Source organism: Ruditapes philippinarum, unplaced genomic scaffold, assembly GCF_026571515.1.
Source record: "Ruditapes philippinarum isolate M1 unplaced genomic scaffold, ASM2657151v2 ctg474_1_1_1_1, whole genome shotgun sequence".
Taxonomy (NCBI): domain Eukaryota; kingdom Metazoa; phylum Mollusca; class Bivalvia; order Venerida; family Veneridae; genus Ruditapes; species Ruditapes philippinarum.
In genome coordinates, this window is record NW_026860999.1 from 64,357 (window position 1) to 208,535 (window position 144,179).

Sequence of the window (144,179 nt, forward strand, 5' to 3'; positions counted from 1 at the left end):
CTAAATTACACACTCCTAATATAACAGATTTTTTTCTTTGAAAATAGCACATGTATAATTTATTAATTTCTAAAGCAGCTTTAAAATGTGTTCAAAAATATTTTTACAAATAAATTATAAAAAAAACCCCACTAAAGTATTGTTATAGCTCAAATTGCATTTTGTAAAAAAAAGTTGTTTTTTTCTTCTGATTTACGTCGGCATTGACCAGTTTAATGCATTTCAGAAAAAAAAATATACATGTAATTATGCCCCCATTTTGAAAAAAAGGGGGTATATTGCTTTGCACTTGTCGGTCCGTCGGTCTGTCGGTCCGTCGGTCCGTCGGTCCGTAGACCAAATGGTTTCCGAGTGATAACTAAAGAACCCTTAGGCCTAGGAACTTCAAACTTGGTATGGTGATTGGTCATGACCAGTAGATGACCCCTATTGATTTTGGGGTCAAGGGGTCAAAGGTCAAGGTCACATTGACCTTGAAAGCAAAAACGGTTTCCGATCAATAACTAAAGAACCTTAAGGCCTAGGAACTTCAAACTTGGTATGGTGATTGGTCATGACCAGTAGATGACCCCTATTGATTTTGGGGTCAAGGGGTCAAAGGTCAAGGTCACATTGACCTTGAAAGCAAAAACGGTTTCCGATCAATAACTAAAGAACCTTAAGGCCTAGGAACTTCAAACTTGGTATGATGATTGGTCATGACCAGTAGATGACCCCTATTGATTTTGGAGTCAAGGGTCAAAGGTCAAGGTCACATTGACTTTGAAAGCAAAAACAGTTTCCGATCAATAACTAAAGAACCTTAAGGCCTAGGAACTTCAAACTTGGTATGGTGATTAGTCATGACCAGTAGATGACCCCTTTTGATTTTGGGGTCAAGGGGTCAAAGGTCAAGGTCACATTGACCTTAAAAGCAAAAACGGTTTCCGATCAATAACTAAAGAACCTTAAGGCCTAGGAACTTCAACCTTGGTATGGTGATTGGTCATGATCAGTAGATGACCCCTATTGATTTTGGGGTCAAGGGGTCAAAGGTCAAGGTCACATTGACCTTGTAGGTAAAAACGGTTTCCGATCAATACCTAAAGAACCTTAAGGCTTAGGAACATTAAACTTGGTATGGTGATTGGTCATGATCAGTAGATGACCCCTATTGATTTTGGGGTCAAGGGGTCAAAGGTCAAGGTCACATTTGACCTTGTAGGTAAAAACGGTTTCCGATCAATAACTAAAGAACCTTAAGGCCTAGGAACTTCAAACTTGGTATGGTGATTGGTCATGATCAGTAGATGACCCGTATAGATTTTGGGGTCAAGGGGTCAAAGGTCAAGGTCACATTGACCTTTTAATTAAAAATGGTTTCTGATCAATACCTAAAGAACCTTAAGGCTTAGGAACATTAAATTTGGTATGGTGATTGGTCATGATCAGTAGATGACCCCTATTGATTTTGGGGTCAAGGGGTCAAAGGTCAAGGTCACTTTGACCTTGTAGGTAAAAACGGTTTCCGATCAATAACTAAAGAACCTTAAGGCCTAGGAACTTCAAACTTGGTATGGTGATTGGTCATGATCAGTAGATGACCCGTATAGATTTTGGGGTCAAGGGGTCAAAGGTCAAGGTCACATTGACCTTTTAATTAAAAACGGTTTCTGATCAATAACAAAAGAACCCTTAGGCCTAGGAACTTCAAACTTGGTATGGTGATTGGTTATGATCAATCAGATGACCCCTATTGATTTTGGCGTTAAGGGGTCAAAGGTCAAGGTCACATTGACCTTGTAGGTATAAACGGTTTCCGATCAATAATGAAAGAACCCTTAGGCCTAGGGACTTCAAACTTGAGATGGTGATTGGTCATGATCAGTAGATAACCCCTATTGATTTTGGGGTCTAGGGGTCAAAGGTCAAGGTCACATTGACCTTGTAGGTAAAAATGCTTTTGGATCAATAACTTAAGAACCCTTATGCCTAGGAACTTCAAACTTGGTATGGTGATTGGTCATGACCAGCAGATTACCTATTGATTTTGGGGTCAAGGGGTCAAAGGTCAAGGTCACATTGACCTTGTAGGTAAAAACGGTTTCCGATCAATTAACTAAAAACGCTTAGGCCTAGGAACTTCAAACTTTGTGTGATGATTGGTCATGACCAGCAGATGACCCCTATTGAGTTTTAGGTGAAGGGGTCAAAGGTCAAGGTCACATTGACCTTTTAAGTAAAAACGGTTTCTGATCAATAATTCAAGAACGCTTAGGCCTAGGAACTTCAAACTTGGTATGGTGATTTGTCATGACCAGCAGATTACTCCTATTGATTTTGGGATCAAGGGGTCAAAGGTCAAGGTCACAATGACCTTGTAAGTAAAAACGGTTTCTGATCAATAACTAAAGAACGCTTCGGCCTAGAAACTTCAAACTTGGCATGGTGATTGGTCATGACCAGCAGATGACCCCTATTGATTTTGGGGTCAAAGGTCAAGGTCACATTGACCTTTTAAGTAAAAACGGTTTCTGATCAATAACTCAAGAACGCTTAGGCCTAGGAACTTCAAACTTGGTATGGTGATTTGTCATGACCAGCAGATTACTCCTATTCATTTTGGGATCAAGGGTCAAAGGTCAAGGTCACAATGACCTTGTAAGTAAAAACGGTTTCTGATCAATAACTAAAGAACGCTTCGGCCTAGAAACTTCAAACTTGGCATGGTGATTGGTCATGACCAGCAAGATGACCCCTATTGATTTTGGGGTCAAAGGTCAAGGTCACATTGACCTTGTATGTTTAAAACGGTTTCCGATCAATAATAAGAGAACCCTTAGGCCTAAGAACTTCAAACTTGGCATGGTGATTGGTCATGACCAGCAGATGACCCCTATTGATTTTGGGGTCAAGGGGTCAAAGGTCAAGGTCACATTGACCTTGTAGGTAAAAACGGTTTCTGATCAATTTACTAAAAACGCCTAGGCCTAGGAACTTCAAACTTTGTATGATGATTGGTCGTGACCAGCAGATGACCCCTATTGAGTTTTGGGTCAAGGGGTCAAAGGTCAAGGTCATGACCAGTAGTTACTTTATAACCCTTATTAATTGTTTGATCACTGGGTCAGACGTCATGCATAATAACCTTATCACATGACTAATTGGCTGCTGATAGGGGGCATACATGTTTTACAAACATATCTTGTTAATAGTGATTGTGCTTGTTTTATTCATGTGTTGATTTAAAATTTTAAGAAAAGAAATTGAAACAATATTGCAGAGTTTTAAGATAATGTTACCATTGAGTAAAATTCTGGTGGCATGCTCATTTTTTCTATTCCATAAATACTACATATATATTAGGATGATATTTATGACTATATGATGCTGGCATCTGATGCATTTTATTTTAGACGATTTATAGACCTTCACACATTTTGTCAGCAAGAACATTTCTGCAGACTATATAATGTATACCAACAACTGGTTCTACTTTGGTATTATTGTCAGATATTTTGATTAAGTATTGTTCTTCTTGACACATTTTTCTTTTTTTTATCATTGTTGTTTTTATAAATCAGCTTCATAAAAAATTTGTCCAGAATTGTATTTTATTATTTGGAACTTAATAAATATTTTAAAAACTACTACCGGTATATCATCAAGTTGATTTTTTTTTAATGTTTTTTTACTTGCAGATAAATTGGGAGAAAATGAAATGTTTAAACATAGTACACAGTAGTAGTATTTTTCTCATTTTAGAGGCATCTTTGTCTATTTCTTTTTTTAGATATTGTTAAATATTTAATGCCTTATGTCAAATAAATTCTAAAATCTCTGACTTTGTATTTATATATGCAGTTACAACTTTAGTTTTACTGATACAGTACTTATTTCAGTTTGATTGTGAATGAAGCAGTAAGCTATATACCCACATTATTCTGTTCCTGGAACATACAAATACTAAGGAACAAGAATTTTCTTGATAGGGTTTAAACCTATATGATAAACACTCCTTAGATTACTAGTCTGACACATTAGCCAGTCAGCCATGCTGCCACCAGTTTTGTCTGAAAAAAATCCAACCAGTGGAAAATGAGTGTCTGTTGCAGAGTTGCAGTCTTTCTTATGTTAAAAAAAACCATGTAAAATCCTTGCACCTATTCTTTATTAGTAAATGGGCTACTATGTGTTAGTCTCTCACTGTCCTGATAATGTTCATTTTCATGTTTTCTCTCCCACCATTTACTAACACATTGGATGTGCACCATTTCTGCCTGTAACAGAGATAGATGTTAGCAGTACCCAGAGATTCAATGAACAATCTCACAAGTTGTCTGTCACAATATCTGGCCATTCTTACATCAAGTTCGGTTTTTTTTTTTTGCATCACATACCAGGATTTTGAACAATTTTAATGAAGCAGTATAATTCAGATCTGAGCATCATTTGTTGGTTAAATCTTTGTAGCCCTAAAGAATAAAACTTGGCTAGCCTGTACTTTTATATGTAGTATATAGCAAGGACTGGGAAGCGCTTAATCTAATGTTGCAAGAACGTATTGCACAGCCCATTTGCTTTTTATTGTATACTTATCATTTGCATATTGTACATGTATGTGCTGCATTAAATACAGTAAGGAGCCTGTACTCCGTTAGCTGCAGCCATCTTGTCTTTAACATAGAACAAGCAAATACAAATCCGATTCAATTGCATTGTACAAACTAAGTGGGGATAGGTTTATTTCTTATGAAATTTCACTATTTTAGATTCTAAAAGAAACAAGTATAAATCTTGTTAATTTATTTATTAATCTGATAAAACAAAAAACATATAAAATATAGAAATAGAGTATCACAGATGGTCATCACAATTTCATTCTTTTTTTTTCTGTAAATGCAAAAATAAAAAAAATCCAAATAATATAAATTGTCATTTTATACAATCACATATCTATATCCATTTCTAAAAATATAACGTCTACATGTGTGACAGTTTTATGGAATTCGGTATAGTCAAAATATTAAACCAAACAAAATTTTGTTTTTTGTTCCTATAAAAGTTTTGGGTGATAATTGCACACTATAGATCTCATATGGTAGATTATTCTCCAGTCTTTGTACTTGTTGCTTCAATGAGGGAATCACTAGATGACAAAATACTCTTCAGATCCTACAATTAAAAAAAATGACTATTACAAATCAAAGAATACAAATGTTACAAATTAAAATTAAAAGAAACCCATCACAATAAGTACCAAATAATACAAATATAATGATTCAAATTTGTTTCATTACTATCAATTAACTCAAAGAAATAAAAAAAATAAGTGAAAGATAACATGAAATTTAAGTTCAAAAACAGTTTTCTCTAAATTCACTTTTTAAACTAAACACCAATTTCACTAAAGTATATAAAGTTAAATTAAAAGCTTTCATGTTTGTGCAAATTTTACATCTTTGTAATATGCAAAATAATGTTTTTTCATTAGTATGCATGTAATGGTGAATACCTTTGACCTATAACACTTTGTGTTCAATCCAATTATTTGTTATCACATAGTCCTTGAGATATCAGATACATAAATACATGTATTAAGTAAATGTACTTACCAAAGCTTTAAATGTTTTACAGGCTTGTATGACATCTTGTATAAGTGGATGTTCAACAAGAACTTTAAATGGTACTGGAGATAAATTATCATCACCTAGCTCCTGGTATACACTTGCCAATTTCTCCTGAAATATATAACAATTTAATTTATAAACAAGGATATTTAGGCAACAAAAAGGCACAATTTTCAACTTAAATTGATTTATAAACAATACATTTTATAACCATAATTTAAAACTAGCCTATGTAATTGTTTGTGCATTGCATATACAATTATACATGTACATGTATCTTTTACTTCTTGATACTTGTTTAGTATTTTCTTTAGATTATCTGATGAAGTTATTAAATATAAGTTACTAATGTACCAAATGTCAACCAGACAGATCATTGTTTCCAATTTTGTAAATTTTAAACATCTTTATTATTACTGAAGCAATTTCATCAAGGACACATTTCCATCACATTCCCTTTCACAAAATGTATGCTTATAAATGAACTCAGAACTATAGCTAAATGATGAAAAAAGACAACAAATTGTAACAGAATTACATTGTATAAAGGATATGCAAATAGTAATAGACATACTCTGGAAGTGGAGTCCTCTGGGTCAGCAGTGACAGAGAATCTATGACTATCACCTTTAGCTGTTTCACCATGATGTAAAACTCTATATAGAGCATCTAGTGGTACTACAGCATCTACTGCTTCAGCTGGGATATCTTCAGGTGGCGGTGGTGGACTTACATCATCAGGATCATCCGGTATGTCAGGGCTACAGGCAAGATAAATTACAGATAGATACAGGCTCCAGATTCCTTAGACTATTGTGTGAATAAATTAATTAGTCAGTCAGAAAAATGATGCAAAATAAATTGCAATATAAAACATGTAAGTTGATTTTTTCACTGTATTTTAAATAGTTTGCTACTACATTTTTGAAGCTTCCAAAATGACTTATAACACATAGAATAATGACAGAATTATTTTTTTGTAATCCAAATATCTTATTGTGGAAGGAAGTCAAAACCATCAACTAGTGTAGCTTACTGTAACATAAGTTATAGATGCTGTGTTAAATCATCATCAGTAAATTTAAACTAACCTGTTGATAACAGAATCAGACTTGGTGAAAGGTTTCAATAATCTCGGCATATGAGTACCTGACGCTACACTGAGAGCCCGCATTAAACCTTCCTGGGCATTACTTGTAGCACTAAAATACAGCAGCTATAACACAAACATAATATATATTTTAACATCAATGATTATCATATATTCCTTAGAAAATACAAATGATTTTCTTTTAAAAGAAAATTTTAATGGACATATCAGTACAGTAATACCAATGTGTCACTTTATCTTATCTAATTGTCAATTAAATATCTTTTGACATTATTTAGATTATCAAAAAAAAATTAATCAATAAAGAAATAAAACATGCCTTAACCTCAATATATTCACAGTATCAGTCATATGTACAGTATAATATATTGATTATTCATCTGATATAATAAATAACATTAAACTCACCATGCCTACATAATCTACAACAGGTGGAGTTCTGTTGTGATCAGCAAATATATCAAATAATGCTGCCTTCAACATTGCCAATCTTGCACAACTCTCATCTTCTGTACTGAACCATAGATTCATCTAAACAAATAGGTTATCACAAAAATGTTATTACAAAATGAAAATGTCATCACAATAAGGAGGCTTAAATAAATAATACAATCACTAAATCACTATTTTTCTATACATGTATTTCTATAGTTTTAAGTAGCATTACATAAATGTTTGTTTTGAAAAAAGGCATCGACCTTAACAAAAACATTCTTAATACTAACAAGACGTTTTAAAAGTGGTTTACTAATTTCCATGAATTTTAACCAACTAAATATATCATTATCTTTTATTGACAAAAGATATAAATAATATAAAATGCATACCCTATCATATTGTTCCCTGGTAACAAAGCCTGTAGATTTCTGGTCCATATCCTTGAACCTGGCTAGAGTCTCGAGTAGTTCAGTTTGGCTGGGTACGGGTACCGGCATGGCTAGAGCTATCAGGAACCGTCTCCAGTCTACATATTCATTATCTGATGAGGAACCAGTGGCTATATCTTGTATCTGTGAGAAATAATGTCACATATCTGATATATCACATACGTTTAATACAGGAACACATAAAACAACAGTACAACACTAACATCTACCAAATTCCTATTATCAATAACAACGTTTACAGACACTACCCAAAACAAACTTCCTTAAATTATTTCAGCAATTATATAAAACTATACCGGTATATATACAATCTTCTAAGACAACGAAGGATTCATTTTTTATCTACATATTTTGGGAAAAAAAACAACAACACACTATTGCTGGTTTTTCAAATTTAACCTTTCTCCTTTCAAACTTATAAATTATGATGTCATTATAAGACAAGTCAACTTATGTCAATACAATTCAAGCCAAAGTCAAAATTAATTTGCAATTTAGCAACAATACAAAGATAAAAAAACTTAAGAATAACTTTAATTGGTTTTGATAAAGAATAATAAAGTTAGAGTATTCTTGTACCTGTTGTTGAGTGATATTCAACCAGACTTCAGGGAGTTGTTCCATACCATGTGTAACTGCTACCATATTCTCAAATGTCTCCATAAATGCCCTGTTTGACATCACACCAGTTGGTGCAGTAGTTGCAAACTATAACAATATAATACACGCTCAAAATAATTCAAAAACTGAGGTTATAAACTAAAGAATTTTATCTTCAGTGTTAATTTGTTAAAATAAAACTTCGGCATACAGAATGCTAATTTATCAGGTATTATTTGAGTTCAAAATACTACTTACTGAGTTACAGATAAATGATATATTAGAAAGTTTAGAATGTTTAGCTGAATTAGAAGTGGCCATTACTATCACATATTATTTGCAATACTAATCACACACTTCACAATTTGCAATTTTTCTTTATTATAAGATAATAAGAAAATATAGTTATCCCTTGAATACCATATAATTGGTTATTTGAAGTTCAAATATCAAACAATTTATCAACTTATTGAACTATAACAATAAAACAAATGAACAAACCTGTGAGAATAAGTTCATAAGTTGTGCTACAGTGAAGCAGTCTGAAGTTACTGGCTCTACCTCTTTTTCTGGTGGTAGTGGTGTAGGGGTCTTCAAAACTGCTAGGTCCTTTAAAGTACAGATAGCAATGTTAAGTTAATTTCTAGAAAGTTTGTTGTTGTTGTTGTATTCTACCTGATGCAGTCATGTTAGGTCCATTGAAACAAAAATGTTCCTTTTAAAAAGGATGCACATATTAAAATCATGTAATTGTATAAAGGCTTTTTTAAGGTAAATTCTAAATCTGCAATTACATAAGATATAGCGGAAATTAAAAATGAGTGGAGGCTCAAAACTGAATTTTTTTGAACAAGTTTAAAAATTTTAGTAAAGAAGCTACATGAATATAATATTCTATTTATCACAAAAATGCTTATTGGAAAAAAAATCATTTTTTCAATGACACACTCCTTGTGTAACGCAAACATTTAATGCGTATTTATAACTATGTTTGTATATGTCAAAATATATGCACAGTTGTGCAATACTGTTTTTATGGAGTTGCAAAAGCGGCATGGGTATGTGATGAAAACTTGTATGTTGCCAATATGTAAGCTTGGTAACTTGTGTTTCTACAACATCAGATGATTCCTATGACAACATAATGTATTCATGTATATACAACAATATGCTAACCAAAAATCCTCAATTTTTAGAATATATCAATTTTTAACTTTATTCCCTTTTACAATATATTTTAACTTAACCCCTCTTACTATCAAGTACTTTCAATTAACAATCAATGGTTTAAAACTTGTACAAAAACAGGAACCTTACTGTAGTATTAATATAACATTGGAATATATGGACAACAAGATAGAAGAAGAGACAATATCAAAGTAAGAATGGTGAACATACTGAAAATATTTATATAAGCTTACAAAATTCTGATCCAACATTAATACATCCTGAGAATTTAAAAGAAAAATAAGATTTTTCTCAATAGAAACTTTGAATTGTAAAATAGGTTACAATTATTCTGATATGATTGAATTCACATTTTACAACTTTTTATTCATGTAATTATATCCTGTATTGTACAAAACAGTGTTAAATAACCATTTTGAGGAAACTAAAAATTTGATTAAATGATTCATTTCCATAAGAAATATCAGTAATATCAGTATGTTTGGTTTTCACAATGCTCTTTACATACGCCATACATATATTGTCCTTAATGACTTTAAACTTTGATAGTACAAGGAAAAAGTCATACACAATCAACTGTCCAATATAGGACAATTATCTTGGATACTATAAGTCCAATATAGAATTTATTTAGACAGTCATGTTGTTCGTTTCAATAACAGGAACAAGATTTATATTAATGGTTAAGAATTAGACACATTCTTTAAGTTTGTATCAATCTGTTAGAGACTCAATTAAACAATTAATATGATGTCAATGCTGTGTTTTTATATACAGGATATAGTTGTGTTACCTCATTAAGGAGGAAGTCTTGTTGTTGTAGTACAAGCTGTTGTTTGATTTTCAGTCTTTTCTCTATGGCGTTCCTCACTATCTCTGACATATGATCAATACTAAAAAATAAAATCAACTAACATTTATACTATTACCACATCACAATATAAAAACAATCACATACAATTTTCTCATTTCTTTTCTATTTTAAGTTATAAGCCAATCACTGGCAAAGGATGATTCTTCTATATAATTACATGTACCAATATTTGATCTACAAATTCAGGTTTATTTGAAATTTATGGTGCATACATTGGAAAAATTATACATATTTATTAAAAGACAGTTAATGCAAATTTAAAGCTTTTCATGAGGGAGCTTATATTCAGAAAAATACGGTGAAGAAACTAAATTTTAAGCATCTTTTGCTTTTTCAATTCCGAAAAATAAAACTGTATTTTCTTGGGCTATTGTTAAAAAAATCCTAATCTTACCTTTCCATTTCTTTCAGATATCTAGCACCTAGCCAGTCATTCATGTCCTTAAAGGCATTGTCCGCCTTGTTTTTAAGGTCCTGTAATACAGCAGTGGCAGTCATTTTGATTAGCTCCATTCTTTTCTTACATGCTTGTTCCTCCTCCTGGATAGAAAAGAAATATTCCTGTTTCATACGATCCCTTACATCCTTCTTCTGTTTATCTTCTTCTGATTCTGGTTCTGATGCTGAAAACAAAGTCATTCATTTATTACTTTAATCTAAAATAGGTTACAAACATAGTATCAAAAACCATCTCTTCAAAAGCTTCCTTTGCCTTGGTATGAAAACTGTCCTCTGAATTAACCAATGAACATTTTTTCTGTTTTTACATATGTTGACAACTTTTTGATAATTTTCATGGATTGTATGTGCCAATTGCAATGTGTAGAATACTTTATTTGTTCACCCCACATTATTTTACTTTTGTACACATTTCCAAAAAATTTATGAAAATTAACATGAATCTGGAGGCGTGCTGCTTTAAAGTTAACAGAATGTTATATCTATCATATTATGTGTCATTAAAACCCATATCTAAATGCTTTTTTTTTTTTGTCATTAAATTAATCATTTTCTACTATTCTTATAATAATTACAACAACTTACGTGGCTGTGGTGTAGAGGCTGTCTCATCTTTCTTTCCACCTTTCTTTGGTGAAGGACTTCGACTCTTCTTGCCCTTGCCTTTAGGTTTAGTTTTGGCTGCAGCAGCTGCGAGAGCAAGTTCTTTCTGTTTCTCGGCCTCCTTTAACCTGTCAGCCTCATCAGCAGCTTCTCTAGCAGCCTCCTCTGCTGACATCTGCAGGAAAAATAATTTAATATAAAGATACTTTCAAAACCATTGCGTTATATTTAGGAAATAGATATCAATTTTGAGTGCATTGTTGTAGAATAAATGCATGGTTTGAGTTCAAATGCAAGGAATATAATCACGAAGGTGGATTAATTACAAAGCATTTGAAAGATAAACTGTGCATTATTATTCAATAATGCAAGGAAAATTTATTTATATCTATTTCCATTCTAACATGCTAATAAAAAAGAGAATTGGTAAAAATACTTTGAAATACATTGAGTGTAGAAGTAATTTTCCAAATGTCATTTGGTTAATTGATGTCAAGGATTCCTGTTTTATGCTGTGCCTATATTGTGTTATAATGCAATTGGAAGTCCTATCTGTTTGATTGAGGAATAGTGTGAAGCGTGTTTAAGAATTCTGTTTTTCACAGATAATGGAAACATTATACAGATTTAGTTTCTGTAATGTGTGCATGGGTAAATCAGCTGATAAAAATATAAAAATTCATACAACAACAAATGATCCATTTCATATCTAATTTACAGTAAAAGGAAATAAATAAATTTGTCATTATGAATTTGTTATGGTGTCATTAAAATATAACATAAAATTAGTTGAAGTTTTTTATAAACAAATTTCTTTTAATATTACTGGTGCATTAAAGTAGCATGACTCCAGTCTCATGAAAAATTTGAAAATGTATTTTAATGTAAAAGACTATGAATTTAACAAAGAAAGTAATTTACACATTGCAAACTGCACTTACATTCTATGTTAATTACCAAAAGCAATTCCAAATATACAAAAATTTAAATTAAATTAAAGTCCTGAAGTAGAAATATGGTGATAAATTCTGCAAAATCAAACATAAATCGCATATAAAAAGTAAATTATTTTTAGTTCTTTTAAAGTCTTAATACATTTTTCTCAAGTTTGATTATCTTGAAATAATTTGGCTCATCTGGAGGCATATGGCTTTAATACATACTGATGCATTTCTTAAATTGGTGAAATAAAAACTATTAATGCATTTTATCAATTAGAACAAATAAATGTAATATATTTTCTGATCAAGATTCATCATGTTTCCAAATATCGTTTTTTGTTAAATGCAATGCATGACTTGAATTTTTTTATGCAAATGAATATAAAAGAATCCTAAACTATGTTGAAATATTGTATAATACTTTAATCTTAGTTTTCATATCTGACAATGCAAATGCTGGAAACATAATTTTGTATTACAGACAATAAAGAAATTAAATTATATAATAATAAAAAAGAAAATACACAACAGCATTAAAGTGTTTTGTATTAAAAGCAATAAACCTGCAAATACTTGTCATATTCATTTTACAATAATGCTGAATAGAATAAAAAAAAGTTGTGCCTGTGAGAAAATATTGTAAAAAGTCATAATAAAATGGTGTGCATTACTTACTAAAGTGCCAGAGTTCAAATTATTGTCTGATAAACAAAGTTTTTTCATCTGTAAGCATGGTTTATTAATTTGAAAATGATAAAAATATGTAATAAAGCCACAGTATGCTTGCATAATCTTAAACATCATTTTAAAGACATTTTTGTTACATTAATATAGAAATATATAATTTTGAACAAAGCATTTCAGAAACAATAAAAGTTCACATCTGCACTGATTTATAATGACATCTGGTTATAACCCTTATTACCAGAAAAAATGACTATATCTTGTTTAAAACTATACATGTATATCTCGCATATAACACTATTTAACTACAAAACTTGTGTTTCTCTGAAATCAACACAGAATCATTTCAACAAAAAGAAAAGAAACTTACAATATTTGAAAGATTAGTGAGTCCAGTATGGAATGCATTAAAGATAAGTTTCTCATCAGGATCTTCAGGTGGTACTGGACTCTCATAACCTTCCTCTCTTTTCTTCTTGTCTTTAGATTTAGAAGCTGCAGCCGCTTTCAGGTTCTCATCAGCAGATGTTGGTCGCCGGGGAACCAGCGGAATCCTGAACATAAAACAGAAAACGTAAATATTAACAACAAAAATAAGACAACAGTCAGAAATACAAAATGAAGACATAGCATCAAAATGGAACAAAAAAAACCCCCAGAAATTAATACAAAATGGATATGTAGGAAGTATTCATTGCAAATGAGTTGTTTCTTATCTTTGCAAACATAAAACATGGAGTGTAAACATGGAATTACACATCTCTGAATGTACAGGAAATAAACCATTTGAGTTGCGTCATGACAAAACCAACATAATGGGTTTGCAACCAGCATGAATCCAGGCCAGCCTGCGCATCCGCGCAGTCTGATCAAGATCCATGCTGTTCGCTATCAGTTTCTCTACTTGTTATAGAGTTGTAAGCGAACAGCATGGATCCTGATCAGACTGCGCGGATGCGCAGGCTGGTCTGGATCCATGCTGGTCGCAAACCCATTATGTTGGTTTTGTCGTGACGCGGCTCATTTGAAGATGTCACAGAAACATTCTTACATTATTTTAATATTCACCTGGCAAAAAGTCATTTATTTCTATAATGCTAAACATACACAATGAAAAGATAGATTAAATCTGAACTGTTTATGGTAAAATCTACCTTATGAAGCATTCCATAATGTACTGTATTTAAAATATATGAAGCTATATGTAGTACTCTGCAATTATGTTTTATACAAACATCCAACAAAAATGTGAAAATCTAAAACAATGAAACAATAAAGAACATAAAACATAACATAATCAACAGAGAAATGAACCAAAATAAAATCACATTATGTACAAGTGTACAAGAGTACAATGTAAGAACAAGTATTCCTGCCTTCCTGTTTGAACTCCCTCACCGTCACTGTCTATATCATCATAACGTCCAAATATTATCGAGCTAAAACATGTAATACTACTTTTTTATATAAATCTACACAGCTGATAGCCTTTATGTACATTTATGTAACAACAAACAGAATTTTATGCTATCAACAAAAAACCAAAGCATAAACAGCAAAATTAAATTTGTCCCAAACTTTCTACTTACTACAAGTCAGTTCCTAGTTACACTAGTTTTTTAGTGGTAGTAACATGGAAGCATTTTTTAGTACCTTTGTATACTACTTTTGGACAATTTAGAAATTTTCTGGCAGTAGGTAAGTTTCATGTTAGTGGTGTTACATAAAACATTTATTATACATGTATGTTTATTGCTAAACACATGAAGAAACATAATACTGATCTTTTCCAAATGATATAAAACCCACCTTTTTCCTGCTTCAGTTGGAAGATTTTGAACCTCAGCTGGCTTGTCTTTTTCCTTACTTTTATCTCTTTTCTTGGCTGAAGGTGTCCTTGACCTTGATTTACTTCCCTTGGGTGATTTTTCCCTTGGTGATTTACTACGACTACCTTTAGGGGAGCGAGGTGATTTAGATCTATCAGATTTTCCGGTACCTGGTCTGGAATCAGGAGATGGTGTCTGCTGACCTTCACTTGGAGATTTTTCAGGGGAACCAGGCCTCTCAACAGGCAGCTACAGGAAATGTAGACAGAATTATGTATACAACATATCTTGAATAAAATCTTGCATCTATGACAAAAAACATTTTGATATAATTATGCTCTATAAATCAATGAATCTTGAATTATGAATAATTCCTATATTGTTTATCATAATTAGAGTTGATGCTTATCACAAACTTTAATTTTTTGTATATTTTGAATGATGTTATAACATGTTTGGAGTAGGAACTTACCTCAATCAGTGGCAGTCTAATGTAGTTAGCATTAAGCTCATCAGGTATTTCTCCCTCCATTCCCCTGTAATAATCTTTCATCATTCTAACTGTATCCTGGAACCTATCTACCTCTGCTTGCATCAGAGTAATGTAAAAGTTACTGAGTACACCAAGTCTATCATCCAGCCATCCATCATTCATCACTGTCTCACGTTCATGCTCGGCCTGTTCTTTACGTTCATCACAGATGTTCCAGAGACGTTCTCTGAGATCATCAACACGTTGATGTAACTCCATCTTTGTCTCATCATCATCCCTCATGTCATCAGGTATCTCATTATACTCCTACAATATATTATTATAATATTATTATAATAATATCTTATAAATAGAAAACATTGAATGCCTGTAAATTCAATGACAAATTTACTGATTGAGTTGAGTAAAATTATACTATGTGAGTGTCTGGCAAGCATAGTATTGTTGTATCCAATGAGTTACAATATTCTTTTTAATCACAAGATCAATATTTGTTCCATAGCTTATCAAGATTTTTAAACAAAATATTCATAGATTATAACAAGGAAGAACCAATATAGATAAGCTAAGCTGGTGGTATATGTACAGTTTATCTGTAAAGGAAATATCTATGAGATGTTTGGTCAAAACTTACCTTTTGGAACTGTGAAACAAATTCTTGTTTGTGGTCTGGTCTTCTCAAATATGCCAAGAAATCCTTCCTAAAAGAAAACAAAATAAAGTACATTAACTTAAAATAAGAAAAGCTATGAATTTAATCTTAGACATAAATATTTCACTTTTTCATTAAAAAACTAAGTGTACTTAGATAACACATTAAAATGTATGTTGCATACATGTAGATAATATGCAAAGAACTTAATCTAATCATGCAAGTTTTCCATATTTAATTTTAATCAATTATATGCACTATAATATGAACAATGAGTCAAAGAGACAATTTGTATTTTTTTGTATTTTCTCACCTAATCTGGAAGAAATATCTATAGATATTCTCTCTTTCATCTCTGACTTTTCTAAAGACAAACTTCCCATTTTTGATGTACATGTTCTCAACATGTTCCCAGTGGTCAGCCAATACTTTAGCCAGATTCTGTAAAAATAGCAGACAACTTTTACAAAAACTTTTGACAGATGAAAAATAACTTTTTTTTCAGATTATTTATTACATTTTGATTACGTCTACATATCATTTTGCAGTGTAGTATACGTGCATTCAGGTCCAACAAGGACTAAAACAATGAATTCCACATGCAGGAAGACTTGTTTGTCAAATTTTACTTAAAAAAAGCTTGTATGAATTTGGCCATTCTGTATCATTCTTTAGAGAGCAGTAATTTGACCCACAAAAAATAGTTTCAAGTCAAATTCAGGCTTATTTGAGTTGTATAAGGTTGTATATCACCTACATGCATGACGTTTTAAAAATGATAATTTATGTAATATAGGAAATAATTAAAATATAAAGTACCTGATTAATGAACTGATCAACAAACTCCCATTCCTCGGAGCCTGGCTCTGGTGGTGGTGGTCCTGCTGGCACTTCGGGTTCAGGCTCAGGTTCTGGCTCTGGGGTTTTGGCTTTCTTTCCTGATCCCTTCTTTGATTTTGGTGATGAACCTAGAAATATATAACACAAATTACTAATTTTTAAATAAAGCGAGCAATGTAAGTTCTATCAATGAGCTACTTTGTCCAGTATAAATATCATTAAGAAATACTATCAAGTATAAACAAACTTATATACAAAATGTTACATGTAAAAGAGTTCATTTAATACCTCTACTCTTTTTGGCACTATCTTTACTACCAGCTGATCGTTTAGGTGAGCCACTTTTGTCTCTTTTTTTGTCTTTAGGAGATTTACTACGAGACTCCTTAGAGGATGACCTAGATCCCTTCTTTCCAGATCCTGAACGAGAAAGTTATATCATTTATATAATAGATTATACGGCAGTACGACATACTCAATCAGAAAATACAAGCATAAGCAGGTAGGTTGGCTTAACAAAGATTTGATTTTCAATCGTTTGGTCCGTATAATAGTGAAAATGCATGTTTTTCTTATTGGTTGGATAAATGTGTATGTAACATTCAATACATGTTTTTTTTATATTTGTTTGATACAATAACATGTATATACAACATTTTTTGATGTCAATGGCTTGAAATACCACAACTAGTTAAAAATAAATGAAGACAATAGTACAGTACTTGTAAGATAACCTGGCTTGACTTGAAACATCTTAGTACTAAACAAAAGCTATCTTGTTCTTGTATTTGTTCAGTGCCAGTTTGCAGCAGTAGCTATGTAATTGTAACATTCATTGATTATGTATTAAATGTAACTCACTTTTAAGTCACTGCCAAGTTCTTCATATATTTTAATAAATCCAGCAATAAAGGGGATTTTTTTAAATTATTTTTAACACAAACACAAAGAGTATCTTAAACTGTAATGAGACTGGGAAGAGAAAGCTGACCAAATTAGCTAGGGTACAAGTGACTGAGTTTACCTTTTCTAGAAGAAGGTCTGCTACTTTTCTTCTCCTCTTCAACAGGTGGTGTTTTAGGTGGCTCTGGTGGGGGTGCTGGTGGCTGAAATAAATGTCATCATAATATAGATATGTTTATTTTATTACCTCCTTATGTCTAAGATAATTTCCATGTACCTCATATAACCCATTCGTAATATAAATAGTCACAGAAATATAGAGTAAAAAAGTACAAGTATATTAAAACATGTGAGAATTCACAAACAATTCTTCTCTTATAAGATATTTTATAATAAAAAAAGTTTTTCTGTTCATATTTTGCCTTCTTTGTCTTTGGTTCTATGACCAACATCCTTATTCATGGTAGATATATAAAAGATAATTCCTACAGCTTATGTCAGAACTATAAACAGATAATGTTGTTTTTTTTGTTTTGTTTTTTAAATCAATTTCTACTTTAATTTTTCAAACATCCATATGTATAGTTTATTACCTCTTCTTTTTTCTCTTCAACTGTTTCTGTCTGCTCAGGCTGTGCAGAGCTCTCTAAATCTTTACCTTGAAGCTAGAAAAGTAAAATTCTTCTATTAATGACTATTTTTTTTATACATAACACTCAGATTAAATGATAAATATACAGACTAAACAAATGTATTCAGAATCTGAATTAATTTTATCTTTTTGTGTTAAAAGATGTAATTTCATTGATCACAAAAGTCATTTAAAGCCCTTATTAAAAGATGTTTTTTTGGTGAATTCCTAAAAATTTTGCCATCCATTATCTCATTAAGAAACTAAGAAATACAACCTGCTGTTGAAAGAATGCTAAGAGAAGTAAATGAAATAAATTTAACTTACCCTATTTAGAGTGTCTTCCAGTATTTTTTCAACTTCCAACTGAACAGATCTAGATTCTTGTGTGGCATCAACCTTCTGCAAGGTACCAAACTTAGAGAACCATTTCTCCAACTTGGGCCAGTTGTCAAGGAAACCAGTTACTCTAAAATTAGAACATATAACTGATGTAACTTTCAAGTAAAGTTTGTCAAAAAATATTTTCAATATTCAACATTCTCAAATTCTTTTCAAGGTTGATACCTAGTATATTGTAAAAAGTTTAGAGGGATAAACAACAAATATCAATGTAGATCTTAAAATTTGTATACTTAAAGGGACTATCTTAGGCTTTAAGACACGATGGTACTGGGAATATTTTTGCAAGATTTGTTTACCATTTGGAGTAGATCTGAACAAATAACTTGTGTGCAAATTTTCAGATAATGCTGTCACCCCGTTTTTCTAGAAAAATACTTTTTGTTGTGCGAGAAAACTCCAAAATAGTTGCAACAGTATTCAATCAAATTGGGCTAACAATAAACAAATATTGATATTTATCTTAATTCCGTGTATATTTCTTCATAATCATGTGCATATTTTTCCATTCCAAGTGCTTCACTTGATCTATGTAAAAATTTCAAATTTTGTTTTTGGGCTTTTTGACCTGCTCCTTTAAACAAGATATCAAGTATGAGACAAAACACAATATAGAATATGTCACTATACTAACCTATGCTGTATTTGTTCCTGGTCATGAGCTGGATCTTCAACCTCTACCACTTTCTCTTGCTTACCAACTCCTGTAGCACTGCCCTCTGGTGGTGGATTGAACTCCTGCTGGTAGTCCTTGTCGGCTAGTAAAGCCTCTGGTGTAAATAATAAATCAATATTCTATAACATAACATCAATTTATTTAGCATGAAACACTTATACAAGGTTTAAAGCTATGAGGTATCTTATAGAAAAAACAAGGATGCCCCCACATTCCACTGTTTTGTCAGTCTACCAACAGTGTGACAGACAGGCAAATCTAGGACCCTCCTACCCTATGTGGAGGCATAAAAGCTCTCAAAGTAAGAATCGATTTACAAACTTTGAAGTCAATTTAAAGTAAAAGTGAAATATCATATATATTGGAATTAGAACATATTTACATTTAATGAAAAACATTAACATATTGCAATTATAACTATAGTTTATACACCAGGTGTAATCAAGAAAAAATAAATATAAAACAAATATCTTACTTGTTCTTCCAGCAGCTCTCTTCAGACACAGATCATCAGCTATGTCAAACAAAATGACAACATCTAAACCACTGGCAGGGTCAGCTGGTACTGGGGATGGTCTCGGATCAGGGGCCAATACAGATTTCTTGGACTTGGGTGCTTTGCCTTTGCCCTCTTTAGCAGCAGCATCAAAACCACTGAGTGCCTTCTCTAACATCTTAGCTTGATTATAGTTCAGTGGGAATCCATCAATCACCCAACCTGTCCCTTCAGGTACGCGTCTGTAACCAAAACATACCATTATTGTAATTATTCTATAATTCTAATGTCCTTGTACATTTTTATCATATTTCCTTATATAGATCTGTACAACTAACTACTTAGGCAAGTTGCTCTCTGGGCAAGTCTCATTATTTAACTTAATGAGTAGGAATTGTTCAACAGACTTTAACTAGAGTTTTCTTCTACTGACATGACTAAATATTGTAAAGAATTTATATTTTGTAGCAAAAATATCATTAGATATTAAATGCGCATTGATATTTTTTTTTAGTATAAAACAATTAAAAGATATCTATACCTGATTGCCTCTACCAGAATATCAGCTTGAACTTGGTCATCTACTGGTTGACCTTTCTTTAGAGACTTAAATGCCTTTGATCCTAGTTTAGCTCTTGGTGTTGGCTGGAAAATAAAGCTTAAATTTAGTTCAATATTTGATCTAGCAGTGCAATACCAGAACTGAAGTTTAAAATATTTCGTAATTTTCCCTTTATATATCTAATAAAGAAGTGCAATATCAAGTTTGTATCTTTATAAAGGAATACAGTATACATTGCTCTAATCAATGGTCACGTGTTAAAGGCATCATCTGATGGATTATGTTAATTTCATTTTCAATAAATGCTAAAATAAATTTTGCATACTGTTGTCAAATACATAATAATGTTATTCTATTGTTTTCCTCCACTATTTTCTTAAAGCAAATATCACTGAACTTAATTTGCAGTATATATAGACATGTACCTGTTGTTTAGGTAGTCTTGGTTTACTAGGTGTTTTCCTGGCAGCAGACTGCTCCTCTTTTGATGCTTCTTGCTGTACATCACCAGTCTTGTTCTCTGCTGACTGACTTTCAGCTGGCTGGTTCTCATCTGATTTTGGTTCCTGGCCTTCTGTCACACTTGGCTGGTTATCTGCAGGGGTCTCCTCTCCTGGTACCCCTTCCTTTTGTAGTGCTTTTAAATAAAATAACAATTATTTAATCTTTTTTTTCTAATATAATATATTAAAGATATTTATTTAAGGAATTCCACTGAGGTCCAAAAGCCTAAAAACATAAAATTTGAATTTCTTACATAGATCAACTTGGGCCATTTAAACAAGAAGATATTTAAGAAATATGCTCATAATGAATTGAAAATTGTTTTTTTGTTTTGTTTTTTTTGTGCTATTTTAGCCCAATATGGGAGAAAAGTGTTGCAACAATTTTAATTTTTTGATAATTTTTCACTATTGGAATAACCATTCTGGAAAAAAGGGGCAAGTGTATTATCTGAAATTTTGCACACAAGTTATTAGTCTAGACCTACATCAAATGGTACATTAATCTGAAAAAAACTATACCAGTCCAATAATGTCAAAAAACATCAGTGGCGTTCCATTACATGTAATACAAATTCACAGGTAGTATTTACTGTATTCATTTGAAGAATAGGTAAGGATAAAGTTATCTAAAGAAATTATAATGAGCATAACAAATGAACATTTCACAGATTTTTTTTTAAGAAAAAGAGTGTAAACAGAAAAACAACACAAAAAGTGCCTATTGTAAAGAATTAAAATATTTATCATAAGTTGCCTAAGTTCTAGGATGAAATGCTTTGATATTGTTCAGAATATTTTGTTACTGGTTTCATAAATAATATTCCATTAAATCTGTCATATTTAAACATGTATATTATATGATAAAAATAGGTTTATGTAGCCTTTGTTCATAAAGGCTGGATGTAAAAAATACATGATTTACTACTAATCCTAAATTAGCTACTAAATTAGCTACTTTGTATATCAATCATTTTCAAGAAATCTAGACGAATAATTTTGTATGTGTGAATTAATCAATATTTTGTAAGTGTAAATTAATCCATTTAGAAAAATCTGAAATATTTGTTAAAATTTATATACATCAATCAAATGTTATACAACTATTTGAGTGTATGTGTGTTTCTTTTTTCTCACACATTGTTTCCATGGCAATTACAGACATGATAGAACAACATTAAAACTGATGTGATATTGTGTAGTGAGGCATGCTTTAACTGTCAAACAGTGATATTTCTTTTGTCAACATAGAAAAATAGTGTATTCACAAAGTACCTTACCAAAATTTACAACAGAGGCTGTTAGACAGAATAAATACAACTTGTGAAATAAACAGACAGAGCACAACACTATTAAATACAGTCAAAACCAAAAAGATGAACATAAGTGTTTACTATGCACAATATTTACGATTATTTCCAGTCATACATGTACTTTCATTTTTTTAAAACCCTTCATTGTAAATTTCATCTACTTTGATGCTCAGGCTATGAACTTTTTTATATAAAGTAGGAATTATATATTCAAATACAAACATAAATATAAAGTCTGCTGGCAAATCAAGTTCACTATTTTATCTTCATATTTATTTCTGATGTTCAAATCTATCCAATATTTCTATATTTGTAAAGCAAATTTAACAACCTACTAGTCTAACTGTATCTCAACCAAAAACAGAATAAGTTTTAACTATGATATGATATTCAAATACTAGACAAATAAACAGGAGAACCATGCAAGAAATTTCAGAGATGTGCAGTCTAATCCATTGTACCTTCAAATTGTTGAATTGAAATAGGGGTATCTAACCCTTCTCCTGTCGGGGCTCGTACTTTTATTTGTATATTTTTAAAACCTGTTTGTAAAAGTTAACATTTGTTGCTTATGTAACTATCCAAAATCAAACTCACATGTATATAGGCATTTTTAACTTAAAAACAGTGTACTCTTTTTCTAAAGCAATAACAAACTCAAATGGAAAATGTCCCTTTCCAAAAAATATTTGCAACTTTTTCAAAGAAACTATTCAAATAACAACTAAACTAAATCAACTTAAATACACATATGTGCACAACTGCAAAAAAAAAATCAGATCTATTTTTCAAAATCATAAATATCTTTTGAGACAAACAGTCATTGAAATTAGTGAGTCAATTGTAAAAAAAAAGGTAGACATATAAAATTACCTGAGGGTGGCTTCTCTACTGGTTTTTCCTCTTCTTCCTGAAAAATAAATAAATGATTCAATGCTAAACCTGATTACTTGCATTTGCTCTTCTTATTTCTTCTTTAACTTATCCCCACTAAAAAGTTTAGGCATGAAAATGGGATTTCCCTACCAGTGAACAACAACATTGAAAAGGTTCAGATAACCAATCACAATCTACAATTATAAAATCTATGATGATATGCTTAGCAATTTTTTAATGAAATATGCTACACAAATGAGCCGCGTCATGACAAAACCAACATAATGTGTTTGCGACCAGCATGGATCCAGACCAGCCTGCGCATCCGCGCAGCCTGATCAGGATCCATGCTGTTCGCTATCAGTTTCTTTTCTTGTTATAAGGTTGGTAAGCGGACAGCATGAATCTTGATCAGACTGCGTGGATGCGCAGGCTGGTCTGGATCCATGCTGGTCGCAAACGCACTATGTTGGTTTTGTCGTGACGCGGCTCAAATATTACTGCAAATAATGTAGTTACATTCTTACAATTTTTAAACTTGTCATTGAGTTAGACATGAAAATGATCTGTTAGTCAGCAATAGTGTAAGAAATGTATGAATATTTTACCTCAACAACTTCCATAATTTCTCCAGCTTTGTGAGCTTCAATAGCCTCATTAACAAGTTCATCTACATTGAGCAACTGTAGTCGATGTTCTGTAACATCAATGTTTAATTTATAATAACAACAATTATATGGGCCTAAAATACTGCTAATAAAAAGGTTTTGTTACAAACTTGGCCGAAACATTTGTTTTCTGTGCAATATTTCTTAAAAACTGACCAACACAATTTTCTTTGGAAAAATATTCCTTATTTAACTCCATAAATATTCACTTGATGATAATGAATAAGTAATTGAACTATTTCTATCATCTTAAATATCCTGTCCTTTGTTTAAACTGATCAATAAAAGCTAAAAATTCCACAACAAACTTACCAGCAGCTATACTTCTAATACAAGATGATTTTCCAGCAAATGCTTTACCAAGTACACAGGCTCGTATAGGGAAGGGAGGGAACTCTGGAGGAGGTGGAGGTGTCTGAAAATATATTTTCAAATTTCATAATCTCTAACAAAGTTAAATTAATCATATTGAACACTCTCTAAAACATAGGATATTTCTGTTGTCAAAGAAAATTTAAATAGTAATTAACAAAGATTACAGATATGAAAATATAATATTTTGTTTCCTTTACTCAATGTAATTTCTTAAAGAAATTTCCTCTATTACATGCATTTTCAATATCTATAATTTGTAAAATAAGGAGGTGGTCAATTAATTCACTCAACTGAAAAACAAATGAAAACGGTCTCTGTATAGCTGCGTACAATAAAGATAAGTCAAGATTAGAGAAATTATTGACTTACTGAAGGAGGATAGACCATGTTGAGTAACCTCTGTACCACATGACCTACAACTGGATTGTCTCTTGGTGGACCGGATATCTCACAACCTTCCGGTGGCTGCCATTCTCCTACCATGTTCTAAAATACATATAACATCCGTTAATGCATTTTTAATCATTTTTCATGTATCTTTAAAATAAGTTTTAATTATGAAACAATTTCTAAAACTGTGCAATGAACACCATAGTAAAGTTGGCTATTTAATACAGAAAAACAACAAAAGCTGGCTTGAGTACTTCTGCCTACACTGTAATAGAACTCTCAGAATGTTTCATCTACAATGACTTAGTGTATGGGATTTTATTTGGATTTATTTTAGTATCAAACCAGGCTGTTTGAAAACACCCTCCAGAATAATACATGTAGTAGGTTTGAAAGATGTTGACTGTTGTGCATTATTTCACTGTGAAGTTCACAACATAAACATACCTTATACTCTATGAAATCTCCCTCATCTAGCAGGTTCTGTCTCTCCTCCTCTAGAACTTGTGAGGCAGTTGGTTCCACTGGTTCCTCTACTTCCACCTTCTCATACAGTGGGATACCAGCCTCAAACTGGGCACGCCATTCTCTCATCAGTTTGGCAGGTACTAATCTGTAATGAACAACATGATTATTGGAGTATATTTACAAAAAGGTTTGTCAAAATGCATGTATAATCTAGTAAATAATTATCAAGTAATACTTTAAACAAGAAACATTGTCAGTTTAGAACATGGATCATACATCTGCATTTCTAGAATGTTATTACAGTATGATTAAAATGATTATAATTTTCAACTTAAGCGGGTCACTTGTTCAAACAATGTTTTGATATTTTTTGTTTATGTGTATATGCTTTAAGTTTAAAACAACAAGTCCAGCATTATTTACAGTATAAGTACATACTTGTTTGTAAGCTCCCTATATTCTGTTACTTTACAAGTAAAGTCAACAATCTGGTCAACGACTCCCTGGCACATCTCATAATGTTTACGATACTTGGCTTCAGCACGTTCAGCAGCAATCTTATCATGAAGCTCTTTATCTTTTCTTGTCTGTTCCTCATACTCTTGTTTCGACAACCTTGCCATTTCCTATATGTATACAAGGCAATGAAATGGTATTGTAAAATATTGCCATCTTAAAATACAGCAAAACAAAGTTTGAGAACTTCATCCAAATAGAATGCAATAACAGGAAAATCTCTGAAAGCAAATTCATTTGGTTATAAAACATATCTTTTAGCTTTGTAATTCAATTCAAAGAGAGTTCTTTTAATCACATAATTACCTTTATCTAATATATGCTAAAAAAAAAGAAAAAAGGAAAGTTACAACTGTAGTTGTTCAATTCTAAAACCATACAGTCAGAAGTTCTATATACTTAAATACATGTACTAGTACAATATCTGCTACTGTAATATGACTATATTAGACTAACCTGTTCCCTGTTAAGAGCCTCTTCAAAGTCTTTCAATCTTCTCTCCTCATACATCTGTTCTCGCATGATTCGGTTTTTACGTATAACCTCCTTCTCATGCCTTGTCTGTAGTAGTTGTACAGCAATTCTACGTTCCTGCTGTGACTGTCTCATCAACCGGTTCACTAACATCTCTTCTCTATGAGCTTCCTAATTAATAATATAAGAATATAGAATTAAAATTTTAAGTATTCATTTTACAGAACAGAACTACATAAATATTAACATTTTTTTATTATCAGTATCAGTTACCGTAATTCTGAATCATTAAAGTCACATATGCCAATTTGTGAATTTGAGGCTATCAAATGTGTTTTAAAGATGCAAATTTGCTTTTCTTATTTTTCTTTTTTTAAATTCACCATAAGTAATGCATTTATCATATTTTACAGAACTGTCCATAATAAAATATTTTTTTCTTTTGGTTTCATTTTTTGAAATATGGCTTTATGACACAACTATCATTGGTCACCAACAGGGTTATGGAAAGTCTCCCTCTATGCTTGCAATGAATATAACATGTAATATTTTTTTCATGAATACAAAATACTTTTCACTTAAAGTAACAGATCTTACCTCTTGGCTTTCATGAGCTTTAATCTGGTCAACAAGAACTTTTCTTCGTCTTTTTTCTCTCTCAGCTCTAGCGGAGGAATCTTCCTGTAATCGTTTCCTGATCTTACCAATGTACTCATCATTAGAGGCTGGCTTTATTAAATCTATAGACTCTAGTTGACTTTTCTCATCATCTCTACCCATTATATACTCCATACCAATACCTTCACTGTAAATATACAATAATATATCATCATCTCTACCCATGATATACTCCATACCAATACCTTCACTGTAAACATACAATAATATATCATCATCTCTACCCATTATATACACAATACCAATACCTTCACTGTAAATATACAATAATATATCATCATCTCTACCCATTATATTCTCCATACCAATACCTTCACTGTAAATATACAATAATATATCATCATCTCTAACCATTATATTCTCCATACCAATACCTTCACTGTTAATATACAATAATATATCATCATCTCTACCCATTATATTCTCCATACCAATACCTTCACTGTTAATATACAATAATATATCATCATCTCTACCCATTATATTCTCCATACCAATACCTTCACTGTAAATATACAATAAATATATCATCATCTCTACCCATTTTATACTCCATACCAATACCTTCACTGTAAATATACAATAATATATCATCATCTCTACCCATTATATTCTCCATACCAATACCTTCACTATAAATATACAATAATATATCATCATCTCTACCCATTATATACTCCATACCAATACCTTCACTGTAAATATACAATAATATATCATCATCTCTACCCATTATATACTCCATACCAATACCTTCACTGTAAATATACAATAATATATCATCATCTCTACCCATTATATACTCCATACCAATACCTTCACTGTAAATATACAATAATATATCATCATCTCTACCCATTATATTCTCTATACCAATACCTTCACTGCAAATATACAATAATATATCATCATCTCTACCCATTATATACTCCATACCAATACCTTCACTGTAAATATACAATAATATGTCATCATCTCTACCCATTATATTCTCCATACCAATACCTTCACTGTAAACATACAATAATATATCATCATCTCTACCCATTATATTCTCCATACCAATACCTTCACTGTAAATATACAATAATATATCATCATCTCTACCCATTATATTCTCCATACCAATACCTTCACTGTAAACATACAATAATATATCATCATCTCTACCCATTATATACTCCATACCAATACCTTCACTGTAAATATACAATAATATATCATCACCTCTACCCATTATATACTCCATACCAATACCTTCACTGTAAATATACAATAATATGTCATATAGAGAAAGTAACAAAATTCTGATACAATTACAACAAACTTGGACATATGTATCATATATATTATCTAGCTACAACTAATATTTGATACTCACTCATCTTCATCCTTTGTTGGTGGTAGAACCATTTTCATCTTCTCTTCAAAGTCACCAATCTCTCTAATAGTGTCCTAGAAAAAAAACAACCATACAAGTATTGAAAACATAGTGTTAAATGTCAGAAAAACTTTCACACACTTAACATGCCAATTCCAAAATCATTTAGAAAATGTATTTATAGACCACTTGATTAAAATACAAGTACACAAAGTACACATGAAATATTCTATATTTAAATAAGATTTTCTGATATAAACAATAAATTTGAAAGAAATAAGTAGTTTCACTTGTGACAATTCACTAATAATTAATACTGTTTATTTTTAATATATTGTTTTATCATTAACAAATGAAAATGTATTTGAAGAAAGTATTTCAAAACAAAACCATTTACCTGCTGTTTGGTGAAGCTTTTATAGACTTAATAAAAATATGATGAACTTACCTCAGCAACTTTCCTTCTCCTTCCTGTAGCTCTAGCTTCCATTGCTCTCAATGTCTTCTGGGGAGGAGGTTTGGGAATTTGAACTGTTGCTGCCCTGTGAACAACAAATCAACCTATACTCTGTATAAAGTTACTTTTTTATATGGACTTCTATAGGATGTTAAGGACGTTTTTGGGAGTTTTTATATAGACATAATTATAGGCAAAATTAAAACTGTTCTATAGAATTTCTCTAAACTTGGCATGTTGATAGAATATGATAACAGAAACATTATAAGCAAAAAATAAATTGTGGTCACCGCTCTAGTTTTTGATATCGTCTTTAATATAAAATTGTTAAACTAAATTTCATAAGGCAGTATATGCAAAAGTCAATTTTTTTTTCAGGCCACAAGGACCGAGACCCTTATGTTTATTTCCGGCCCGGATGATATTGTTCCGGCCCAGACATTTCAAGCATTATTTATATAATAACTTAGTTCAATGTAAAAATGATCGTCTTTAAATAAGTGTGACTATCATTAGTGTGACCATCATATAGAAACACAAGAAGATGCTGACCAATTGAAATAACTTAAGCAAGGTTCTCACTAGAATTTTCAAAGAAGTAGTCCTGGGACTCCCAAGCACAAAAATGTAGGAGTTCCAGATCACTTTGAATATGTTAAAACCATCTTTGCTGCACTTATGCAGTTGACGATTATGATGTATATGAGCAGAGTAAGGGGTTGGGGAGTTGGAGTTTGAACAGAGAAAAAGCTTATTCAGGAAAATGGTAATATGTTCCAACACTGTACCATAAAAGTAATTGAAAAGATTTGAAATATAATTTCAAAAACCCTACATCATCAGACCATTATGCTCTTTTCTTCCAGATTCACTCCACACACCCCCCCCCCCCCTCCCATAAGAAAATATTCATTGTATGTGACAAACACATACAGGTAAATACCTCCATCTCAAGTAAAGTAAACAATATCTTTAGTAATTTTAATTCCTAAACTACATTTGAAGTGTTATGACACACATTTTAACAAAACATATCTTCTTTTGGTTACGATTTTTTTAATTATAAAAAGCGGCATCGCGAACATATGTGACAATTGAAAATTTTTCCTACAGAAACATTCACAAATCTACTTGTTGTTGATTTTGATTATATTAAATTAAATATTTTTTGATTATTTTAAAATTGTTGCTCATTGGCTATTTCAACAGGCATCGTAAAACAAAATTTTCAAATTTGTAATTTACGGCAAAATTTACCGTTGTTGATGAAACTTTTTGAAGAGAGAGTTGACTGGTATTTATTTAACATGTACAAAATAAAGTTAAGGTTGGTCAATATCTTCTTTAATAAATTCTTTGCATCACGGGGAACTTGTTATCAATATTTTTAACTTTTTGAAATTTTATTCGGACATGAGGACTGACGGAAAGGAAATTTATCTCGGACCGCATGATTTTAATTCAGCCAGGACCGAGGACCGACGGACTTTCGCACAGACTGTAAGGAGATTGAGCATATGTACCAATCCTCTATTTGAGATTATACCAAGCAAGGAAACAGGCTTCTGATATGTGAAGGCTAAATATAACAAAACTAATATTCTTAAATTTTATAGTCAAATAATGTACAGGATTTAGTTGACGATACAGTTTCTAAAATTGATCTTATTCAAAGGCAGTTTTCAAAATAAGGCTTTACTGTATACAGTGATATAATAAACTTACTGTATTCTAGCCACCATTTCACTTTGCTTTAATTTCATAGCTCTAGATCGTTCCAGTAAGAGTTTCCTCTCTTTCTGTTGTTGTTCTCTTATTCTCTCCTGTTCGAGAAATCTCTCTTTAAATGCCACTTTTTCCATCTCAATCTGTTTCTCATGAAATCTTGTAAAAACATCTTGTAGTTCAAGGTCACTTTGACGTGGTGTGACATGTTTCAATCGCTGTAAATTGATGTAAAATTAGTTAAAACAATTATCAATAATACCTGTATATCATTTATAACAGTATTTTGTTAGCATTTATCTATGTAAAATTCTTTACATATCATAGATTATGTATTCTAGACTTAATTAAAAGCAGTTTAAAGTAAATGTTATCCATCCATTCTGATACTAACATGTCTGTACAAATTTAGAATATTGTTAATGATGATATAAGAAGTGATGCATGATTTTAAATTTGATTTAAAGTAATCAAAGAATACAAAACATGTCATCTCTGCTTATTTGTGGAAATTATTTACAACCTGTCCCATTTCTACACTAAACCTTTTTAGGATGAAAATATCATCAAAAAAATCTTAATGGGATAAATATGTATTTCTGTGTTAATAAAATACAACTTAATTAAAAATGTAAGTTTAATATCTTTGCCATATTTTTGCATAATGCGTTCGCTTACAAACCCTATTACAAGTAGAGAAACTGATAGCGAACAGCATGAATCCTGATCAGACTGTGCGAAGGCGCAGGCTGGTCTGGATCTATGCTGGTCGCAAACGCATTATGTTGGTTTTATCGTGACGCGGCTCATATATCTTACAATAATTTCTTACATCTTTGTAAATTCCAGATTCAACAACCCCTAATTTAGCAGGAGCAGCAGGCCTCATTGTTTCTATAGCAACACCAGTGAGGTTTGACTTCTTCTTATTATTGAGGGCAATATAGAGTTGATACATAAGTCGTGTGGCCACACCATGTGTTTCTGTCATGATGGATCTTGCAAGATTTGTATCAAATGGGATGCTGAGCAAATGCAGAGTGGGCTCAATCCTTGTAAAGTTGTTGAGCTTTGAATCTGCAGTTCTGTAAAACAAAATAATATATTATAAGCCCATTATTCATTACCCCCCAAAAAACAATTATTACTTAACAATTGGTATGTTGTTGCAGTTTGTTATTAACCTACTTCTAACCTACTACTAAGTACTTGTAACATACATGTACTTCCTTATGTCTTAGTAATATTGATAAACAGACCAGACAATCAAGGATCAATTTATAGTCACTGAGGCTTGCAAAATAACTAGATTCTTAATAATCTGTATCTTTATGCATGAGAAAATAAACAATGCTTTAATTACTGGTATGTCTAAATACGGAATATGAATTCATATTCGCGAATATAAACAGGAGTACCAAATGTGAATATTATTTTGAATATGAATATTATTTTCATAGAATCAGCTCTAATGGGATTTATTTCGTCAACAGAGGTCTATTATTTACTTGTATAATATGTAATCTAATGAAAGAAAATAAATTTCTGACATTTTGGTTGTAAATTAATTACTGTGACCAGAAAAGTACCCGAATATGAATGAGAATGGCAAAATACATGTTGTAGCTCACAAAAGTATAGAAATAGATATTTCAAAATATAACTTGCATTAATGATGGTTAATATTTGCTGGGTAAAATTCAACATAAGATTTGTTTTATATAATTTAGCCACCATGGCCAAAATACCGTATGAATACAAAAGTTTTTTTCTTTATTTGTAACCTTTTATACATGTATATATAAAAAAATAGCTCTATTGTGTATTGTTAATATTTTGGTCACTATTAAAAGCCTGAAAAGAAACCTTGTTTAACATAGATGACAGATTAAATTTGCTAAGTAATTGAGTGACTTGCTATCCTGTAAACATTTATTTCATATTCGTGAATAAGAACGAAGATACCAAATATGAATATTAAATAGATATCAATGAACTTTGTCTGAAATAGTTTCATAAACATGGACTATTATTATTTACTTGCATTGTCATTGAATGGAATTATACATGTATATTAAACTAGAAATGTGTCATCATGCCACGGATGCCCCCGCATGCAGCCAAAATTTCAGATGTTATAATATTTAGTTCCAAATTTGTTTGCACAAATTATTTTTTTCATTTTAAGTTCAAAGCCCTTAAAACTTTTCAATGTTAACACAAACCATTTTCATACAATGTTCAAGGCACTGAAATTATTCAGTCTAAACCTTTTGAAAATAGCATATTTCATATTTGTAGCCAAAATAATGGCTACATACATTTCAGTGCTGAAACTGAAAGTTCAAAATTTTTCCAACATTCAAGAAAGATAAGTTTGTCCAAAATCATTGAACCACGACCAAATTCAAACTTAAACTGCTTATTCCTAAGATGTATCTATATTATTTTCAAAGTGAAAGGGACATAACTCTGCCAAAAAATCATCGAACCATGACCAAATTCAAACTTGACCTGCCCATTCCTTTGACATATCCATATGTCAAATTTGAGTTGTTGGGTAGATAATGAACAGAAACTGTAAATTTCATATTATTTTCAAAGTGAAAGGGGCATTACTCTGCCAAAAATCATTGAACCATGACCAAATTCCAACTTGGCCTGGGCATTCCAAAAACATATCCATATGTCAAATTTGAGTTGAATGTGTTGTACCGTTGGGGAGATAATAAACAGAAACTGAAAATTTCATATTATTTTCAAAGTGAAAGGGGCATAACTCTGCCAAAAATCATTGAACCATGAACCATGACCAACTTTGAACTTGACCTGCGAATTCCTGTGACGTATCCATATGTGAAGTTTGAGTTGAATGTGTTGTACCATTGGGGAGATAATGATCGGAAACTGAAAATTTCATATTATTTTCAAAGTGAAAGGGGCATAACTCTGCCAAAAATAATTGAACCATGACCAAATTCGAACTTGACCTGTATTTTCTCACGACATATCCATATGTCAAATTTGAGTTGAATGTGTTGTACCGTTAGGGAGATAATGAACGGAAACTGAAAATTTCATATTATTTTCAAAGTAAAAGGGGCATAACTCTGCCAAAAATCATTGAACCATGACCAAATTCCAACTTGACCTGTATTTTGTCATGACATATCCATATGTCAAATTTGAGTTGAATGTGTGCAACCGTTACTAAGATAATGAACGGAAACTGATGATGACGGAATGACAGATGGGGGCATAAAAAAAACAATGCCAGGGTCTCCACGATACCTGTGTACATATTTTATACAAGGTGTTTTTCAGATTAAATTTTATTGTCTTATAAAATAGAAGGAATAAACAATTTCATTAACATTTAATCCTGTTAAAAATACATTACAGAGTTCTGTCACTCTGAAATTCTCGCTCACTAGACAGCCATTCTCCTATAATTGAAGCACTTTTTAATAATTCCTGTCTCCACTTTTAAAATCGTAGTAAAATATACAGACGAGCTTAATCCTTTGTGACAAACATTTTAATAAGTACACTGGGATGTTCTCAGCAGCTTAACTTAAATTTTGTAGCGTGGATGCTCCTCGTTTTTCATTTGTGTTAAACTGAAAAGCTATAGTAACTGCAAAAAAGCGCTGTCGCTTGACCAATTAAAGTTTAAGATTGGTGAAAAAAACAATCCATTTCTATGTTTTCCAACAAGTTTTTGCCTAAAATCAATACAGTATTGATAATAGATTAAGAATTACACAGAGACCCTTATTTTCCATAATTTTCTTTAAATGCTGCCGTCGCCGAAATGCAACTATGGTACCGTAACGATTTTAAACTGGAATGTTACGATCTTGAGATGCGTTATATTCTTTAAAATTTGTACTCAAAACAATATCAAAAGACTATATTTGGGATAAAATTGATAAATTAGACTCCTGCGATGATACATTTTAACACAAACCGTTTTATTGTAAATAATTCAAATGTCGCGTTTAAAATGCTATGCCTCCGTAACGGGCGTATACTTTTAAATATACATTATACCAATCAAATAAAAATTTTAAAATATTGTTTTGTATTTCTTTAAATGAAAAAAACCAAAATGAGATGTCGTTTGCACAAAAATGTGATAATTCTGACCCGTAGAAGTCGAATTTCACTATGTTTCCATAACGACTATTTTCCGTAACAAAACGATCATCCGAATTTCGGTACAGTATACGGTTCAATTGACGGTGTGACTTTTTTGCCTATCACCGCTCCCAATGATACGTCACTAAGAGGTATGCATGCAACATCTTAATTGACTTTTATGATACAATTAGGCAACTGGAGGTAATTGGCAATTACTGTACTTTATTTTGACAACCACTGTTTTTGATTTGATAACGATGTTTTCACAATTATGTTACTTACACGAGAAATTTTACTGATAAAAATCGATTGCAAGCTTTATTTTCAGCAAACCACAGAGTCAAAAGTAGCAAGTTGATGCTGTTTATATTTTTTTTTACCTGTTTGAAACATTTGTTACGGAACATAGTTAATTATTTTGAGATCATAATCTGATGTCATATATGTACTTTATCCATAGTTATTTAACAATTTGAAATGAACGATTGGTTTCAAACATGGAACACATATTTCGATGAAAAAGAAGTGCACAGATTATCAAATAGTCAAAGGCAATTTGTTACGGAAGCATAGTCTTCTATCATCTTTTTTCAGCACCATAATACATATATTCAGTTTGTTTATAAAAACTGTTCCAGTGTGTTTTTTCATTATAAAGATATATGAAAATGGTGTCCAATATTAACTGGAAGTCTAACATGATTTGTATTGTGTTGTAAGGTTGCAGTTTTCCGTTACGGAACATATCAAATTTGTTACGGAACATAGAATTCATAAATGCTATGTTTGAATATGATTTTTTATGTTTTTTTACTATTTATAAAATACCAAAATTGTATCATTATGTCACTTACATTATCTAAAAGTTTTAGAATTACAATTATCATGAAAAAAGTAATATTAATAATGATATTAATGTAATAATGATAAAATTGATGATTATTATGTAATTGTTATATTAATAATAATCATGATAAAAATAATTATTTTAATGATATTAATATGTTAAATCAAGGTTGATAAATTTATAATATGCAACGATTTTCTATTTTAGAATGGTGCTTTAAAAAACAGAAATACAGGAGACAAAGCAGAGAGGAGAAAACAACAAATCATTTAAAAGAGAAAGAAAGCAGAAAAAAGTATGTTCCCATTCAAAAAAGAAAAATCACTGGTGAAGAAAATGTTGAGGAAACTACATGAAACGTTATAACATTACAACAAATTTGTGTAAATTAGGCAGAAATAAAGCAAATAAAAGTAAAAAAAAAGAATTCTTGTTCATTTTCAGTGAAAAACATAATATTTTATTTTCCATAACATATGTTCCGTAACATATATCTTTTCCTGCACTACTCACTAAATTAAACTGTTGATGTTATTTTTAATTGATACAGTGTTTTATGATTGATGTTGTTTGTGAAGATACCACATTTAAATTGTTTAAGTAATTTCAAAGAGTGAAAATATTGAGTTATAAATCCTATGTTTTATAATTTTCACCTATGTTCCGTAACAGATCATAAGGTCTGTTTGATGATCATTTGTGAGGCGAAGTTTTTTTGGTAACGTTACACCGATTAAAAGTTATGCTTGATTTGTTTTCTGCATCTATTTTAGATATAATTCGATAACTTTTATGACAGTATTTGTTTGTGCATTGTATCGAAACAATGTCAATCTTACGTTACGAAAATATTGGCTTATATAAGCTTTTCAAATACGAAGTATACAAGTTTCAAAATAAGATATGGCATAACATATTTTTGCTAAAGGTAACCATTGGTCTTCAACTTTACAATGCATATTCTTTTGGATTGTTTAATTTAAAATGTTAGTAAAACAATACCTCCAAAGTCATTCCTATGGTATATATATGTTCCGTAACAGTGTAATTCAGTAACTAACTTCAAAAGCTTTCAGTATACAAACGGAGCGAATGGTGTGTGTTAAACTTCCACACAATCTGTCCAAGGTATTGAACAATAAAAGCAAATCATAGAAAACGTTGTTTATGAAAGTCAGATTTTTCATTTTTTGTGAACCAAAAGTGCTTCAATTATGGGAGAATGGCTGTAGAATGTAAACAATGGTCAACCATTTTGTATGACGTAGTTAAACAGACTTCATGCTACCGGTGCAATGGTAAAATGTTATTTATATGGAAGGCCATTTCAGTTTTAATTGCAAAAATATCATTTTAGCATTCTTGTATTCATATCTGAAAAAAAACAAAACTTTAAAACAATATAAAAACATGTGTTTCAATAATTTACTGTTCATCTTTTATTACTTCCAAGGGATCTCTGTTTTAGAATCTTTTACTCCCAATTACAGGTGTATATTATACCATGTGGCCGAATTCAAAAATTTCCTTCACTTATATAAGTGTTGTTGTGATTTTCTGGTTCTTTTATATCTTTGAATCTATTTTATTTCTATATGATGAAGATTAAATATCAATATGGCACTAAATTGCACAGACTCCCTTAAAAGAGTGAATGAAACTGACTTTTCAATTTTCTTAAACTATTTTATATGCACTAATGGCTTTCCATAGATAACTCCCCCCCCCCCCCAAATGATGTCAAAAGGTCAAGTGACATATAATGCAGGTATGAATGACATCAGCACCTGTCATTTTTTTTTTTTTTTTTTTTTTTTTGGAAAAGAAAAGTGTTTTGTTGAGAGACCTTTACATCAGCATACATGTGACATGTTTCCATAATCAAGGGAATGTAGATTCTTACTTGCTCTGTGAAAATTTATCGAAGTCATCTTGGAGCTGATACTTATGAAGTACTTCTCCAATTAGATACCCTGAGGCAAAATCTCTCTCAAATGAAGTTGATTCTAAAACAAAAAGACATTAAAAGTTACAAATGTAAATTCTGGCTGCAGTAATGTTGTAACAGAATATGACACATTTTAAATATTTAAAACAATCAATTATACTGATGGCTTTAATAATGAAAACATTTATAATTCATTCATTTCTATTTGATTAAATATCAAATATAGATCTGCATGGTCATGAAAAAATATCAATCATCGATAACATGATTTGACTTTGAAAAACAATGGTTTTTATTTCAGAAATAAAATTATTCTTATTTTAATATATCTATAATACAAATAGACATATGCTAAGTTCAACAACTAATTTTTTAAACAACAATTATCGTTTGCTTTACCTTATAACAAACTGTTATAACGAATGAATTTGAGGACGAACTATCTTTAATAGAGCTGTTCCAAACTTTGCATTCTTGTAACAAAAATACAAAACCATAGAAAAATGTTATAACATATCAATTTATCAAACCTGCTACTTGTGATATTTTCAGCTCATCATTGAGCCATCTACATAGAATGTCCGTCATTTTCCTTTTATTTTTTGCTGTATTTTCGTCCTCACGATTTCATTATTATCCTAGCAACGGCAGGTGCGCGCCATTGTAACGTATATAAAATATAGTATCCGGTATTGAAAATTGTACGGTATTTATTATCTCGTTGCGCCCTATTTATTAAACTGTAACTTGATTAACGTCTTTAATTAGCGCAAATGTACATGAACTGTTTCAATTAAATAGTTTATGTGATTCTGATTCATTTAATTCAGAGCGGTTTAGGTAACAGTATGATAATAGCCCGGGGTTCTATGATATCATGGTACTTAACGTTTATCAGAAAATATTTAAATATAAATATCATAAATGAATGAGATTTTTATTCCATCTTATGATTGAACCTTTTCCAGAACTGTTTGTCAAAAAATTATTTCAAAAGAACCAATAAAAATGACATTTTTTAGAATATTTTCAATGTCTGCCATTTTGGGTAATTTCAGAGGAGGTTACTACGGTATCAAGGTAATCCCAAAAAAAGCAAGTATGGAAAGATAGATGGGTCAAAACTTTCAAGTTAAGTTGTGAAAAACTTCCAACAGTTAACTTGCTATGAAATTAAAACTATATGAACAGACTATATGTCAGTATATGTGTTTATAACATATTTTAATTGACTGTGTAAAAACCATTAAGGAAAATGGTAGTCAAATATGAAGGTTTTATAAAATAGTTTTCTTGCCACAAATACATTCATTATTCACCAAATTAAATTTATTGGCAGATGAAAATGAATCTAGTGTGCAAGTTTTACAAATATTAGCATCATCGTGAGTTGCTTTTACTAGCAGTCACAGAAAATTTAAATACCTTAATTGATATAGAACCCTTGATATCATAGGAACCGAGTATACTACTTAAATAATGTTATTGTGTGAATCGAACACAAAAATATTGTTGCTGTACCAGTTTATCACTAACACTTGTTACTTGTAGGTTTTTGAGGCTAGTAAAATACGAAAAGAGAAACTTAAAAGGCAAATTATGACTTAGAAATGATTTTGTTTCTCTCCATATTTAGAAAGGCAAACATAAGTATTATAACGTCTAAACCTTGTGCTACATAAAGAATTTAAATTAGCGCTGAATGTAAAATTATATTTGTCTTTAAACTAGCAAAATGTTACATGTAGCTACTGTAGTCCAACTAATTAGACTCGTCAAAGAGACATCGAGTTAATTTTGGACGGGCACTGTCTTTTTCCAATAGTCCAACTAATTAGACTTGTCAAAGAGGACGTCTCATGGTTTCATGGTCTCATATTTGCGTCTACTACGATCATGCTGAAAATTTCAGTTAATAAAATTTAGAGACATAATATTACATTCCATTTATTGAACTTCATAAGAAAGACAGATTTAATAAGCATGCCAAATAAAACCTGAAAGTGCGTTATAAAATTATTCTTGGCAGCCTTATTGCATTGATGTGACACAACCTTTTCAGCTCACCTATCACAGTGACGTGGTGAGCTATTGTGATCGCTTTTTGTCCAAACTTTATCTTTAAAAGACAACTCCTCATAAACTGCTTAGTCAATTTCATCCAAACTTCACAGGAATGTTCCTTTGGTGGTCACCTTTAAATTCTAAATATATAAAGACTGCCCCACTCTTTTTATAAATTGAAAGTTACAGATACATTCCGACGGATAATTACACACACAAAAGCAAAGAAACATCAATATTTTAATATTATTATTTCATTAAAGCGCGGTCCGCCTCGTCTCGAGTCACGGTCTGCCCTGTCCCAAAATACGGTCCGCCCCGTCCAAACACACGGTCCGCCCTGGTACGGTCCGCCCTGTCTCACGGTCCGCCCTGTCCGTAATTCGTCAAAGAGACACCACGGGCACTGTCTTTTTCCAATAGTCCAACTAATGGCTATAAATGATGACTATAAAAGATGAAAATAAATTATGACCATAAATTTTCAGATCTTTACTAATCCTTAACATGTAAAACCCCAGTCACACTAGAGCTTACGATTATTTGCAACCACCGGCGACTTGTAAAACCGACGATCATCAGCGATTGTCTGCGACCGAAACCATTTTTGCACAGATAATTTTACTTTTGCGAGTATCGAAAGACAAGTCATCATTGACAATCGCACGACAGGTCATAAGTAAACGTACGATGGTCTCAAGATTGCCTGGGATTACTTACGACTACCCGTGACATAACATGCGATCACCTACAACTTGTCGTACGACCATCACACGATTACTAAAGACTACTTAAGATTATCAGTGACTAGTGGAAATTTGAAAAGACTGTCGGAAGATTGTCGCACTTCCGAACGACCATCGTGCGACAGCCTTAAGACCTTATAAGATCACTAGCGACCTGTTTGATCGCAAGGAGGTTTTTGTGCAAGCTCAAAAACCTCTCTACGATTGAAATTGGTCGTGGGACCTAAATAAGATAATCTGCGACTGTCTAAGATCATCGATGACCGTCGTAAGACGTTTTAAAGATTGTCCGCGACCAGAGGTCACTGGTGATCGTGAACTGGTCTTCACTGGTCGTAAGCTCTAATGAGACTGGGGCTTAAGATACTTAACACACTTTTGCCCGTCGGTCTTTTTCTAATGAATACTTAACTGGGGTAACAATGAAAAACTGAACTTGGTTTTCCCGCTAGGAAATCGCCTGCAAAACGTAAATATCAGTTTTCAGTTTTGATAACGGCAATGAAATGTGCAAATGGTATATAAATATATTTTTGCTTACTTTTTTTTGCAACTGGTTTAGTAAATCAAGCCTGCTGTAAGAACACGTTGATGAATGATGTCAAAAGTTTGCAACAATTACATTAAATACACTTGTCAAAACCATGCTATGTATTTATTGATTGTACTTTGAAAACAGGAACATTTTTGCCGTTGAAAATCGTGAAAATCTTTCGTTGCGCCGGTTGGCAAAATAACGATATTTAAAAAAATAAAATAAAAAAGATAGTAATGACGAATTTTCGTAAATTTTGCTATGTGATCAGATTTTTTGTCAGATAATACATATTTTTTTCAAAAATACAAATAGTGCATTATATTTTCCTTATAAGTTTGGAAATACCACCTTGAATGCAAAAAATTAACCAAAGTTTGACGAGGACGGCGATGCCAACACAGACAACAGGGTCAATACAGTACCTCTTTCTATTCTCCGAAAAGGCGAACTTAAAAAAAGGAATCAAGTGATTACATTATTAATGTTTGATGCAATGCTGCAGGCACATTTTATTCAATGCAATTTATGATCATTTATTTTCAATGCATCCTCTACCATAAAGTTCAGTAAGTCGTGAAGACACCATGACGTCATCGCATACGAAGCAGCTCCATTTAACGTATTTCCAAACAGAGGCAGAACGTACTTTTATGTATTCCTCAGTTGTTAGCCTGCTTGCCTTTATAAATCCTTTTTTGGACAAATAAGATAGAATTCCTTTCGCTGATAAACCTATAAAACGACTTTGAAGATTAAAATTACTCGTTAACTGATCAACGGTCATTTCAGACCTCTGCGCATATGCTTCTAGCATTTCCTCGCTGAGACCAAACTGGGTTTTGTAGAATGTGGTTTCTTCAATCAGAATTCCAATATCAACGGCATTATCCATAAAAGGCACAGGTTACATCTGACATCAACGATGAAGCATGAATCCTCTCGGATAAGATTTCTTTTTTTTTCCAAAGAATCATATCTTTTGTTAAACGAGTCATTGATAATGTAAGTGCCTCTTTTTCTTCCCGGAAGCATCGGTTACCAATTGATCCATTAAGAGCTCGAAGTCATATTTTTCTGGTTCGTGTAAATCAATAAGATATACATCGATTTTTCCTTCCAAATTAAGTTTATTTAAGTTATATTCGCAGTTCTGTCTGATGTCATTTAACACCTTCGATTCCGTATGTGATTAAAAAAAAAATTTCGGATAGTCATGTTTATTATTTCTTATATCTTGTCCCACTTTGTTGCGAACAAAATAAAATAATCTAGATAGATTTAGCATTTAACTCCTGAGCAAACCAAAAATTATCATCAAGAGTTTCTTTGACACCAATTTGTGCAGAACCTTCATCAATCCCAAAGCTTGATTTCCCCGTGTCAGACGTTCCAAACACAGCCAAATTTATTTTCACATTTTTAATCGTTTAGTTCCCTGCCTAAAACAATTTAACTGTTGTCGATCCATGTCAGCAGCAGCTTGTCTAAAGAAACCTTCATTATTGTTCAACCCTTGAAGCAAAATAAAGAAAAATACAGATCAAAAGCACATCAAATACGAATGTGTTTTGCGTGCATGTGTTTTGTGTGCGTGCCTGTGTCTTTTTGCGTGCGTGGCTAAAAATAAATTGTTATTTATGGAAAAAGTGCTTTTGAACACTTAACGCTTCAGGACTATATTGTTTGTACACTTCTTATTCAGTATATATCAATATATTATTTTGTATTGTAGAGACTAGGAAGATTCGTTTTACCTTGTAGAAGTTTTAAGTGATGAAAATGATTGATATAAAAGGGCAATATTTCGTCAAACATGTATCAGAACAATTTGGTTCTCAAACTTACACCAAAGGTTTGTATCATTTCGTAACGATATATATATTTATTTATCGAGTTGAAGGAGCAACATTTTTTACAATACTTGTGTTCATAAAGGGGCTGTTCGCTAATGTTTTAATTGTTCATTTTTATACTTACTTGTGGAAAGAACTGAATGCTTGTGTATGCAAATAACAAGTAGCTAGAATTAGCTTCCAGTACAAGTCCACCTTGAATGACAAGTCCCAGCAAATGAATAACATAAAAAAAACATCCATAATTGTTCTTTAAAGAAATAGCTATGGGGGTAATAATCCTGACATACAGACATGAATATTCTAATGTATAACAGTCTAACCTGCTTACAGTGGTCCGTAAGAGGACTTAGCTTAAATGGCCGTTATAGACGGGTTATCACTGTATGCAGGTTGATTTTAATATCGTAATAAGTTATGACATTATATATTTGTGACCATCATCCGTCCCGCTTCATGGTACAATGTAAATTATCATCAAAACTTCATTGGAATGTTTCGTAGGTGCTTGAATGTAATTTATTTTCAATGAGAATTCTTCTTTCGGTTGCCGTGACAACTAAAGATTTTTTTTAACAATCAGTAGATCTGTCAAAATATCAATAAATTGGAACAAGTTCAAGTGATCAATCGCTCTTTCTTTTGATTAAGTGATCTAGAGTTTAATATCTTATTTATCCATGATATTACTTGGACATAATACTAAGTAACGACAAGCAAATTCGTTGAATTTATATCCCCGCCGAGTTCTGGTTATTACTAACACAACAATTGAAGACATAAGGCTTTATTTATATATTTGTCATGGCATAAACAGTAATATTCTTTGTACATGATAAATATTCAGGGCAATAACAGAGCCACTACTCTGTGTTAAATAGTACTATCTGGACATGCCAATAAGATGTAAATTGCCTTTTTGTATCCATGGTTGCCATAAAGTTTTGTTGAAATCAATACAGCAGTTGCAAAGAAATAGCAATATTGCTCTATATGCATACTGCATAACTAACCAAGGGCCATAACTATGAGTAAAAGTGTCAGACCGGAACAAGGCGATGATATGCGCATCTCCTCTTGGTATTGAAGGTTCTATAGATGCATAACTAATCAAGGGCCATAACTCTGAGTTAAAGGGTCTGACTGGAACAAGCCAACAATATGCGCATCTCCTCATGGTATTGAAGGTTCCCATAAAGTTTCGTTGAATTCCCGCCAGTAGTTGTAGAGAACAAGTGCGGAAACGAAATTCGGACGGACAACGCCAAAACAATATCCCCCTCCCGATTCCATCGGCGGGGATAATTAGAATCCGCTTTTTTTTGCGATACATTGCATTGAAAGATTTCCTATGAATGAAATTCTTTTAACACCTAAAAAAACATTTCGCTTTTCTTTTAAAAAAGCATTGAATTTTATATAAATGTTTAAATAGTTGAAAACTTACCCTGTGAATAACCCATTTTCTCCTTCTGATGCTCAATTTTGAGATCAATTTGTAAGCTTATTGAAACACTTCCGAATCCGTTCCTGGAACCAACCAGTAATAAGCAATTAGTGTAAAGTTACTTGCTCACGGAAACAATGGCTTGCCCCCGACAATGTTGTACAGACTCAGTCAAACAGAGTCTGCAATTTTCATGTGATTTTGTTGTTATTAACGCTTCCGAGGGATCACTTTGTTTCCAGATTTTGAACCCATAAGGCCAGCAATCCTTGGATTACTTGTCCAATGCGTTAACCACTCGTACAGGCCGCCTCTTGAACATTGCTGTATGATATAAGTAATAACTATTGAAGAAATATGTGCTGTAAGCCATGATGTAGTACTTTAGGCAAACATAATAACTGACTAATGAAAATTGAGAAACAAGTATTTATTTTTGTTGCCGAGTATCAATGACTGAAAGCAATACAGAAAATATAGTACATGTATAATCACATTTACGACAATGTTTCGAAATAATGAACACAAAAATGTCATTTTTATACAACAATTATATAGCAAGGTAAGCTGTAGCACTTTCATATATACATGATTTTGAGGCTTCCTCAACCTCTACTTATAACAAGGAACTAAAGAATTCTCTTATAAAAGAATTTTAAAGATTTCAAAACACAAATCATACACTAGAATTTCATACAACATGTGATGTTAACATATACAAACTTCAATGATAAACAAAGTTTATTCTAAGATTTTCACTTGCACCATTTGTTTTATAACAAAGTTCATCCCATAAACTATCACTTTAACACCTAAATATGTTATTATAACTGTTTAAAACAGTTATCATATTCTGATAATCTCTTCCCTAATATAGGGATTGCCTTACTCTCTATAGTCTAGAAAATGATGTAGTTTTTTTTCTGTCTCCATCGGTAAGCCAATATCCCTGCAACAAAAACAACAACACATTTTAATTATCATGGTATGAGATACATATTAGCAGCTTAAGTTATGTTTGCAAGTATATAAATCTGACGCAGAAATAAATTAGCACTGAAAAATAATCTTACAGCAGTCAAAATGAAATTTTGTTGGATCTTAAATTTGTGGTTTGACCTATCCACAAAAATTAGTTCCACATGAATAATAATGATTTTGCAGTATATGAGTTTAACAAGAATTTGACTAACCAATTTGTGTTCAGTTGGTTATCACATCCAATTTTGATACTAATTATAGTAAGTATATTAATAGGTTTTATAGACCTCACATAAAAAATTCTTAAAACCCATTAAAACCCAGCCTTATAATAAAGTATAAACTATAATAACTTACAGGAGATGTTTACCAAATGTGTTGATAATGCTATAGATGGAACTCTTCAGTGAGGATTGTAGTAAATATTTCAATGGTACATCATTATTGTTCACATCTTTTGTTACACGTCTACTTACACCACCAGTTAACTTGAAATGTTTGTCAATGTTCTGTAATATTAAGTAATCATACACATGAAAAAACATACTATTTCTTTTAATAAAACCATATATTCTTAAAATCCTCACTTTTACTTAATGGAAAATATGTTTTTTCAAAATATATGCTCAATATTGAAAATATGTATTGGACTCTATCTGTCGTCTTCTTGAATGATTTTAATGCATAGCTAATTTTATATATTAAAAAATTGGGTTAGCTAATCTTATTTCTGATATAAGATTTACACAAACATTTAGTTTCAGAAAAATGATATCTTTATATATCTTGAGAAACAAACTTGTCATTGAACGTGAAACTTAATAATAATAGCAAATGGTAAGATTTATTTGTAGTTGTTAAACGAGAAAAGAACTGCTATGATTTTGTTTATACTGGGCAAAAAAGTAAAATGGTGGACACTGTAACTGTTTTAGATACTATACCTCTTGTAAGTTAAGAATAACTGTTATAATATCTCTCAACGACATCTGAACAACTCCAAATGAATCTTCATGAAATGATGCTACCACAAGTGATGACAGGGCTGTTAGTAGAAAAATGTGAGAAAAAAATATTTTATTTCAAGGATAAGTTGTGTCATAAAATAGACACCTTTGAAACTCTTTATAATATTAACATTAAATGAAAGAGAATAATTTCTATCAGCACAGAGAGAAATAAACCAATTCTTTGACATTACTATCTCCAAGATAACAACAGTCACCTTAATATATGATGGCCTTTAATAATTTCTCTTTATGAACTATCTTATGTATTAAATCTTACTAAGTTTTATATACTAATTCATATGATTAGAGGGTTTTTCATAAATACAATTATTTATGCAATTAAGGAAATTGGTGTTGGGGTGTATATGGTAAAATAAATAAACAAGTTTCTGGAAATACTTGTACTTTAAAGTTCAACCAAAACAGTTAAATGAACCTTGTTTATCTTTCGCTTTCAAACTCATATTTCTACATGAGAACAATCACATATGTGTTCAGCTTGTAAGGTGGTTTTCAGCTATTTAACATCATTTATCTATACCCTATATCATAAATATGTCACATTTTATATAAGATATAGACCTACCATCTACTGCCCATATCTGTATGAAGGCTGAGGCAAACAGGTTTTTATGTGTATTGTCAGGTACCTCTCCAGTGAAAAATGTCAGCAATGATCTCTTCTTTAATCCATTTACTATCTATCAAAATAAACAAACATTTAAAACTTTTACTTTTACATCTAAATCCATTACAGAACATGTACATGTGTACTGAAATATATTGAACAAAATAATGTTTCTAGCTAGGTGATTAAACAATTTTATTGCATTATACAATGTATCCTCAATAATTGACATATTGTATATCAAAATATTCAATTGTTATTCCATATCAGCATGAATAAAGAACTGCCACTAACAGTTCAACTTTATTTCAGTAAAGAGATCACTATCAGTGGGAATAATTCAGTTTTAATGAAAATGTTGAAAGATTGAAAAATGTTGTTAAAAACTGAAAAACTTTTGTATTGCTTAATTTGTGTAATGAACAGCTTTGACTTGATAATCAGCCATTGTTATTGTCAGCAGCTTTCCTATTAAAATATAAAAACTAAACAATGAACAGCAGTAAACAAACCATCAAATTGTATGTTCACACAGACTGTATTGGTTCTGACATAGGTCTACAATTATTACATCTAGTAAACTTTAAACAATAGATAAAGACTGCATGAGATATACCTTGTCTTTGACAGCTGATGTTGCTGGTTTAGAGGTACCATCAGTAGTTGATGATCTATGTTTTAATCCATCAGATGTACCATTACTTGCTGAAAATATATAATAACTAATACAATATACCAGACACAATTATATAAATATAATATACAATGTATATTAGTAGATAAACTACATACTTCATTCATGGACTATTACAATAAATATCTTCTTTCTGATAACCAACTTTTTACAGTATAATTTTTTTTATGTAATTAAGGTCTCCTTTGCAATGAACAGCACAACTGAAAGCAAATTCTGTAAAACTTATTTAGATATGGGCTGCCAAGTTTAGGAAGCTTTGAAATTTTCAAAATTGCTAAATCATCATATCTCTACTGGGATCCTACATGTTTACCGGACAATCAGTTTACCGGACAAAATCTATTCCTGTCAAATAAGGCTTTATTTTTTGCTTCGATTCAAAAAATTATCCGGTCTGAATCGTACACACACTTTCAACTTCAAAGTAAATAACAACAAAACCATTCTCAGGTAAATATTCTAGATTCAGTTCTTTATTTACTAACATACCCTTTTGTTAACTAGTTATTTCATGACCTGGTCATGCGGGGGAATAAACTGTTCTGCGCATGCCCGAATATTGAGGCCCTTAGTGGGTTTTTTTAGATAATTCTTCTCAAAGTTACCTCGGGAAACAATCGTATACCTCAGGAGACAATCGTATATATTTTAATGATAAAAAATAATTTTAATTTTTGTTCAAACAATTACTCGTTGTTGTCTTTTACAAAGAAATGCAAATGAAAAAAATATATAAGGAAACGGGTTACGCTTATGGGAGGAAACTCTACATGAAATGTACAAAAAATAGACTTTGTGGCTTTTGCAACATGCTACATTATGATCAAAAGGAAACTGTATGAGAAAGAACAGAATTCCATTTGAATATCAAAATGTGTCATACTATTAAGGTCCATGAAGAATCAATACGTTAATTGAGTTAATAGTGTTTATTTCAATTACACCCCCTATATTGGCCTCTTCGTAACAATCATGGCTGCCGTGTCTATTTTAGTGACATACTGGGTTTTTCCAGTATCTTAACATTGCCATGCAATAGTCGTAGTTTCCTTGCTTAATTTTAATTTAAGACTTCAAAAAATTTTGAACCACAATGTCCGGTAAATTGAGTTGTCTACACGATTTTTTCCCTCTTTTAATGTCCTACTTTAAAGACACATTTCTACGGTCAAATGTTTATTTTTATGTTTGATAAAGGAATGTTTACGTATATTAAGAACTCACAATTATTTGGGTAAAATTTCATTGTTTTTTATTATTTTAAATAAAAGTTACAGCGAAAAAACATCATATTTTGTCTGGTAATATGTAGGATCCCAGTAGACAAAAAACCAAACAAGTTCAAGGAATTTAGTGAACCATTCCCATTACTTATTTCATAAGAAACAATTTTGAAATCAAGCAAATTCAAGACTTATTGCCTGCACAATTTGATTTAACTTCCAAAGCTGATAGACTTTATAGTTTCTATTAAGCTGACAAGTAAGATACAACAGTCATGGGAAGTATAACAATCAAACACAAAAATCATTGGCATTAAAACAACTTAACACAATCTTCATTAGCACTTATACAAGAACACTCAATTATCATGGTCAATTACAACCAAACGCAAATGACTTGGACAATAGAAGAACCAAACATTAATATCATATGCAGGTAGACAACCAGTCATGTACTTAAATAACCAGACATGTCATGGGCACAAAGACAACAACCATATACAAATGTCATGTGCACTCAAGACAACCATACACAATTAATATGGGCATAAAGAGAACTGGATACATATGTAATGGGAACTAAGACAACCAGTCACAATTGTCATGGGTATTAGCAGAACACACCACATTTGTTACAGGCAATTAACAATAAAAAACTAACACAGTTGTCTTGGGTACTAAGACAAAACAGATACAATTGCCATAGCCACTAAGACAACCAGACACAAACATCATGGGCAATGAGAAAGTCAGACACTATTGTCATGGGCTCTAAAACAAGCAAACACAAATATCATGGGCAATAAGACAACCAGACACAATTGCCATGGGCTCTAACACAAGCAAACACAAATGTCATGGGCAATAAGACAACCAGACACAATTGCCATGGGCTCTAACACAAGCAAACACAAATGTCATGGGCAATAAGACAACCAGACACAATTACCATGGGCTCTAACACAAGCAAACACAAATGTCATGGACAATTAGAAAATCAGACACAATTGCCATGGGCTCTAACACAACCAAACACAAATGTCATGGGCAATAAGACAACCAGACACAATTACCATGGGCTCTAACACAACCAAACACAAATGTCATGGGCAATAAGTCATGGGCTTTAACGAAACCAGACACTTACATCAGAGGCAATAAGACAAGCAGCAGTGTTCAATCTAGAACAAATTCCCAGGGGGCCCTTCGGGCCCATAAACTTTTCAAAAGGGGGTCATTTGAGAAAAAAGGGGGCCCACACTTAAAATGAACATCAAATTCAAATAAGCTATTGTATCTTTTAAGTTACTTGTTCACGTACCATATTTAGACCAAAAACGGTTGCAAAATTACAAAACAACTCAACAAAAAAAAAATGACATTAGCGTTGATACAGGCTCAAATTTAAGAACTGATTGGTAAAGAAACGCGATGACATAATGTTCAAAGAAAAATATGAATCTTATTTTAATGTTACCAGGGATATTTGACAATAATGTTCAGTTTTTTAATCAGCGCCCGATATATAAAGGAAAATCATAGTTTGAAATTAGCTTTGTTTATGAAGAATATAAACTTACAATAGTCGCTAAAAACATTTACTCTTCTCAATATATCCAAGCGAAAAACAAAGTGTCAACAGGTGCTAAGACAATGTATATTGACATACCGGTACCTTTGATCTTTTGTCAGGGCAGCAGTTCTTACGTCACGCTTAAGATGTCTGTATTGATTAATGATATGCACAATGTTTTAGCGCCGACCAGCCAAAGACCAATCAAAGTTAATTTACTTAATTGTCAGACACTCCCTAGCCAATCGTGTTTGATTGCTCCATCTTTAAGACATTTTTAATTGGATGAAGGCGTGTTCGTATTAATTTATGCACACTTCTCTATAATTAACTCGCATTTTCACATACATATATATTTTTTTTCCTTTGGAAAGTTATTACATATTTATTTGTTTTGACCGTGAAAAAAATATATCTACACGCACGTATTGGATTATCTGTGACGATTTGTTTTGCTTTTAAAAACTGTGACTCAAAAGTAAGTAATAGTTACGGTACGAACAGGTCTACATAGTATTTACACACGCGGACCGAGAGAGCGTAGCGATAAAGGTTTTTAATGGGTTACCGAGTGCGGTAAACTATCTTACCAACATGCTCTTGTTTTTCAATACAAACTTCAGTTTTGAATTCAGTATTTATTAATATTATTCACAAGAAACTTCTTTTATGTACTTAATCAGGTTTAAGAAAGCATTCTAATGTCATTTAGGGCATTTTCTATGAGTGCGCCCATCGGGCCCACAGTTGATTTTGTTTTGCGCCGGCGGCCTTTTCAGGGGGTCAATGGCGCAATGGCGCGCTCTAGATTGAACACTGAAGCAGATACAAATGACAACGGCAATAAGACATGGTATTAAAAGACTGATTAACTAATGTGTTCACCTGTTTTCTCTGCATGTGGTTGTCTTACTGGAGCATTAGCCAGTATTTTCCAGTTCACTTCTTGTACAGTATCATTCATCTCTTGTATTACAGCCAGACATACAGCTAATATTTTGTTCCAGTTATGTGGATGTCCACCTGTAATATTGGTTTCAAGAACTTATTGATTAATGTACAGCTTTAATATTAAAATAATATCAAATAAAGATTTATTTGAAACAACAGTGTGGTTGTGAAGATTCAATATGACATAATGTGAAGAACTGTTTCCTAAAGTTCCAAAATAGAAGAGTATATATTTGCTTAAAAAATAGTAATAACATTAAGTGTTTCAACTGAAAGGCCCAAAACACTTGATGGTTGATTAGTATTATTATTATGGAAAGTGGACACAAAAACTCATTTACAGCTGGCACAATATACACAAAATCATAATTATACAATTTTTCAGCAATAAGAATTCAAGTCCTGGTAACTGGTAATCATATAGTTTTTGATATTTCATATAAGCTACCAAATGACAAAAAAAAACAACATTGTTCAACATAAATGTGAAAAATATCATATAAACATTGTAAACGTGATTACAAAAGTTTGTATTTAAAATATTTTTTTTTATAACTTACCTGGCTGACTTAAACTGAAAAGTTCCTTTCTCCTGGTATATGAATGTTTGGCCAGTAAATCCAAATCCATAAAACCCAGGGCCTATAAACAAAATCAAGGTTATCAATTATTGATATATACATGCTATTATAATTTCATCCATGTTCTATTTAACAACTGTAAGTTTTTGTTTCTTTAGTTATTCTCTTCCATAATAATATTGTAACATAATGTTGAAAATTTCAACAACATAGACAAGGATATCCCCACATTTCACACGCAGGTGTATGGACAGACAGATAAGGGCAAATTTACACCCCAAACATAAAAAACTGTGATGAAAATGACAAAACATAAGTTAATCATAAAATAAACAAGAGGGCTATGATGGCCCTGAGGTCACTCACCTGTATAGGGGCCCCCGGGGCCAGTTTAAACCCCAGGGCTTTTATTTTAACAAATTTGGAAGACACCCATTAGAAGATGTTTCATGATGTTTAGTTTTTACTACACACATAATGAAAAACAATGACCTGCCCCCCCCCCCCCCCCCGGCAGGGCCAAATTTAACCCAAGGGCTTTTATTTGAACAAACTAACAAACTAAGCTCTAGCTCAATGGGTTTTTTAAAAGAAGATTTTTTATGTTCTTTTTTTATGTTCTTACTATACACATATAAGGAAAATCAATGACACCGGTGCGGGGCCAATTTTGACCCCAGGGTTTTTATTTGAACAAACTTTGTAGACACTCACTAGAAGATGTTTCATGCTTAATATCTAAACTCTAGCTATTTGGGTTTTTTCATAGAAGATTTTTGAAGTTTTTGCTATACACATATAAGGAAAATCAATGACTCCCGGGGCGGGGCCAATTTTGACCCCAGGGCATTTATTTGAACAAACTTGGTAGACACCCATTAGAACATGTTTCATGCTAAAAATCTTAGCTCTACCTCTTTGAGTTCTTTAAAAGAAGATTTTTTAAGTTTTTACTATATGCATATAGGGAAAATCAAAGACCCCCTGGGGCTGGGCCAATTTTGACCCCAGGGCTTTTATTTGAACAAACTTTGTAGCCACTCACTAGAAGATGTTTCATGCTTAATATCTAAACTCTAGCTATTTGGGTTTTTTCATAGAAGATTTTTGAAGTTTTTGCTATACACATATAAGGAAAATCAATGACCCCCGGGGCGGGGCCAATTTTGACCCCAGGGCATTTATTTGAACAAACTTGGTAGACACCCATTAGAACATGTTTCATGCTAAATATCTTAGCTCTAGCTCTTTGAGTTCTTTAAAAGAAGATTTTTTAAGTTTTTACTATATGCATATAGGGAAAATCAATGACCCCCTGGGGCGGGGCCAATTTTGACCCCAGGGCTTTTATTTGAACAAACTTGGTAGACACTCATTAGAAGATGTTTCATGCTAAATATCTTAGCTCTAGCTCTTTGGGTTCTTTTAAAGAAGATTTTTTAAGTTTTTACTATATGTATATAGGGAAAATCAATGACCCCTGGGGCGCGGCCAATTTTGACCCCAGGGCTTTTATTTGAACAAACTTGGTAGACACTCACTAGAAGATGCTTCATGCCAAATATCTAAGCTCTAGCTCTTTGGGTTTTTAAAAGAAGATATTTAAAGTTTTTTCTTTTGGTTGCCATGGCAACCAGAGTTCTGCATGGAATTAAATTCTTTGAACAATTTTTAAAGGTGACCACCAAAGGAACATTCCTGTGAAGTTTGGATGAAATTGGCTTAGTGGTTTATGAGGAGATGTCATTTAAAGTAAAAGTTTATGGACAGACGGACGCCGGACGAAAAGCGATCACAAAAGCTCACCCTGTCACTTTGTGACAGGTGAGCTAAAAATAAATTAATTAATTTATCATATCTATCCACTGTAGAGGTGAATATATCAAATGTCTCCAAATATCATATACAAAACGAAAACAGTTTACGAATCACGATTTATCAGGAGTTATTTGTTTAAAAGAGAAATTAAAAGATCCTATTTACTTGAAATTGATTTAAAGTGCTTATGAATAAAAAATCAGTTTGGTAGCTTTTACAATGTGTGAAAAATTAAACGTTCTATTTTATTTCTTTTATAATGGTGACATGTTTATGTAAGAATTTTTGCATTGTAATTAAGTGTTTTACCTGTAAGAGTGGTAGATTAGTACAGGACAGAGAATCTACGAGACATTTATTCTTGAAATTATCAAACATTGTGCTCACTGGAAACTCATAATACTGAAATAGTAATCATCATTTATAACTTAATAAAGATAGAATATGAACGTATCATAATCTAGTTGAAAAAAAAAACCCCACAACAACAATAAGCACATGTCCTTTCTAAGAGTGGTTTGGATTAAGACAATGTAGGATTCCAAATACTGATCAATTGCTGTATTTCAGCTTTTAGCAGCTACTTACAATGATTTGTCAAGCTAACGACAGAATAGAGCCAGGTCAACCTTCACAGTTATACACTCTATCAAGGAGCTATTCTGCTGACTACATGTACTTAATTTTATTTTGATCTTCAAATACCTCAAACTCAAAATATCCTCAAAGCATATTAAGTCCATTACACAAATTTAGCATGATAAAGGATAAAGTAAGGAAAGTTATTCTTTTAAGCAAAGAAGTTTCTGTTATTAGCTCCATTTTTTCTTCTGAACCATGTTAATTTTCAAATACAAATTCAAACATCAAACAGTTCAAGTATAGTAGAACTTCTATGTGTTAAATTTAAATGTGTCGATTTTCTTCATGTGTAGAAAGACCCTTCAGGTACCCCTCAGTGCATTATTACAGGCATCAACAGGCAGCTGTGTAGAACCACAGATGTACTGTAAGCTAGCTGGATAGCTTTCTCAAATGAAGGATTACAAAGTACCTAGTGGGATTGAACTCACAGCAGAAAAGGGCAAGTGGTTTGATTTCAAAGAACTTAACCACTCGGCAACGGTCGCCTAATTTTACGGTATGTCGAAGTAAAATGAAAATCCCATTTTTTCCCCCAATATAATTTTTTTAACATATATACTTGTCAAACTTTTATGTGTCGATTTTTTTGGTGTGTTAAAGTTTTAATGTGATATGTAAACAATAATTCTGGAACATCTTACCAAAAATAAATAAAATTCCATCAATAAATTTGACACCTTCCAACTTAAGGTATTTTTACCAAATATTTTTAGCCGCAATGATGATTGCAAATCAATTTGTATGACAGGTGTTAATTACAGGGTCATGTGTTCTAACCGTCTTTGAATGCACTCTTGAGTGTAAGAATATACTTTAATTGTTATCATTATAATTGCCATGGTTGTACATGTATTTGAAAATAAACACAACTTAATTTCATCTTGAATCTTCCAAAATCTGCCTTCACATGATTATCACAATCAGTCATGTGATATATTTACCATAAGCAGATTTAGTTATCGCCATTTCTTTTAATTATGTCTTTTGTAACTCACTTGTAGAAGTTGTAGCTCAAAATTCTGTCATTAAATTGAAAACCATATAGTTTTTACACATTAGTCCCTTCAACATTGACTTCCTGAAGTTCTATAGTATAATCTAAAACTTTGTGAACAACATGAACCCTATACACAACATCTAAAAAAAGGTTATTTACATTAACAGCCTATAAACCTATAACATAAAGTCACACACCTGTGTATTGTAGACTTTGTAGAGTAGAGCACCATAGCACCACGAGAACTGTATAAATAAGCCAACCAGGATTGTCTGCCATAGTAAAGCAACATCAAATAACAAGCCAAATAAACTGTCAAGTCTTGACTCCCTCCTGTAATATATATATCATTTATAGTTTAACAACTGTTTTAGAAGTATTCATACATTGTACTTTTACAAAACTGAGTGAAAATCTGTTCCCTGTCATTTATCTTATTTCCTAGTAAGTTGTTTCTTTGTATAAAGTTAAGGATGGATGTTTACAAAAGCTCTTAGTAGGACAGATAAATAACATGCAAAAACTTTACCAAAGTGTGATGCTGCCACTGATGCAGGGGTGAGTACAAAAGCAAATAATCAAGCTTAAAAGAGATGGTTTTAAGAGTATTAAAAATCCTGAACTGAAGGAGTATTCCTTAAAAAAAATCTTATAAAATTACCCTATTAAGAGCAGAACTCTCAGACCAACAATAATGACTGAGTCTTTTCATAGGTCTTAACTAACAAAGTGTTTACTGAAAATTTTTTTTTTCTAAATCAAATTCAACTATAAAGTTTGAAAAATCTTACTCAAATTTAAGAGAGAGGGTTTCAGCTATAGCATCTCTTGGAATATTTCCTGAAATCAGAAAAAAACAGTGTTCTGTGTAACATTTAACATGCATGGACAAAATATACAAAACTTTTATCATTTATTTGTGTAAACAATCTTTGTTGTAAACAGACAGTTAAAAACAAAGTTTTTAATGTTTTTTCTCTTTTTTTCTATATAAATTGAATCTGGTGACTTTGAAAAAAGTCCAACTTAATGAGTTCTTTCTCTCTTAACATATTACACATACATACAGAATTTAAGAGGTAGGTATGTTCCTAAAAAATGTATTGTTTCAATAAATTTAAAATCATATAAGAAATGCAAGTAAGATCAATAAATTTTGGAGATATTCTCTCAGACAATAAAGTCACAATAAGTAAGGACGCCATTAAGGTACAAACTATAAAATCTGGTATCACTATGTACTGACCAAACAAATAGTAGAAAATGTAGAAGAATTTGATCTGAAATATCACATGACCAAGTGCTGACCAGGCTGTTCTTGGCATCCTCCCTCGTACTTGGAAAAACTTTGCTTGCTGTAGATTGAATAAAAAAAAAAGAAACAAATAAATCCTAGTTCAATTAAGACATGTTATTTAGGAAAAATATTTAGAATAATTCTCAATTTAACTGGAATTACATGTACTTCAAAAAAAATAATAAAAAAATAACAAACTAAAATTTGCAAGGTCACATATTTAAGCTAGGGTAAACAACCAAATTAATAGCATCATTTCTTCAGCAGAACTTTGCATACATCTGACATTTTCAATCAAGTAATTACAGAGTATATGACTGAGACCATTGAACAAACTGTGACCCAAAAATTGAGAGTTCTGATCAAACCCACTCATTGTCCCCATAACCTATAATCAGCCAACATTTATGCTTTTTTGTAAACTTGTTGCCATTAACATTCCTATAATCTAGCATCAGTCAAATGATATTTTCTTCATGCAAAAGAGTTATGTGTGATTCTGAACCAGTAAAAATCTGTTGTTTTTCCTCACCATGTTGCAACAACTTCCCTACATTAATCAATGGCATTAGATCGTAATGTATTACACCCTTATACCACAGAGAAATAAACAATCCAACAACTAAAAATCTTCTCTATCTCTCCAAGCTTGTAGGGTAAGCAGAATTATTACCGTGAAATGAATCCATTTTGTCACTTTTAACAGAAAAATAAGCAAAGTAATTGATCATTACTTTCTTTAAAGCTCTTGCTTTATATATTAGAAGACCATAATGGTTCCCTCTCAGATTTTCTCAATGAAATTGTCGACCAGAAGCAAAATATCTCAAAGTCTAAAGACAACAAAAATGTCATCAATATTTTTGGAAAATACTACAAACTTTCTTCAGTTTAATCATAGTAAAATCTATTGTCATTTAAAAAATATTATTATAAAATATTTTATAACTATGTACCTGTAATGTTGGGAAATGTAAGACATTATTCTGGTTGATGTAATGGTAGACAATATACATTTTTCCTGTAAAACCTCCATATAACACCACAAATAGATGGTACTCATTGATACAGTACAACTCACTAAAATACAAAAATGATCACATGATTATTTACATAATAATATTTTCAAAATACATGCAAAAAGTATTTTCTACATTCACATATAAACAGTTTTTGATGTTAAAAATACTGTTTAGATTTAAAGTATTTATCATAATAGAATTGTGATTGTAACAACATTGATGAGAAAAAACTAATTTATCACACTCATTTTTTTAGATTTTCCTACCTGTCTGCAGCACACTGCTTAGACAGACTTGTATATCTGTCCCCTAGTATACATGTACACACCCATCCGAGGATTAGGCCACACCCCCAACATAAAGCTGCATACATCATGACAGAACCTTTACATAACTGAGGGAGTTGAGAAAACCTGGTAATTGACATTGTTGGTATCACTGGAAATACAAAATTCTCTATCTTACTTTCATCATTATTATGATTAGTCTATCTATAAGACAAACAAACAGAAAGTGCATAATATTCCATTAACATTTTATTACTATGTTTCAAATAGTTTTCATTCAAATAAAGTACATTTGAACATGAGGAGAATTAACATAATGTTAATAATTGTTTTAATATAAAGCTTTGGAAAGTCATATTAGCCTTTGATCATTGGCCTCAGACTAATATGACTGTCTTTATAACAAAGCTTTTATGAAAACTTAATTACTATCAATGAATAATAGATTATTTACATCACAGTATCTTCCTATATTTGACTGAATGATAATGAATTTCTTTAAGTTTAATATGTTCACTTAATTCTTTTTGTCCTTCAAAAGTGTCATCTGACGAAAATAATGACGGGTGTATAACCCATCAAGTTTGTGCCATATTTAAGGTTATTATTCCAATGTTTTAGACAGCACAAGAAATCTTTTGTCTATTCATTAAATTACAAGAATATTAATAAAACATATGTCATACATGTATAAATAATTATATAAATCATAATACCTGTATATGTGTTCTTTGAGTAGACATAGAAACCAGCATTCACCAGCATGATCAAAACTATATTGCTTAAAAATGTGAGAGAGAACAAACTGCTTACAAAATCTGAAAGTATATATAAGGTTTTAACAGTAAAAATATGACAATAAAGGTAACTTTGTGGTAAATCAAGACAGGCAAAACGAAAGTTTCAACAAGTGCTAGGCCTTTCAAAAAAAAAAAAAAAAAGATCTGTGAAATTAGGACAGATTGGTCTACAGATGGTCTTGCAAGTTAAAGAAATTTTCCAGAAAAAAATTCATGTACAGTTAATGTGCTACCATAAAACTTCACAATGAGCATTTGCTATTCTTGTGTGCTAATACTATACTAAATGTTTTGATGAAAGCCATTTTAAAACATATTAATACTGACCTAGAAATTTTCTATTAAAGAACAAAATATCAACAATACAAGCAGGATTTAGGTTACCTGTGGTCCATTGTAGAGGATGAAACAACTGAAAGCTTGTCAGGAATAGATAAACAATGCTGATGATTGGCAATGTTATAACAGACCAGGCAATAGCTGCTCCTGTACGCCACTGTATAACCTGAAATAATAAATATTAGATTTATTCAAGTTATGAAATAATAATAATGTAAATGCTTTCTTCAATTTGCTAATAACAGATTTATGGATTTTTTTATCTATTTCATGGATTGTTGTTGTTGTTTTTTTTCTAATTAGTTTTTACACCTTGATGTTTTAGTATAAATCCACATTGCAGTATGTTCAAACCCATATACATAATCATTCTGTTATTAGCAACTGTGTTGTTATACAGTAAGACTGCATCTGTAACAATATGCAGATTAATTGTTAAAAAAACCTGCATCTATAAACTGATTCTTCCATTCAGCCTTGAATTCTTTGTAAGGAATTGTAACATGAAGATCTAATTAGGAGATTGGACTTATAAATTGAAAAAATACGTATTAATTGCTATGTTTAAAAAGATACTAGATGTAGGAGAAATTAACATATGTATACAGAGCTCTAATTACCTTATAAGGGACTAAGGTAGGGGACACAACAAAATATAATATATGTTAGGCCATCCTTAAAAAAATGTTTGTTTGCAGTAACGCGACCGACTCACAAAATTTGCCCCTACTCAAAATTTTTTTTCATGGTCTGGATAAAAAAAAATTTTTTTGAATCAGAAAATTATGCCTTGTGCTTTGTTTTCGTTCTGTTACAGGTTAATAGAAGAAATAAAATGTAGGTCTTATTAAACTAGAATTCAGTTCTCAATTTATTAATTGTTACCAGATTATCAGAGCATATATTGTCCAGCATTTTGAAATTCCATGTTTATTTGAGAGAACAGTTCAATAATAATAAAAAAAAATCAACCTACCTACCCACCTTGAAAATTCTGGGTCGGGTTACTGCAAACAAACATTTTTTTAAGGATGGCCTTAGCATACATTGAATTAATAGAAAATACAATGTATATCAATCTGCTTTAAGTAACAAATAATTATGTGTAAATTTAACAATTTTCACTTCAATATTTATAAATTTAATCAAATTTATTTATCATATCTCTGAATTCTGTCAGGCATGAAAAATACTCATAATGTTAAGTTCAATTAACACCAAGTTACATTCAAAATGGTGCCGTGAATGACAAATGACAATGAAAATTTTATTCAAATTATTTATAGGTATATATAAATGTATTGAATTGATAACAATTTGTCCCAGATTAATGACAATTTGCCCCACTTTAAAACAATCATTAAAAACATCCATTATGTCATCAAAATTAAGAAATGATAAAAATAAATGACATACAATGTTCTCTGTATCTAACTTTAAGTACAGAAGGAAATCAAATTAAAATATATAGAATTCTATACCTATCAATGAAATTTTCAGTGTTAGTTCTATTTGGGCGGCGCCATTTTCAATGTAACCCAATGATAATAGGGGAGGTATTCTGATAACGGACAATCGCAACTTTTCGAATTAATGCGGTTAAGTCAAAGTTCAGTGGCCCCGGGCATTGACTTGCACGGCTAATGACTACACGTGTATATTTAAAAAGAAAAAAAATAAGAAAAAAATATAGAATTCTATACCTATCAGCGAAATTTTCAGTGTCATTTCTTGTTGGGCACTGTAACGCAATGATAAACAGCAAGTAATCTGATAACTGACTAATCGCAACTTTTCGGCCTACAAGATAACGATAAAAGCCGAGGAATTATGGGCAGCCATCTTGGATGGGTACCATAATAAGATAGGAAACCAGAACAAATTTAAGCAGTGTATAAAATTAATACGGAATGGCACTTTTAAAGCGAAACTTACGGTAACGCGAGGTACCTGCTAGATAATGATTGTTTTAAAAACTTTTGACCGAAGTACTGAATTGTCACATCGCAACTTTTCGAATTACAAGATAACAATAAAAACCGAGGTATTCTGATTGAAAATGGAAGCATAGACTGGTGTCCTGCGCAACATGATAGGACAGGGAACCAGAATAAACAGAAGCAGTGTATAAAATACAGAATGACAATTTTAAAACGGAAAATGTAAAATAAAAATGAACGACTAATTTCACAGTAAAAGTAAATCAAGCTCGCATTGAGGCTTTGCATCATTCATATTACGCTTTGCCTAAATTTCAAATTATACAGGGAAGTCAAAGTCATAGACTGTTATTATATGAGTCTTTCATAAAAATAGTGCCAAGTAAACACATACGTTACTCGTTCTCAAGAGTTGGAAGTTTACTTCCTGGAGGGATGTCTTTATAATATTATTTACACAAATGCTCTATTGTAAGCCTATAACAAATAAGAAAATCAACAATTACTTTATCTTGACTCCAAAGTATGACACTGACCTATTGCCAACAAAAGCAACCCCTGGCTTTGGCTTGCCTGGCTAGACGACATGTGTATATTTAAAAAGAAAAAAAAGAAAAAGAAAAAAATATAGATTTCTATACCTATCAGCAAAATTTTAGTGTCATTTCTTGTTGGGCGCCGTAATGCAATGATAAACGGCGGAGTAATCTGATAATTGACAAATCGCAACTTTTCGGCATTCAAAATAACAATAAAAGCCAAGGAAATATGGGCAGCGGCTCCAGGCTTTGGCTTGCCTGGCTATAGACTACACGTGTATATTTAAAAGAAAATCAAATAAAAAAACAATTAAAAATATATAGAATTCTATACCTATCAATTCAATTTAAATAATAAACGTCGAGTGTTCCGAGTGAAAATTGAAGTGGTTCATGAAATACGGAATGACACCTTTAAAACGGAAAAAAATTAAAGGGCTTTTTAACGACTTCCCTGTTTATAGGCTTTGCCTAATTTCAAATTAAGACAGGAATTAAGACATCAAGGCCCAGGCCTACAAGACCCTTGTTAGACCAATCCTGGAGTACGCAGGCACAGTCTGGGACCCACACACAGCCACCAACATCAACCAGCTTGAAGCTGTCCAAAGGCGAGCTGCCCGATTTGTAAAAGGCGACTACAAAACTACCAGCAGCACCACTGCAATGATGACAGACCTAGGCTGGCCAACTCTACAGCATCGCCACTCCAATGCCAAGCTAGTGATGGTCTACAGGATCACGCACAACCTCATAGCCATCCCAGCTGCACAGTACTTCCACCCCCTGACACTTGGTGGCCATGGCTATGGACACAGATTCCATGTCCCATTCTGCAGAACAGACACCATGAAGTTCTCCTTTGTACCTTCGGCCATCCGCCTGTGGAACCAGCTTCCACAGCACCTAGCCACAGCAGTCAACCTTGAGGTCTTCAAGGGAGGACTAGTCATGGGGCCCTAATATGCCGGAGTTGATTTTATTTTTAACATGTTCTTCTTTTAAATCTGCACTTATTCGCCGCACAACACTTTGTACATACACCCTGTACATCAATGCTCCAGAGTGGGTTATGTACAGTATTGGAAGAAGAAGAAGGAAACCAGAACAAACGGAAGCAGCGTATAAAATACCTAATGACACTTTTAAAACAGAAAAAGTAAAATATAAATAAGACTTCACGGTTCATAGGCTTTGCCTACTTTCATATAAGGTCAACTTTCTCAAATGTTAAGACATGCCACGTGGAAATATGCCATTACCATGAATTTAAAAGATGTTTTCTACAAAATTATGTTTTTTTAGCATCGCGAAATCTGGTTATAATACGTGAAAACGTTCGAAATAAGTTTACCTCTCTCTGAAACCACTTGTCTATTGATTCCATTGTGAAATTGTAATCAATTTTGTATAAAGTCTAAACAATAGTCGTTTTTTATTCTCGCTGTCTTGAAAAAACTATGTTTCATTAAATTTCAAAGGAAGCGCCATTTTGAATAATCTCTTTTCTTTAAATTCCTTATGATTTTCCATTTTGTGGGACGTAACAAAAAGCTCACTTAGACAATGGTTAATGTTTCCTTAAAAAATATTTAGTCAATACAAAAGAAAATATTTTATTACTGATGATTTGTTATCAATATTGATAGTTATTTATTAGAGATTATTTACAGAAAAAGTAAACATGGCTGGTCATAATGCAGGAGATCCACTGGAATGTTTTAGCGTATGCATTTTCTTTTATTTTACATTATCTAAATGTAAATGATATAGAATAAGAAAGTCTGCAAAAAGCTTATATGTATTTTGCCGAAAAATTTACTCGATAGACGTTGACAGTAAAGAATGCAAACAATGACACAATTGTTCTGTTGTAAATAATTGTATTTTGTGAGTCACTCTACTTCAATCATGCCCACAATGAAATTATTGTCATTAAGCTTATATGATAGTTAATCATTTATTAAAAAAAGAAGAACAAATTGGTATAGATCCTGCCTATAACACTCGCCAGAGGGGTTGGCAGTACTCAGAGACAGATGAATCCTGGTTAGCTCGGCCCTAGAACATACTCGGCCCCCGAGTCAGCTCGGCCCTATTCCAACTCGACACGGGTCAACTTGGCCCACTTTTAAAAATGGGTAAAAGACATCAAAAGACTCCTATTGTCACGGGCTATTATTATCAATCAATGTGTATGTTAAGGATACCGATTAATTAGGTGATAATTATGATTGACTCATTCATTCAAATTTGATTAGTGACCACCTGCAATTAATTAGAAGCTTATGCTAATATGAAATTAGGTGCTACCTATGGCGCGGAAAGTTCTTATGAACTATGATTTAAGCATAACATGTTTAGTGTACATGTAAACCAGATCTATCTTGCAGGTATTTTGTACTGTAAACAAAACAAATAAATTGGTGGTGTTCAACCTATCGTCGGAGAGCTCGGAATATTCCGAAAATCTCCGAACGTAAAGGGAGACCACTGCGCACGCGTCGGCGTTCGGAAAATCCCGTCCGCCATTTTTGTTAATCTCTAATCACAGTTGTTTTAATGTTATTTTAATGTGCTAATTTATCAAAAAGGATATGTTAAAGTAACTTTTTATATTTATAATCGTTACTTTAGTTCTTATCAATGAAATGCATGTTTACTTTCTGATTTTGCACATCATTCTCTCACCGGATGTGTTATTTAGCAGACGCTAGCAATTAGGGATGTGCGGTATTACCGGTATACCGGTATACCGCGGTTTCGTTCAGACGCGGTACGTACCGGTACGACCCCTAGGAATACCGGTTTTTTAATAGATATAATTTTACTTAATATTTTTGTAAGATTCGGACTTTATTTACCCTGTAATCTGTGTTTCAACCTAAATTAAAGTGGAATTCCAAGTCTATTTTTAGAGCAGCAGTAAATGCACAGTATAAAACTCTAACGAATAATTAGTTGCGGAAAGGTCGGATCGTTTCCCAGTTGTTTTTCATATTTATTATGTAGTGTAAATACATTTCATCCGCCGACATTTTTATAATTTCTATATATCATTCTTCATTTAAATGCATTAAAAGGGGACACCCATGTTAGTGCTCAGTCTAAGGCTAGTAAACATGTTGACGTATTGACGAGTGGCGACAATAACAAAACGTAAAGCATTTAGACATAGCCCAACTTGTAAACAGCTCATACCGTCATGGACGAATTCACCACGGTCAAAAATCCAAAGGGGAAATCGGACATTTAGAGGCATTTTGGGCTCCAAAAGTCTGTTTTTCTAAAATGTATTGTGTTTTATCAAAATGTTTAAACATTCTTATGGCAGTTGGTCTTAGTTTGCATAAGTTAAACATTAAAAAGTGTCTTCATAATACCGTGGTACATACCGCGGTACACAGGTGAAATACCGCGATATACCGCGGTACAAAAAAATTGGTGGTACCCATCCCTACTAGCAATAGTCTAAATTATGTAGACGCTCATTAAAATTTAGCTCAAAAGGATTTCAAAATGGCGGCGCCCAGTTAACTAAAGATTTTTTCACAGCTCATAAGGTATAGGATATATATTTTTTTTGAAATTTTCATTTACTTTTAATTTGATTTCATTTGAATTGATACGCGTCCTACATGTTATCTAAGAGCGCTACAGCCCTCGCGGGGCCTTCGGCCCCGCTCGGACTTTCCGCGTATTAAATAAAAATGTTTTTATTATATCTATAATATGAAATTAGGCAAAGCCTATGAACGGGGAAGTCGTTAAAAGTATTTCTTTCATTCTTTCCGTTTTAAAATTGTCATTCGGTATTACATGCACCGCTTCCGTTTTCACTCGGAACACTCGACGTTTATCATTTATCCGAAAAGTTGAGATATGTTCCGTTACCGGAATACCCCGCCTTTTATCATTTAGTTACATTGTAAATGGCGGCGCCCGACTAGAACTGACACTGAAAATTTCATTGATAGGTATAGAATTCTATATATTTTTTAATTGTTTTTTATTTGATTTTCTTTTAAATATACACGTGTAGTCTATAGCCGGGCAAGCCAAAGCCCGGACCCGCTTCGCGGGCCCGGTCTTTGACTTCCCCGTATTAATTTTATCGAATCTGCAAGACAAATAAATAACTTTTTTTTCTAAATATACTTTATTTTGGCAGATGTACAATGAATAATTATATAATAATAATAAGATATTTCTTATTATTCATTTACCTTAACAACATGCAAAGCAAAGTAAATACGCTATATATATTTCTGTAAAGTGGGCCAAGTTGACCTGTGCCGAGTTGACCCGTGCTGAGTTGGTATAGGGCCGAGTTGACTTTTTTCCGAGATAGATAGATCACATAATATTTATTGTGTTCTTTTTTTGGGTTTGCTTTCATCATCATCTTCAGTAATCGCCTCATTCTTCATAGAGCATAATCGCGATGAAACTAAAACTATGTACATGCGCAGCAATTGATTTTCCTCTTTACAGTAAAAAAAATTGTCTATTTACATCTTCTTAAAATCTGGTAAAAACTGGCAATGTGTCTAGTTGGTGGTAAAGTGTTTCATCAGCACCGACTTGAACCCCTCCCAAGGTTGATTTTTCAACAACTTGTATGGGTAGGCAATTCCAGAGGATGATGGTGGTTGGAGAGAAGCTGTTCTGGTACACAGATTTCTTACAAGTGAGCTGGCTGAGTTGGTTGCCTCTTGATGTTATTGCATTATGTAGCCTGGATCTGGTGTGACATCTACAAGGTCATGCTTGATCTTGTAGAGCATGGTGACTCTTGCCCTGTCCCGTCTTTTCTGTAGAGTGGTCCAGTGTAGTGAGTTTACCATCTCTGTGACGCTGCTCTGGCGTGAGAAGTCGTTTTTAACAAACCATGCTGTTCTTCTTTGGACCATCTCTAGTTGGTTTATGTGGCTGTCAGCAGCAGGTGACCATACAGAGGAGGCATACTCGACGCTTGGCCATATGTAGGTGTTGTAGGCTTTGGCTTTGGCATCTGGTGGGCTTAACCGGATGTTTCTGCGCAGGAAAGCTAGGGTTGAGTTTGCTTTTTAGCTCGACTATACAAAGTATATGGAGAGCTGTCCTACTCGCCCCGGCGTCGGCGTCCGCGTCCAGATTTTAGATTAAAGTTTTGGTGCAGTAAAATATTTTTCACTATAACTTTGTCATTTCTTAAGGTATCAACTTCAAACTTCAAATATATGTTCCTTATCATCAACCACATCTTATGTGACAAGGTTCATAACTCTAGCACCAATATTTTCAGATTTATCTCCCCTTGAACTTAGAATTTTCCTTAAAAAATACTATTTTTTACTGTTACTTCTTTATTTCTTAAGGGATCAACCTCATACTTCAAATATATTTACGTTATCATCATCCCCATCTTATGTGACAAGGTTCATAACTCTAGCACCAATATTTTCAGATTTATCTCCCCTTGAACTTAGAATTTTCCTCAAAAAATACTATTTCTTACTGTTTCTTCTTTATTTCTTAAGGGATCAACCTCATACTTCAAATATATTTACGTTATCACCATCCCCATATTATGTGACAAGGTTCATAACTCTAGCACCAATATTTTCAGATTTATCTCCCTTTGAACTTAGAATTTTCCATAAAAAATATTATTTTTTACTGTAACTTATTTATATCTGAAGGGATCAACTTCATACTTCAATTATATTTACGTTATCATCATCCACATCTTATGTGACAAGGTTCATAACTCTAGCACCAATATTGCAAGAATTATCTCCCCATAAACTTAGATTTATTTACTAGAAAAATGTTATATTTTATTTTAACTTTTTTTTTTTTAAAGGTTTCTACCTCAAACTTCAAATACTTATTCCTTATCATCAATTACATTTTATGTGACAATGTTCATAACTCTTGAAGCAATATTTACAGATTTATCTCTCTTTGAACTTAGGATTTTCTTTAAGAAATATGATAACTTCTTTATTTTTTAAGGTATCTACTTCAAACTTCAAATATATATTTCTTATCATTACACAAATGTTGTGTGGCAAGGTCCATAACTCTAGCATGACTATTTCTAGAATTATTCCCCTTGATCTTGGAATTTATGTTAACAAATGTTATTTTTTACTGTAACTTAATACATAATTATACATAATTGATTTTTCTTTCATAGTTTTGTCCTCCTTACTGCGTCCAGTATTTCATTAGTCGAGCTTCGCTGTCTCCTGTGACAGCTCTTGTTTGTTATGTTGTTGATGTGGCATTTCCAAGATAGGTCTGGTGTGATGGTAACTCAAAGATACTTGGCCTGGTTGGTTACGTTGAGGGTTGTCTGGTGTATCTGATATGGGAAGATAATGGGGTTCCTCTTGGTGGTAATTCGGATGACCTCTTATTTGGCAGCATTGAACTCCATTTGCCATTCCTTCTCCCAGACTTGGAGGCTGTCAAGATCATCTTGTAGGGCACAGGCGTCATCCTCAGCAAACATGCCAGTCCTCGACTTCACCCTAGACGGTAGGTCATTGATGAAAGCGAGGAAGAGCAGGGGACCTAAGACGCTGCCCTGGGGCACTCCAGAGGTGACAGGGGATGTGTGGGAGTTTGAGCCTTCCATGACCACACGCTGTTTTCTGCCAAAGTGGAATCCTTGGACCCATTTTAGTGTGTTGCCTCTGACCCCATAATTGTCTAGCTTCATCAGCAGTCATATGTGTGAGACCTTGTAGATTGCTTTGCTGAAATCAAGCAGGATAGCGTCTATTTGCTCATTCTTGTCAAGCCTTTTGACAAGGTTGTTCACAGTGGTGAGTAGCTGTGATTCACAGGAGCAACGGCGTCGGAAGCCATGCTGGGAGTCAGACAGTATGTTGTTGTTGTCGAAATGAGCCATGATGTTGCTAAAAGTGATATGTTCCAGGATCTTACAAGAGATTGATGTGAGAGAGATAGGTCTGTAGTTGAATGGTGTAGATCTGTTTCCTTTCTTGAAGATTGGTGAGACATCAGCTGTTTTCCATTCAGCTTGGAGTGTATCACTGTATAGAGAAAGCTGGTAGATTCTGGTCATGCCTGGGGCCAGTTCCTTGGCACAGAGTTTGAGGAGCCTGATGGGGACTTTATCTGGGCCTGCATCTTTGTGTGGCTTAAGTCCAAGGAGAAGCTTGAGGACACCCTTCTCTGTCCCAGTAATGTGGCTCATATCTGAAATATGGCGTTTTGGAAGTTGTGGCTGGTTTAAGTCATCTTCCTTAGTGAAGACAGAGGTGAACTGGTCATTAAGTATGTCAGCTTTCTGTTTGCTTCCACTGAAGGTAATCCCGTCTTTCTTCAAGAGTGCTACTCCAAAGTTTTCATTTTTACTGGATTTGATATACTGCCTGAAGACTTTGGGGTTTTCATGGTCCTCACTCAGCATTGAGGCAACATGGTGTTCATGTGCACACCTACATGATTGTTAGCTGGGCTTGGCGCTTGATAGTCATGTATCTGTCCCAGTTGTATTGGGTGTTAGATCGCCTTGCACGCTTTAACCAGCGTTTCTTCTTCTGATGTCTCTGGTAACCCAGGGTTGGTTGTATCTTGGTGATGTCTGTCTTGCTGGTACCTCCTCTGCAACTATAAGTGTGCATCTGTGCTTAAAAAGTGTCCAGTAATCTTCAATGTTTGTGTCAGTGTGGTTGAGGATGGTGTCAGAGAGACTGCTGCATTTCTTTTTCATATTATCAATGTTTGCTTTATCCCACATGAGTAGAGTGTGTTTAGGTGGTTTGAGGCGGGGGCACACATGTTCGTATCTATCAAGACTGCATGGTGGTCGCTGATGCCGGGCATGGGGGAGCATTGGTTGACAAGATCTGGTCGGTGGAAGAACAAGTCAAGGATGTTGTTACCCCTGGTGTGGAAATCTATCATCTGGGTTAAGCCAAGGTCTGGTTCCATATGCAGAAAGGCTTCATTGATTGACTTTTTGTATTGATGACCTTCAATGGTGTTATTGGTCCAATTTATATCTGGCAGGTTGAAGTCTCCAGTGATCCAGATAGCAGATTTTTTGTACATTTTACAATCTTTTGATATGGTGTCGAAGAGATTGTGGGCATAAGATTCATCGTTATTTGTTGTTCTATATGCTGACCCTATAATAAGTGATTCATTGTAAGCACATTCTATCTTAACAAAGACAATGTCACATATGGAGTACTTCAATTCTTTAGATTTGTTCTTGTTAGTTTAGGACTAGATAATATAAATTTGCAAAGCCTACTGCCAGTACTTGTATGAACAGAGAAGTCGGTTAAAAAAAATGGTTCATTTTTCCTTTTTAAAGGTGTCATTCATTATTTTATGCACCACTTTCGTTTTCACTTGGAAAACTCGAATATTAATCTGAAAAGTTGCAATTGTTTAGTATTACAATACCCGGCTTATTATCATTGAGTTACATTGAAAATGGGGGCGCCCAACTCTAACTGACGCTGAAAATATTATTGATAGGTATAGAATTGTAGATATTTTTTAATTGTTTTTTATTTGATTTTCTTTTAAATATACACATGTTGTCTATAGCAGGGCAAGCCAAAGCCTGGGACCACTGTGCAGTCCCAGCCTTTGACTTTTCTGTATAAATTTATGTTTGTAAATTTATGCTTATATTTATAAAGTTCAGTGTAGAAACCCTGTTAGTGTTATACACCAACTAATTGTAAAGTTCCTACCAGGTATCTATGTGTGACCCTGGCAACATATATAATTTCTTTAGTGCAATAACAGGTTAACTCCTATTAAATCATCAAAAGGAGTTGGCAGTCTCCTGAATTAGATCCCTATGTATATTTCAGAAGTAAAACTTCTATATAATACACTATAGAAAACGGAATGGACCTTATACATGTATATATTCCTGGTTTAGACCCCAGGGTCTAAATTTCCAGGATATAGTCAAGGAGTTAACACATTACTGCACTAAGGTTACAGTGTAAAAGAGGAATGTACATACTGCAATTAAACTTTCTTAAAATTAAAAACACACACAAAATTGATGGGTAGGGCTGTCACTGAACCACTTACAGCAAAATTAAACATAACTGATTCAGTCATGTTGTTTAGGTTAAAAGTTGTAAAGTATTGTACATAATCAATTGTCTTCTCCAGATTCCTATTGTGTTACATAAGGACCTAGATCGTGATGATAAGGGTAATCCTGTGATAGGTCAGGATGGTAAACAGAGATATAGATGTGGGTTCAGGATAGGAGGAGGGATTGACCAGGATAACACAAAATCACCTCAAGGTTACCCTGATAAGGTAAATACTGCATTACTATTTATTACACAGGTGCTTGAAACAAACTTTTCAAAGTTTTATATGGGCTATATACTATAATGAGATAACTATAATTTCATAATGTCTTAATATACATATATAGACCGGTTATTGTAAATATTTGATTATGTGACTAGCGCCTGTGATTTATTACAAATGTGTCTTGTGTTTATACTATTTTTTATCTGAGGGGCCTCCATGAGCAAGTGAATAAGACTGATGGCTCAGAACACTTGTTCCAAGTGCAGCTGCAGGTTTGAAACCTGACTGATTGGTATTCTTTCATGTGAGAAGGATATCTTGGAAACTTATGGAAATTTTGTTGTTTTACAAGGGTGCTCATTCATTCCATATATGATGTAGAGAGACTGTTAATTCCCTGTATGACTGTAACTTTCTGAATGGCTTTAGTGATGATGACAGGTTTGTTAAGACTTCTATTATTACCTGCTAACAATGACACTGATAAACAATAGATAAACTTTGGCAGATTCAGGAAACAGGCAAACATACCAATCATAGTAAACAGATACACATATGTATTCCATCAATATGTTTTACATGATTATTCAGGACCTCTAAACAATACAAGGTGTTGAATACTGTATTTTCATTAGGAAACAAAATGCACATGACAAATAAAGTAAAAACATTTTTATTGATACAAAAGTATATAATTTCAGGGAATCTATGTGACCTACATTCATGACAGTGGGCCAGCTTCTAGATGTGGTTTGCAAGTCCATGATAAACTATTACAGGTATTACTCTATTTTATTTTTAGCTCACCTTTTTCCTTGAAAAAAAATTCGAGCTTTTGCTACAGTCAGACTGTCCTTTCCTGTTGCTTTCCAGCAACTTTAACATTATTTTTAAATTTCTTTATGGAATGTCTTTATACTTGGACACAGCAGTCTTTTAAATAAGGCCTTTAAAGTTTACCAGGCTAAACTTGACATTCACTCTTAAATTACCTCTACCTTCAAGGTCAAATGTTTGAATTTTGCTTCATTTTGCTAAAATTGGCTGTTACTTTGTTATTTATGTATGGATTGTCTTAATACTTTAAGGACAATGTCTTAAAAGATATCAAACTCAATTTGACCTGCACTCCAAAATAATTTAACAAAACTGAGACCTGTAAATGACATTGACCAGCAAGGTCAAATATTGAATTAGCTTAGATTGTCATCACTTTGTTATTAAATTTACAGATTTGTTTTATACTTGGATTAAAAACCTTGTGACAAAACCTGTATGTTGAATTATGTCTTTTCTTTCACTGTCAATGACAAATCATTTAAATTTTCATTAAATTTCGTCATTTATTAATATTTACAGAATTGATTTATACTTGGACAAGAAACACATATGATAATACAGACATGTTAGTTATTCTATGACATTGACCTTATATTGACCTTGATGTTTAAGGTTAAATTACTAAAATTTGCTTGAATTATAATAACTTTATTATTTATTTACGGATTTGATTTATTCTTGGACAATAAAACACCTTTGACATGATTATAAATTCAAGTGTGACATTGACCTTTTCAGTAATATTACCTTGACCTTGAATATTTTAAATACAATCTTAAATTGTAAGTGACCTTGATTGTCAAGGTCAAATATGATACTTGTACTATATATTTTGTAGAAGAAAATTGTGTTTTCTTGGAGTATTCTTTACTCCCTTGACTTTATAAATAAGAATAAGTTGAGTGTGGCCCCCTTTTGTCTAAGGGTGACACCGATTGTAATGTGGAAATTTCTCAGCACAGCATTTGTAAAATCAAAGTGAAGCCTCTTGTTTTCTTTCTTATCTTAAAAATGTAGTAAAAACTTGGTAAATCACATGATTTTATTTGAAAGTAATATATTCTTAATATTTAAAAATCCACAAGGAGGTTGTTTTTATGACCCTTGCTTAGCTGCATCACTTTTCTCAAAGCTTATAGTGAAAATAACAAATCTATGTCATAAGTAAGGCACCAAGTCAGTCTGTACATTAATTTTATACTTTTTGACAGTATATCACAGTATATTGTTGACTGTTCAAGAATAGTACTTGTTTTATGATTTTTAAAATCTATAACTAACAGTTCTAAAACTCAAAGCAGGTAATGTGGGTTATGCAGAATTTACCCTCTTTATTAATAAAATCTGACCCAATTATTTAAAAATATCTTTCTTAGCTTCTGCTTGTTTCATTTTGATAAAGATTTTTTCCCCATAACTTCTAGTTAAACTGTTTGACTGTATTTCTATATTAATATAGGTAAATGGTCATGATTTCACGGTTGTTACCCATAAAAAAGCTGTAGAATATATTCAACGGAAGCCTGTATTAAATATGTTGGTATACAGACGAGGGTTACCTCAGCCACAGAGACAGGATGGTCAACAAACACAATTCCAGTCATTCTCCTCAACACCAGAATATTCTATACAAGGATAGGCATCTCAACATTCTCTAGGTTTTTACTTCAATACTGGTGTTTTGTACGTGTTTTCTACTAAGATATCCTACATAAACAGAATTGCTGCAATCTAACTATTTGTGAGTCAACTGTTATTATTCTGCTACAAAGAAATACATTTGGATCACCTCTGAATTATATGTACATGTTATGTTTCATATTTATAAATGTCATTTGACCATTTGTCTAAGAATCAATATCGGTGTTTAGTTTAAACAATATGTTTTGATACAGTAGAATGAAATTATCACTGTAGTGCAGTAATAGGTTAAGTCTTTCTAAATTTAATAGGAGTTTACCAGTTATTGCACTAAGGTTATGAAATATGCTTTTAAAAGAGTTTTTACTACTGGCTGAAAACTTTATTTGAAATGGGTCTTATAAACAACCTATTTTCAGATAAAATTATATTTGCAAAAATCAATGAGGAGGTGATAATTGTTTCCTGTCTTGTGCAGCTTGACATTTTGTAGACGGAGAAAATGAAGCATTTTTGTAAAAGTGCATTTTTTTATTTTAGATACATGTATTATGAACGATTTTATGTATGAGTTTAATGTATTGAATTAATGTTTTAACAAGGTTCTATAAAATAAGGGTTATTACTAAATTAATATTTACTCATTCTACTGTTTGTGCATTTGCTTTCAAATAATGTGCATTGGAGACCAGACAAGCTTTGTATAACCTATGATAACAGATTCTAAGCAAATGAATTTTCATTATGTATACATGGATAAAAATTGTTTTAATATTACTTATTTGTTTATATAAACATATGTTATTCTTATCATCAGTAGCTGTTCATAATGAAGTTAACAAATGATGTCAATTTGACTTTTGAATTTATAATGAAACAGTGTATTATAACTTTTTATTTTGACTATTAAAATAATCAACTTAGTTCATACAAATATAGTTCATAAATTCAATTATGTACCTAAAGGCCCATTATGCCTCAGAAATGCTTTTATTTTCATTTCTTAAAAGCTTTTTATATTTGGTGTACTTTTAAAGTCTCCAAAAAGTTATTCTTTTGCCAATTATCATAACCCTCTTTTTCCTCTGTTGAATACAGCTATAGTGATGTAATATTTTGTAGGAGGTCTTAGTCAAAATACTACTTTGTTGTCATTTTGCTACTTTTATGACAAATAATTTCAAAATAAGCGCTACTTTTTTCAGGGAACAAGCATCTATCATTCTGTAAAACCATTATTTAAACATGATAATGCTCATGTTTGCCCTTTCTAAAATAGGAAAAATTTATATGTGTCTTAGGCATAATGTGCCTTTAGTAGCAGATAGATAGATGTAATCATGTTTGTAACATTTTACTTAATAGCCTGCTTGTTATAGAGCTTTGTATAGCCAGAATAACATGCTGAATGAAATAAAGGTAAAATAAATTATTTATAAAAAGTATGAATTATTAAGTGACCAAAGTAAAAGAATATCAGTACATGTAATGTTATATACTGAAAAATGTACAGAAAAGTACACAGGATAATACTGGTTTGCTTCCAAATTAAAGAAAAATATTTGGTAGTGTGTAAAGTTACCAGTTTGACATTCCATTTTTCCATCACATTGGTTAAAGTAACATTATGCACATCCAAGAGTAAATGGCAGGTGTACAGGTCAAAGTAAAAAAAAACCTTTAGATTTTGCCATAGTTGCTTTGGATTTTATAGTCTAGTTCATAATGTATAATCAATAATCCAGTGACACTTAGAAAATTCTATAAATATCCTTTGAAATGTACTGTAAATATTCAATTAAAAAAAAAAAAACAAGTGGGGAAGTCTTATGTTTAAGGCAGTTGTTATATTTTATCCTTAATATTTTTCATTATCAATTTTGCCAAAGACCATAATCTTTAGAAATATATAGTCTATTCAGCTTAACTTAAGAACAAGAGAATGAGCATAATGTCACTTTAACCATTTCTCATATTGTCTAAATTAATTGACATATGTTTCAAATATTTGGTATATTATTTCTACTTTTCCTCCAGAGGTCAGAAATGTTAGCTGCGTCAAACTGGCATCAGGAGCATCCATTAGTTTGACATATTTTCGTTTAAATTGTTTCTGTAGGGTAATATAAGTAGTATTGTCATTGGTTTCTTATTTTACAAGTTTGTATATAATTGTAAGCATTACAGTAAGCACAACATGATTTGATGCGGGATGACTTTAATTTTTTTCCATTAATTTCAGCATTTTCAAAATCTTTGGGTTTGAGAACACTTTCTTAAGAAAACAAAATTGTTTTGTTTTTCACAGAGAATGTGTTTGCGTTTTGAATGAATGATATTTATGCAGGGCATATCACACTAGCATTGTTCATTATGTGATATATTTTACACAAATAGTTTACATGAATATTTTGTACTGTTTTGTTACATATTTTGTAGACCAAGTATATTTTTATTTCTGTAAGGTTAGATAACTGCAACGTTTTTGAATCCTATCATGTTTGCATATCTGAGTTGTTTACCTTTGATATTGTTACTTACATAATTATGTTAAAAGCATTTACATTTGTCAAATAGGGTTAATATGTCATACTATTTTCTGTATGATTTTTTTTTTCATTTATGCAGGGCTCACACTGGCTTTAAAAGCATTATTATGCTATCCCGTAGGAATCAATTTTTACATCTTGCATAAATAAACACTTGTAAATGTTATGAAATATTTGCCAGTTTCTGTAGCCAAAATGGAAAAATATTCACCAATTTTATAAAATTATCACAAAAGGTGTCCATGTGAACTGACAGCGTGAGCTCTGTGTATTTATAAACATGAAAAATGATGAGGTTGTGCATTTCTTTAAAGTTTTCAAGATCTTCTTGGTTGATGTGTCAAGCATATTTTGTGCCATATTATAATGACAAATCATCTGAAATTTTTATTAATGTTGGAAATGAAATTGTCCACTTTGATAACAAAAGATGTACGTGTTTCATTGAACCAATGATTCATTGTATGGTTCCTGTCAGGTAGACACATTTATATTTATTTAGTTGGTTGTATACATGGACATGAAAATACCTAACATGTATATTTAAATGTTGAAAGGTTAGTGAATTAAGGAGTCTTCTATTAGCCTCCATTTTTATGCCACCGCAGCATCTGCGATGCGGTGGCATATAGCAATTCATCTGTGTGTTTGTTTGTGTGTGTGTGTGTGTGTTATATAGATTATATAGTGAACTTAAAAAATCTTCTTGTGAAAAACCACTAGTCCAATTTAAACCAAACTTGGCAGGATTGATCCTTGGGTGAAGGGCTTCCAAAGTTGTTCAAAGAATTTCATTCCATGCAGAAATCTGGTTGCCATGGCAACCGAAAGGAATTATAAGAATAAATTTAAAAAATCTTCTTGTAAAGACCCAAAAGGCCTAGAGCTTAGATATTTTGCATAAGGCTTTGTCTGGTAGACCTCTACCAAGATTGTTCAAATTATGACCCTGGGGTCAAAATCGGCCCCGCCCCAGGGGTCATTAATTTTAACTATATGTACATATAGTAAAAACTAAAAATACCTTCTTGTAAAGACCCAAAAGGCGTAGAGCTTAGATATTTTGCATAAGGCATTGTCTGGTAGACCTCTACCTAGATTGTTCAAATTATGACCCTGGGGTCAAAATGGGCCCCGCCCCGGGGGTCATTGATTTTCACTGTATGTACATATAGTAAAAACTTAAAATACCTTCTTGTAAAGACCCAAAAGGGCTAGAGCTTAGATATTTTGCATAAGGCATTGACTGGTAGACCCTTACCAAGATTGTTCAAATTATAGCCCTGGGGTCAAAATCGGCCCCGCCCCAGGGGTCATTGATTTTCACTATATGTACATATAGTTAAAACTTAAATACCTTCTTATAAGGACCCAAAAGGCCTAGAGCTTAGATATTTTGCATAAGGCATTGTCTGGTAGACCTCTACCCAGATTGTTCAAATTATAGCCCTGGGATCAAAATCGACCCCGCCCTGGGGGTCATTGGTTATCCTTATATGTATATAGTAAAAACTTACAGTAAAAACTTTAAAAAGATCTTCTAGTAATTGACAAATGCTAGAGGTAAGATATTTTGCATGAAACATTGTGTAGTGAAGCTCTAGCAAGATTGTTCAAATTATAGCCCTGGGGTCAAAATTGGCCCCACCCCTAGGGGTCATTGATTTTCACTATGAACATAGAGTAAAAAATTTAAAAATCTTCTTATCTGAAGGTACAAGGCTTAAAGCTTTGATATTTGGTATATAATATCATCTTTTGGTCCTCTACTAAGTTGTTTTAATTATGCCCCTAGTGTTGAAATTGCCCTGCCCCAGAGGCGCTAGATTTCTTCATATGTATAAAGTAAAAACTTGAAAAATCTTCTTCTCTGAATTGACAAAGGCTAGAGTTTAAATATATGGCATGAGACTTTGCGAAGTGAACCTCTACCAAGATTGTTCAAAGTTTAGCCCTTGGGTCAAAATTGGTTCTGCCCCGGGGGTCATTGATTTACACTATGTATATCTAGTTGTTTGGTGGACCTGTATCAAGATTGTTTTGGATTAAACCCTTGGGTCAAAATTTTGCCTTGACCAATGGGACAGTGACCTACTTTCTTGTCCTTTGATGTACAGCAATGAAATTTTGACCATGTGCACAGTTTTAGTTGTAAAATTGAACTTTGATATCAGGTGACCTAGATTTTGATAATGTGACCTACTTTCTTGTGCTTTGATCTACAGCTATGAAATTTGAACCATGTGGACAGATTAAAATGTAAAGTGGACTTTGATATCAGCTTACCTAGATTTTGACAAAGTGTCTTACTGTGTTGTCCTTTGATGTAGTCATGAAATTTAGTCTGCATGAAATATGACCTTCACCACCAAATTCACTAGACTCAAGTGCATTGATATATTCCTGCTCTGATCTTTTATTTGATTAACAATAGATTTAATCACTAATCTGATAATAAGAATTAGATAGGTCAGGGATCTATGCATTATGACAATCTTCAATTGTATAGAAACAAAAAAAAATATGTTCCTACACTACTATTTAGTGTTGTATTAATGCGGTGGCATAGCATTTTTCTCAAATGCAATCTTGTTTGGAAAATGCATATATGAAAACACAACTATCAAACAAGCCACACAAACATGTACATTCAATAATTATTTAATTTGATTTTTTTTTTAATATTAAAGCAAATTTATTTATGTTGTCGTAAAGACAGGTTTTAGTGTACATGTACCAATATTTGTAATTAGAACTAATAAGAAAATATAATATATGTGTATTTTTTCTAGCTTTTATTATATTTATTTGATATGCATGATAATTCAACATCTGTTGAATGAGTAGGAATATATTAGAAATTTTACTTAATTTTATTTTTATTATTGAAATCATAGGTTGTGTACTAGTAATTGTTTGTGATGTTTTTATGCTTATGTTATATGTAAACTTGCCTGTTGTTTGTCAAATATTAATTGGTGCTTTTATTTTGAACCCCTTTATATGAAAGGGTAATGTTGTTTTGCTCACTGTGTATGTTTGTCTGTTTTTTTCCTGTAACTTCATCTTTAAATTTCCCATCAACAATGAAATACACGTTTCTTAGGTAGATATTCTCGTGAAAACATGTCTTTTAGTTAAAGATAGCTCCAGTGACTTGTAAGAGGTCAAAATTGTAAAAGTAATCTGTAATATATATAGAAATGGTTGAATCAAGTCTTTACAACAGATTTTAATACATTTTATTGCTTTGGCTCAATGGTTGAATACCAAGGTGAAAGTCAAGGACACACACTATGAGGCTGAACTAAATTCACTATAAATAAACAAGTCAAAATAAAACATTCTGAACCAGATTATTTGTAAGAATTTCTTAAATTTACTTGTAAGTAAAACATTCCATAGAGACATTATATAGTAAACACTTATAGTTCATACAACTAATACTAAGAAAGAATTAACATGTATTGTTAAAGTCAAGATAGCAACAAATTAAGATTGATTAATAAAGCTGCCTCCAACTCCTTACGTTGTTCGTTTATTTACAGGAAACATAACGTAAGAATGACGTATATTGAACTTGTTTACTGTTATTGTACATTATCTAGGTACAATCCCATGATGTAAGTAAGCCTCCTATCCTTGAAAAAAAGCAAGGATGCTTTTTGTTGTTGTTTTTATTTAGTGCATGTACTATGTTAATAATCAAGTAGCAGTTTGTGCCTAAATCATTGAACAAAGGGGCACCTAAGGTCTTCCTCCGCAAGTAAAGCTGGAAAGTTCCCATATGACCTATACTGTGTTGGTGCAACATAAAACAAAGGGGCACCTAAGGTCTTCCTCCGCAAGTAAAGCTGGAAAGTTCCCATATGACCTATACTGTGTTGGTGCAACATAAAACCCACCAAAAAAGTAAAATATAAATAAAAGTAGCAGTTTGATGCTTGTGAGGTATTGATACAGCATACATTATTCCAATTATTATTTGTATTTTTTGTTTTTCAGTGTCTTTTTATTTTGTCTCGGTTGATGTTTTTTTATTGTACTTTGACACTTTTCTTTTGATTCTGTAAATCCTTACCTATATACATGTATAGTACTGTTTTCATTTCATGTGTTGGTGTGTAAAATATTTAAGTATATGAAAAAAAAAATATGTATTTAAAAAAATAATGACCCTACACTTTCCTTGCCACTTTACTGCTGTTTAAACATCAAAGATGACAATTGAGTTACATTTTAAATGGTATTGTTTATGGAGTGTCAATAATTTCAAGTAAATATATCTTGGCTTGTGAAAAAAACCACCAAAACAACAAAGTGAGGTGCATTATGAGTTAGAAATTTTCTAAAAATAAAAACCAGAGTAGAAAATGATTTTATGGTGGCATATGCGTTATGGAAAATCTTATAAATACAAATATACAAATATGATCTTATAACAGAGAATACATGAATTTTAATATATTCACTTAGAGCACATTATTTATGGGATGGTTTTAAGTAAACAGTATATAACAAAAATGTCATAAATGTAACATTTTATCTGGTTTTATTTGACTTATCCAGGAACTTGTTTACAGTCTCTCTTTGTAAAATATTACTTACAAAAGAAGGTCAATTGTTTATGATATAGATAAGAAATATTGAAGACTTTTATACCAGGTCAACATGTACTACTTATAAAAAAAGTCATTAAAAGGAATATTTTTGACCACATGGACAATATTTGACACTTTCCTTCCGAGTGCAAAGAGAAATAATACCCCTGCAGGAGACATTCACTAAATTATTTTCTTTGTTCTAACGAACATTTGTCTTTCAGGTAATTGTGCTAAAAATAGATGGAATAAATTTGGCGTAAAAGTGAACTATATCAGCTAATGTAAAGTTTAACATTCGGCCTTTATATAAATGGTAGTTTAAATGACACTCACCTTAAGGTGGAGAACGTTTAACCTACACCCCATTTGAAGATTTAAATTCTTCTTGTATCAAAAACTTCATGTCATCAAAATCTGGTTTGAGTGTCATTAACTGATTTGTTGTTTTTAAAGCTTTTATAAATATTTGTTGTAAAAAAAGTTTTTTTATATAAATGGACAGGGGACTAAATGTATGATGAAATACAAAAAGATTACCTATTACTCCTTTCTCATATTGTTTAAGTTAATACAATAAAGTTCAAACATTCATATTGGTTAACTCCATAAAGGGATGATGTTTTATATTGTCTGTAAATAAGACAGAATTTTATCATATTTTATTTAACTTTGCTATACATAATTTACTCTCATTATTGAATATTGCAAATTTTGAAAATAATAAAGATATAAAGAAAAAACACAAAGAAATAAACTTATATTTTGTTTCTAATATTTGCAACTTTACAGTTATTAAAAAAAACGTACTTGTTTGAAGTGTGTTTTTCTGACAATATTTTGTTCGAGTTTTATAAATGAAAGGAACAAATGTTTAATTTGACCTTATATCTCAAGTACTTTGGTATATTTTTTACATTTTGGTAAGTTTGATATACATTAAAGAGATAGAAATGAGAAGATCTTGTCATGTGATACACGGTGTCAATGTAAAAGTTCTATGTTCCAAGTTGTTTCACATGGCTTCAATCATTGTGACTTAAACAAAGGGTAGAAACGAAACTGTTTGTGTTATTTAATTGAGCATTTTCTCTTTCAATTTAACTTTTGTTTACATTTAAATACATTGTAACATTCTTTTTAAAAAAATACAAAAAATAATATTGTTTGTGTTTTTAAAAGATAAGTTTTTTAAAAACAAATTTCATTTGAATAAAAAAATCAATGTTGATGCAAAATGTTCACATTTCTTTATTATAACATATACAGATATCAGTCAACTGAACCGGCAATATTCATTTTGCTTGTTATGCTGGGAAATAACAAATTTTTCCATTGTTTTTATTTTTCTCAGATTTTCATCAGGTTTTTTTTTCTGTTAGTTATCATTTTAGTTAGACTAGAGCTAAACATCATGTCAGCACAGTCACTGCCTATTGAAATAACTACCCTAGAAAACATTTTCACAGCTGTATTATAGATACATTTATTATACTATCAACAAGGTTTTAAAAAAATCTTTTTAGAAGAACTTGTAACTTTCCCTGTTGCTTTGAATCATAATGATTGTGTTTATATTATTGAAATATTTGTTTTCCATCCTGAACTTTTAATAGTAACAGAAAAGTATAATTTGCTTTGACATATTCCTCATTAGCTTAATTTCAAGCTTGTGTAAGTAGCTATCGAAAGGACCATATTAGCTTCAGAAAAGTACAATATGCAGTTTTCCATCTGTTATTTAAAAGTTTTTGTTCTGACATTAAAAGTTATATAGACCAAACAGCATTATTGCTTGAAGTGTATATGTATAAATTAAAGCAAATAGCTGTCAACAAAAACTGCAGGAAGCATATTGAAAACAGAACATCTTTGTCTTAGATTATCAGACATTTAGTTTGAAAAAGTCCTTATTCTGAAATGTTCTGGATATTTACCACATCTGGTGGTTTACCACATCTATCTTTTTTATGAGGTATTACAGCCAGCTTGTACAATGGTTCTTTCAGATGTAAAAGACAACTTAAAAATAGTTCTTTATTTCCATGACTGCAAGTTATCCTGCATAAAACATTACATTTTTATAAGAGATGTATATACTTACAATGGAGGTGTGTGACCATTTCAAAGACACAATTTTTTCAAATGTATTAGCTTAGTGCTTTATGAAAATTAGTCTTGAAAGACGATAAAAGACGTTTATTGTAAACATTTAGTGTTTTAACTTTTTTTCTTAGTGTTCAAATTATAGCAACATAGATATACAATTGTTTTGCAATAATTTTCTGCTTGTGTTTTCTTTGTTGTACAACAGCTGAACAAACTTCATATATATATTTTTGAAAAAATATACACTTTACGCAAGTTGACCAATATTTTGTTGTTTATGTTATCCCTTTCAATTGAAACACTGAGCAATTTTTATAATTTTATAGGTTATTTGTAAGAATTGATAGCCTTTGTTGTTATTGCAGTCAGAAGTAAAAGTTATGTGTTTAGGTTGAGTTACTTGGTGGGCTTTGACGGCACAGTGTGCTTTGTTCTTTCAAAGATGATTAGTTGCTCATCACGTGGAACACTTCAATTATTCTACACTATAAATTTATATACTGCAGGGTTTCCATAAGTGGATGTTTGGGAGTTTTGGCTTGTGACTTCAAAAATATGCTTGTCAGTCTTGTCCTATACAATGTGACTTCCAATGTCAGACATTTTGCAGTCTCCAATTTTCGAAGTTTGGAACTTAATGAAAGCCCTGATACCTTTTTGTGCCCCCACTTTAGTGGCGGGCATTTAGATTTACCCTTGTCCGTCCGTCCTTCCGTCCGTTCTCTTTTGTGTCGCATGTAACTTAAAAAGTATTTGACCTAGAGTCATGAAACTTAACAGGAAAGTTGATCAGCATGTGCAGTTGTGCACCTGGGTATTTTTGTGTGGATTTATTCAGTAATTTTAGAGTTATTGCCCTTGACTTAGTAAAAATTTGTAATTTTCAACTTGTGTCGCATGTAACTCAAAAAGTATTTGACCTAGAGTCATGAATCTTTACAGAAATGTTGATCAGCATTAGTAGTTGTGCACCTGGGTATTTTCATCTGGATTTATTTAGCATTTTTAGAGTTATTGCCCTTGACTTAGTAAAATTTTGCAATTTTCAACTCGTGTCGCATGTAACTCAAAAAGTATTTGACCTAGAGTCATGAAACTTTACAGGAATGTTGATCAGCATTAGCAGTTGTGCACCTGGGTATTTTCATCTGGATTTATTTAGTATTTTTAGAGTTATTGCCCTTGACTTAGTAAAATTTTGCAATTTTCAACTTGTGTCGCATGTAACTCAAAAAGTATTTGACCTAGAGTCCTGAAACTTTACAGGAATGTTGATCAGCATGTGTAGTTATGCATCTGGGTATTTTCGTGTGGGTTTATTTAGTTTTTTAACCAGGTTTTCCGAAGGAAAAAACTGGTTATTAGATTGAGGTATGTCGGCGGATGGGCGGAGGGACGGGCGGGCTGGCGTTAACAATTTCTTCTGTGCGCAACTACATTTCTCAACGGATTTTGACCAAACTTTCACAGAAGCTTTGTCATCAAGTGCTCTGGCGCATATTGTCGGGGTTTTGCGATTGGATAATATTTGACCTAATTATGGCCCTTTGTTTCTTTTCCTTATATAGAATATATAGTGAACAACTTCTTCTGTGGCAATTTCTCCTACATTTCTCAACGGATTTTGACCAAACTTTCACAGAAGCTTTTTCATCAAGTGCCCTGGGGCATATTGTCGGGGTTTTGTGATTGGATAATATTTGACCTAATTATGGCCCTTTGTTTCTTTTCCTTATATAGAATATATAGTGAACAATTTCTTCTGTGCTGAACTCCTCCTTCATTTCTCAACAGATTTTGACCAAACTTTCACAGAAGCTTTGAAGGGCAAGTGCCCTGGCGCATATTGTCAGGGCTTTGTGATTGGGTAATATTTGACCTAATTATGGCCCTTTGTTTTTTTTCCTTATACAGAATTATCAATATATTGTGAACAAATTCTTCTGTGCTGAACTCGTTCTACATTTCTCAACGGATTTTGTTCAAACTTTCACAGAAGCTTTGTCATCAAGTGCCCTGGCGCATATTGTCGGGGTTTTGTGATTGGATAATTTTTGACCTTATTATGGCCCTTTGTTTTTTTTCCTTATATAGAATATATAGTGAACAACTTCTTCTGTGGCAATTCCTCCTACATTATTCATGTTTTACATTGCTTGTTGCTTGTATTTGTATTTCAAATACAACATATTTATCTACAATGGTGATAATTGAAAACCTGGTTTCATGGCATTGCCATGTTTCTTGTTTAGAGTTTTGCCCTTGACTTAGTAAAATTTTGCAATTTTCAACTTATGTTGCATGTAACTCAAAAAAGATTTGACCTAGTCATTAAACCTTACGGGTAGGTTGCTCAGCATATGTAGTTGTGCACCTCGGATTTTGCTTGTGGATTTATCCAGTATTTGTAGAGTTATTTCCCTTGACTAAGTAATGTTATTATGTTGTTATTTGTTCCTTGTGTGCTTGAATTAGAATCAACCAACTTTACAGGAATAATGATCAACATCACTAAATTACAGGAATAATGATTCACATCACTGTGAAGCTATGCACTTGGGACTTTGCATTTGGATTTTTATCAGTTATTGCCCTTGACTTACGGTAGTATAAATTTGCAATTTTCAACTTGTTCATGCATAGCTCACCTGAAAGTTTACAAGAATGTTGGTCAGCATGTGTACTTATGCACCTTGGGGTTTGCTTGTGGATTTATTCAGTATTTGTAAAGTTCTTGCCCTTTACATAGTAAAAGATTTTTAGTTTTCAAAAAATATTTGACCTAGAGTCATAAGATTGACAGAACAGTGGAGCGGTGGGGGCACCCGTGTCCTATGGACACATTTCTAGTTTAAGTACAAAATAGAATTTTTGGAATGACTTCTATTCCCTTAGATAACCTAATTTCATATCACTTTTGGATAATTTATCTAGAAAAATATGTAGGCATAACAACTTTAGTATTAAGGACCATCTGTAAAAAGCATGATTGCAGTTATCAAAGGTAATACATTATTATAATTCTGTACTCCCCTAGTTAACAGATATGACAGTTACAAGTGCATTATTACACAATATATGCACAGCATAAAGAAAGAAAGCTTACATGTTGTATGACAACATCAATAAATGATGTCCGGGCAAATCACTTCTACACTTGATGAAGGTCAACATATTTTCATAAATTATTTTCTATAACCATGTTAGACTGGAAAAAGATATTTATTTTTCTTGGGTTGTAGAATAATGCATAGTTTATTGTTCAAATGCTTTGTAATAAATTATATTCCTGTGCATTTGAACTCAAACCATGCATTCTACAACAACACATTCAAAATTGAAATCTTTTTCCTTAATGCAGGTCTACTTACAATAAATAAAGGGTTTAAAAACAAGCAACAATTATTTTCTCAGACCGTTTATTAAACATGATTGTAACAATGACACAGTGAAGGAATAGAAACAGACTGGTAGCAAGACAAAAACATAAGGCACTTGACAAAAATAAAACATATTAACCAGTCTCTCTCCAGGAGAAAACCAGTCTAATTCCATCAACAAATCAAATTGCCAGGTCTAAAAATAGCCACCAATCAAATGTTCTGATTTGAAAATTAAAACAAAACTGTCACGAAAACTAAAATTGATATTCTATTTTTCCTTAGAATTAATTTTCTTGCATGTAATAAGTTTTTTTTTCAAACAACTCTATTGATTTTTTAAAAAAAAGATTTTCTAATAAGAAGAAAAATGTGATACATCTAAAACAACCTTGACAATAGATTTGCAGTGGGAGAATAAATCAATTTGAAAAGCAAATATATATACACATTTGTAAGAAAGGGAAATCTGTAATGAATTTCAAATACAAAACTTTTGAATTAAAATTCAATTTGCAAAATGGAATGTTCTTTAATGGAATTCATAAAATATCTGTCTAACAACAGTTTAAATGATATATCATAAAAATACAAAAATTTGGTCCTAGGGTAAAAATATATCAAGATTTTTTTCTTCACTTGATTAATTAATAAATGGGCAGGAATATAGTAAAACTTTGTAGATGAAAAATAAAACTTATGTAACTCTATGACAACAAAGTTATGTACAAAAAAATAAAGAAAACAACACAAAAAAGTCACAAAACTTAGCACGAGACAATACGTAAACAAAACCATATAAAATATAGTAGCACGAGACCGTCAACAAAATCAGAAAGAAATATAATACAATACATATAGAGAAGCACTTTCATAATTGATGAGGTTGGCTATACTATATAAAATGTTCAGCACTTTGGACCTAATGTAACATTCAGGGGGTGTAGGTGTGCTTGCTTACCACACTCATACAAATAAAACAACTGTGCTCAAAAAACAACTAAAAATGACCTCATCCACAAATAACAGGAATTTTTGAGTCTAACAAAAAGTTTCTTTTTCTTATTGAAAAAAAAATGTTCCAAATTTTTTCACTCTTATAAAAAATAAAAACAAACGAATTTGAAATTCCTTATAAAATAGACTTGGGATGACATCATTTATTGTCTTAAAACATTTGACAGTTTACAAAAACATCTTGAGGAGGAAGAAGTACTATTTCCAGCAAATACATGTTCCCTCCTATACTGAATGTATTTGTGTAACTTGATATTGTAAACTGCCTGATGTATAAGACAGCTTTGTGCATGGAAGGTATATATTCAAATATTTTTTTAACATACCATATTAGGTATACATGTCTAGCTGCTGTTTCAAAATGAGGCATGAATGATTTATGTTGCTCACTAAATGACATACAAGTGGTTACCTAGTAAAGTATAGTTATGATATGTACCTGTATTTTGGATTTCTTTCCTGAAACCTAGACTGAAAATTATATACAAAATCTCCTTTTAAAATATCAGAACATTGATCAATTCTAAATCTCTTTTAATAAATTATCTATTACACACATCTATGAGTTTACATCATTCTGAAAACGCATATCTTTGAGTTTACCTCCCTTTGTATACAACATCCCTTAGGTATTCAGCTCTATTAGTTTACAACCCCTTGTTTACAGTTCTAGGAGCTAACCTCCTTGTGGAAAATAACCACTCTGCCCAGAACTATCTTTTGACATGTAACAATTATCAGTGTACTAGTGTTCCATAAATCACAAACTCTAAAGAGAAATCTTATATATTTACGAAAATCGAAACATCCAGGTTAAGTGACTGTAAAGAAATCACAAAATACAACACATCCTAATAGCTTATAAAGTTCCTGATTACACAGAAATATCACACACAAATTGTCTCTATTCAAATCTAGAATAAATGGATATTCATCAGACAGAATGTATCATGATCTATATTGCATGATTTTTTAGCACTAAAACTTAACTTTTTTTTATTTTCTATCTACTTTAACATAACACATTAAAACTCCCTGTGAAACTTCCAGCCTTTTCATAAACTAAATATGTTCTAAATTCATAAAATCATGGCTAAATAAATGTTTTATAAAATGAATGATCATATACTAGGTGATGAAGCATCACAAAGTTCAGAGACAGGTATATTTCCTATAATATACAATAAATAACGAATATATCTTACAAAAATAACCATGTAAATAAAACCCAAATTCAAGGCAAACCAGGAATGGACGGATACTTAAAAAAATTATACTTTTTGGCAATTTTGGAATTAAAATGATGAAGAATAAAGATATTATTTCTTAACATTGTCATGTTAACAATATTGTATGTTTCTATTCACCTGTAAAAATAGATTTTTAACATTGTATAATTTTTTTCCCTCTAAATATTTCTAAAAATTTGGCAATAAATAGAATACTTATACTATGTATTTGTGTGTGTTTGTAGATAACATTATTTGTTTTTCAATATAAAATATTTACAAATGTTGGAAACATCTATAAAAATTATTTGAAATTATATAAAATTTGCACTTGCGTACTTTGTAAATTATTTTTATAGATATTTACATCGCAACAAAAAATAAAAACCACACACAAATTGTTTTATTAAAAGTATATCACACACAAAAAATGGAGAAAAAAAATAAATACATATGAAAATTAATTACAAAATCAAATGTTTTTTAAAAAAAAAACACAAAAGAACAAAAACACATTTATCAAACCTTCACGATATAGAAAAATATAACTTCTTAATAGTAATTTGTAATTGTTACATGATTAACAACAAATGTGGCTAACTGGAATGGGAATAATTAATATATAATAAAAACATGTGTATGATTTTTTTAAAATAATCAAATACAAAATTAACAAGGTACTTGGCACTTGTATCACAATACTAAAAAAATAAGACATCAAAATGAATATATTATATATACATACATATATTGTTATCCCCTGTTTCTGTCCTAACTAATAACAGAGAATGATGATACATATTTGAATAACTATAACAGGATTTGATCACAGAATATTTTCATTTGACTTGATTTCACAATCAGTAAAAATTCCATTCTTAACTTATATTATTCAACATAAGCTTGACCACAGTTGTATATATACATGTATATAAAATTACCTGGAAGTCTATGTGATGATACAAAAGTTAGACTCATTTTCAAATGCACTTTTCAAGTCATTTTTTTCAAAAGTATAATCTTAAGATGAAGGAATCTCTTTGTGAAATAAAATTTATTATGTTTTGTGTGCGTGTAAGAGATAACAGGACTGAATTTCTACTGACAAAAAAATCCGGAGATTAAGAAATGAAATGATATTACAAAGTCAAATATTAGATGCGATAAAAACTACAGACAATGATGATAAATAACCCCACTGATAGATGATTTACATATAACCGGGGCAAGATGTATCAGCATAGGTGCTGAAATCAAAATCTTTATGCATTCAAATGATAATTATGATTTTAATTCCAAGATATGAAAAAAAAAAAAATCAAAAAAATTATGTGCTTAACTCCTTTTAAATTCTAGTTTTGAATATGACGAGAGAAAAAAGATGTGACACTCTGATACATGGAAATGATAATAGCCCTTGTTACTATAAATAGAGATACTAAAAAAATGATGAGACATCGTGGAAAAAAGAAAAATAAAGTTAAGGATGTTTGTCATGCGATGGACGGAATCACAATATCACATGATATTTAACGACAATACTGATTTGTTTACATACAAAATATAACAGCTTTTATCTATATAAAGAAAAACTTGCGGAAGAATATCTATTTTTTGCGAAAGAATGCGTGATTGATAATTGTACGTAGATAAATTTGCTTTTTATGGTTTTCCTGCAAAATCTGAAATCTAATATCTATATTTTGACGTAGAATATCCTTGCTGTATTTGCTAACTAGTTTGATACCAATACTGGCTCATTTTGCTGGAATCATTGTTAAAAAAATGTTTAACATATTAATGCCTTACTTTGCTATTTCAAATTTAGAAATTATCTAACGATTGAAAATTCTAATTTCAAAATACTGGTTCTTAGTCTGTCTACAGTAATCCTGTTAATTGCAAATTGTACCAGTCAATATTGTTTTTTTGCATCGGAAATGGGATTTATTTAACAAACTTAAAAGAACTTCTATCAAAAACAACCTTGAAACACTATAAGTTAACAACATAATCACATAAATTATACTTTAACAAATATATATGAAACAACTTCAACACTTTTGATATATTAACTATTATAGAATCACAGTACTTTGAACATGCAACAAATTTTGTATTCCATAAAAACAGTATACATTGCCATAACCAAGAAAAACCAACATTGGTGCAAGCATTTTGTTGCAAAAACAGAAAACGTAACATTTTGCAGACTTCAAAATTTCTGCACAGAAATTGATTTACTTCAAATGAAGTGTATTATTTGTGCACTGATCAATTTTATGTACATTTTCTTCTTAAGAGTTATTTCAACCTGTCAATTTCCATTCCCATTTTTGTTTCTCATGAAAACTAGCAAGCTAGTCTATATTTAAAATAGTGACATCATCAAGTGTGGTCACATGACTATCATGTGACTTCAGGTGCTGCCATCTGCCAAGATTCCTCTACTGACAGGTCTATCTACAGCATTCATCTGCAGAAACTGTTGCTGCATTTCTTCTCCAGGCATTCCAAGATACGAGGCTCCATCAAAATCAAATCCTAAAATATGCAAACAATTTGTTTAATTAACATCGAATATTTCCTCAATTACAATGTTTGTTGCAGACATGATGTTTCCATCAAATCTTTTTTGGCACATATAACAAATTTTTGTAATGGCTTCTGATGGTAAAATATATCCATCAAAATATCTATATACATGTAATTCTTCATCAAGAAGAAACTTTGTTTATGATTCTAATTTAAGACTGTCGCCTTACTTATTTTCTTTAACTTGATATTTCTAGTCTAATAAAAGAAAAAGCCTTAATTATATTTTGTACTTTATATTCATAGAAGTATGTAGGTCATATTTCATTCATAAAATTCTTCCTTTTTTTTTATTAGGTGAACTATCAACAGCTTTAGTTATGAATACAATCGTGAATATTCTTACCAGAATTATTGGACAGTCCTCTCTGCATGTCAGTGAGATTGAAGTCTTCAATCTGACCTTGCCACGCCACATTCTGCATACGGCAGTTGTTGTACGAATACTGGGGTGTCGGCATGTCCGGGACCCTTGCTTGCTGTGGATGCTGCCCACCATTTTCCATCCATTGTTCGTACATCTCATCAGCCTGCGGGTATGCAGGTGGCATCATACCAAGTTCCATATTTGGGTACATGGCACGATGACGGAGATGAGGGTGCGGCCGTCTGCCAGGGCTTAACATGTCCGGCGGAGCAGGGGAGAAACTGTGCATTCTGTAAATATAGTAAGTATTTCACTTTAATGTTATTCAAATTTAGCATCATTTTCAATCTTTAAAATATCTTTTTTCTACAGTTACCAGTATGTAGTAATATATTGGAAGAAGCAATGTGGATAAAAACAGTCTCTATGATCCTTAGATAAACTGACTTATCTACATCTCAAGCATTAGGTAATAGCTTTCTTATATAAAAGTTTTAACAAAACCTATATAATCATCTTAAAATCCAAAAAGAAAATCTCCGTCTTATTTCTTAGGCTTGCTTTTAATGGTTACCTATTATTTAGTATTAGAATATACACAAGTTCCCAGCAGAAACACTTGAAGAGAGTTTCATATCAAGTGGCCCTGATTGCTATTGATTATGGTTTAGCACCGGCCATTGATTTTCTTATTGTCTTATCTTGTTCCTCGTTTATATCTCACTTTAATTGTTTTGCTAAATTTTCTTTCTACAAGTTTGGTCGATCAATAAAAGTGAGTGATTATAAATAGACAGTACAATAGAAAGATAGGGACAATCCTGTTGTCACACATCTTACATATTTGGATCATTTTTTTGTAGCAACAATCTTCAATACTTTTGATTCCCACACATTTAAACCAAACTGATTCACCTTTCTACAAATCTGATGCATATACATGAGAGTTACTGTGTTTGAATCTCAGAAGATATGGCAAGAAAGTTATTGACAAGTACAATATATTTCATAGAAAGCCAAATACAATAGAAAGTTTGTAGTAAGTTATCAAAGGTGTCCATAGAAAAAAGTCACTATGTTTTCTACCATTCAGCACATACAGTTGTAGGTTTTTTGCTTGGTATTATCTTTTTCATGTATTTACAATTATAATTTTACTTCTATATATTTCCTCTTTCAATTAGTTTCTTTTCTTTCCTAAAAAGCAGATTAAAAATTATAAAATTGTTTATAAATGAGATAATATTGATATTAAATATTTACTTTTCTCTTAAACAAGGTGGGTTATACCCACTAATACCCACTATATAAACAATTATTCATACTGGCAAACTGATCAAATAAATTGTCTAACATTTGTATTTTATTATTTACTTTGAACACTTCCTGAAATAATTTTGCCTTCAAAACATTGATTGATTTCACTAAATAAACTTTGTTGTTTTGTTGTACTGTTTTTTTTCCCCATGTGAAACAAAATGTCAATACAAGTAATTAAAATAAGTTGAGAACTATGCAAATATCATTTTTTGTTTTAATATACACAATATAGCGACACAGTGACATTTTTCACTGGCTTCGAATCTGCCATGTAGACACCTTGTTCTTAATAATGGAAAGGCAAATTAAGTAAATAAAAGAAATCTACCAATACTTTTTTATTATATAATATTTTGTCATTTTCATCATACACACATATTGTTACTTTTGTTTTGATAAATAAAGTGTACTAGTGAATTAATTACCATGAAATTTATTTCTGTGCTTTACTTTGATGTCACAGTGTCAATTAAAGTCCTCAAGCAATTACATTAAAGTTTATCATAAACATTTCCTATTCTGAGATGATCAGAAAGTGTCTTGTATTGGACTGATGTGTATGTTTTAACAATATAACACTTACTGGTCTTGTATTGGACTGGTGTGTTAACAATATAACAGTTACTGGTCTTGTATTGGTCATATAAGTATGCTAACAATATCACACATACTGGTCTTGTATTGAACTGGTGTGTATGTTAACAATATAACACTAACTAGTCTTGTATTTGACTGGTGTGTATTTCTGGTCTTGTATTGGACTGGTGGGTATTACTAGTCTTGTATTGGACTGGTGGGTATTACTAGTCTTGTATTGGACTGGTGTGTATTACTGGTCTTGTATTGGACTGGTGTGTATTACTGGTCTTGTATTGGACTGGAGTGTATTACTGGTCTTGTATTGGACTGGTGTGTATTACTGGTCTTGTATTGGACTGGAGTGTATTACTGGTCTTGTATTGGACTGGTGTGTATTACTGGTCTTGTATTGGACTGGTGTGTATGTAAACAATATAACACTTACTGGTCTGTTGAGTTTTGTGAGTCGTCCATTGCACTCATTGGACTGTTCTGCATGCTCATTGGCGACTGTTCCATACCCGATGGACCACCAAGACCATAGTCTGAAATATACATAGATCATTTCATTTCTAATTCTGGTATTTTACAGAGCACATTCATTTACAACTTCATTACAACAACTTCATTTACATAGAAACTGCAGTCATAAAACACTCAACATGCTAAACGGGCCCCAAATTATGTGTTATATACATGTTCTATTTCTGGACACATTTGGTAACTTTAAACTATATTTATAACATATTTTAAACTTCCTTTGTATTACATATAAATATATATAATATCTCCATAGCAACATATGATGATGACAACATAATTTTAAATTCTACAAAAATGAAAATAAAACCACTTGTTATTTCCCATACAAAAATAGAAATCCATAATGTTGTTTAAGTGTTTAATTTATGGTCCATGACTCATTCTTTTAAAAATAAAAAGATAACATTGGAGTGTGTTTAAGACATTAAAATTCTTAAAAATTTTGCATCAATATAAAATTACAGCTGCAAAAAGAAACACAAGTATATTTGTGTGTATAAATGTGGCCTTTTATGACAGGCAATTTCTGAATACAAGTATTATAATTATGTATTACACTACATATAACTATTATCATTATGTACATGTAATGAAAATTGTATTTATTTTTTCAAAGAAATTCATTATGTTCTTATTGGAAAAACAAAATGGCACCATTTAATTAGAATTTTTCATGGTGAAATTATTGTCCTCTCCTGACTCTTATTTATTGAAATTTGAAATTATTTGAAAGTTGAAATTATTCTAGCTGACTCTTATTTATTAATATAAATTCATAAGTCTGATGAGAAAAACAAATACATGTATGAGAAAAATTTCCAATGACCTCAAGATCATTAGTAATGCTGGAAATAAAAATTCTATGAAATGACTCATACTTTAGTGTTGTATTATATTTAATGTTTATCCCCCACCTAGTCTTCAAGAATGTGACAAGTAGCTGCTAGGGTGATATTTCTGTTTCTAATATCATTTTTTAACTATTTGAATCTTAAGGTAACAAACAAATTTTGGCATCAAGTCTAATGTAAGAAGACAATATAAACTGTCTATTCCTTAATTTTTTAACATTAATGACCTTGAACAGTCTTGAAAAATTACAATGAATTGTATACATATTTATTAATCGAAGAAAGAAAAGTCTTGTAAATAAACTTTGACTGAGAGGTTCTGTTCAAAACATGTAAACTATTAATAGAAATAAAGTTGTGAAAATAAATTTTGAAAAATTTCAATTGTAAGAAAATTGAAATGTAATACATGTAGAAACAGCTATTCACTTTTTATTCCACTTTCAACCTTCAAAATTCAAAACTTTTATCTTCAAACAAATCAAGATTTGCATCAACTGAGGTAAGACAGTTGTTTATGCATGTTTAGTTTCTCTTTAAGGAATAAACTTTGACACTGCAATTCTTTCACAATGCTTAAAGTTAGCCACGCTCCCATGGACATAGACTGTACTGAAAGGAATGTTTGTTTGACATTTTTAATACACAATTATACAGTGCAGAGCTCTAGAATGTTAAGAAACGCAAATCTCTTAAGAGGACAGGTAATTGCCACAAGTTGACGTAAGATTGTTAGAGCTCACGTCTTAACATCAGCTCCTTGAGAACTCCCCCACCATCAATGTTGCCATGCTTAAATCCTCATAAAGAAAAGTATATTATATGTTTAATGACTCTTGCAATTTGGAGTATCTGTTCAATTGCCAGAACTTTTACATCTTAACAGTTTCTTCTTATGTCTTTTTTTTATCTCAACAAAATATTTTTACTATTGTTTTATTTAATTTTTGTTTTAGCAATACTTGATATTGAAGTTTTGTCAACTTAAAGATTTCAGTACTTTTCATCAAACAATAATACTGTAAGAATGCAGAATCTTAGAATTCTTAGATATAATATAAAATGAATAGTGAATGGGTTGTTTCCAAATGACTTTGAACTATCCAAGTAAGATTTCTGTGAAACATGTATGCATCCAATTGTCCAATATTCAGTCACAAATTGATAATATACAAAAATAATAAATCTTCTCAAATCCCATGGTCAAGTTTTTTAATATTTTTTTTATTCACATAACAAGAGCATGCTCAACAATTCTGAGTGCTTGATAGTAAAACAACAGCCTGGATAATGTAGAAATTTGTAAGTTTAAAAAGGGCCATAATTCTGTTAAAATCCATGTTAGAGGTATGAGCCTTGGATATTGAACACCTACTATGCTCTAAAACGAGAGTGATGGGTTTCAACCTATTCCCTTCAGTAGTTTTGGAGACACCAACTTGCATGTGACGTCAACATCTGGGTGAATAAAATAGCTCTCCCTATTCTTTGAATAGTCAAGCTAAAAAATGTTGCTTAGTTCAGTCTTTACTGAAGTAAGTGTTTATCATTTAGACAAGATTTTGTTTTACTAAAGTCTTCATTCCAGCCATATACATTATGTTAGTTTTTAAACATTTAGACAAGATTTTGTTTTTACAGTCCTCACTCTAGCCATAAACATTATGTAAGTCTTAAAACATTTAGACAAGATACCAATACTATTTCAATGGTAAGATAATATTAAAATATTGCAAAATAGATGTACATTTTGTTTACAATGATTTTTATCTGAGGAGACAGCTATTTATTTTGACTATTATCATTTGTTATGCCTCATCAAAGGTATTTTATCATGTGATTTAATACTATTGAAAATCATGCTATTTAACTGTTCATCTGGGGTCACACCATTGATTTTCATTACTTTACATTGGGTGTAGAATTAATCCTGATCTTGATCAAGAAAACATGATCATTTAAAAGCTATTTATATTATTTACGAGGCAAAGATAAACAGAGTTTCAGGTAAACAAAAAAATGCGATGCAGTGTTTGAGTTTGTACTTGGAAGAATAGTTCAATTATTATGCCATGTCAGCAATTTCTTCAGAAAACGCGCATTTCAAGCTAATTTACATATAATTATCTTATTAAAGCAATTAAATTAAGAGATTGTATTGTTAAAACTTTGAAAAATTTATTCTTAAATCATATACATGAAATTACTTCTTTTGTAGGCATTCACAAAATCAAATGAAAGTAAGAAACAAGAGGAATGTAAAAAAAACCTTGTTATTATTTTTAATTTAATTCAATTTAATAATGTTTTCATATTTTTCACGATTTACCATACAAACTCGCTAAAAATTACATTAACCCTTTCAGCATTGTCTTTACATACTTTTAAACTATAATGCAAATAAAATAATTAAAAGTCTTTATTAGCTTTAAAGTTATTTCTCAAAGCTTAACAATTATGAAAAGAGACAATTTAAAAAATTATGACATTTACAAATAATCTATCATAAGATATTTGAACCCGATGACATTGTAGGCACCTAGAGTGATCTTTATCAAAGGAATGGCGCCGTTTCTAATCACTATTTACACAATTGAAACACTTCTTAAATATATATCAGTCTATTTAAAATATTTTATGGTAAGTGTCCGTTTAAATTAGTTTTTCAGTCTAAGTGCTGATCTATTTTTTTCCTCGCTGAATATAAGGAATGTTTTAACAATGATGTTCCATCAAATGTTTTCATATTTAGAGAAACATGATAGTTTTTTTTTTTTAATTTTATAAATTGTGGTAATAGTTTGTAGTATGTTATATTGGTAAGACAAAAAACTGCCTTAATCTTTGATCCATTATTACATGAGATATAACAGTTTTCCACTGGCTGCGTAAAGTAACAAGCTATACCAGGTAGCCTCTTTTTTAACAAGAAAAAGTTTGAAATATCATTTTTCAGGAAAAACATTTGTAAGAATGTACATTTTCACAGCTGATGTATGGTAGTCGATAATTTCCATAATTAAAATTCAATGCTTTATAATTTCATAATAAAAACGGGTTAACATAATACGGTAATTACATTTAAACACCATTAGATAGAAGAAAACATTTCCTGATAGACGAAAAAAAGAAATTGTGTGATTTTAAAATTGCCTTTCTTTAAGAAAATAACTTTAATGTGAATATAATTATATAGATAAGTCACACCCATGACTTGCTTTTTTTATACCATAAATGACTTTGAATTACAATCATTTCAATGCAATGAATGTTTAGAATGACCCTATTTCTTCTTGTAACAAATGAATCAACCTTTGCAGAATAGGTTTTTGTTGTTTGTTTTTTTCTTGCTCTATAAATATAATAAGCAATTCCATAGTAGGACTTAATGGCTGATATCAGTAAAGTTATCATCTACCATAAAAAATATGACAAGCTAAATAAAGCTGTGTGCTATTGATAGATACATGTAGGCTGTTTTTTGTTGTTGTTGTTTTTTTTAATCCAAAACAAACTGTTGACAAATTGCTTTTTGATTGTTTCATTGTTAGCTTTTAGCAGTTCTTTTTTACTAAAATGAATTGTAAAAATGTACAGTAGAGCAATAATAAATGTAACTTTTTATCTTCAAATATGAACATGAACATTTTGTGAATACAGCTTTCTCATTTATAGACAAACATCTTTAATCATATATTGTTTTTTGTTCGTTTTGTTGTTCTTTTATCTCTAATTATTTTCTGACTTTGCAATTTAAAATTGGCAGATTTTTTTTATAACTATGAAGTGGCAGTTTTCCCATTGTAAACAAGTAGACTAGTAAAATACATCCCTTCTCTCTCAAAAACCAAACTAGCTTGACACACGCTGGTACAGGGAGTAATTCAACCCTCAAACATTATGAACTGCCATTTCATCTATTTATACAACAATCTGATTAACAAACAATAAATGCATTGAGAATTCCTCTTTAACCAATTATTATTTCCCTTAACATAATGTAAGTTCAATGCTATATCATTTTCTAAAATTATGAAGTGTTTTTAAAACTAGAGTAGAAAGAAATCTTTTGTTAGCCTTAAAAACCCAGACGTAACACGTTTAGTAAGCATAGCTCGGCGATAAAGTTAACTTCAAATATTCTTAAGTGTTTCGTTCAATACTTTAACGGGTCAAAAGCGGGCAATCTTATAAATAAGTAAAAAATAAATATACTTTGAGTTACAATAAACAATGCATTAAAAAGGAGTGACGTTAAAGATCGATCTAAAGATAGTTCGGGCGTATGATTCAACTTATTAAAAAATAATGTCTGAAATCAAGCGGGACATTAAAAAAGTAAATCTCTTTTGTTAGTCGGTGTATAGTGTTATGCTGTAAGGTAACATTAAATCAGTTATCTGTGTATAGAATATCGTTTGACGTCACGCAACTATATAAGTTCCGACTTCAAAACTGTCAGTCAACTGAAAGACTCATCAATGATAAGTAAGATAGGTTTGTTTTGCGAGACATTTAGGGATTTGGGCATTGTGTTTGCCTTCTGCACAAACTGTCTGTTTAAATCTCATTAAGACATATTACATTAAAGGTTATGTCCCACAGTAGTCTCGATATTATAAAATTATACGCTTCTTTTTCCAGGACTTTTCCGTAACTGAAACATTAGTTCTCCATTACCTACGGTAGGTAATTAAACATTAACCTACTAATTACATGTTTTAAATTTGTATAGACTATATTAAGGTCACTATTACTTCAAAACAAATCTTACTGGATGAAATAAACTTCGATTTTCTTAAATATTTTCTGTTTGCTATCAGTGTGCCCTGTATTTCGATCTATCTGAAACATGCTGACTTAGCTGAATTGCAGAATTATTAGCTTGTTTTCAAGTTCATCAACATCAAAGAACCTTGACTTGTACATAACCTAACAAACAATACTTAAGATTATCTTAAAAACTTGTTTAAAGAAACCTTAAAAAGATTTGAGAAGTTTGTTTTGAAAATAGTAAATAGTCGTCTTAAAGTAAACAAGGAAAACTTGTATTTAGTCTGTCCAATTTTCTCATCATAATCACTAGATTTTTACATTTGGAACTTATTGATCCTTCTACTTTTGTTTATTTTGCAAGTTATTTTTACAGCCTATGTTCTGTAAGATATAATTTTGTAACAAATACCTGTATAGAAATTTCCTGTCAATAAAATTTTTGTCTTCCTTATTTTTGTTGAAAAGAAACTATTATTTAATATTGAACCATGAAACAATGTTGGGGTTTCAACTTTTGAAAAACAAAAAAATGATGAATTTTTTTGTATTCAATGTGGAACTACATTTTGGGCTTCTTGACAGTTTAGTCACTTCCTGTTTGGGGTAAACAGTCCTTGACAAGCAGCAGGTAGGATTTCATTGCAGATTATTACTCATGCTAGTTATCAGCGACAAGGGAGACAATGTCTACAATAAAACAATACTTACTGGGGTATATTTCTTGTTGCACATTCTCCACATTGCCGGTATGTAACTGTTGTATTGTGAGACAATTTCCCAGCATTCCAGGCTGTGACATCTCTCCTTCTCTCTTCATCTGAAAATATTATATCATCATTATAACTCTATTAACTTTATTCACAACAGTCTCAACCACTATCAACCCAGACAATAATTATGGGGTTAAACACAACAATATTCTGTATTTCCATAGTCACCTATATCTAACTAAACTTAACTTTTATTTTCGGCTCTTGAATTTTTTTAATGCCGAAACATTTACAGCAACCAAAGTAACAGAATAAATATTTTGCACACTGTTCTACTTTCAGCTCTCATGAAATCTTGACATGGCTTTTTAATAACCTAAAATCTTGTTTTTGAACACCAGACTTTTTTATCTACCTTTTACAAGCATATCCAATCTACAGTTCCAAGAAAAGAATTCTTGCAGAACATGATTGTTGTTTACAAATGTACAGCTATTATTGAAAACCATTGCTAATAAAATCCAAGATACGCTTAAGAATCAATAAAAAAGGTGTAATAAACCTTGAAGCAGATTCACACTAATTTTCATGAAAATTTTGAAAATGTACATGTATTTAAAAGTAAAATATTGTGAAAGTAACAAAGAAGGTAATTTGCACATTGAAAACGTCACTTACAATCCACATATATTACCAAAAATAGGTAAAAATGCGCAAAAAATAACCCTTAAAATAAGGTGATAAATACTACAAAATCAGTCATTAATCCCACATTACATGTATATCATTAGTTGAATCTTGATATCTTGTTTTCCCCCTTAAAATCTTAGTGCATTTTTCTCAAGTTTGATTTTCTTGAAATATTTTGGCTCCTGATTCATGAAAATTAGTATGAATCTGCTTCAAGGTTTATTACACCTTTTTTATTGATTCTTAAGCGTATCTTGGATTTTATTAGCAATGGTTGTCAATAGTGGTTGTACATTTGTAAACAACATGTTCTGCAAGAAATATATCATTTGAATATTGTTATAAAATATATTTCTCGAAAAAAAAATTCTTTCCTGGTTTGATGTATTGTCTGATACTAAATACTACAAACATATTTATTTATTGTATACTTTAACAAGAGCTGTCCGTAAGACAGCGCGCTCGACTTTTTTATTGCTTGCCAATAAAAAAAGTTTTTGCAGTAAAAGGCAATACAAGAACCAAGATTCTAAGTCGATAAAAGGCCTTAATTTTTAAAACAAATCCTTGACAGAGTTACCTTCTCTTGCGTACAGATGGGGGTAATGATGTGAAATAGCATTAAAAGTTTCAAAGCAATATCTCAAAGGGTTAAGGCAATAAGTGGATTTTACCCATATTCAATGTATTTTCTAAGTCAAAAAGGGGCATAATTCTGTCAAAAACCTTGACAGAGTTATGTCCTCTTGTCTGTTGATGAAGGTGTCCGTAAGACAGCGCGCTCGACTTTTTTATTGCTTGCCAATAAAAAAAGTTTTTGCAGTAAAAGGCAATACAAGAACCAAGATTCTAAGTCGATAAAAGGCCTTAATTTTTAAAACAAATCCTTGACAGAGTTACCTTCTCTTGCGTACAGATGGGGGTAATGATGTGAAATAGCATTAAAAGTTTCAAAGCAATATCTCAAAGGGTTAAGGCAATAAGTGGATTTTACCCATATTCAATGTATTTTCTAAGTCAAAAAGGGGCATAATTCTGTCAAAAACCTTGACAGAGTTATGTCCTCTTGTCTGTTGATGAAGGTCGTGATGGTAAACAAGTATGGTCAGTTTCAAAGCAATACCTCCAATGGTTTTGAAATAAAGTGAGGTGGTACAAAAAACTTAACCAAGCTCAATACACTTTCTAAGTCAAAAAAGGGCCATAATTCTGTCAAAAACCTTGACAGAGTTATGTACTCTTGTCTGTAGATGGAGGTTATGATGGTGAACAAGTATGGTAAGTTTCAAAGCCATACTTGTAATACTTCTGAAATAAAGTGGGGTGGTACGAAAAACTTAACCAAGGTGTGACGCCAACGCTAACGCTAACGCTAACGCTAACGCCGACGCCGACGCCGGGGCGAGTAGGATAGCTCCCCTTTTCATAGAAAAGTCGAGCTAAAAATACAGACCCTTCAGTACAGACCAATTCAAGTTGGGGTTTTTTGTGCAAATATTTTAACCAAGAAGATCTTATGTTAAACCATAACCTGCTGGAGCTCAGACCTGAGTCCGACCAAACTCTATACTCTTTGAAGTTCAACTTTTGTAACCTGGACTGCTCCAAGTTCAAAGTAGAGCTCATCCATTACACAAAATCAGGGTCATATCTGACAGAACAAGTACAGTTGAATGAATATATTTTATATTCTTTAAAATCTAATGATTGGTATAACCATATATATTGACTGATTTACAATACTGATACATGTACTTCATGAGTTGCTAAAATCTGTTTTTAGTACATTGCACCACCAGTAAAGTACTTATATTTCAAGTTTGTCTACTTCAATTAACTTGTTTTTAATACCTAATTTAGGTGTGAAGGTGGAAAATTGAGCGCTGCGGAACTGTTCTATATCAAGCAAGAAAATAAAACTTCAAAAGACTCCCGTAAGTGTACCTGTCAAATGATAAATCTCATTTACTTACAACATATTTTACAATGCAATAAATTTCATATTCTGTATCAGAACAATATATCATATGATGAGAGGTTTTCTCAAATCTTCAACAACGATGCCAAAGTAAACACTTCAAGTCTTTATATTTTATAAGCCATCTATGGTCTCTCTATACAATAAGGTCTGTCTACAGTTGGTACCATTATTTTCCTATCATATCATTATTACATAACAATTTTTTGAACAAATATTGTGAAGAATGCCTTTAAAAAATTTGTATTTGAATATTTGTAAAAAGAAGAAAAAACAACATGTGTATCTTATTTCTTCAGAAATGCTGTCTGATAAATGTTATTGCCTAAATTTGCAAAATTAAATTGTTCCTATTTTATTGGCTATTTTTTTATTTTATTTTTTTTTTCCAAATTTCCAGTAACCATATTCATTACAGATTAATTCTTTTACAGGCAGTATTATTTCAGCATGGATAAATACATTAAATTCACAAAATAAAGAAAAAATGAAATTATTTCTTTACAGAAGACAAGTAATAAATAATGGCTACTTTTCGTTGACTTGCAAAAGAATAAACACATTTGTCGTGAAACTTGATGGCAATAAATATATCAAAGCGTAATATTATTACGTACAAGCACGCGTAAGGGGCACTTTTTGGTAGTTTTTGAGCAGATTATAGGGCAAAGAATGTTTATACAAACTTTGGGCCAATAACTTTCAAGTATTAAAACATCTGTCTTGACTGAAATATACAGTTGAAAAACAAACCATCAAATCAGGGTAATCAATCAAAAAGTTATGACATTGCCTGTTCAAGTTTCAAGCCGGCATCTTGTGTATTTTTTTCAAAAGGTATTTTACAAATTTGTTTTGTAAGTCTGAACATTAGAAATTTAGACTTAATCTTTAAAAAAACATTAATAATTATGTAAATAACTGAATAAAGTAAAATGTTTATAAGGAGTAAATCAGTCTCAATAAATAATTGGTTTGACCCTGATTCTGGATTTCATTTAAGTGAACCTGTCACCCTTTCACTCTGTAAATCAAGAATTTAAAGAAGCCTAAACAAAATGTCACCTGTCTCATGACTCAAATAAACAATTATAAAATCATATAAAAGGATCTTCCAGTAAATCCCTCCTGTTCTTTTACAAAGAATAGTTTTAAGTATAAGGATTCTTTTTGATAAAACCGATTAATGTAAACTTTTTAATCTTTGAATTTCTTGTTATCGTATCATTGAAATTGATAAAAACGTTCAACTTTGAACAGAGAGTTTGTTGCTATATATAAATTTAAATCAATCGCGGCCACTTGTCATTCCGTGGTCTCCGAGAAGATACGAGCTCATATCCAAACATTGATCATCCGTAAATTAAAAATATAAGAAAAGTGACAGATATAGTTTTGACATTTCAACAAAATTAATGAACATCGTTTCCAAATTAAAAAATTGTGGTTTTCGCAGAAGCAAATGTCACTATTTGATAAAGCTCAGAAGATAAAATGCAATCATGTCCGTGCCTTTCTGCTGTAATTTTAACTTTTTTCTTGCACAATAATCATTACACATCATTTGAACGTAAACAATCTTTAAAGTTCATATTTTTTTAGCGGATGTGCAGTTAAAATCATCTTAATTTTTCTAGATTTTTTTTCTTCATTTCCATACCATATAAGATATGCAATACTAATATATATGAAATAATGTTAATGAGGTGCGAATAGACATAATTATAGAACATACATCGCAAGTGAACAAGGAGGAGAAAATTGTCATATCAAAATGACCTCATACTAAAGTTAGTTCCGTTAATAAATATTGAATTCAAGCCAATGTTTGCCACGATTTTGATATTTACAGTACGTAAAGTACCAGCCCTATTTTACACAAGTGTCATATGATAAAAGATCAAGGAAAGTTATAACTGCCAAAACAAACAACATACGTATACACTTAGATGTATATAGGTACCATTCAACATTAAAAAGGATCAAGTCTTTATAAAGCACCAAAATTCTTTCTGAAAAACTAATATCCCTTTGTTTCATGTATTTATCAATAAAATATTTGATGTTTTGACCCTGTTTTGTCTTTATTATATCCCATGTTTCTGAGACAAACAGGAAAACTTAAACAGAAAATCTTCTAACTAGAAATACAATGAACAGAAAAAATCTATTATCTGAAAGAAATTGAATAAAATTCAGGAAGAGCATTTCATAGAAAATTTCTGTACATTTTTTTTGTATTTTTGATTGGAGACACGAGTCTTATATATAAGTGGTCTTAAAACTGACAAACAAGAGATAAAGTCAGAAATAATCTTAAAATGGCAAATTTGGATTTTAAAGGATGATACCGGAATCAAAGTATCAATGTCAACTAATACTTGCCGATTTCTTTTCAAGATTAAAACATGCATGTCACAATAGTGAAAAAACCCTGTTTATTTAAAGGGTCACTGCTTTTTCTGCTTACATGAATATTACCTCCCCTAACCAATGACTTGACAAATTTTAATTTTGACTGGTTTTTTTGTTTACTATCAAGATGAGCAATAACAATGCACCGGAACATGACCTTTGACTAGTTCACGGTTTTCCTGTTTATGTTTTGTGCATGTATTATTATTTTATTTCAGTTTTCTTGATAAGACCACAATTCATGACTGCATTGATAATTCGTTCTGTTAACAAAAACAATGAAACACCTGAAAGATAACTGTACATTTATAACATGCTTTCTTAGAGCTGTCTTTGTTTCATTATTTGAAACTTTTTTTCCAAAACTTTGATAACGGCAGCTACATGCATGAACAAAATTCTATCATGCTAGTCGAAACTTAATGGTAATTTGTCAACAATATACAAGAAAATGTTTTGCATTTACAATTTATCCTAATTTACACTAATACTCCTGATCTCTCACAGAAATTTCAAAACATTTCAACATTCTAAACAGTAAATATTACCCTAAAAAGGGACTAAATTTAGTAGCAACGTGAAAAGAAATAACCATTAAAGGTAATTATTTCAACTATATGTCTAAATATATTTAATCCCCTTTAAACTTAAATGTCATTAATAAAGTTTTAAATCTTACATCTGGTCCGTATAACTATTAATTCCATTAAATTATATTATTATGTATATATCCTATATGTTCAATTTGTTCAAGCTTTCATTTTCCTGTTTAGCATTTGATGATTTAAAGGCAATTATTCACTGTTCAAAGAACAGACATAAAATTGAAAAAAAAAAAATTGGAAAAAAATATTTTCCCCCTGCTTAAAATGCCAGACAAAAATAACTTTCAAAGAAAGAAATTGTCCGATATAAAGTGGTTATCTGTTTGCTTAGTGTAGAAACATTAGAAAATTCAGGTTTGAAATATTTAAATTTTGATCTCAGTTGCAATATTGATGTCATTATACAAGTAATATTATTGTTTTCAGTAAATCAATTAATAAAATATCTGTCAGAGGGTTCAAAACTTTCATTGTCTCATATAAATGAAAAAAACAAACAAAAAAACAGCAGTACAAAATCACTGTATAATAATAATAACAATAATAATAATAATAATAACAATAATATCAATAATAATAATACAGTAATGTATTGTTTGTATTTTTTTAATTTGGATGATCGTCAAATTTTCAGGCATTATTTCTTTGAAGTTCTGTAATATAATAAGAATTAAATTATAGAGCATTATTTTAGTGTAATTTTACTCATGTTTACTTATACCAATAAAATTTTGATAAATCAGATGTCAATTAGCAGAATTAGACACAGTTTTGACAGATAAAGAAATAAAGTATTGTTTTAAGAAAAAACAAATCTTGATGTATTATAACTTAATATATCAATAATTATTTGTATTTTTTCCATCAGATGACAGGGTTTCCCACGAGTGTCGTCGCTACAGTAGATACACGTCTTTACAATATTGCTCTATTCAATCTTATACCTTGTTTCAGATATAAGATAAAAAAAAATGATGTTTAATCAACTATTTACTCAGTATTTAAATGGGACTTTGATAAACTCACCATGTACTCAAAAGTAAATAAACACGCTTTAAGTTAACATAATCATTCTACTTTAAAATCTTCAATCTATTTGTATAACTTACAATCATCTTGCAAAAACACGTAACATGAAAAGCTCGTCTAACATTTTACAGACATTTTGGAAAAAAGAATATGTTAACAACTTTAGTTTTCTTTGCCAATAGGAATTTGTTATTGCAACTTGATTTTCATAAGGAAAAAAAAAACAAACAAAAAAACATACCAAAAACCATTTTTTTCAGCACCATGTCATATAACAAGTGTGTTTTTTTTTCTTGTTTCAATTGCAAGATACATTTTTATACTTTTCGTAATTAAATTTTACTTATTAAATATTTCAATAAAAAAATATAAGAAAGACATTCAACAACAACACTGAAGATGCCACAAGATTGCACAGCTTATTAGAATTTGTCAATGCCGAAGCAAACGCTTCCGTGTTAAATTAGTGACAATGACAATTTAAATCTGTTTTAGCTACAGAGAATGAAAATCAAAATAGCAACAACATTATTTTCATTAAAAAAAATATAATTTAAAAAGAAAAACTTATATTTACAAACAATTCCGAAAGGAATTCTTAATATTTGTTCCAATTTCATTTAAAAAAAATTGTTATAAAAAAATTATTTTTTTGCAAATCATCTAATTACTACTCACGGAGAAAAATGTCATTAGTTTTTGCATCATGTGACAAAAGAGTTCATTAAAAAGAATAAATAACTTGATTCAATCTCTTTGAATACAAATAACTGCTACAAAAAACTGTGTCAACAGAATATGTAAGACATAATGGACAAACAAGTAACGGAAAATTCAAAATACTTCAATAACAGTATGCTGAGTCACAATTCATACGTTTTTTTCTGTTAAATTTGTGTTTTGTTTGCTTAGTAAACAGAAGTGTGCAAAGCTCTATCAAAATTCAAAGTTCTTTTATATAGAATCAAAGCGAACAGATCTCAAAATTGGCTTTACAGTGACTAAACTATTTTTTATGACCTAGTTTCTTGTTTAATTGGATTAGAAGGGAAATTAATTATACGTTTTTATATCACAGTATAAAATACATACACTGATAAGAAGAGAAACTGTTCAATAACGTTCTTATATTATCAGGGCATTATAGTGTAATGGTATATATTGAAAAGATATAAATTGAATGAAGAAAAAAAAAAAATCTATAGATTCAATCTGAAAATTGTCTTTAAATGATAGAGTATAACATGTTTTGATGTTAAAAGGTTATAAGAAACACCCGTGTTATGAATCCATATCTTGAATTTTTATCAACTCAATAAAATGATATAAAAGTGTTGTTTCTTTCCCCTCTAAAGTTTAGAATTGTATCTGATAAAACTCCTTAACTTTAGATCATCAAAAAGCCAGCATCTTTAAAGTTCATTACTGTCACAGCCAATGAATCTGATTGGTCAATATGTGTGCACTATATAGAGGATATTTGTTTTGTTCAGTGTAAGATCGGAATATATTTCACCGAGTGAGCACCAAAAGGTATATTTCACGAGTGGCGCAGCCACGAGTGAAATATGAACTTTTGGTGTTCACAAGGTGAAATATATTTCGATCTTACAGTAAACTAAACAAATTTTCTTTTTATTATATGCAAAGAAACGTTTTAAAAAGACAATAAACCTAATACTGAATGAAAAGCGCGCCAAATAATAATACAACGTGACGTCATTTACGACGTCACATCATTAAGTTGGTACCCAGTTCTGTGCACGCTGGTATTTCACTGAAACCACCGAAAAGCATGTAATAAATTGTCATACTACATGTATATAAACTCCATTTTCCCAACAACATATGAACAAGGTTTAACCCTTACCCTACTGGAATAAAAAGTGATTAGCCATTGTCACAAGTATAGCACTAGGCAACCTTCACCTCTCTGCAGTCTGACCAGACTCTCTACTGTTGGTAGTTCAATTTTTGTATTTTGATATTTGAAAACCCTGAATGCTTGGCCTGATACACATTGAAAGCAGGCCTACCCTGTCGCACAGATTCAGAAGGTTAATGCGAGACATTTGACCTCTTTCACCAATGTCAACTTACCTTTTTCTTTTGTGGATCTTTCTGGTTGTGGTTTTTCACATGCTTCCGCAGAGAGCTTGGGTCAGTGTATCTCTTGTTACAACCCACCACATTACAAGCATACGGCTTCTGTAATTCAGAAAAAAAAGTAAGTTAGCACAAAAACTGGATATGTGTTTCAAAAGTTTGACCAACAGTAGTGTAATATATATACATGTACAAAATATCACATGACATTGTATAGTCACAACAGCCTTCTGTGCAGTCTCTTAGTTCCTTTCATTATTTAGGACTTACTCCAGTATTGCCATAATTTCTTAAATTAAAATGGATGTTTCTTAATACAACATTTTGGTACCAAGGGATAATACTAGTAAGTGAATAAAATACACTGCAGTTTTGGACTGTTATTTCACATTTTGAATCAACATCTCGATACCCCGAGATCTCAGGTTGTTAGTCAGGTTCTTACAGAAGCAGAAATGAAATTTATCAATATTTATCAGCCATTTATCGACAGTCCTGTTTCTATCAATTGAAACTTTCTCCCGATCATAGGTGTGAAGCAATATATCAAAGTTTTACCTTGACTACATGTACACATTGCAAAGATAAATGAAAAATCATAAGACACAAGGTATGTTCAAATCCTACATAACACCTAGGTAAATAGTGTTTTCAAAGTCATTTCATATTGTGGTACGGGCTATATTGAGGCGGGATTAAAGACATGACAATAAGTTATTCCACTACCATCAATAACAACTGATCCCTTCACACCTGTACAGATTACACCTACTGTAAATATTTTAATTCAAAAAAAGAAAAAAAAAGATATGTTAACGGACACAACAGGAAATGTTTCTTTCTTTTTTTCTCAACTGAAGTGGAAAAAAAAATCTTGTGTAAACATGATCAATAGTACATTAACTTCAAGTTTGTTAAGTATGAATTTCTTTCTCATTTTCAATATTATTGCTCTACAGATAACACAAGTGTTGTTTTTTTCAAGTCATATATATCATGGTAATAAATTACTCATCTTTTTTGCACCCATTTAGCAATAACCTTTATGTTCTGTCTGGCATTCTGTGCCAAAAAATGCATCAAAGTATAATCAAGCTAAAGAATGCACTGGATACCATAATGATTGTCTTTATGACTTTAAATTGCCTTTATCCATTATCAATTTGAACAATAAGACTGGTATTTATATATTTTGGATGTTTGCACTGTTATAATGACATTTTTTTCTTTAACATACCGGAACACTTGCCTGACGTATCCCGGCACTGATCCACGCTTATCTGTGACACTATCGTAAAACGATGACTATCACATAAACTGATCTATTCAAGATGAAATACAGGACCAGTCAAATCACGCTGTTTAATCACACCAGATAAATACTCTATTAAAATCATTACAAAATTTTCGACATGGGAAAATCATAAAGAGGAACATAAATATGGTAAGGTAACACAATATGCAACAAGAGCTGTCAGAAGGACAGCGCGCTCGACTTTTTTAGTGCTTGCCTATAAAACAAAACTTTGACAGTTAAGGGCACACAAGACTTTAACTAGGAATTTCTAAGTACAAATCAAGAAACATTTTCACAGAGTTATCTTCTCTTGCTTACAGATAGGTCTCATGATGGCACATAAGAACTCCAACTTCCAAAGTAATATCTCAAATGGTTAGGTCAACAAGTGGACAAGAATGAAAATTTTAACTGAGTTTCTAAGTCAAAAAGGGCCATAATTCAAATAAAATCCTTAACAGAATTACCTTCTCCTGCCCATGTTTGGGACCATGATGGTAAACAAGTATTCCAACTTTCAATTTAATATCTCAACCAGTTCAGTCAAAAAGTTGACTGGTACAAAAAAACTTAACCAAGATTCTAAGTCGATAAAAGGCCTTAATTTTTAAAACAAATCCCTGACAGAGTTACCTTCTCTTGCGTACAGATGGGGGTAATGATGTGAAATAGCATTAAAAGTTTCAAAGCAATATCTCAAAGGGTTAAGGCAATAAGTGGATTTTACCCATATTCAATGTATTTTCTAAGTCAAAAAGGGGCATAATTCTGTCAAAAACCTTGACAGAGTTATGTCCTCTTGTCTGTTGATGAAGGTCGTGATGGTAAACAAGTATGGTCAGTTTCAAAGCAATACCTCCAATGGTTTTGAAATAAAGTGAGGTGGTACAAAAAACTTAACCAAGCTCAATACACTTTCTAAGTCAAAAAAGGGCCATAATTCTGTCAAAAACCTTGACAGAGTTATGTACTCTTGTCTGTAGATGGAGGTTATGATGGTGAACAAGTATGGTAAGTTTCAAAGCCATACTTGTAATACTTCTGAAATAAAGTGGGGTGGTACGAAAAACTTAACCAAGGTGTGACGCCAACGCTAACGCCGACGCCGGGGCGAGTAGGATAGCTCCCCTTTTCATAGAAAAGTCGAGCTAAAAATGGGTGTGTGATTTATGGAAGATTTGCATTTTATCAAAAATGATAAATGTATCAAATTTTAACGTGCAATGAGCTAAAACGGATACGTTAAAAAAAACCATAATGCTAATGCCTAGTTTTTGGTTAAAAAACCCCAAACCTTGATCAGTTAATTAAAGGCCAGTAGACCACTGTTTTTAAAACTTCATAAATATTATACCAAAGTACCAAAATCAAAATAATTTAATGGTTGTAAATTCCCAGTAAAGCATGAGGTGCATGCAGCAAGGATCTTTTAAAAAAATAATTCATGTAGTTTTCTTTACCGTTACTAATAATTTCTACAGATATGAGCATTAGAACATAAAAACAACATAAATGTACATACATTATTTGCCTGTTAAAGCATTAATACATTGTTTAATAATCAATTCAAAATCAAATCACATATTTTAAATGATTTTCTTTTTCTAATTAAATAAGTCACGCTCTAAACTTTTATTTGACTTCAAAACATTTTTGACATGAAATTAAGAAAATTTGCCAGGCTGAAAACTTTAGCCTTTTAAATATTGGTAATTTATTTCAGAAAACTATTATAAATACCGTATTATTAATCACAAATGAATTCATATGAATAATCTAAATGAATCAAATTCTTTTGATTTTATAGGAAACAGTTCATAAATGAATCAATTTTGGAATGGGGAAAACCTCTAGGTTTTTTTAGATTAAAAGAATATAATTTTATGGAGGGTATTTGTTTGTTTTCAATGTAAGATGGAAACATTATTTTACAGAGTGAACACTAGATGCAATACTTTTCATGAGTGGCATAGTAAAAATATTACAGCTGATTTATGGTCATAAGAGAAATGTATTTGATCTTACACGAAAAAAATAATTCTAATCATTTCATACAATTTTATTGATTTTCAAGGCATTTTTACAGATTTTTGCAAAATAATGACATGTGCTCCTCTTCATGATGTCATAAAATCGTGAGGTGACAATACTCTGACATGCAGAAAAATAATACAGTATAATTCCTTTAATTTTGTTTCTATTTAACAGGATACACTTCCGTAACCATGTACAATTTACTTGTGATGGGAATGTATTTCCCATGAAATCTCATACATTTTTGATGAACACTTATCATCTGCAATCAAATCAGTGAAATTATATTTGATAATTTCACTGTGAAAACATATTTGATATTTTCACTGTGAACTTATCAAAATATGATTTCATTATCTACTGAAAAGCATGTTATAAAGATCAATATTCATATATTTTGTCTTGTATTTCACTTTGTCAATGAATACAACCATATTGCATCAAACTTAAGACCTCAGCATGAATTCTCATCTTTTTAGACATTGTATTGAGTGTGTTTTGCATGGATCTGCACATTTCATAGAGAATTTTGTGGTAATCTTTCAAATATTCATATACCTATTATAATTTCAAAGCAAAGTAAATATTTACCGTAACACACAGATCCACCTATATTTATTATTTCTATTTTATGTATTCAATTAATACTACACCGTATATATCTGATACTCATTCTAAGCCGACTTTGTAGGAAATTGTCACACATAATTCACATTACAATACTAGTTTATATTAATAATTTATCTATTCCCTGCAGAATTTATGGAATGAACTTGTTCAGCAGTGCTTTAAATTAAGAATTTGTTGATTGTTAAATTTTTGAATATATCAAGCAGTTTATGTTGAGCAGATGGCACAGTGTGCAAGCCTGACTCTACTCTTGTGTCTTTAGCATTCTGTCATTTAACACCATAACCAACAAAAAAATAAATATACAAGTTGTTGGCCTTAATTTGATATTATCCCAAAAACTTTTTTGTAAGACAAGTAATGTGGTTGTTGGTTTTTGATTTTTTTAAAAACATGTCAGTGTTTTTTATCACAAGTTCAAGAAAAATGTTGCTTATCTTTGTAAAGATTCAAATGTATCTTTTTGTTTAAAATTTTTAATTTAGATTTACTTTAGTCACCTTTATCGCATTTTTTTTTATTTTTATTTTTTTTTATCAGATATTTTATTCAAAGGACATTCTTAAAGACATTTATATTTACTTACTTTACTTACTCTTTATTCAAAACATAAAAGGTTCAATAAGAATGTCATTCTTGCACTTAATCAATTATGAAGAAGGTTGTGTATTTGACAAAAATATTTCAGATAAATGCTGTTGAATATTTTCAGATGTAAGAGCCTGACAAAGTTTGTTATATGTTTAGGACATTAAAATAGCTACAGATACAGAAAATCAATGTAAATTTTCAGTTAAAAGTTCTCAAATCTCTATACTTACTGTATCAAGATGTGTCCGCTGATGTTTAGCCCTGTCTGACGAGTTACTGAACGCCTTCGTACAGCCTGCATGCGTACAGACGTACGGACGCTCGCCAGTGTGAGATCTTAAGTGAATCTTCAAATTCTCCAGCCGAGAGAACGCCTTTGTACAACCTTCAAACTGAAATACAATGTATAATATATTCATAAAGATACATTGATTATGAATGAATATTATTATTAATTAATTGACATATAATATTTTATTTCATTTCATCTTACTTAACTTACAGCATGATGAATGGAAGTATTTAATCTGTTATACTCTCTCCATGCTGTTATTTGGAAGGTTAAAAAAATCAATATCTTGAAAAGGGGCAAAATTTTTAATTTGGTCAAAAGACTCTATAATGTCTATCACTACAATTATATAAAATGTATATATATGTTTGAATAAATCTAGACGTATTTTGAAATGTTGCTTTTTAATATTTTTAAATCGACTGATCAGCATGGGAAAGAATGATATCAAGTACTCTAAAAGTATTTGAAGAATGTAAAAGCTCGGCTCAGTACTAGGTTACTGTAAAACTTATCACTCAACAGTCGAGTGTCTAAATGTAACAAACCCAAATAGTTTTCAAAATACACATAAAAAGCGGAGGTTTTAAAAATGGCGGCAGTTCTATGAAAACTCATGAACCTGTCAACTTGTTTATTGAATTTCATAAATTTATGACATTTCAGGCCGAACTTCAGAACAAAAACATTTAAAAACATTGAAGTCACGACAGGAACAAATGTTTCAACGAACACCCTGACATGTTAAAGAAAGGTGAAAATTAACTGTGGACTGGTCGTTTTGTCTCAATTCAAATATTCAGGTCATAAAACAATGGAACAAGTCACTGTATGAATAATTTTGAAAAGAAATTAACAATCCTGTAACAGGATAATTTGATTCAGTAATTACTGATAATAAGTAATTAATTTTTACAAAAGACGTGAATTTAAGACCATTTTATACAAGTAAATGTTCTGTATTAAAGACTTCATTTACAGAATTAACAAACAAAATAATCTTTTAATATCTTTCATATACTACATTAACAACATAAAGTTAGAAAACTAGAGAAACTTGCAAAAATAAACATTACTATTGGCCATTTTCCTGCAGAATTTTCGGCATTTACAATATTAATAACAAGAGGAGTTAGTGACAGTCAAAGTGTCGTCTACTTGGTCTAAAAGTTACCCCCTAGGTTGGTGCTTCATAAATCAATGTGAAACTGATCTTCTCCCCAAACTTACCCGAGTTTTTCAGGGTTCTATTTTTACTTCTTTCATTTTCTTTAAGCATGTTTTCACTTTTATAATGCAATTGATATACCAAACCAGCATGCGGTGTTTTTTTTGGCAATTCAAACATATGACAGTCTCTTCTGCTTATCTTAAACCTTTCAAAAGCAAGCTGACTTATGATTTTGAACTTTAGTCTTAATTGGCTGTTTACCTTATAAATGTCTATAATATTATATTTAAATGTTTGATTTTACATTCAATATCGTCATCAAACATGTTAAATCTTCAGTGACACAGCTTATGGAGAAACATACTGATTTAATGGTAAATCTACAGTAAACCATTATTGCAAGAATAATTTCTCATTTACCAAAAGTGACTCATTGCCGCAGAGTAAATACCTTCACTTTTAAACAGTGACAGGTAAAACAAACAGCCTGTACTGACATGATAAAAAATATATGCATACAAAGATAAAAGAATATGCAAATGAATTTATACATGTTTGAAGTGGTATCTGTATGACACTTATTAAGTTCAAATCCATTTTTAGAACATATTTCATACATACCGTGCATTTATTTGGTTTCTCTCCAGAATGGACCCGCATATGTATAAGAAGCTTATATCTTGCATTAAACGGTTTGTATCTCCGTTGACAGGCTGCCCAGAAACATGTAAAATCTTCTCCTTTTCGCTGATCAATGTGAGATTTTTCAAGATGGCGCACAAGTTCATCTTGTTCCTTAAACTGCACATTACAGTCTATCCAGCGGCATATATGCTGCTTTTCACCGTTCTCATCAACTTCACCATCTTCAGGGTAATCAGTTCCACCTTCCTGTAGACTACTTGTCATTGTATTCAAGTTATTGTTCATGTTATTCAGATTGTTAATATTATTCATATTGTTCAAATTATTTTGCGCCAATGGCTGCGTAGGCACTGAATTAAATGTCTGCGTCTGATGCATCATGGCCGGATTTTGACCGATTGCCTGATCATACGGTGGCGGTGGTCTCATGCTATCATTCATATTGTTCATATTCATGTTCTGATTCATGTTCATGTTATGTTGGCTACTGAATCCACTCATGTTGCCGTTAACACCCGGTGGCTGAACCATATTCTCTGGCGGAAGATTAAACTGGACTGAACCAAACTGTGTAATGTCAGTAAACACTCTCTGTTCCCAGTATGGGATCTCATTTTGTGGCATGACTACTTGATTACTAACAATATCCTGGAAGTAATCTTGCATATCACTGATCTCAATGCCAGGTTCAACCTTGAGCTGGGAGAAACCACCACGGTTTCCACTGTTTGCTGAACCAGAATATGGACTTCCATTGCTGTTTCTACTGTTCCTTGCGATTAAGTGACCAAAATGTCCATACTGAGCAACGTTGTTTGCCAATGGAGAGGCACCTGCATGCGTAGCTGCATTATTAATACAAGCAAGAGATGTTGGAGAAGCTCTGATTAATTTTGCAAATTCGATTCCATCCCCAAGTGGTGACAGAGAATGAGCTCGCTTCTGTGCCCTTGAGTGGATTTGTGCAGAATGACGAGGGCTGTTCGTGAAATTTGATCCCAAAGCTGTAGATCCAGTTGGAGACGTATCCATGGCTAGATGAGGGGACAGGGAGTTTGTTCCACTACTGCTTGTTTGGTAGCGTGTTGTTGCACTGCTAGGTACAACTCCATGTGTATGCCATGATGCTCTATGAGGTTGTTCAGTCAATGACTGCTTGTCTGATATTGACATACTGTCCAAATCTTTGTTGCTACTGACATGAGGAAGTGTTGGGTATGGGTTCCAGCCTTTACTGCCGGTACCTGGCTCAAGGAAGTTTCTGTCAACATTGCTTATTGGTGTCTGAAGATTTCGCTCCGAGCCTTGGCCAGACACCAGAGATAAGGTCGGAGTGTGTACACTCCTGGCAGAATGTATGGTGGATACCTCACTTGGAGTTGGGGTTTGCGTCTCAAGGCGATTATTTGGAATGTGAAGTTGCTGTGGATTTGCAAAAGCAGCAGCATTGTGATGCCCGAATCCTTGCTGCTTCTGTTTAGGTGCTACTCCAAAACCTTGCAAATTTAAGTTACTCAAATCTGAAAAATTTAAAATACTTCATGCATAAGTTATGTTATACCATTTAAATGGTTCCTTTTAATGATATGGGCAATTAAAGTTTTATCATGTTACTAGGGTTACTTGTGCCAAGTTCACTGAATTGTGACTACTTTGCATTGAATCTTCAAAATCTACTATAAACTGTCTGTATAATAAATTAACAATCATGTTCATATTTTATAAAACATGCTTTATTCTTTTCTTCTATAAAGGCTGCATGGAAGAGCTAAATATTTCATTATTTTCATGAAATCTTCTCATGTCCTGTCATTAATCATTAACGGTCAATTAATTAGCAACAGTTTGAGTATGTATTGAATGTTTTCCTTTCATCCTACTATACGGCTAGAAAGTAGAACAGTAGGCCAATTTAGGAATGTACAAATTGATCAGCAATCAATGAATATGCCAATACAATAAACAATGCACAGATGCACTCGTAAAAAAAAATTCAGTCAATAATTTAGCACAACAGATTTTACTCTACATTCTTAGGTACTACAATATTATGTTGGGCCGACTTTAAAAAGGAAAAAATAAGGTCATTCATTATTCTTTAAAATTAGGCAAATCAAATTTTGTCAATACATGCAATGCCATTAATCATTGATCAATGTACAGAAAATTGAATAAATAACTAAAAGCATCATTAAGTCTCATAGAAATCTTTTTATCAGATAGATAATCGAAGAAAACACAGCCCTTTACATTTTCTTTAAACACAATCATTAGTAAAGAAACTTTATTTTACTTAAAAAATTTAACAAGAGGGCCATGATGGCCCTGAGGTCGCTCACCTGTATATAGGCCCCCCCAACCCCCACCCCCCCAAACGTTGCAGGGCCAATTTAACCAAAGGGCTTTTATTTGCACAAACTTGGTAGACGCCCATAAGAAGATGTTTCATGCTAATTATCTAAGCTCTAGCTCATTGGGCTATTTAAAAGAAGATTTTTTTTATGTTTTTACTATACACATATAGTTAAAAACAATGACACCCCTGGGGCCCGGCCAGTTATGACCCCAGGGTTTTTATTTGAACAAACTTTGTAGACACTTACTAGAATATGTTTCATGCTTAATATCTAAACTCTAGCTATTTGGGTTTTTTCAAAGAAGATTTTAAGTTTTTGCTATACACATATAAGGAAAATCAATGACCCCGGGGCGGGGCCAATTTTTACCCCAGGTCTTTTATTTGAACAAACTTTGTAGACACTCACTAAAAGATGTTTCATGCTTAATATCTTAACTCTAGCTATTTGGGTTTTTTCAAAAAAGATTTTTTAAGTTTTTGCTATACACATATAAGGAAAATCAATGACCCCCGGGGCGGGGCCAATTTTGACCCCAGGGCTTTTATTTGAACAAACTTGGTAGACAATTATTAGAACATGTTTCATGCTAAATATCTTAGCTCTAACTCTTTTGGTTCTTTAAAAGAAGATTTTTTAAGTTTTTACTATATGCATATATGGAAAATCAATGACCCCCTGGGGCGGGGCCAATTTTGACCCCAGGGCTTTTCTTTGAACAAACTTGGTAGACACCTATTAGAACATGTTTGATGCTCAATATCTTAGCCATAGCTCTTTGAGTTCTTTAAAAGAAGATTTTTAAAGTTTTTACTATATGCATATAGGGAAAATCAATGACCCCCCGGGGCGGGGCCAATTTTGACCCCAGGGCTTTTATTTGAACAAACTTGGTAGACACTCAATAGAAGATGTTTCATGCCAAATATCTAAGCTCTAGCTCTTATGGTTTTTTAAAAGAAGATTTTTAAAGTTTTTTCTTTCGGTTGCCATGGTAACCAGAGTTCTGCATGGAATTAAATTCTTTGAACAATTTTTAAAGGTGACCACCAAAGGAACATTCCTGTGAAGTTTGGATGAAATTGGCCTTGTGGTTTATGAGGAGATGTCATTTAAAGTAAAAGTTTACGGACGACGGACGACGGACGACGGACGCCGGACGAAAAGCGATCACAAAAGCTCACCCTGTCACTTTGTGACAGGTGAGCTAAAAAAAAACTGTTATTAATCTACAATGTTAAATGACGGCATCTAATTGGAAAAAAATATATTTTATCATTTTAAAAGTCAAATACTCTTTAAAATAATCATATTTGATCAACGATTTCAATTAATTCAGCAATTTATCTAAAATTGTTGTCAAATTTAACAAGAGACTCTTACATAAGACCCAGCAAAGCTAGAGAAATATTTTCCCCAGTATTTGGATAATACAAGAGTTAAGTTCTTTACATTTTAAGGACATGTAAATATTACAGCTATTCTCTAACAAAAATTTAGAAAGTTTCAAGTAAACAAAATAGTCTTTTTACACTGTACAACCTAAATTTGAGAATTATATCATGTTAATTTGAATGGAACCTGCTTCAAAACCGAATACTTTTCTGATCTTGAGTGTATATTACATTAAATAAAAATCAAAGATATGAATTTGGGAAGGAAAAACATAATCACTTTTGTAAATAGTGATATATAAGTCATTAAAAAAATATTTCCTTTTTGTTAAACTGTTAACTTGAAACATAATTCAAAATGCGGGAAATTCTGTCCGCTTGACCATTTTTCGGTCTATAGAATGTTTGTATAATGACATAATTATTGAGAAGGGTAGGGTCATAGTTTAAAACTTTCAATAATAATGATGTTTTTGATTTTTCTTCCCTCGGCTCTGTTTATGTGTTCACTGTTTTTTTTGTTTGTGTTTTTTTTTCATTTCTTTTGTCACATGAGCATAATGATTACTTTATCAATTGGAGAGAAAATTAATGATTTCAAGTTTTTGTTTTTATTGTTGTTGTAAATTTTGAAAACTATCAAAATACATTATTTAATCACTTTTTATATAGAAATACAAAATGTTTACAGTTTTATCCATAAATAAAATACTTTATTCACACAGTGTTTGATTTTACATACTAAAAAGATAATAAAGAATAAAACATTCATGGATATAATTTGAAATTTTAAAGTTATTTAAACAGGAAAATCATAAAGCTAAACTGTTATGACTTTCCGTATCATTTTTTCTTTCTTTCTTTTTCTACACAATGTACACAAATTGAGAGGATGACCCGTTTTCTCTTTTACATCATTTCAGCCGCGTCATGACAAAACCAACATAGTGGGTTTGCGACCAGCATGGATCCAGACCAGCCTGCTTATCCGCGCAGTCTGATCAGGATCCATGCTGTTAGCTTACAAACCCTATAACAAGTAAAGAAACTGATAGCGAACAGCATGGATCCTGATCAGACTGCGCGGATGCACAGGCTGGTCTGGATCTATGCTGGTCGCAAACATATTAAGTTGGTTTTGTCATGACGTGGCTCAATTTTTATTTAAGATATTTAAGAAACAAGGTAAAACACCTGGTAAAGTTAGAGAAAGAAAAACAAATTATAAATAGAAAACTTATATTGAAGATTGATAATATTATCCTTGCCAACATGTACAACAGTAAATCTTTTAAATGAAACACTGCTTCTGTTGACACTTTTTTGTTTTCATTATTAATACATCTTTTCAGTGCATCTATACAAAAATGAACACAGCAATCTTTTTTATGTAATTCTACCCTGCACCTTTTTTAACACTAATTGAGTTTTTTTTCTATTCTTCTTGAATTACATGTTTGATATATACTTATATTATTATTTAGGACTACAGTATATTGTAAATATATGATGCAATTACATGGTATTAAGACTATTTTTTTTCGGTAGATTTGTTTGAAGCAGTTTTGAATTTAAGAAAATTTCACAGAGATAAAATCTAATATTATGTGTGCCATGAGCATATTAGGGAAAACAACCATTGATTGTAAAAATGTAACATAAATGTAAACAGATATTTTAAGAAATTGTATATCACACTATTAATTAAAATATGAAAAGAAATTGTTTTTAAAATTTTGTAGAAAAATAAGTTTGTCAAGTGAAAATATACCAAAAATCATTTTTTGAAAATAAAAGTCACTTGAAAAGTTTGTTTGGTCCTAATTTGTAACACAATCATTACTATTACTTTAGAATGAAAATACAGTCATTGAATTTAAGATTTTGAATTTACACCAGCCCGAATTCCAGTTTTGAATTTTATAATTCTACTATATATTTAACTAAATTTTCTTAACATTTATACTGGCCAAAACTAATTTTCACTAGCCATGAGCCACCGGGCCAGTGCTTAATTTGATGACTGAAAATATGCATGTTAACAACTCAATATGGAAGAAACTAGCTATTATTTACATCACAAATGATTTATGAAATTCAAACAATTTTTTATCTTTTGAAATGAGATATTAAAATACATTTACAGGAACATTCTGAAAGCAATGTCAATATAACTTAATTGTAAATGAATTTAGAAATAAAACATTTAAATCATGCACTTTCTGTTAAAGTCAAAATGTACAAAATGAAATAGCTGTTATATTTTGATGTCATTATACACTATCAGTAAAGTAAAGTGTACAGACATGCCCTGAAACTCGAGATAGGGAAGGACCTTGTTTTGCTCAATATGTTTCTAAATGATCGATACTTGTTTATGTATCAAGTTGGTAATTGATTAAAATTTAAGCCACTTTTATATATAAATTATGTAAATACCCAAATGAATAGGCATGATTTCATTTCAGAATATTTTATTTCCTATTCAAAAATGTTTACTTTTTAAGTAGTTAATGGGTAATGTATATGCAGAAATTTGTATGAATTTATTGAAACATGATTTTTTTAAAAAAAATCTAAACTTTACTTGAAAATACTTAAAATGTTACCATTTTTATTTGAGCGCCCATTAAAGATTCCATTTGGCCCAGGACCGGGTGCTCTTGGAGTAACAAACAATGACTTTTCCATGTAGCCATTTTGCGTAGGCTTTCCATTTGCTAGTACAGACCGTTGTGTAGGTAAGGCTGGTAGACGTATGTTATCGTTATTTGGCTGCGGGGTTTCCGCTTGCACTAAGAGGGCTGGTATCCCTCCACTAGGACCTATTTGACCTCGGTTTGTGTTACGTCCACTCATTACTCTGAAACATACAAACAAATTAAATGTTAACCTAGATTAGAAATTATCACCAGGTATTTGGTATGGTATCTTAAATGTACCATCACATTCTATGCTGAAAATGGTGAAACACATGACCATAATGTTATAAAGTATTCATGGGTAACTTTTCTCAACCTGAAATTTGAAAGAAAGTTCATGTGTCCAAAGTATCAAGGTAGTTTCTTTTCAAAGGCATAATATAAAGGCATACAATTTATAATATCTTTTTCTATTCTTTTCAATAAAATTTCGACCTACTGATAAAAAATTTCATAATCCTAAGAAAAATAATTTATTCTATTACTAATTAAAAACAAATGGCTGAGATTCATACATGATCATTGAATATCTTATTAATAATAAGTTAGTCAATTTTTTTTTAAAGAATATAACTGACAAACAATAAACATCCAAATAAAAAAATATATATTCTCTCCTACCTCACTTTGCCTGTACATAGTAATCCAATATACATTATCCACTTTAATTAACAACAACAATAACAAAAAAAAACCAAAAAATACATGTACACACACAAAAAAATGATCCTGAAAAAAGTTTTTTTTAGTGTTTTCAGACTGAGAATTTTTTTTTAACAAAGCACTGTTTAAACTAAGTGCTTCATATTAAACTAAAACAACTAGCAATTAATAGAAGGATATATAATACATAAATTATAAATCAATTACCTTCATTTGGAAAAATATCAAAATATAGGGTTAATCTGGAGCAGTCATCATAACACTTTACAATATCCAAAAGCTAGAATCCTACACAATGTTGAATGTAATATCCTGCCGGTTTTTGATAAACACTATTTGTTTAAAATGTCGAATATATGATGTAAATAGTCACAAAAAACACAAATTACGTTATTGATTCTCTTTTCTTTGTGAATATCTATTATCACCTTTATTCCGTATAAGTTTTCGCAACTATCTTATGAGTTAATTCACTATCCTTAGTTTAGACACGATACATTCAGTTTAACTATATATGATGAAGTAAAAATCCAATGAATTATGTACAGCTAAACTATCAAAATTTTCCCGGTGTTATGTAACGATTATGTAGCACAGAATTGTTTATCGTTTCAATACTCACACCGGTCGTCCTTACACAATGAAATTCAAAATCTATTTTAACCTGACGGCTCAAGAACAGAAATCCCTATCGTATGTACCTGACAGTCGGATAACAATGTACTTCATTTATGCGTAACACTAGAGCTAGGCCAATGAAATCACTCGTAATCAATGGAAGAGTGATTGCGTTTATAGTCAATATCGATGATAGAAACTTAAGAGGCCTTGGTTCTAACTTAGATTATACTTCTATTTTCAAATCTTGTTGATTTAATGGGCATTTTTCATTCTGTCTTCTGAGGCAAATAATTCTCTACATTGAACATACTTGCAAAAATATTTGTTTAAAACCTAGTCATCATATTTAATATCTGTCAAAAAGAATTCAATATTGTTATTTGCAAAGAGATTTTCTAAAATAACCATTAAAACTGGCCTGTATTGGTGACATGCTAGACTGTTTTTCACTTGGTGATAGGTATATTAATCAAAGGGGAATAACCTTAAACTGGCTAATATAAAGAATAAAACATTAACTTTATAACTTAATCAGTGCCAATATATTATTATATCTTGGGATAATAATTTTAAAGTGATTAGTTTAAAGTAAACCATTTTTCACATTTTTCTTACATTATAATTATTACATTGCCGATTGGTCATATAATAACATGAAACTACTTGCTGATTTTGCTGAAATGAAATTTGTGTAATTTCCTTAACTGAAGTCTTGCAATGATAAAATCTAAAGTAAAATAACCAACTCAAAATTAAAGAGCCAACATGACAAGGTGAAGAAAAAGTCAATCAAATTTTCAATAATCTTAAAATATGGAGCAAGACAATGTTTGTCCAATTGATAATAAGGACTTAATGTGTTTCAAATTTATGCCAAAATTGTTTCAAAATCAATCCATGAATAACAAAGTTATAAGTTATGGACAGGACAAAAACTGGACAGACAGACGTATAGAGGAATCTTTTTGCCATCTATTGAATGAAATGCCAGGTTTAATACTAAAATGGCATGGATGATGATCTGTTTTACAGACACATATTGTTACAATACACTAACATATAAAGTCATCAAAAGTGTTTAAAACAACATCAACAAACTTCCTAGAATTTTCAACACATTCACCCACCTATTTGACAAAGTCCCAAAGAAAAAAAACACAACATATTAATATATAAATGTAGTTTTTACATAATTTGTTCTATCTATGAAAAATCTGCACCTCTGACATTTAAAAGCACAAAATGACAATCAAATTGTTAAAATTTTGGGAAAAAAAATAAGTGACCAAAATATTTTTGGTAGATTTAACGATTGTAATGTATTTACAATTTGAACAAAATGCATTTTGCTGGTAACAATATACATTGGATTGTATCAATGCCATATGTAACCAATAATTTGGCAGCTTTTATCTATCTTTGATCAGAAATGATTAGTGATTCATTACAAATGTTTCTATTGCACATAAATAGCTCAGGTAGTATACTGTATTCTCCTGTAGTGACAAAGTTTAATTTTGTACCAGGATAACCTCCCTGATAAACTCTCAAAGAAATGAATAGAAATTTGTGACTTGAAATTGAAAGCAAGTCAATTATCTACAGAAAATAGTTAACACATTACTTTCATTGATTTTCATTAATCACCAATTGCTTCATCAAAATTGTAAAAACATTTAAACTTCATGTTTTTAAAAACCATAAAGTTATACTATACATTTTTTAGGCTAGGTAACCCAATGGTCAATAATTTTTTTTCATACAAATTTTAACAAAAATTTCAATTAAGATTACCATATGAATTAATCAAAGATTATTTTCGGGCTCTATTGAACTCAGATTAAAAGGAAAATGTTTCTCAGAATTCGGAATAGTACTGGCAACATATCAGCGCTGACAGCATGCCAAACTTAATAAAATTTAGTAACATGAAGGGGAATAATCCATGATTAGTTCACAAAGAGGAATAATTCAGTAAAAATCTCATGTTAGAGATGCGAGTCTTGTTCAGTGCCTCATGTTCTAAGATTAAAATGAATATATTAAGATTTAATAACTTGCATAATTATATATTTAAGTGCTTACCTAGGAATTGCCAGAATTATTCAAAGAAAATTAGGCTAGAGTTGTTAGTGTTAATGACTAAGTCGAATAATTCAGTTTAAACAAATTCAACTAATTTAGTTATAGCTTTTTAAAGGCACATAATGTCTCACAAATGGATAAAAATTTTCCTGCTTTGGAAAGGGGAAACATGAGTTTTATAACATTTACATTACGGTTTTACTTATCAACTGAAGATAGTAGAACTGAATGTGAAATTATTTGTCATTAAAGCAGCAAAATGTCAACAAAGTAGCCTTTTGACTTCTACACAACATACTAAAACACTATACAACATTGTGAAACACTATACAACATACTTAAACACTATACAACATATTAAAACACTATACAACATACTTAAACACTATACAACATATTAAAACACTATACAACATACTTAAACACTATACAACATATTAAAACACTATACAACATACTTAAACACTATACAACATATTAAAACACTATACAACATACTTAAACACTATACAACATATTAAAACACTATACAACATTGTGAAACACTATACAACATATTAAAACACTATATCTCCACTAATTGCCAAAAGACTATAACAAGACACCAAAAATAAAAGGCTTTTGAGAAATGAAAATAATGCATATCTCTGGCATAACAGTGAGCCTTTAACAAAAACTTGACAAAAAAACAATAACCTGTGACATAGAACCAAAGGTCATGAAGTGAAAATGTTCTTCATGACTCATACAAAACATTCATCTCGATTGCAAAGGGAAATAATTAAGTCAAAATCCAAGCTAGAGTTATTCTATCTTTGGATTATGGTGCGGTTTCTAGTGCATAGTTTCAATGGTTTAAAAACACATTAATTGTGCTTTAAAAACAACATAAACATGATCTTTGAATTCTGAGCTAAATTGAACACATTAAAAATTATGTTTCAAGACTTTAATACAATCCATGGCTGACCAAAAAACAGAGATCAATTTTCATGGTTTATGCAATTAGCAATTTCTAAAAAAAATTGGGCATTAATTATGATAATGATATGACAAGCTTAAAAAGCCAGGAGAAATCTGAATACTGATATAGATACATTAAAAGAAAAGACGTTTGCATACTGATACCCGAGATATTATCTTCAACAAAATATTGTTTACTTTACGAAGGGCGTATACATGTATATTTGTATATCTTGTCACAACGTCCACTTAGCTTTGTAAATGATATTGATGAATTACATTTTTAATTGAATGTTAGAAATAACCGATACCTTGTTTTCTATATATAAACACAATGTGCGTAATGTTTCTGCCTAAAATATAAGATTTCCTTTTTCTTGTTACTTGTATATTAAATAACCTTTCATTAAGTACAAATGTCTTGATATATATTTAGACCTAAGAGATTGAGATTAAAACATTTGATATTTCTTCTTTCTTTATTGTAAAGAAATACATGTATTTAACCAGCGATCTAAGTTTTAACTAGTAACTGATAATTTCATAAATTTTAAAGTCAATACAGCTACAAGGTAGACATTTTTGAACTCTTACTCTTACTGTAAAGGGGGATCACTGACTTCTGTTGCCCATTGAAAAAATAAAAGACTTGACATTCTGATTTCAAATTTAAAGGACAAAATTTAAAGAGCTAATGACCCTCTACATAACTGACACAACATGAAAATATTGGCTTTAAATACACTGAAAATATCCAACATTCAACAAAACCAACTTTTTATCAACTAAGCAACTATCTTACAAGTTTTAGACTTTCTGAAAGAAAAAACTAAGATTTTTTTTTTCATTTAGTTTGCAAAACAGATTTGTCCTACTTTGAGTTTGGAAATATCTATTACTTATTTAATGGATACCAACATAAAAATATTAATACTGAGTAAACAAACAGCAGTATAGCCTAAGTAAGCGGCATGATGGTAGCAATGAAGGTGGTAGTGGTGTTGGTAGTTTACCCTCCTGATCATGTCACAGGGAGCCACATTGCATTGACCAGAGTACAGGAATCAGCCACCACATCTTGCCTGGGTAAGCTGTCAAGCAGTTCACCAGTACTACATATTGCCTTCACTTTCGCAAGGACTGATAACTTAGCAGAGATACCATGTGAATAACCGTAGAAAGGATTTCATGGTCAATCACAACAAAAGGGACCTGCGCTGTCTGGGAATGGAACCCAGGTCATCTGATTTAAAGTCCAACACTCTACCTATTGAGCTAACCACATAGCTTAACCAATAGAGGCATGGTGCATAGCCTTATTATAGCCACAGGGCATTAAAATTTTAATAATACATTTTGTATATAAAACAGGCCTATCAAATGCCTCTTTCCAATAGAAATCTTCTTTAAAATGATGAAGAATTCCCAATTTTACTATAACTTAAATTAGGATTTTACTTTCACAAATTAGCAATTTTAGTAATAATTTTCCCCAAAAATTCACAACAAAGAGAGAAAAACCCCTTGGCATAATCTTTTAATATTATATGTGAAACCCAGAAGTAGTGAGGTTAACAATAAATTAGAAAGTTTCCGACTGTTTTTTGACCTTTCCTTTGCAATCTATTTTCATTTTTTAACATTTTCTATTTTCGTCATGCACATACCAGTTTACATAATTCAATCATAACTGTTTTTTTAAGCTTGAATTTAATATTCAATACATTTTTTTTTTCAAAACCTAATACAGAAATATGATCTGCTATGACGTTCTTAAGAAGACAAAAATAATTCTAAGTGTGCTCAAGTTGTACATTGTAAAAGTTTCCATTTTCATAAAACAAACAAGTTTATTTTTGTCTGATAATATGACCCCTTTATAAGAGGATCTTTTTTATTAAAATTTGTTTGATTTCGAAATGACATGTTTAAGTGCAAGACTTAAACTAACATCGTTTTCTGTTTCTAAACATGCAAGAGTCTAAAAATATCTACATATATTTGAAACAAAATACACATAATTTTGATCACCCCTTTACTCCTACCATATAAAAGTGCATATGTTATTCTGTAGGCACTGACAACACATGGTTTTAAGTCCCCTGCACTGTAAACTGGACATAACACTGGTCATTTTGGTACCAAAACAAGTCCATCTCAGTGACTAGGAAACGCTGAAGAAATAAATATAAGTTGGGGCATTGATTTTAACAATGATTTGGTGACTGGTGCATACTCGTATGGTTAGGGCATATTGATGGTTTACTGCAAAACTGCAGTAACACAAATGAAACAAGCAAATTCGTTGAATTTATATCCCCCGCTGAGTACTGGTTATTATTAACACAACAACTGAAGACATAAGGCTTTATTTATATATTAATCATGGCATAAACAGTAATATTCTTTGAACTTGATAAATATTCAGGGCAATAACAGAGCCATAACTTTGTGTTAAATAGTAAAATCTGGAAATGCCAATGAGATGTATGCATACTACATAACTAATCATAAGTCATAAGCCATAAATCTGAGTTATAAGTATCTGACTGGAACAAGGCGACCATATGCGCATCTCCTCTTAGTATCCCATAAAGTTTCATTGAATTCCAGCCAGTAGTAGCTGAGAAGTAGCGAGGAAACAAATATTTTTCTATATGGATACTGCATAACTAATCAAGGGCCATAACTCTGAGTTAAAGTGTCTGACCAGAACAAGCCGACGATATGCGCATCTCCTCTTGGTATTGAAGGTTCCCATAAAGTTTCGTTGAATTCCAGCCAGTAGTTGCAGAGAACTACTCTGGAAACGATTTTTACTCCATATGCATATTGCATAACTAATCAAGGGCCATAACTCTGAGTTAAAGTGTCTGACCAGAACAAGCCGACGATATGCGCGTCTCCTCTTGGTATTGAAGGTTCCCATAAAGTTTCGTTGAATTCCAGCCAGTAGTTGCAGAGAAGTAGCGCGGAAACAATTTTTACTCCAAATGCATACTGCATAACTAATCAAGGGCCATAACTCTGAGTTAAAGTGTCTGACCGGAACAAGCCGAGGATATGGGCATCTCCTCTTGGTATTGATGATTCCCAGAAAGTTTCGTTGAATTCCAGCCAGTAGTTGCAGAGAAGTAGTGCTGAAACGATTTTTACTCTATATGCATACTACATAACTAATCAAGGGCCATAACTCTGAGTTAAAGAGTCTGACTGGAACAAGCCGACGATATGCGCATCTCCTCTTGATATTGATGATTCCCATAAAGTTTCGTTGAATTCCAGCCAGTAGTTGCAGAGAACTACTCCGGAAACGATTTTTACTCTATATGCATACTACATAACTAATCAAGGGCCATAACTCTGAGTTAAAGGGTCGGACCGGAACAAGCCGACGATATGCGCATCTCCTCTTGATATTGATGACTCCCATCAAGTTTCGTTGAATTCCAGCCAGTAGTTGCAGAGAACTACTCCGGAAACGAAATTCGGACGGACGGATGGACGGACGTTCTCACAGGACAGTAATTATGTGGCTACTCTATTGTTCTTTTTAGCCACACAAAAGAAAATAGCCACATAAAAGCATTACGGAATGAATGACATCAAAGAGAAAGAACAGTTACCTATTGTCCCTCTAGCCACATAATTACTGTCCTGTGAGTGCGGAAGGATGGACGGACGGACAATGCCAAAACTATATCCCCCTCCTGATTCCATCGACGGGGGATAATAAAAGAGACTTAAAACAGTCTTGCGGTCAACCCTCAATATGCATATGGTGAGACTGGAATGCACTACAAATTACCCGGTAATGGTATAATTGCAATGGCAAAGTATAATACCTGATTATTAATTAACACACTATTTGTAAAATTTCACATTTTTTAACACTTAACTGGTTAAAGGTGTGGCTCATTAATAAAATTTCCCTTTCAACATTATTCATCGCTATTTCAAACATTAACATTTAATAACTATATAACAAACAAGAAACATTACAAGTTTGAAAATAAACAAATAAACACAGCAATAAAGAGGGTGATTATTCATCAACAATGATTACATCTAGCAAATTGACAAGTTTTTTTTTCCCCTTCTAACTGAAGTCAGAATGAATCAATGAAGTATGCTAGAAAACATGGGCCTACAAACAGCTTCATCATGCATCAAACAATGGTGTTTTTATGTTTGATACAAAACTTCTAAATAGATATAATTAAAGGTGGTCAATGTATTATTTCAATATATTTTTCTCTATCATACTTTTAATAACAAGATCTGTCCTCCACTTTTCTCGGTGCTGTTGTTTATAAAATGTAGAATAAAAGGAAAGTTGAAACAGACACTGGGTGGCATAATTCTGCAAAAGAGCTCGGCAGTTTTACCTGGCCTTGAAGAGAACAAGTACATCTAATATGAATTAATTATCTTTAACACTTTTTTGAGAAAAGAAAATACTCTGAATCAATAAAGGAATACAAAACTGAGCAAAAATGACATTCAGGTTAATCTGCCCACTAGAAATGCATTCCAATTTTAATACATGAATATGAACATAAGTAAGTATCTTTTATAATTTCTGAAAAATGTATTTCAACAAAAAAGTGAACCAAGAAATTCTAAGTTGAAAAAGCAGCATAACTTAACAATAAGAATTACAAGGTTTCTAGGAAAGTGGAGCTAAAAATAATGAGTATTTAAAGTAATATAAGAATATGATTAATTTCAGTATCGTTTGGTTAGCTTAATCAGTAGAACGCTGTGTGAATCGGGTGACATGGGTTCAATTCCCAGGGGGCTCAGGTCACATTTGTTGTGATTGATCAACAACATTAATTCGCACTGTACCTCTGATCTGGTATGTACAGAAGTACATATAGTATATATCAGTTCCTTGAGAAAGTTAAAAGGCAACTAGTACTGGTAAACTGCTTGACAGCCTGCCCAGGAACAATGTGGTGGCTGAACATGGTTCTGGTGAATTCAATGTGACTTACAGCCATAATCTGGAGGGTAAACCATGACCTAATGCTGAGGTAAAACATTGGTTGGACAAAGGAATAGAACATGCAACATTTTAATATTATTACAATTATTGCATGCATTACAGCAGGAAATAGAATAAACTCTTTGCAAGTCATGCATTCTTGGTGCACAAGAGAAAACAAATTAATGTTTCTGTCTTTCTGTAATATATCTCCTAAATCTGTTGTCATTCTGAAACTTTACTACTCTAATTTTGTCTTTTTATTGCTTAAATTGAACAACACTTTATAATTTTAAAGTCATAAATTTTACTTACATTAACCTGCAAAATTGATAAAGCTCTCTTGTAATATATCTTACCTATTTTTATCAGTTCTTAAAGCAAAAACATAGGTATATAAGTAACTTAATGTGCCAATAAGGAAGTTTTTATTCTCATAAACAAATAGCAGTTTTTCCTCGTTTCCCAGTAACTGATGGTCTAGAACTCTTTAAACAAAAAAAGTTTAATTTTATTATTGAAGATTATTCATGCAAAAATTGTATTGCTCTTTCTGTTATATGCAACATGCTAAATCACAATTTCTTTGCATGCAATGAGGTTTTAAAAATGAGTAAAATAGAATCCCTAAAAAAAGCCCAACATGATGAAAATTAAAAATGTTGCAGGCTCCGTTTGGAAGTGGTAATTGCAAAATACTGTCCATGCCCACCAGCACTAGCTTTAATAAATGTAATATCATCTTTAAAATTACTTGTTAAATCATGCTATTTATATAATTTGCCTATCATTGCATGTAACAAAATACATGTTTATGTAAATTGGATGTTGTTAAGAATTTTTTGTTTTTTGATTATTCAAGTCTAAAGACAATTTCAAACTGCCGAGTGTCTCAAAAGTTTCAAGCACCAATTGTCAAGTAATAAATACAATTTAGCAATAAATTCTTTTTAACATTCATTTTTCCCAGCTAAAATAACAAACATTTTTTGTCATTTTATCATTTTCAAAGTTAACACTGCTGAATTAAGCTGAGACCATATCCCGAATTTGGCGCAAATCTGTACATTTATTCAGATTAAAATCATACAGTGCTGCATCAATGAAGTCCAGTTCCTATCTATTATCTGCATTTATGCAAGAATAGCAACCAAGCAGGCAACACCACACTTTTCAATATCTGCTCTTCAAAAAAAGTTTACATATGAAAATGAATTCCTAGAAAGCAATTATGGCTTCATCAATGAAATATATAACTGAGACCTGACCGACCTCTTACCTAAGCCCTCCAATATGAAAGTATACTGGTATACAACATAACCATTTAATATAAGACAGATAGCACATTATTGTATAGTACCCTACACTCAGGTGTACTGGATTCATGAATGTCAAACAAGTGCATAAATGTTACTGTTGTCCAGTTGGCAACATACTTAGAGATCTCTATTGCCCACAGTTGACATAGTATTACTGGTACTTAGATAGCCCTCTTACCCACAGTTGTTGACAGAGTTTCTGATTATAGGGGGACTATTTTTTTCCTTTTTGATATTTGGCTATAAATATATATAGCATGTTTTTGTTTGACTTTATGGATGTAATGTTTATTTGGTTTTATAAAAGAATGAGGAAAAATGAGTTTCCATTGTTCAGGACAAACATAAATGAGATAACTAGTGGTATTTGAACAAAATTGTAATAAAACAGTTCAATCTATATTTTGATGTCTCTTAATATATAAAAGTAAAATATCATAATCTTACAAGATCTTTTATGTCTTTTTTTAAATTAAAAGACTTGCTCAAATGGATGAAAAAATAATAAAATTGACCATATATGTCTGGTACAATGCCAATACATTTATATTGGTAACACAGTGACACATTTTCTTATTATTTCCAATTTTTATCAATAATAATTTTAAACTATTATTATCAATAATATCTTTGTGGCAAGCTTTTAACTAGTTTGTTTTCTCAAAACTGGCAACATACCAACTTTGGTGCAAAATGACAAAGAACCTATTTTCTTCTTAAGCATTGTCATATTAAACAAAGGTTAAATACGTTAGCCATGTAACAGCCTACAAACATAACATAACAGCTTTCTCTACAAATAATACCAAAATATAAGAAGTAAATCATTATGCCTTTGTGTTTAAAAATGCGTAATTTGAGGCACTATGAAGCACTGTGAAACAAAATTTCCATTTAGCTATAACAAAGTAATGAAAAGTTTTCATTTAAAATTTACAGAAGCTCTGGTTTATTTAAAGAGGCTAATAAAATCTCTATTCATTTTCTTAAAGAACTGTTTTACTATTTACTGGGTTGAAGCTTTCCGTGACATAGTTGTGATAGTGGTTACTAACAACGAGTCCTTAACTAATACCATTACTAACATGCTGAGTTAAATAAAAAAAACTGTCATTACAACTCTTACTCTTAAACTAGAGGTAGCGGAGGACAAAGAGAAACCACATGTCACCACCTAATAGGTTAAAATTATTTATTAAAGTCTTACTCTTGACAAAAGAGGATTAACTCACTTCTGCATTAACATCTGCAGATACACAAATATGCACTTAAAGCCCAAACCTGTGGGCCGAGGTATTAAATAAGTCAAAGGACTTCTGCAGATGTTAATACACAAATGTAGTGCATTAGTGCTATACTTATATGAAAGTATACAATTTAAGTCAGTATATATTTGTTTTTCCTTATTTGTTTTTATACAAAGAAACATGTTTTGTCATACTTTTCATGTGCGAGCGTGATATGTTATTCAACAGTTATATTTTGGTTATTAAAAACCAGGGCATGATCATTGCTGTCAGCTATTTCTCATCACACATATTAAAAAACATGCAACTATGCTTGCATGATTTTATACATTTCATGTTTTCTTCTCCCATATGTGTGCAAATTTTATACGAGATCTGATCATTAAAAGCACAATAATAGATGCTTGTCCATGAAGTTGTTTATCAAATAATTGGCCTTTAAGTTTCTGATTGTCATTTTTCATAATCATAATATTTATATTTTTACACAGAAAAAAAGGCATGCCAGTTTTCTAAAAGGTTTTGATAAAAAAAGATTCTGAAGTTATATACAGTCTTTAGACAGAACATATTTTATATGGCCAGTGACTATTTAATAAATACATGTTATCGTTCTTTACATTTCCTATTGTGACTTATCATACACAGTGTCAGCTTTTATATTTACTTAAAAGATCTGAATTGTGTGAACGATGATTTGTTGGTTAAAATTACTTTCGCCTGCCAACTTTTCCATTTATAAGAGCAGGTTTTGTTTAGTTTGGACAGCATTCAGTAAGAATCAAGAGTATTTACTTTTAACTTGTATATCTCTTCAGCCAAGGAGGACAGCTTTTCAACAAAACAAACTTATCAAGATTGCTCATAATATACCCCTTTAAATGATTCCTATGATTGTGAAAAACTAAACATGCTGAAAATCTTAAAAATTAACGGACTTGTCCATCTTTTCAATGTGAGCAAAACCATTCCTCATTTTGGGGGAAGATTGTAAATTATGTACAGTCTGAATAGCTAACAGTGCAGACCACAATCAATCAGCACAGATATGCCCAATCATCTTGGTCTGCACTTGACCAAAATCTCTCGTCTAAAGCTTTAATTTTTGTGAAGTACAAAACATTGACTTTAACTTTTAAATGACTTTGACCTAAAAAAGATCCTCCAACTTTTAAGAAAATTCACCAAGCATTTGCATTTTTTAAAACACATCTCTTTTAGGACAATTATAATAGATTAGAACCATACAAGCTACTACTTATCTAAAAGACTATGTGAGTATGCAGTATGTATTGCAGAAAAACAGGCTTCAAAATAAAATAGATAAAATTGAAATCTTAAAGATTAAGTGTGCACAAAAAACACAAACCAAGAAATTATCAATTAGTGCTTTAACAAAGGCTCAATCCCTAAAATAAAAACTTGTGTTAAAGTCACCTAGTAACCTACAATCTTTGGGAAATGACAATGCAATTTCTTTATCACTCCATATTGAAGAAGTTAAATATGTAGAAAAGTAAATAGACTGACAATCTTGCATAATCTAACTAGTTAAGATGAGCAAGATTTCCCTATTTACATGGCTTATTATTTCTAACCTATTAATGCTAAATAAGGCTATCAACCCATTATGATTTAACAGCAGATAATTCTGTATTGCTTTCCCTGCAACATTTCTCTTGATCATAATATGAAATTGTTGACAAACTTAATAGAAGAGACGCCAAGTCGAAGCTTACAATATGCAAATAGCCAAATATGTCTTTTAGAAAAGATAAAAGCATTTCTAAACAAACAATATAAAAATGTAGATATAAGAAAATGCAAACTTATCACAATGAAATGTTTTTCGTCTTCATTTTTTTTATTTGTTTATCAACGTTTAATATTCAGCATGAAGAGCATAATACAAATGGCTTCAGTATACTTTCTGTTAACATAGAAAGTTATTTTAAGGTGACAGTATCATTGACTATAAATTTATACATTCAACTTTGTATCATTTTTTACGTTACTTCTGACCACTGTATCATGTATTCCAAGTCTTCCAGAACAGGAAGTAGATTTATAATGTTAAGTATTCTATGTTAAATTACATGTACCAATATGTAGTAGGGATGAAAATCAATTTAAAACTGAAATTTAAATAAAATTATCTCAGGTATGCTGAGAATTTAAATGAACATTCTGAAATATCATTACTATAGTGTAACCAATTAACCAATCACCTGTTGAAGAACAATTTTGGTGGTACATGTACGGTAGGTGTAGGTTGGTAGATGGATGAATTGGCTGCAATAAGTTGAAAACAAAAACATATCAATGCAGTATGAGATGATGCACTTACAAAATGTTACTAGGCCAAGATTTACAGTGTACCAGTCTGTGAAATTTAAATAGGTTTTAAAAATTGTTGTCATTCGGGCAACCAATTCAAGAAAATCTGGTTGTCCGAAGTAAAAACTGGTTGTCCGAATATTTTCATCAGAACATCCCCAAGCAATTATTGATCAAATCTTCAAACTTATCTTCTGTAAGAAACAGTCATAAATGTAAGCAAACTAATGTATTTGATATCTTGCATTTTATCACTATTCGTTGATTTTTGATGAATACTTTCTGCAAATCTTTACTTGTCCATCGGGCAAGTAAACTTTTAAATATTAGTTGTCCGGGCCAAAAAATGGTTGTCTCGGGCAATAGGACAACTGCTAATTTCGCTGACTGGTGTACTCTGAGTATCAAATACTTCCCTTACTTTAATGTACAAAAACAAAAAGTTTCTATTTATAGAGAATGATGGTTCACAAAAAGATGTCAAAACATTCTTCTATTTTAACTTCATGTGACCCATAAAAAGTGGCCAATTGTTTCAATAAGACATATGGCAGTCAGGAGGAGACACAGTCTGTGACAGCACATTAAAATTGACCAATAATTTCTAAGAAGACAATTGCTAGTTCTAGTGAGGTAAAAAGCCAGTTAACAAGTAAACAAAATTGAACATTATCACTTGATTTTATTTTGATCAACAAAAATCGATGAAATCAAGGTTGCAGAGAAAATCAAACTTGATCTGTGTTTTGATATGACATACTTGAATGCAAAATATAAACACAATCAGTGAAATCCTTTTAAAGTTATTCTGTGGAAACCAATATTTCATAGGAAATTTGCTGAAAAGGGGGCATAACTCTTCCAAGCAGCAAAAAATTAAACTCGACCTGTGTTTTGATTTAAATAACATACTTACATGCCAAATATAATCTTAATCAATGAAATCCTTCAAAAGTAATTCTGCAGAAACTAATTGTCAACAGACAGATGATATGCGCTCGAAATAGAATATGGGGCCATTTCTTTTGTTATTTTCTTTCCTTTAATAAAAGCCCATTGGCCCCTTATTCTATTGTTATGGAATTAACTCCAGTGTTCTCTTATGTTCTGTTTACAGTTAGATGGCACCCATTATTTCTATCTTGTAGTGTCAACAGTCAGACAGATGAGCTAACATTTCAATACTTATGTGGCTATAGGAACAAAAGAAAGTACCGGTAACTATACTTTTTTTGGATGTCATTCATTCTATAAACTTTTACGAGTATTTTCCAAGAGCCAAAGAAATGTAATGAATAAATTTAATATCATACAGTACAGTATTTTCAGAGACAAGAAAATTTTAAAGGCATCTGCTTTGTTTTTTAGGTGACTACTGACTTATTGACCTAATGTTACAATAACATTTCAAGTATATGAAAAACTAGAAAATCAGAACAACTTAAATTTTGCCAAAATTGACAACTTTCTGGTTAATTTCAAGAAGCCAGTATTTTCATCAAATACATGTAAGACTTATAAATGTTCCTGGGTTCCAATGTCAATTTTGTTGTAAAAGCTGCCATCTAAATGGTCATACTAATTTCTCCATTCAGCTGTAGATAACAGAATGTCATTTAAAAATATTACTTAACCTGAACAATGTCAAAGAATGCAATGTAAATTCTTTCTCTAGAATTCAAGACAAAAAGACTTTAAACTTTCCCCTAAAAGACCTAATTAGGGCATTACTGTGGGTATAGTAAAAAAAAACAATACTGCTGAATTAAAGTATTTTACGAAAGGGAGATAACTGCAGTGTAAAAAAAGGCTATAACCTTAATTCTTTAGATTTACAGAAAAAGAAAGTTGGCAGAAAATTATAAACATGTTTAACATAAAAGGCATATAATAAAACAATATGAAAATGTTACATGCACAACAACAAGTCATAAGAAAACCAATCTTTTGTTTTGAAAATGAAACAAAATATGTTAATCTGTTTTTGTTTAGCAATTAGAGAAGACAAAAGACCCTTAATTAGCATGAATTTGAACAGTAATTCTATAGGTTGTCTTTTGTTTTCAACAAATCACTGAATGACAGTTGATCAATTTGTTTTTCTTACACCTGATTTCCCATGAATCAGAGACACCGAAAACTTGGTAAATTGCCGGCGGTTCAATTTGACATGAAACCAAGTAGAAACAATGAAAGAAAAAAACAAACTGTTACAAAAAACAATAGCTTCAATTTAAAATGGACAAATAAACTTGATAATTATAATATGCCCTCCTTAATTCAGTCATTTCTTTAAAACATTTTCATTTTGGAAGTCTGTTAATACTGCAAATACATTGTACATGTATTTTCAAGAATCTCCTAATAAATCTCTGCAGGCTAATTTCATACTAGTATATCGTTATAGGATTTACCAGATACAATTTCTTTTTCAAATACAGGAAACATTGAATGTTGTTTTGACAGAAGCATTTTGATATTTGTATCATACTGGAAACATCCAGATGCTAATAACAAGCCATCTTGTAAAGTTGTCAGTGTTGTTATATTTTTCTGGTCCTTAAGGATCTAATCATTTATTCCTGTGTTTTGTTTTTAAGTGTTGGAAATCAAGTAGGGCTAAAGTTGGTGCTAGGGGGCGTGAGGGATGTTGCATCTTTAACATTATCCCTCATGTATAGACTCAAGTAAAAAAAAAGAGTCTGCAACTTTCATGGAATTTTGCTGATTTTAATGCTTCTGAGGGATCACTTTTTTCCAGATATTTTAAATTTATTTCAAAGTGCTGTAACTGCTCAAGGGATTGAGATAGAGTCAAAGGCTTTTCAGCGTTGGTTAAACGTTACATTATGATCGACCTGGGGTCATTTTTAGCCTCTCACAAGTCCAAAATTTTCTTGGCGATGAGGGGGACTCCGCCCCCCTTCAAACCCCCCTAACAGAAGGGGGCACATCCCCCTTCTGGTAATACCTGTAATTTTTCATTGATAACAGAGCAAAACATCAGTTTTTTGAAAAATGTGGTAGAAGATTTACAACGATCATGGTTTGAATATGTACGATAATAAGCATAAAGTGTAACGTGATTGAGTACAACACATATATTATGACATTTTTATTAAATACTACTACTGACTTCTTAATTATAATCAACAAATCATTTTTCTGTTAATTAAAACAAAAAGACATAAATTCTTTTGCTCAAATCTTTTCATGTTGTTTCGCGCATAAAATGTGGCTGGCTGACTTTTCTAAAAGATTTGTCGATTTAAATGACATTGACCAGTAGATGTAATGACGGATAACGGGTTATCTGGTTTATTTACTGATCATGTCCTTATTAAATTACAATCAAAATTGTAAGGCCACAATAAGGACATCAATATTGATTAATATAGCACAAGATATCATGCTATAAATCACCTTGACAGGCTATTAACATCTGTGACTTGTATTGTTCTATATCAATGTGTGTTTTTACATCTATTCAGATGGTGGGTGGGGGGTGTCTGAAATACTCAAAATCTATGCCTCTTGCTTTGAGACTTATTGGTAAAAACAGTTTGAAAAATGTAACAGAGGAACTTAAAAATAAGCTTCTAAAGTTAATAAGTACATTTCTTACATCCATACCTATATAAATATATAATATATGTATATCTGTCAATGCGTAACAGTCATTCAAACACTTCAGACTTCATTGTTTAACGTAAAGCTGAAGGAACAGAAAGCAGAATAGCAAATTGACATAGGTTCTAATAATACAAGTAAGACCACCCAAATTTGTATCTTAGATTGTCAAATATGAACAACATAAGTAAATACTGGATGAGCAAAAGTGTAAAGGTCCATCAGTCTGGTAACTTTAACCAAAGTGACCACTTTCTCCAACCAAAGTTGTCAGATCAAAATAATAACCGACAAAATATGAAAGACTTCAGTCAATAAATAAAGGCTGTATAAGCAAAAGTATAAAAATCTTTTCTTTTTTTAGCACTTGTGACCTTGACCCAAGTGACCCATTACTCCACCTAAAAATATAAGATCACCAAAGGTATGTTCTGAAAAAATATGAAGTTATCATTCAAAAGACAAAGCATTATTCAGTTAAAAATATTATCAAGTATTTACTGTATTATGAAGGGAGATAAATAAAAAGAAGTGAACAAGATACCATTAGAGTTCTTGGACAAAAAACAAGTCCTCCACTCGCTGGTTCTTATCGCTATGTGAAGTTTAAATGTCATAGATTATACAGTGTATTACTCATTTATTGCTATATTTTTCGAGTTCTGACATTTGGTCATTATCACATATGAAAATAGCTCTAAGGTGCATGGTTTTTTCTAAGCATTTTGGAACATGACACAACCCCAAAAATTCGGAATTTTACAAGGTTTTAGACATTTTTGGAAAACCTGACAACATATTGTATACATCAAATTAGAAAAAGAAGTAATATTCTATTTCTTTGTCTAATTTGATGTATATAATATCTTTCGTGAAAGAAACTAAACAACTTTTATATCTAACTCATAAGCACATTTTACAATTTGGAATGCAAGATTACAGTTTTCTATGGCAGAGCAGTTGTTACAAAATGACAATACTTTTACTTTTTTACATATTTCATTTTTGTTCCTTGAATTGGGAATTTTCTCCTTGAAATTAGGAAAAAAAACTTATTATTGGGCATTGGGAACATGACCCAAAAAGCCCTGGAGAGGTACAATGTATAGTGTATCAGAATGGGGAATCATACCAAAATATCTACAGGTACACTCATTTCTCTTGCCTATGTCAGAAAAAATATTTTAAAATTAACTTCAATTTTTAACTTGGATTAAATGTAACATCATATGGAGACAAATGCTTCAATTAAGATAAATGTAGATATTGCAAGCAAATCATTATACAATTCCCTATTTAGCAGAATATTACAAGCCTGTACTAAAGGAAATGTGTTTGAATCAGAACTTACACAGAAATTAAAATTACAAAGAGAATTAAGAATCAAAGTTTAAACTTGACTTGTTCAAACAACATGAAATCAAAATGAAATAAGTGAAAAAACTAAATAAATTATGTGAATCAATATCTATAAAAATGTACATTTGCTGAAAAAGAAACATAACTCTTCCAATAATAAGTTGATTGCACTGAAAATCAAACATAAAGTCTTGTGTTTTGATATCATATACTTGCATGTCAAATAAAATCAGAATCATGGGAATCCTTCTTCATGTTTTCTGCTGAAACATATTATTTCACTAAGAAAAATTGCTTAAAAAGGACATTAACTCAAATGACAATAAGTTGATTGCATCAAAATGGAACTTGACCTGTGTTTTGATAAAACATATTACATGTCAAATATAAGCACAATCATTGAAATCCTTCAAAAATTATTCTGCTGATACCATTTGCTGCAAACAGACAGATGGACATTCTTAGGGACGATACCTGAATGCTACTCCATTGTTCTCTCCATTGTTCTTTTTTAAGCCACATAAAGGAAAATTAAGGCACATAAAAGCTTACAGAATGAATGACATTTTGTTTGTTTGTTGGGGTTTCTAGACTTACTTATGGAGGAAGACCTCAGTAGAACTACAATCACCGATGTTTCATAAGCTAGCTGGATAGCTTCCTCACATGACATAAGAATCCAAACTCCCTGGTGGGAGTTTCGACTAAAACTTGTGTAATTTTTTAGAAATGATAAGATCAAATGTTTATTTTGATATTTATGAAAATTTTTATAAAATGTTCACTGTAAAGAAATTTATCAGTACAAATGAATTAAAAATGTTTACCGTAATTGCATAAGGCTCGCACGTTTACAATTTTTTGTAAACGTTTACACGATTGTTAAGAACCGAAACGATGCCGATTAAACGGTGGAACATCTAAGTACTATATACTTCACCATGTATTCAAGCCGCCAAAAGATGACTTACTTTCTATTTTTAACACATGTACAAATAAATAATGTTCAAGGCTCATCACGATTGAGTCGGCATTGTATCCCCATTTCGCTCATTTGATCAAAGGAAAATCAACTTCACAAAAAAAATGTATTATGTCACAATCGATTGTTGCACGGTAATGCTGTCTGAAGGGTTGTACCGTTTTTTACTTTGGAATAAATTAATTAGAATTGATAGAATTCATGATTACAGGCAATGATTAAGATATTTTGAAAGACAATAATGGTCATTTCGATTAAACGGTAAAAAATATCGTAAACATTTACGAATGAAAATCGAAACAAATCCGTTTAAACGTGTAACCGTGAGTGCCTTATTGGCAATACAAGATGTGGGGGAATCGTCATTAAAGTGGGGCGAGTTATGGGGTCTCGGAATTGTCAGTGGGTTGAATTTATATTACGTTTGACCAAAGTACATTTTACATTACCTTTTGAAAAAGACATTGACCATCAATAAATCATCTCAATGTCTCTGTGAAGTCTAATTACAGGTAGTTCATGTTGATATACTGTTTAGATCTGTTTTTATTTAGACCAGGGTCTTTCAATTAGAAAGATCCCATTTAGATCAACGTTGTCATTCACGATTATAGTTTGATCATTGACGTTCACATTTTTGTTTACGGTTTGATTTCCATCATTTCTGCCTGATGACATAATCTGAGGTTATTATTTATGAGTGTCAATATTTGCAATACCTTGTAGAACCTACTTTTCGTGTTTGTTTTCACCAAGTTTTGTAATTTATTTTCTCACCAATTTTCTAGAGATAGTAAAAGATGTTTTATTACCATTTTTATACATACAAGTACACAAAGTACTTACCTTCCGATTTATTACAACCAAATTTTGTGATAATTAGTAAAGAATCACATTTTTTGCGAAAATGTCTCAGACCAATTCTGTTGCGTAGGACGGAAGTTGACAGGTGACAACAAATATGGCGGACATGCACACTCTGCCTGTGATACACGAATAATCGTTTTGAAACGTATACTTAACTCTACTGTAAGGTTACTGGTACACGGCTATGTAGCATTGTGTGTGTGTAGGTTTATTTACCCTCGCCACCGGTATAAAACCATATGGGCGAGCATATGCTTCATTAATTACAGGGAAAAAACTTTATTTAATTAATTTCTGCATATGTGACTAGAGAGTACAATATTGTATCCCATGTATATCCCACACTAAGATTAAAAAGCTGTATTTAAAATTTAAACTTAAATTAAAAAGGGGGGAAGACGCTTATACGCGTACGCCTTCTATAAAGGGAATATAAAAAACCCCTAATAATTATGTTTAATGATAGCTTCATTTGTTGCAAATCATATTTATAATGTTAAAACAAATATTCTAACACGACCCGCATTTTTCCCTATTGAACATAGAAGAACCGAAAGTGTGTGTTATTATGCTATTATGCTATAAAATCACTGTTTGACGTTCTATATTTAGACATGTGACGTAATCATTATTTATAATACGTGACGTAACCACTAAAAATGTGACGCGCTGACAATAAGTACGGAAACTAATCAGGCGCAATTAAGCTAGTTATAATGTATGGCAGCATTTATTTGTTGATGTCGTGTTAGAATCGAAATAATATATCCAAATCGGTGATTTTATTGCTTGATAACATCACTGTTTGTCGTTCGGATGCGCATCATTATATCACTCGGGCTACGCCCTCGTGATATAATTCCCCGCATCCGAACTCCAATCAGTGATGTTATTGAGCAATAAAATCACAGTTTTGGATATATTATTTCTTAATTTAAGGGGGGAAGACGCTTATACGCGTACGCCTTCTATAACAGACCAACACAGTAAATTCTATAGATCTTTGTTTTTTAAACTTTATTTCACATATGAGAAGGTTTATTAATATAAACCTTAGCAACACGCCTGAGAACACAGTTTTTTACCTTTCAATTTGGCCATCATTTAATAAAATTAAAAAAAAATATTAAAATTTATTGTAGCATTGTGCGCCAATCGCAATCCTTTATGTGTTGATCAAATTACAACTCATCGTGTAAATTATCTAATTTTCCTTCCTATGACTAAGTTACCCTGTCCCTTAATTGTTTTTTTTTGCTATAAAGTTCGTAGAATACTTTATTTTTAGCAATGATTAAATAAATCGAAAATATTTTTTTTTTGTAAAATTTTTTTATATGTAGAAATTTATACACTGATCAGAAGATAAAACAATCAGTTAATTAAGTAGCGAGTCTAAACGTTATATCAAATATGGACATTGCAATTAAAGTGTCACAAACGACCCCGTTTCTCATTTATTATATTGATATTAAATTGTTTATCACATGACTCACTTTAAAAATGGACATATATTCGACGTTATAACTAAGTACAGGTAAATGTTTTTACTAGAAAAATTAATAAAATTTTGTGGC

At 31.5% G+C, this 144,179-nt stretch overlaps 4 protein-coding genes across 6 annotated transcripts; 1 reads left to right on the top strand and 3 right to left on the bottom strand.

Moving 5' to 3' along the window:
• Positions 1 to 4,774: 4,774 nt before the first annotated feature.
• LOC132714180 (sperm flagellar protein 2-like) lies at positions 4,775 to 37,885 on the bottom strand. Of its 2 annotated transcripts, XM_060696965.1 has the most exons (40): positions 37,733 to 37,885; positions 37,158 to 37,260; positions 31,097 to 31,349; positions 30,265 to 30,482; positions 28,531 to 28,624; positions 28,083 to 28,156; positions 26,621 to 26,828; positions 26,006 to 26,194; positions 25,472 to 25,659; positions 25,013 to 25,178; positions 24,545 to 24,661; positions 24,113 to 24,215; positions 23,741 to 23,829; positions 23,130 to 23,166; positions 20,866 to 21,077; positions 20,420 to 20,523; positions 19,858 to 20,120; positions 19,341 to 19,476; positions 18,632 to 18,773; positions 18,267 to 18,338; positions 17,795 to 17,876; positions 17,059 to 17,190; positions 16,750 to 16,898; positions 16,244 to 16,371; positions 15,913 to 15,979; positions 15,258 to 15,584; positions 14,766 to 15,034; positions 14,333 to 14,395; positions 13,327 to 13,510; positions 11,314 to 11,506; positions 10,664 to 10,892; positions 10,189 to 10,288; positions 8,709 to 8,816; positions 8,187 to 8,315; positions 7,548 to 7,730; positions 7,129 to 7,251; positions 6,701 to 6,825; positions 6,184 to 6,370; positions 5,595 to 5,720; positions 4,775 to 5,154 (listed from the first exon to the last, which is right to left on the bottom strand). In XM_060696965.1, exons 1-40 carry the CDS (start codon positions 37,788 to 37,790, stop codon positions 5,086 to 5,088), a joined length of 5,799 nt encoding a protein of 1,932 aa, XP_060552948.1. In that variant the 5' UTR covers positions 37,791 to 37,885; the 3' UTR covers positions 4,775 to 5,085. The 2 variants fall into 2 exon arrangements, with proteins under 2 accessions (XP_060552948.1, XP_060552949.1); XM_060696966.1 differs by lacking the exon at positions 14,333 to 14,395.
• A 6,380-nt stretch (positions 37,886 to 44,265) lies between these two features.
• On the bottom strand, positions 44,266 to 62,696 carry LOC132714181 (nucleoporin NDC1-like). Its single transcript, XM_060696967.1, has 16 exons — positions 62,533 to 62,696; positions 58,745 to 58,865; positions 58,277 to 58,378; positions 57,540 to 57,711; positions 57,208 to 57,331; positions 56,201 to 56,309; positions 55,746 to 55,794; positions 55,152 to 55,287; positions 53,622 to 53,714; positions 51,474 to 51,555; positions 50,848 to 50,985; positions 47,086 to 47,174; positions 46,428 to 46,542; positions 45,776 to 45,876; positions 45,189 to 45,340; positions 44,266 to 44,799 (listed from the first exon to the last, which is right to left on the bottom strand). Exons 1-16 carry the CDS (start codon positions 62,563 to 62,565, stop codon positions 44,736 to 44,738), a joined length of 1,680 nt encoding a protein of 559 aa, XP_060552950.1. The 5' UTR covers positions 62,566 to 62,696; the 3' UTR covers positions 44,266 to 44,735.
• Positions 62,697 to 62,763: 67 nt separating this feature from the next.
• LOC132714182 (tax1-binding protein 3 homolog) lies at positions 62,764 to 76,119 on the top strand. Its single transcript, XM_060696969.1, has 4 exons — positions 62,764 to 62,904; positions 70,344 to 70,496; positions 71,198 to 71,275; positions 72,796 to 76,119. The coding sequence occupies exons 1-4, from the start codon at positions 62,863 to 62,865 to the stop codon at positions 72,973 to 72,975; spliced, it is 453 nt and encodes a 150-aa protein (XP_060552952.1). The 5' UTR covers positions 62,764 to 62,862; the 3' UTR covers positions 72,976 to 76,119.
• Positions 76,120 to 85,638: 9,519 nt separating this feature from the next.
• On the bottom strand, positions 85,639 to 142,720 carry LOC132714183 (zinc finger protein GLIS3-like). Of its 2 annotated transcripts, none has more exons than XM_060696971.1 (9): positions 142,582 to 142,720; positions 121,447 to 121,700; positions 115,063 to 116,606; positions 113,209 to 113,370; positions 108,421 to 108,528; positions 99,602 to 99,710; positions 93,169 to 93,268; positions 90,804 to 91,114; positions 85,639 to 90,406 (listed from the first exon to the last, which is right to left on the bottom strand). In XM_060696971.1, exons 2-9 carry the CDS (start codon positions 121,694 to 121,696, stop codon positions 90,282 to 90,284), a joined length of 2,709 nt encoding a protein of 902 aa, XP_060552954.1. In that variant the 5' UTR covers positions 121,697 to 121,700; positions 142,582 to 142,720; the 3' UTR covers positions 85,639 to 90,281. The 2 variants fall into 2 exon arrangements, with proteins under 2 accessions (XP_060552954.1, XP_060552953.1); XM_060696970.1 differs by lacking the exon at positions 142,582 to 142,720 and adding an exon at positions 122,410 to 122,908.
• Positions 142,721 to 144,179: the final 1,459 nt, after the last annotated feature.

What these genes read in the sequence shown, in the direction of transcription:
- LOC132714180 (XM_060696965.1), bottom strand. Translation starts at nt 37,790, where the DNA reads ATGACGGACATTCTATGTAGATGGCTCAATGATGAGCTGAAAATATCA. An exon ending in GAGATTTCATAGAGTATAAG is followed by an intron (nt 24,662 to 25,012) that starts GTATGTTTATGT and finishes TATGTATTTTAG; the next exon opens with AACATGGTAGGAGAATGGCA. An exon ending in GAGAGCTGCTGGAAGAACAA is followed by an intron (nt 19,477 to 19,857) that starts GTAAGATATTTG and finishes TATTTACACCAG; the next exon opens with AGGCTTTACTAGCCGACAAG.
- LOC132714181 (XM_060696967.1), bottom strand. Translation starts at nt 62,565, where the DNA reads ATGGAATCAATAGACAAGTGGTTTCAGAGAGAG. An exon ending in CTCAAAGAACACATATACAG is followed by an intron (nt 57,712 to 58,276) that starts GTATTATGATTT and finishes TTGTATTTCCAG; the next exon opens with TGATACCAACAATGTCAATT. An exon ending in TACATTTCCCAACATTACAG is followed by an intron (nt 56,310 to 57,207) that starts GTACATAGTTAT and finishes TTCAATCTACAG; the next exon opens with CAAGCAAAGTTTTTCCAAGT.
- LOC132714182 (XM_060696969.1), top strand. Translation starts at nt 62,863, where the DNA reads ATGGCTGGTCATAATGCAGGAGATCCACTGGAATGTTTTAGC. An exon ending in ATCCACTGGAATGTTTTAGC is followed by an intron (nt 62,905 to 70,343) that starts GTATGCATTTTC and finishes TGTCTTCTCCAG; the next exon opens with ATTCCTATTGTGTTACATAA. An exon ending in CTCAAGGTTACCCTGATAAG is followed by an intron (nt 70,497 to 71,197) that starts GTAAATACTGCA and finishes ATATAATTTCAG; the next exon opens with GGAATCTATGTGACCTACAT.
- LOC132714183 (XM_060696971.1), bottom strand. Translation starts at nt 121,696, where the DNA reads ATGAGTGGACGTAACACAAACCGAGGTCAAATAGGTCCTAGTGGAGGG. An exon ending in AGAAACCAAATAAATGCACG is followed by an intron (nt 113,371 to 115,062) that starts GTATGTATGAAA and finishes ATTGTATTTCAG; the next exon opens with TTTGAAGGTTGTACAAAGGC. An exon ending in AGCGGACACATCTTGATACA is followed by an intron (nt 108,529 to 113,208) that starts GTAAGTATAGAG and finishes TCTGAATTACAG; the next exon opens with AAGCCGTATGCTTGTAATGT.